This window comes from Loxodonta africana, chromosome 23 (genome assembly GCF_030014295.1).
Source record: "Loxodonta africana isolate mLoxAfr1 chromosome 23, mLoxAfr1.hap2, whole genome shotgun sequence".
In the NCBI taxonomy this organism is placed as follows: Eukaryota; Metazoa; Chordata; class Mammalia; order Proboscidea; family Elephantidae; genus Loxodonta; species Loxodonta africana.
Genome location: NC_087364.1, coordinates 30,756,292 through 30,900,470, shown reverse-complemented (window position 1 = coordinate 30,900,470; position 144,179 = coordinate 30,756,292). Strand labels below are relative to the sequence as shown.

The 144,179-nt window shown below is 38.9% G+C and overlaps 1 protein-coding gene and 1 pseudogene across 12 annotated transcripts; both read right to left on the bottom strand.

Moving 5' to 3' along the window:
* Positions 1-25,239: 25,239 nt before the first annotated feature.
* On the bottom strand, positions 25,240-83,343 carry ZMYM5 (zinc finger MYM-type containing 5). Of its 12 annotated transcripts, none has more exons than XM_064275395.1 (9): positions 83,237-83,339; positions 56,877-57,363; positions 56,544-56,637; positions 35,220-35,505; positions 34,498-34,660; positions 33,323-33,535; positions 32,228-32,701; positions 26,541-26,693; positions 26,249-26,455 (listed from the first exon to the last, which is right to left on the bottom strand). In XM_064275395.1, exons 1-9 carry the CDS (start codon positions 83,284-83,286, stop codon positions 26,357-26,359), a joined length of 2,019 nt encoding a protein of 672 aa, XP_064131465.1. In that variant the 5' UTR covers positions 83,287-83,339; the 3' UTR covers positions 26,249-26,356. The 12 variants fall into 12 exon arrangements, 10 of the variants coding, with proteins under 10 accessions (XP_023408868.1, XP_064131459.1, XP_064131464.1 ...); XR_010319118.1 differs by having other exon boundaries at positions 26,344-26,455; positions 32,221-32,701; XM_064275389.1 differs by having other exon boundaries at positions 25,242-26,693.
* A 15,374-nt stretch (positions 83,344-98,717) lies between these two features.
* LOC135228547 (uncharacterized) lies at positions 98,718-102,974 on the bottom strand (annotated as a pseudogene).
* Between the last annotated feature and the right edge of the window lie 41,205 nt (positions 102,975-144,179).

Genomic DNA, 144,179 nt, shown 5'->3' with positions numbered 1-144,179 from the left:
CAAGTCAGTCTGTCACATATAAGCTTATATACACCTTACTACATACTCCCATTTACTCTCCCCCTAATGAGTCAGCCCGCTCCCTTCTTCCAGTCTCTCCTTTTGTGACCGTTTTGCCAGTTTGGCCAATTTTTTTAGAAGTAGATCACCATGTCCTTCTTCCTAGTCTGTCTTAGTCTGGAAGTTCTGCTGAAACCTGTCCACCATGGGTGACCCTGCTGTTATTTGAAGTACCAGTTGTATAGCTTCCAGCATCACAGCAATATGCAGGTCACCACATCTGACAAACCAACAGATGAGTGGTGGATTGGAATGAAGAATGAACCTGAAGACAGGTGAAGTGTGTCAAACTTACTGTGTGATTTTTAGTAGATCAAGATTATGAAAATGCTTTAGCTCACAGTAGGTACATAATAAACGTTTGTTTTAAAAAAAGCATCCCATGTAATTTCAGTAAAAATATCTTTTAAATACCTTTACCTGATGTCTTCGAGAATCACATACAAGAAATTCATATTTCAAAGACAAAACAGCATCTTACATATTATTACTAATAACTTTTATTATAAAGGTCATGTCAAAAATAATTTATAGATCATTTGTAGCCTTGTAGATAATTCATAGCAATACATAAAATACCAATGAAAAATTATTATCACTTAATGTTCAACTAAAATAATTCAACATGAAGACATTAAAGATAATGCCTATTTCTTCAGAACTAATTAGACAGTCTTTTTGTTTGTTTGTTTGTATTTTTGGTGAAAGTATACACAGCAAAACAGGTTCCTATTCAACAATTTCTATACATAATGTTCAGTGGTATTGGTTACATTCTTCAGTTTGTGTGAACATTCTCATTATTCGTGTTTTAGTTGTTCCACTCACATTAATTTATTCTCACAGCCCTGAAATTTCTTATCTATACTTTAGAGTGACTGTTGTCCATTTGGTCTCGTATGTATAATTTTTAAAAGAGCACAGTTCCCAAGGATGAAATTCTTTATTTTTGAGCTATCCTGGTATTTAGCTAAAAGGTGACTTGAAGTAAAATTTTTTGTTCAAGGTTTAAAGAGTATCTCAGGGCAATAGTCTTGAGGATTCCTCCAGTCTCAATGGGTTAAGTAAGTCTGGATTCTTTGAGAATTTGAAGTTCTGTTGCACATTTTCCCCCTTTCTATCAGGATCTATCCATTGTGACCCTGATCAAAACTTTTGGTAGTGGCAGCCAGGGACCATCTAGTTCTTCTGGTCCATGGTTCATGGAGACAATGAGTCCTGTATTCTGGTTCCTTCTCTGATTCTTGGATTTTCTTCATTCTCTTTTGCTCCAGATGAGTAGAGACCGATAGTTGTATCTTAGATGGCTTTTCTCAAGCTTTTAAGACCCCAGTCATTACTCACCAAATTAGGATGTAGAACATAAACTTTATGAACTATGTTATGCCATTTGACTGAATTGACCACCAAGACTATGACCCTAATCCTTCAAACCAAGAAAACTAATTATGTGAGATAATTGGTTATATGTCTAAGAAACCTACTAATAGAGTCTTGATTAATTCTCAAATATTTCAAAAATGGTTATTCTATGACTTTGGCGGTTTGGACACATATTTGATTATCTTTAATTAAAAGCCCCTGTCTTAGTTATCTAGTGCTGCTATAACAGAAATACCACAAGTGGATGGCTTTAACAAATGGAAATTTATTTTATCACAGTTTAGGAGGCTAAAAGTCCAAATTCAGAGCACTGGCTGTAGAAGAAGGCTTTCTTTCTGTGTTGGCTCTGGAGGAAGGTCTTTGTCTCTTTGAGCTCCTGCTTCTGGGCAGTATTCATGTGGCTTGGCATCTCTCTTCCCCTGTCTCTGCTTCTCTCATTTTCTTGTTTAATCTCTTTTAAATCTCAAAAGAGATTGACTCAAGACACACCCTACACTAATCCTGCCTCATTAACATAGTAAAGACAGCCCATTCCCAAATGAGATTATAACCACACTCATAGATGCTAGGATTTACAACACATATTTTTGGGGGGCACAATTCAATCCATAACAGCACCCCCCCTTTTTTATGTAAACTAAATCTTTCCAGATGAGATTAAGCACAGGAAGAAATACAATTGGTTAGCAAATATGTGAGAATAACATGCCATTGATAATGGAACTAAAACAACAGTGAAATACATTTCTTTTTTTTTTTTAAATTGTAGTCTTTAATTCCATTTCCTTGATTGCTAATGCAGCTGAACAAATATTTATTGGAGATATGCCTTCCTTTTCTGCAAAATTCCTAATGATAACTTACTTTCACTTTTTTTCTGTTGTTTTTCCTTCTCAGAATGATTTGAGGCATTTTATAGATTCTTGATATAAACCCTTTGTTCATTACATCTGTTACAATAATTTTCCCTCAGTTTGTAACTCATGTCTTCTCTTTATTTAAAACATTTTTTATGAAGTAATTGTTTTAATATAGTACAATTTATTAATCTTTTCTTTTATGACTAGTTCTTTTTTGTAAATTGTTTAAGAAATCATTCTCCATGTCAAAAAGATGAAGATATTAACCTGTATTTTATACTAAATGTTTTAAAGTTTTATATTTTCCATTTTGATTCATAGTTCACCTGAAGTAGATTTTTTCTTTTGTGTATGGGATAAGATAGGGATCCAGTTTCATTTTTTCCATTTCTGTTAAAAATATAATTCTTTACATATGAAACTATCAAATATATATATATTTGAAATAAATGATGCTTCCTACTGTTTAAACATGCATATTACTGATGGGAGTGTAAATCAGTACATCCTTAAAATTGGTTTTATTGTATTTCTGATTGCTAATAATGCACATTCATTGGAAGAAATTGGGAAAACAAAGAAAAGATTTAAGATAAAACCAAAACCACCCCTAAGCTCACTACCAAGGGATAACCACTATTTGATAACTTTGATCGTTATGGACAAATTGCCTTCCTTAGAGGTTGTAGAATTTACTTCCCACATTTCAGTGTGTTAACAAATTTTTTGATCTTTGCTAGGTGAAAAATTTACCACTACTTTACAAATGAGGAAAATGAGGCCTATTGAGGCCACAGTCAAAATACAGAGAAATTACTCAACAACATAAAGACAAATAACCCAATTTAAAAATGAGCAAAAGATTTGAATAGACTTTTCACCAAAGAATGTATACAAATGGCCAATAAGCACATAAAAAGATATTCAACTTCATTACGCATTCCACCACTACTACCAGTTGCCATAGAGTTGATTCCAACTCATTGCAGCCCATGTGTGAGAATAGAACTGTATTCCATAGGGTCTTCAAGGTCTGATTTTTCAGAAGTAGATTACCGGGGCTTTCTTTTAACGTACCTCTGGGTGGACTCGAACCTCCAACTTCATTTACACCGCACATAGGCTCCCATCAGTCATTACAAAAAAAAAAAACCCTTGCCATCCAGTTGATTCAGACTCATAGCAACCCTATAGGATGGCAGTGGGTTTGGGTTTTGGGGTAATTTTTACAGAAGCAAAATGCCAGATCTTTCTCCTATGGATCGGCTGATGGGTTTGAATTGCTGACCGTTCGATTATCAGCCAAGCACTTAACTATTGTGCCACCAGGATTCCTTCCCATTAGTCATCCGGAGGATGAGAGTCAAAACCACAATTAGATGGCTTTTATTAGAAAAAGGGAAAATAATAGGTGTTGGTGAGGATGTGGGGAACCCTGTACATTGCTAGTGATAAAATGGTATAGATGCTCTGGAAAAGTTTGGTGTTTCCTCAAAAAAATTAAACACAGAATTACAATATGACCCAGTAATTCTGCTCCTAGATATGTACCCAAAAGAAAGCAGGAATGCAAGCAGATATTTATACACCAATTTTCATGGTAGCATTATTCACAATTGTCTTGGGAAACAACCTAAACATCCATCAATAGATGAGTGGATAAACAAAAATGTGGTATATGCATACAGTGGAATATTATTCAGCCAGAAAGAGAAATGAAGTTAAAAAAATTTTTTTTTATTGTATTTTACCTGAAGGTTTACAGAACAAATTAGCTTCTCATTAAACAGTACACTTATTGTTCTATGACATTGGTTAACAACCCCACGATATGTCAACACTCTCCCTTCTTGATCTTGGGTTCCCTGTTACCACTTTTCCAGCCCTCTACTGCCTTCTAGTCCTTGCCCCTGGGCTGGTGTGTCCGTTTAGTCTTGTTTTATTTTACGGGCCTAATCTTTGGATGAAGGGTGAGCCTCGGGAGTGACTTCATTACTGAGCTAAAAGGGTGTCCAAGAGCCGTACTCTCAGGGTTTCTCCAGTCTCTGTCATGTCAGTAAGTCTGGTCTTTTTTTGTGAGTTAGGATTTTGTTCTACATTTTTCTCCAGCTCTATCTGGGACCCTCTATTGTGATTTCTGTCAGAGTAGTCAGTGGTGGTAGCCAGGTATCATCTAGTTGGGCTGGACTCAGTCTGGTGGAGGCTGTGGTAGTTGTGGTCCATTAGTCCTTTGAATAATCTCTCCCTTGTGTCTTTAGTTTTCTTGATTCTCCCTTGCTCCTGAAGGAGTGAGACAAGGGGAGTATCTTAGATGGCTGCTCACAGGCTTTTAAGACCCCAGACGCTACTCACCAAAGTAGAACCTGGAACATTTTCTTTATAAACTGTGTTATGCCAATTGAGTAAGATGTTCCCTAAGACCATGGTCCCCACAGCCCTCGGCCCAGCAATTTGGTCCCTCAGGGAGTTTGGATGAGAAGTGAAGTTTTGAAACATGTTACAACATTGATGAACCTTGAGAACATTACATTACGTGAAATAGGTCAGACATAAAAGAACAAATATTGTTATGATCTCACTTCGATATCTAGAACAGACAAATGTATAGAGATTAAAGTTTATTAGTGATTACCAAGGGCTGGCAGGAGGGATAAACAGGGAATTATTACTTAAGGGGTACTAAGTTTTTGTGTAGGATGGCGAAAAATATGTGGAAATGGATAGTGGTATTTGTACACTGTGCAAGTAATTAATGTCACTGAATTGTACACTTAAAATGGTTAAAATGGCAACTGTTTTAGGTGTATTTTACCACAATAAAATTAATAATAACAATAATATAAACAGGTAATTGAAGAGCAAAGACTAGAATTCAGGTCTTTTGACTCCATGAACTATACTTTTACTATATTCCAGAGTGAAAATTAATCAGGGTTCATGTTAAAGGAGCTCTTTCTATATTGTAGAAACTTACACTTCTCTGGCCAGTATATCACAAATAATTTTTTTCTGAATTTGCCACCTGCTTTTAAATTATATGTGGTGTTTGTTGTTGTTAAAAGAAAAAAAAAGTTTTAAATTATCCTATAATCAAATCTATCAGTATTTTCCTTTATGACATGATGAGGAAATCATTGTCAATTCTCACCCCTGTATTATTGTTAAGGTTCCATTAGACTTAGGGGCACCTTTACAAATCTTCTTTTTTTTTTTTTTTTTTACAAATCTTCTTAGATGGTGTTATAGGCAACCAGTCATTCAGCATTGGAATGCAAGATTTATCATCCTAGTTTGGTTTTTTGTTCTTTTTAAAAAGCCTGGTATTATGTGATCATTCACCTTTGTTTTCTTATAGTTTTATTTCTCATACTCAACTTAAATGCAAACAGCAGATATTTACATATATTGAATAGATTATAAATGGGTATTACCTTGCATCTTTTTTTTTCTGTGAAAAATAACTACATTTTCCAAAACAAAAAAATTCAGTAAACAGACTGTCATTGTTTTATACTTTTCAATTCTTTATTTAAAAAAATGCCCAGCTTAATAGAAAATTGCTGCGTTCTCATATTTGCTTCTGCACTCAATCTGTAGCAAAATGTTGTGGTTAGATATATGAAGAAAAAAAAATATATATATATACACACACATATACACACCCAGCTGGAAAAAAGAGTAGTATTTTCTTTTTGTGGTAAAATGTGCACGATATAAAATTTGCCATTTTAATCATTTTCAAGTGTACAATCAAGTGGCATTAATCACACTCACAATGTTGTGCAAACATCACTACTATTTGTCTTCAAAATTTTTTCATCACCCAAAACAGAAAAAATACAAAACAGCATCATTGTGCATATACTTCTTTGATGCCACACCAAAAACGTGACAAGTAATAGTTTCTTAAACATTAGTTGCAGTGTGGAATATGAAACTGTATCAATGAACTTTTCATACTCTGTTAAGTTAAAATACATTGGTTTATCTTGCCCTTTGAATGGATCTTTTACCCTTGCATGGTTTTCTGACAGAATACGTTAGTCATTTGAAAGTGTCTGTTCACTGAGTCATGCAGATCTCCGAAATGTTGACCCATGTCATTATAAAATATATTTTAAAAATCACATTTGTTAATATTACCACTAATCTCATCAGAAAAATTATTGAAATATTGGTAAACTGCCAAGCTCAATGTAGCAGATACAAGTTTTCTAAAACTCTAGTTTTTGCTTGAAAACTCAGAATTTATCATTGACAAAAATACTGTCAGTAGTTTTCCTTGAAGTGACAGGCTCTCTTGTTCACTTTCAGGAAAAATTCTGCTGAATACCCAAGTCTATAAAACCACAGTTTTCTATCAGTCATCCTTTCAAGTAATAATGGTGGTCCATTAAAAAATGGCTAGCTTCGCTTGCAATTCAATTTCATGTTGAATACTTTCTAAGAGTCAAAACAAAGTTAATGCTAGAGATTTATTAGTTGATTATACAATTCATCAATTGGACAACACACAGCATGATACTGGGTGTTACACCTGAGATGAGGTAGTATGGGTATTTATAGTCCAAGGAACAAAGTCAGGGAAGTCCAAGGGTTTCAATGACTCTTTTGGAAATTCATCAAAATATCTCTTGAAATCCTTTCTGCCTCAAAATTGTGTTTGGCTAAGAAAACAAACTATGCAGATCTGAGGGGTCAATTCCTGCTGAGGCCAGTTTATCTGGAACGTAGAGCAATTCTAAGAGGGTTTGTTACATATAAAGAAGCAAGCTATTTATTATCTTGAAGGGTTAGGTTACTTATTACCTTAAATATTTGCCCTGTGAGGCCAGGTTTCACCATGTTCTCCAGACTTGGGAGAAATGTTGCCCTGTTTCCACATTTTGTTTTAGTCTTCACATAGATTTCTAGTCTCCACATTCATAAGTAATTTTCCTCAAGACAACCATCATAATTTGGAAGAAGTGCTTCATGTGTACTTCTCGTCTCACCATACAGAATATATACATACATAAAAAGTGCACTCAAGGGTCAAAATTTAATAAGATTAACAAGTTTTACTACTTCATCAAGGACAATTCTTAAAACCAAAAAGTGAACACATGCTGGTGAAGAATACAACGGCTGCTATTATTCTACTGCCTTGACTCATGCTATGGCTCCAATCATTTTACATTGCTTTTACACCATTAATGCTAATATCAACACAGTGAGAAAGACAAATAACATCTTGGTACTATTATGAAAATACTTTTGACTTTGCAGACCCCCTGAAAGCACCTATGGACTCCCAGGGGTCATGTGGGCCACACTTTGAGGACCATGTATTAGGGCTAATTTAGCCCTGCTCTTAGGGTATGAGGAAACCCTGGTGGTGTAGTGGTTAAGAGCTATGGCTGCTAACCAGAAGGTTGGCAGTTTGAATCCACCAGGTGCTCCTTGGAAACTCTATGGGGAGGCAGTTTTACTCTGTCCTATATGGTCGCTATGAGTCAGAATCGACTCAATGGCAGTAGGTTTTGGTTTATTAGGATACGATACTTCTGGGGCCTCTGCTGAGTGTCTCAGGTATTTTATGAGGTCCTCCCACTCTGGCTAATGTGAGCTCTGGGAATTTTTCAGCTTACAACTCAGATAGCTTTCAGTTGTTTTTCTGCCTGGTAAAAAAAAAAAAAGTGTTAAATCCACACGTAAGCAGCCAAAGACTCAAGGTTACTCTCTGATTTCTGCAGCTGCTTCATTTTGCAGCTTCCTCCTCTGGTGCTCTGCCCTATAAATTCTAGCATGCTGAGCTTCCATGAGTACTTTTTCTGTCTCCTCAACTCAGCAAGTTTGCTGTGTCTGTGCAGTCCGCCCTTCCTGCCTCCCTCACTCTGCCACAGCCTGGAGAAAGCCAGGTGTCAGGGGCCTCACCATGTTTGCTCTCCTTATTCCAGGGGTCACAGTCTTGTGCAGCTGGATATCCCATGTCTGAAAACAGTTGTTTCATACATTTGCCCAGATTTCTATTTGTTAATGGTTGAGAGGGTGTTAGGGATTTAATGTGTCCCCCCAAAATGTGTGTATACTTGGTTAGGCCATGATTTCTAGTATTGTGTGATTGTCCACCATTTTGTCATCTGATGTGGTTTTCCTATGTGTTGTAAATTCTACCTTTATGATGTTAATGAGGCAGGATTAGCGAGACTGTTATGTTAATGAGGCAGGAGTCAATCTATGAGATTAGACTGTGTCTTAAGGCAATAGTTTGAGATATAAAAGAGAGAAGCCAGCAGAGAGACATGGGGACTTCATACCACGAGGAGTGCAATGCTGGGAGCAGGGCGAGTACTTTGGACTTAAGGTTCTTGCACTGAGATGCTCCTAGACCAGGGGAAGATTGATGACAAGGACCTTCCTACAGAGAGAAAGCCTTCCCCTGGAGCTGACACCCTGAATTTGGACTTCTAGCTTACTAGACTGTGAGAGAATAAACTTTTGTTGAAGGCATCCACTTGTGGTATTTCTGTTATATAGGAGCACTAGATAATTAAGACAGAGGGCAAGCTCAATACTAGTTACTCTGATACAGCTGCAGCAGAAGTGTCCACCCCTGCTCCCCAATCTTATTATGAAAATTTCAAACATACAGAGAAATGGTAAGAATTTTACAGTGAATACCATAAACTTACCACCTAGATCTACCATTAACATATTTCTATAGTTGCATTATCACATGTATCTACTGTTTTGGCACATTTCAAAGCAAATTCATAAATAAATACACTTCCCCCTGAACATGTCACGGAACATATAATTAACTACTGTTCAGGTCAGTATTCATTTACCATATTTTTTCCTTTTGAGATAAAATTTATATGTAATGAGATGACATTTTAAATGTACAATTGATAACTTTTGACAAATGCATAAACCTGTTTAACCCAAACCCCTATCAAGATTTAGAGCATTACCATCATTCCAGGAATTTTCATCCCCATTAATTTTTTTGATTTAGCTTATTCAACTCTTTCTGCTATACTCAAAAACCAAAATAATGAAGATGTAATATGTAATATTGGAAATTAAGAAAAGGCAGAATTATTCTAGTTCTATTTCTATGCTTTTGGTCAAAAAATAAAAATAATAATTAATTAAAATTAAACCTCAGGCAAATTATACGACATCTAGTAAAATATCTTGTTTCTCTTGAGGTACCTGCATCTCTTCTTAAACAACTAAACTGGTTGGTTTGGTTACTACATAAATTAGGAAAAAATATATCCTACTTCATTTTCAGAAACTAAAATGAAATAGAGATTCTACTTGTTATGTTATATACATACACTTAAAAACTCATCTCCTAAATTAAATCTAAGGACTATGGTCAGTGGAAGATAATAAAACCCAGTAATGAAGTAGGTGTGTGCCTTATTTATCTAGTGCTGCTATAACAGAAATACCACAAGTGGATGGCTTTAACAAACAGAAGTTTATTTTCTCACAGTTTAGGAGGCTAGTTCGAATTCAGAGTGCAGTCTCTAGGGGAAGGCTTTTTCTGTGTTGGCCCTGGAGGAGGGCCCTTTTCTCTTCAGTTTCTGCATCCTGATTCCTGGCAGATCTCCATGTATCTTGGCATGTGTCTTCCCCCTTTCTTTAATATCTCAAAAGAGATAGATTTAAGACACACCCTACACTAACCCTGCCTCATTAGCACAACAAAGAGCCCATTGCCAAATGGAATTATAACCACAGGCATAGTGGTTAGGACTTACAACACATCTTTTTCGGGGACACAATTCAATCCATAACAGTGTGCATGCAAAATGGCTATAGTTTTATAGAACACAAACACTCAGCCTTGACAAGTAGTGTTTTGTTGTCCTGAGTGTCAGCTGAGCACAATGAAGGGTGCCCACAAGCACTCAGTGTTTAGTTGTAAGAAATCACTGTTCCTACAGCCCCCACCCCTCTGCAAAAAAACAAACAAACAAAAAAAACCCAAATCTGTTGCCATCAAGTTGATTCCAACTCATAGTGACCCTATAGGACAGAGTAGAACTGCCCTGTAGAGATTCCAAGGAGCATCTGGTGGATTCAAACTGCCGACCTTCTGGTTAGCAGCTATAGGTCTTAACCACTATGCCACCAGGGTTTCCTCCTCCAGCCTAGTGTTTCTCAAAGTGTGAACTGATGACTGACTGCATCAGAATCCCCTGCAGTAGTTGTTATAGGTGCAAATTCCTGGGCCCACACCTGAGAACTAGTAGAATCTTTGGGACTGAATCCTTTCAGAAATCTTCAGTTTTAATGAATTCCCAAGGTCTTTCTTAGGGTCTTTAAAGTTTAAGAACACTTCTCTAACCCTTCGAAAAGAGCATTCTTTTGGGTAAGCCAAAGGGAATATTTCTGCCTGTGACAGCTGCAAATTTAAGGATCAAAACCCACCAGAAATTTATATTTGAATGTTGTGAGATTATAGTCTAGGAGCCATTTACTTCTTCACACTATTTTTGGACTTTGGGGAAGAAATATCAAAGATTTAAATTCACTTCTTGTTTAGTAAACAAAAACAAAACAAAACAAAAACCTTTCCTGGAACAAAATATTTCTTCCCACTGACAATGGTGAATTTTACCTGAACTTTGTGGTCCTGGAGGAGTTCTTGGGTGGCAAAAAAGGTTAAGCGTTTATGTGTTAACTGAAAGGCAGTGGTTCAAACTGTGTGAGAATCCCAAAACCGAGGCACATGGCTTATATCAAGTTGACTGGCCTGAAGTCTAAACTCCAACTACATCTTAAAATAAACTTTAACTTCTAGTTGCTTTCCAGGAACCGTTAACCCTTGCTCAGACTTAATCATGTAATTAAGGAAATGTTTTTATCTGCAGTTAAGGAAAGGATGTGGAAGCAATGTCTCTAAAGGAGGGTCTTAACGAAAGCCCCTTATCAGAAACCTCCTTCGTAAGCAACTCTCTGGGAATGTTTGCTAAAGATGCTATCTTGGCAGAATGTTCTCAGAAAAAAAAAAATTTTTATAATCATCTTGTAACCATCCCACTAACCCTCCGAAAGTCACATATTTTTTCATTTATCCCACGTAACCAACCTAGACTAAGACAGACTAGGAAGAAGGACCTGGAGGTCTACTTCTGAAAAAATTGACCAGTGAAAAGCTTCTGAATAGCAGCAGAACATGGTCTGATATAGTGCCAGAAGATGAGCAACTCAGGTTGGAAGACACTCAAAATACAACTGGGGGAGAGCTGCTTCCTCAAAGTAGAATCCACCTTAATAATGAGGATGGAGCCAAGCTTTCAAAACCCTCATTGCTGATGTGATACAACTTAAAATGAGAAGAAACAGCTGCAAACATGCATTAATAATAGGAATGTAGAATGTATGAAGTATGAATCTAGGAAAACTGGAAGTCATCAAAAATGAAATGGAATGCATAAACATCGATATCCTAGGCATTAGTGAGCTGAAATGGACTGGTATTGGCCATTTTGAATCAGGCAATCACATGGTCTACTATTCCAGGAATGAGGAACTCAAGAGGAATGGTGTTACATTCATCATCAAAAAGAACATTTCAAGATCTATCTTGACGTATAATGATGTCAGTGATGGGTACTATCCATATGCCTACAAGGAAGACCAGCTAATACAACTGTTATTCAAATTTATGCACCAATCACTAAGGTCAAAGGTGAAAAAATTGAAGATTTTTGCCAGTTTCTGTAGTCCGAAATTGATTGAACGTGCAATCAGGATGCATTGATAATTACTGGAGACTAGAATTTGAAAGTTGGAAACAAAGATGGATTGGTAGTTGGAAAATATGGCTTTAGTGATAGAAATGATGCCAGAGATCGTATGACAGAATTTTGCAAGACCAATAACTTATTTATTGCAAATACCTTTTTTCAATAACATAAACAGCGACTATACATGTGTACCTCACCAGATGGAATACGCAGGAATTAAGTTGACTAAATCTGTGGAATTAAATGATGGAAAAGCTCAATAGCATCAGTCAGAGCAAGGCCAGGGGCCAACTGTGGAACAGACCATCAATTGCTCACATGCTAGTTGAAGTTGTAGAAAATTAGAACAAGTCCATGAAAGCCAAAGGACAACCTTGAGTATATGCCATCTGAATTTAGAGACCATCTCAAGAACAGATTTAATGCACTTAACACCAATGATGAAAGACAAGTTGTGGAATGGCATCAAGGACATACATGAAGAAAGCAAGGGGTTATTCAAAAGACAGGAAAGAAAGAAAAGACTAAAGTGGATGTCAGAAGAGGCTCTGAAACTTGTTCTTGAACACAGAGTAGCTAAAGTGAAAGGAAGAAATGATGAAGTAAAAGAGCTCAAGAGAAGATTTCCAAGGGCAGCTTATGAAGACAAAGCATAATAATGAAATGCGCAAAGAGCTGGAAATAGAAAACCAAAAGGGAAGAACACACTTGGCATTTCTCAAGCCGAAAGAACTAGGGAAAAAATTCAAGCTTCAATACACAATTTGAAGGATTCTGTGAGCAAAATACTGAATGACACAGGAAGCGGCAAAAGATGAGGGAAGGAATACACAGAGTCACCATACCAAAAATAATTGGTTGATGTTCAACCATTTCAGGAGGTAGCATATGATCAAGAACTGATGGTATTGAAGGAGAAATCCAAGCTGAACTGAAGGGATTGGTGATAAACAAGGCTCCAGGAATTGATGGAATACCAATTGAGATGTTTCAACAAATCCATGCAGCACTGGAAATGCTCACTCATCTACGTCAAGAAAATTGGAAGACAGTTACCTGGCCAACTGACTGGAAGAGATCCATTATTTGTGCCCATTCCAAAGAAAGGTAATCCAATAGAATGCAGAAATTATCGAACAATATCTGTAATAGTACACACAAGAAAAATTTTGCTGAAGGCCATTCAAAAGCAGTTGAAGCGGTACATCGACAGGGAACTACCAGACATTCAAGCTGGATTCAGAAGAGGCCGTGGAATGAGGGATATCACTGCTAATGTCATTTGGATCTTGGCCGAAAGTAGAGAATACCAGAAAGATGTTTACCTGTGTTTCATTGACTATGCAAAAGCATTTGATTATGTGGATCATAACAAATTACAGATAACATTGCAAAGAATGGGAATTACAGAACACTTAATTGTGCTCATGGGGAACCTGTGCATAGGCGAAGAGGCAGTCATTAGAACAGAACAAGGGGATACTGCATGGTGTAAAGTCAGGAACGGTATGCATAAGGGTTGTATCTTTTCACCATAGTTATTCAACCTGTATGCTGAGCACATAATCTGAGAAGTTGGACTATATGAAGAATGTGGCATCAGGATTGGAGGAGGCTAATTAATGACCTGTGATATGCAGATGACACAACCTTGCTTGCCAAAAGTGAAGAGAACCTGAAGCACTTACTGTTGAAGAATAGACTACAGAGTTCAGTATGGATTACACCTCAACATAAAGAAAACAAACATTCTCACAACTGGATCAATAAGTAACATCATGATAAATGGTGGAAATACTGAAGTTGTCACGGATTTCATTTTACTTGGATCCACAATCAATGCCCATGGAAGCAGCAGTCAAGAAATCAAATGAGGAGGAGGGGACAAGATGGCGGAGTAGTCAGACACTTCCAGTGATCCCTCTTACAACAAAGACCCAATAAAACAAGTGAAACGATTATATATATGACAAGCTAGGAGCTCTGAACATCAAAGGCAAAGTTAGAAAACGGACTGAACGGCCGGGGGTGGGGAGAGGGGGAAGATGGTTCAGAAGAGGCAAGGAGTTGCCAGACCTGACTCAGTGGGCACCCTCATGCACAATCCCCTGGAGCGACTGCAGTGGGGCTGGCAGTAGCATTCTGGACACGGTTTTCTCAAGGAGAGACAGTGAGCTGCACAGCCTACTCACACCTTTGCAACCAGAGAAGAATGGCAATATTGGCAAAAGCTAAGTACTTGCATTTATTTTACTGCGGCCCCACTCCCCAGCAGGATCTATCTCAGTCCCAGGAAAATCGATAGCCACTGAAGCCCCAAGCCCGCGTCAGTGGCTGTCAATTTTCCTGGGGCTGAGATAGGTTCTGCTGCGTGCCCTGAGCCATTCTCCCAGCCTTGGGGAAGGAATAAATTAACAATTGGGGGAAAAGATAATTTGCCAGCTCCACTAAACTGGGGATCTCGGGACAGAAGCAGCTCCTGTCCAGGTACAAATAGTCAGGGACTTTGAATACCTTTCACTCCTTCATGGACCTGTGTGGGCCCATTTCAGGAGAATAGGCCCTTGTTGGCAGACTGCAACTGTTTCAGCTGTGTGGTGGAGAGGTGGGTTTTTGATGTGTGACACTGCTTTGCCTATTAAATGGGGTCCTCACCTATCCACATCAGGGGACTAAGGACTGGTGGCTTCGCCCATGTCACCTAGCCACCTGCAATAGGGGACCAAGGATAAGTGGTACCTCCCATTCTTTAAAACCAAATGCTTTGGGTGCCTGTGGTCCAGCTGCAGAGCCAACCCACCTGTGCGCTCTAGGGAACAGGGATGTGCTTTCTTCGCAGATGCTCAGGGGACGGTTGTCAGCCCCTGCCTTGTTCAGAGCATGACCCCCTGCTGCAACCAGATAACTGTGCCTACACCAACCACCCCTGCCCCTCTAAGACTGTAGGACAGAGCCTGTACACACACTTGATGATCAACTACCTGGACACCTAAGCTGAATCCATACAAGAAAAGTGAATGGACTCTTAGGCTCATAGACCTGGTAACAGCTCTAGCCATCTGGTGACAGTACGTTAAGAGTTTCAAAGATGAAAATAATCAAGCTAGCTCACTCAAGCAGCCTATTTGGGCATGCCAAGACAAAACAAAGCAAGAAGCTAGGATACAGTAAGCAAACGTAAAATAAATTAATACAATAACTTATAGATGTATCGGAGACAACAGTCAATATTGAATCACATAAAGAATCAGACCATGATCGCTTCAACAAGCTCTCAAAACAAAGAATCAAGGAATCTTCCGGATGAAGCTGTATTCCTGGAATTCACAGATATAGAATACAAAAGATTAATATACAGAACTCTTCGAGACCTCAGGAATGAGGTCAGGCAAAAAGCAGAGCAAGCCAAGGAACACAGAGAGAGAAATCAGAAATTCAGAAGATTAACAATAAAATTACAGAATTAGAAAACTCAGTAGAAACTCAGAGGAGCGGAATTGAGGAACTGGAAGGCAGAATTAATGAAACTGAAGATAAAACACTTGGCACCAATATATTCAAAGAAAAATCAGATAAAAGAATTAAAAAAAAAATGAAGTAACCCTACGAATCATGTGGGACTCTATCAAGAGAAATAACCTACGAGTGATTGGAGTACCAGCACAGGCAGCGAGAACAGAAAATACAGAGAGAATTGCTGAAGATTTGTTGGCAAAAAACTTGCCTGATATCGTGAAAGATGAGACGATATCTACCCAAGATGTTCATCGAACTCCACATAAGGTAGATCTCAAAAGAAAGTCACCAAGACATATTATAATCAGACTTGTAAAACCAAAGATAAAGAAAGAATTTTAAGAGCATCTAGGGATAAACGAAAAGTCACCTACAAAGAAGAGTCAATAAGAATAAGCTTGGACTACTTGGCAGAAACCGCACATGCAAGAAGGCAATGCAATAACTTATACAAAGCATTGAAGGAAAACATTGCCAGCCATGAATCATATACCCAGCAAAGCTGTCTCTCAAATATGAAGGTGAAATTAGGACATTTCCAGATAAACTGAAACTTAGGGAATTTGTAAAAACCAAACCAAAACTACAAGAAATACTAAAGGGAGTTCTCTGGTTAGAAAATCAGTAGAAACAGATATCAACCCAAGACTAGAACACAGGAGAGAGCAATCAGATGTCAACCCAGACAGGGAAATCCCAAAAATAAATCAAGATATAAAAAAACTCAAAACAGGGAAACAGTGATGTCATTATGTAAAAGATGACAACACTAAAACAATAAAGAGGGACTTAGAAATGTAGTCATAGATCTTTCATATGGAGAGGGAGTCAAAGCAATATAAAATGTAGTCATAGATCTTTCATATGGAGAGGGAGTCAAGGCAATATAAAGAGATAAAATTAGGTTTAAACTTAGAAAAATAGGGGTAAATATTAAGGTAACCACAAAGGAGACTAACAATCCTACTCATCAAAATAAAATACAGGAAAAATACAGAGACTCAGCAAAACCAAAGTCAAAAACAACGAATAAAAGGCAATATATAAACTTTTTTTTTTTTTATATAAACTACTCAGCACAAAAAATTAAGTGGGAAAAGAAACTATCAACAACACAAAAAAAGACTTCAAAATGACAGCACTCATACATATGCATATTTATGCTGAAAGTAAATGGACTAAACGTACCAACAAAGAGACAGAGAGTGGCAGAATGGGTAAAAAAACACTATCCGTCTATATGCTGCCTACAAGAGACAAACCTTAGACTTAGAGACACAAACTAAAACTCAAAGGATGGAAAAAAATGTATCAAGCAAACAGTAATCAAAAAAAAAGCAGTAGTGGCAATATTAATTTCTGACATAATACACTTTAGAGTTAAATCGACCACAAAGGATAAGGAAGGACACTACAGAATGATTAAAGGGACAATATGCCAAGAGGATATAACCATATTAAATATTTATGCACCCAATGACAGGGCTGCAAGATACATAAAACAAAGTCTAACAGCATTGAAAAGAGAGATAGACAGCTCCACAATAACAGTAAGAGACTTTAACACACCACTTTTGGTGAAGGACAGAAATCCAGAAAGAAGCTCAATAGAGACATGGAAGATCTAAATGCTACAATCAACCAACTTGACCTCATAGACATAACAGAACACTCCACCCAACAGCAGCCAAGTATACTTTCTTTTCTAGCACACATGGAACATTCTCTAGAATAGACCACATATTAGGTCATAAAGCAAGCCTTAACAGAATCCAAAACATTGAAATATTACCAAGCATCTTCTCTGACCATAAGCCATAAAAGTGGAAATCAATAACAGGAAAAGCAGGGAAAAGAAATCAAACACTTGGAAACTGAACAATAGCCTGCTCAAAAATGACTGGGCTTATAGAAGAAATTAAGGATGGAATAAAGAAATTCATAGAATCCAATGAGTTAAAACACTTCCTATCCGAACCTTTGGGACACAGGGAAAGCAGTGCTCAGAGGTCAATTTATATCAATAAATGCACACATCCAAAAGAAGAAAGGGCCAAAATCAAAGATTTATCCCTACAACTTGAACAAAAAGAGAGCAAGAAAAGAATTTTTCAGGCACCAGAAGAAAGCAAATAATAAAAATTAGAGCAGAATTAAATGAAACAGTGAACAGAAAAACAATTGAAAGAGTTAACAAGACCAAAAGTTGGTTCTTTGAAAGAATTAACAAATTGATATACTATTGGCCAGACAGACAAAAGAAAACCAGAAGAGGAAGCAAATAACCTGAATAAGAAATGAGATGGGCAATATCACAATGTACCCAAATGAAATTAAAAGAATCATATCAGATTGCCATGAAAAAATACACTCTAACAAAATTTGAAAACCTAGAAGAAATGCACAAGTTTCTAGAAACACACTACCTGCCTAAACTAACACAAACAGAGGTAAACCAACTAAATAAACCCATAACAAAAGAAGAGATTGAAAAGGTAATTAAAAAACTCTAAACCAAAAAAAGCCCTGGCCTGGACGGCTTCACTGAAGAGAAGAGTTAACACCACTACTACTAAAGGTATTTCAGAGCATAGAAGAGGATGGAATACTCCAAGACTCATCCTATGAAGCCAGCATATCTCTGATATGAAAACCAGGTAAAGACACCACAAAAAAAGAAAATTACAGACCTATATCCTCATGAACTTAGATGCAAAAATCCTCAATAAAATTGTAGCCAATAGAACTCAACAACGTATCCAAAATATAATTCACCATGACCAAGTGGGATTCATACCAGGTATTTTTTTTTTTTTTTTTTTATGCAGGGATGGTTCAACATTAGAAAAACAACCAAGGTAATCCATCATATATATAATACAAAAGAAAAGAACCACATGATTTTATCAATTGATGCAGAAAAGGCATTCGACAAAGTCCAACACCCTTCATGATAAAAACTCTCAGCAAAATAGGAATAGAATGAATATTCCTTAACATAATAAAGGGCATTTATACAAAGCCAATGGCCAACATTATCCTAAATGGAGTCTGAAAGCATTCCCTTTGAGAATGGGAACCAGACAAGTATGCCCTTTATCACCACTCTTATTCAGCATCGTACAGAGGTCCTAGCCAGAGCAATTAGGCTAGAAAAAGACATAAAGGGCATGGGTATGGAAGAAGTAAAAGTATCTCTATTTGCAGATGACATGATCTTATACACAGAAAACCCTAAAGAATCCTCAAGAAAACTACTGAAACTAATAGCAAAGTATCAGGATACAAGATAAACCTAGAAAAATCAGTTGGATTCCTCCACGCCAACAAAGGGAGCATTGAAGAAGAAATTACCAAATCAATACTATTTACAGTAGATCCCAAGAAGATGAAATACATAGGAATAAATCTAACCAGAGATGTAAAAGACTTATAGAAAGAAACCAAAGAGACCTACATAAGTGCAAAAACGCACCTTGCTCATGGATAGGAAGACTCATCATTGTAAAAATGTCTATTCTACCAAAAGCGATCTATAGATTCAATGCAATTCTGATCCAAATTCAAATGACATTTTTCAATGAAACGGAGAAACAAATCACCAGCTTGATGTGGAAGGGAAAGAGGCCCCAGATAAGTAAAGCATTACTGAAAAAGAAGAACAAAGTGGGAGGCCTCACACTAACTGATTTTAGAAACTATTTTACCACCACAGTAGTCAAAACAGCCTGGGACTGGTACAATAGATACATACACCAATGGAACAGAATTGAGAATCCAGACATAAATCCACCCACACATGAGCAGTTGATACTTGACAAAGGTGCAAAGTCAGTTAAATGGGGAAAAGAGTCTGTTTAACAAATGGTGCTGGCATAACTGGATACCCACCTGCAAAAAAATGAAACAAGACCCATACCTCACACCATGCACAAAAACTAACTCAAAATGGATCAAAGACCTAAATAAAAAATCTAAAATCATAAAGATCATGGAGGAAAAAATAGGGACGCTAGGAGCCCTAATACATGCATAAATAGTACACAAAACATTACTAACAATGCACAAACACCAGAAGAGAAACTAGATAACTCAGAGCTCCTATGCTCATCCAAAGGCTCTACCAAAAGAGTAAAAAGATTATCTGCAGACTGGGAAAAAGCTTTTAGCTATGACATTTTGGGTTAGCATCTTATCTGTAAAATCTACTTGACACTGCAAAAACTCAACAAGAAAAAGACAAATAACCCAATTAAAAAATGGGCAAAGCATACGAACAGGCACTTTACTAAAGAAGACATTCAGGTAGCTAACAGATACATGAGGAAATGCTCATAATCATTAGTCTTTAGAGAAACGAAAATTAAAACTACAGTGAGATTCCATCTCATTCCAACAAGGATGGCATTAATCTAAAACACACAAAATAATAAATGTTGGAGAGGTTGTGGAGAGACTGGAACACTTACACGCTGCTGGTGAAAATATACCACCACTTTCAAAATCGATTTTGTGGTTCCTCAAAAGGTAGAAATAGAACCACCATATGATCCAGCAATCCTGCTCCTTGGAATATATCCTAGAGAAATAAGAGCCTTTACATGAAAAGATATATGCACACCCATGTTCACTGCGGAAACCCTGGTGGTGTAGTGGCTAAGCGCTACGGCTGCTAACCAAGAGGTCGGCAGTTCAAATCCGCCAGGTGCTCCTTGGAAACTGTATAGTGCAGTTCTACTCTGTCCTATAGGGTCGCTATGAGTCAGAATCGACTCGACGGCAGGGAGTTTTTAGTGGGTATGTTCACTGCAGCACTGTTTACAATAGCAAAAAGATGGAAGCAACCAAGGTGCCCATCAACAGATGAATGGATAAATACAAATCAAGTCAGTGTCTCATACAACTCTTAGTTGCTCTCCCCCAATGATACAGCACACTCCTTCTCTCCACCCTGTATTCCCCATGTCCTTTCAGCCAGGTTTTGTCCCCTTGTGCCTTCTCATCTGCCCTTGAGTAGAGCTGCTCACAGACTTGTATCTACTTGAGCCAAGAAACCCACTCCTCATCAGTATCATTTTCTATCTTAAAGTCCAGTCCAATCCCTGTCTGAAGAGTTGGCTATGGGAATGGTTCCAGTCTTAGGTAACAGAAGATCTGGGAACCATGGCCTCTGGCATCCTTTTAGTCTCAGTCAGACCATTAAGTCTGGTCTGTTTCTTAGAATTTGAGGTCCGCGTCCCACTGCTCACCTGCTGCATCAGGGATTCTCTGTTTCCTTCTCTGTCAGGGCATTCATAAGTTGTAGCCAGGCACCATCTAGTTCTTCTGGTCTCAGGCTGACGTAGTCTCTGGTTTATATGGCCCTTTCTGTCTCTTGGGCTCAGAATTACCTTGTGTCTTTGGTGGTCTTTATTCTCCTTTGCTCCAGGTGGGTAGAGACTAATTGATGCATCTTAGGCAACCACTTGCTGGTGTTTCAGACCCCAGACGCCACTTACCAAAGTGGGATGCAGAATGTTTTAATAGATTAAGCCAATTGACCTAGATGTCCCCTGAAACCGTGGTCCTCAGGCCCCCGCGCCTATTACTCTGGCCTTCGAAGCATTTGGGAAAAGTATTAAATATTTTACTATTTTGTCAGGTATAGGTTTTTTGTAGGTGTCTGTTTTCCTAACAGTTTTCCTCTATTCTTTTTTTATGGTTATTGAATTTTATCAAATGCTTTTTTTGTATCAAGATGATCATATTGTTTTCCTTCATTTTTTTAATGTCGTGATTGACACCAATTGATTTTCAAATATTAAACCTGCCTTTTGTTCCTGAAATAGGTCTACTTGGTTATGATATATGACTGGAATCAATTGTTGAAATTGTCACTAGGAGTTTTTAGTATGTTCATGAAAGTCTGGCCTGTAATTTTCCTTTCTTGTCAGGTTTTGTTGATCAGGATATTTCTAGTCTTATGAAACAACTTGGGAAGTGCTCCCATCTTCCTATTCCCTGGATGCATGAATTCATTTGGTATTATTTGTTCCTTAAATATTTGGAAGATTTCACTAGATAAGTGATCTGGGCTTGCAATTTTCTTTCCGGAAAGGTTTTTAATTTCAGTCAGTTTTTTCAGTAGAGCATCCTATTCAGATTTTCAATTTCTTCTTGGGTCAGATTAGATGTTGTGTTTTTCAAGAGATTTGTTCATTTTATCAAATGTGTCAAAATTTTTTCTTGCCTGTTATTCATAATATTGTTTTAATGTCCATAAGGTCTCTAGTGATGTCTTCTCTTAATTCTTGAATTAGAAATTTTTTTTCCCCACCCTTGATTGGTTTTGCTACTGATAACATTTGATTAACCTATAGGCACATAACATTGTGGAAGTTAATCTTTCTTAACACCCACACGAGTCAGGTGCTAGTACTAGTTCCCAGGTGTTAGGTTTCCTTTACTTTATGTAACTGTAAAGCAGACAGAATTAACTTTCTCTTCATTCCAAAAGTGACTTCCAGGATATTAGTTCATAATTATCTACTCTCCACATTTAAAATCACTGCTAAGTTAAAAAGTCACTGTTACAAGCTTTAAAAAATCTTTAGTCCTCAATATTATTACCACTATCTTCCAGAACTTCTCACTTTCTCAAAAACAAAGAATTGGGTAATCTGCTCAGATTTTTAACTTTAAATTCTCAAATCCTCAAATTTCAGCGTAACATGGTCACACCTTAAAATTCAACATTACAGAACTCTTTATTGCACTTGTAAATTTTATACTTCATGTTGTATGTCTTCCACCTCTTTCCCTATTACCTGCCATTGATTTCAGCTGCCTTCTTATGTTGTGCCAAGAGTTGGAAGTTTTAACCTAAAAGCAAAGGGAAACTTCAAGCTTTGAAAGTTTTGAAAAAGAAATGACATCTACAGAAAGGGTAATGAGCCCTCATGGTGCAGTGGTTAATCACTTGGCTGCTAACCAAAAGGTAAGCGGTTGGAACCAACCAGCCTAGTAAGCAGGAGAAATATGTGGCTGTCTGCTTCCATAAAGATTTACAGCCTTGGAAACCCTATGATGCAGTTCTACCCTGTCCTATAGGGTCGCTATGAGTCAGAATTGATCGCTATGAGTTGGAACCGACTTGGCAGTACAGGTATAGAAAGAACTTGGAGCTCTTCAATTGCATACTCACTTTTCCATTTTATGTAGCTATCTTGTACATATAAAGTGACTGTTAGTAACTCCTACTGGCTCACAGCACTGAGTAGGGAAGGGCCAGGGAATTACTGGAGGAAATGGGCCAATGTAAAAATTTTAGACAGCAATTTTGAAAATCAGGAAGTTCATGAAAAAAAAATTTACTTGTCTTTTGTAAGAAAGTTAATAATCAATATAAATCGATATTGCCATTTCTTGAAGACTGTTATTCTGAGATTGTCCTTAATTTGACAGTAAATCACTTTTTCTAATGCATTTTTCAGTGAAATTAAAAAGTTGGAAACAAACCCTTGTTTTAGATGAGATTACTGGTGAAAATCCTGTAGTTGGGGAGGCGGGAGATGGTAAAGAGGACTTTCACTTCTTATTGTTTTCTTCCCTCCTTTCTTATTTAGTAAGCACACATTAATATTACAATAAAATTTAAAAAAACTAGAAAAGGGAAAAAATCCCCTAAATTATTCCTTTTTCTTGAGGTATTTATATTACCTTCAGAATTTATTTTTGACCACCCCCCAACATTTTATTATGAAAAAATTCAAACATAACAAAGAATTAAAAGTAGTTTATAATGAAGACATGTAAACCCAGCATCTTCATTTTTGAATTTTTTACATTTAATTCATTCCTACATGTACTTTATGGTACTTTACAGGTATGTGAGCAGTCAGGTGTTCTCTCTAGCTAACCTTGCTCTCAGTGCCACCTGTGCTTAACAGTCCAGGGAAAACAAGACTGCCAACCTCTAATGCCAAATGGTCTGGTGGATAACAAATCCCACTGTATACGCCAGCTGTCTTGTTTGGAAATCTCAGCTTCCCTTCCCTGTCCAGTTCAGACCCCAGCTGCTCCATGCAGCTCTTCCCTCTCATCTCCCACCATCCAGGGTTAGGTCAGCCTGTACTGGTCGCAAACTTGCGAGTCCACAGGATTCCCTCCTTTCACATACTAGCAGGCATCCCCTGCTCCTTTGGATCCAGTAATTCAATGGAATGGCCTAGAAGTTAACAGCAGACACCGTACCCGTGATAACAACTTTAATATAACACAGAAGGATACAAATGAAGAGAACACACAGGGCACAGTCCGAGGGGTCCCAATGCAGAGATTCCAAGTCCCAAAGAGGACATGCTACCCTCCTGTGAGCAGATGTTCGTTTTCTTCAAACTCTATCTCTGGGCTCCCATCTTGAAAAGTCTTTATTGGCCTCACCACAGGACCATGATAAATTACATTATGCCTCCTGAGGAATTAATCCTTTGCTGTCAAGTTGATTCCTACTCACAGTGACCCTATAGGACAGAGCAAAATCACCCCATCAGATTTCAAAGGAGCGGCTGTTGGATTTGAACTGCTGGCCTTTTTGGTGAGCAGCTGTAGCTCTTAATCACTGTACCACCAGCCTTGCTGTTTAAGTTCTACTCTTTTCTATAGGGTCACTATGAGTCAGAATCAACTTGACAGCAGTGGGCTTGGTTTTTCTTTTTTGGTCCTGAGGCTTAGTATCCAGTTCCCAGGTGAATCTGTGTCCTCAGAGTTCTCAAGAACCCAGAACAAAAGACCAAATTGTTTCCTGTACCTCACAGTATGTAATATTATTGAATAAATGAATGGAGAATTTAACTTTGTTTCCTCAATGGTTGAATTTGATGTTTTTACTAAATTATCTTTAGCGGCCAGTGGTTGATTTCATTACTTTGCTCAGACAGCCAATAAGTCTAATAGAATTATACAACAAAGCTGTCATTCAATTGACTGGTAAGCTTAAATGAAATGAGTCCACTAACACATGCAAAGCAACTTCAGAACCTGCATTATATTATCTAGAGTATCCTCTGAGGCCTACGGGAGTAAACTGCATTTTTAGTAACATTCCAAAACCTCATTCATATCCAAGTTTGAAAGATTAAGCAATTTAGTTGTCAAATAAAACGGTAAAAAAAAAAAGAAAACAAAAAACCACAAAAGCCCAAAATGATTTTCTGGGTGCTCCAAAAAGTTTTATACAGTAGCAAAATAGCATCAGTGACAAAATTTCCAAGTATTCCTAGCGTCAGCCCCACCAAGAATAATGTATCTCGTTCTGCCCTTGTCACTGTTCATATGCTATTTTGTCTTATGGGGAAAGTCTTGAAAAAAGCCCTAGTATATTTAAGAATTTAATTTATGATAAAATTGGCATCCGAAATTAGAAAGGCAGAATTATTAAATGAGTAGTGATGTGGACACTACTGACCATCTAAAAAAATTTAGATCCTTAATTTTCATTAAAAAAATCCATTGCCGTTGAGTCGATTCCAACTCACAGCAGCCCTACAGGACAGAGTAGAACTGCCCCATATGGAAGGAAGAGCTAGTGGATTCAAACTGCTGACCTTTTGGTTAGCAGCTGAGCTCTTAACCACTCTGCAACCAGGGCTCCTAATTTTTTTTATCAGTGTTTCCCAAATTTCAAGCACGTAGTCTTCCTTCAAAGGAAAAAAAGCTCACAAGACATGAAGGTTAATATATTTTTATTTTAACATTTTTATATTTGTTAAAAATAAGTATATACTCTGTTTACAGTTCTCACACAACAAAAGCGAAAACATTTACAAATTAAATTAAAAACTTATAAAACCAATAAAATGCAAAGTAACCAACTTAAAGTAACAAATATTACATTTTTATGTTTTGCCCCAAAAAAAGAATGCTTTGCTAAAAAATAAAACAGAAATATTTGGTTTAAAAGCAAAAAGCTATACTTTTTAGATCCCATTATGTTCTTAAACTGTTTCTGAATTTTTAAAATTTTAATAACGAGAATGCTTCTTCATATCTTATGGTATTGGTAAATTTAAGCCTTTCCCCTTTCTGGAACAGAAAATTAACCAAACCTGCTAAATGTCAGTCCTCAAATGGTAATTTTAAAGAGATGTGAATTAGTAAAATAAAAAAAATTGACTTTACTGAAATCTGCATTAATGACTATTAAATCCAATTAATTTCAGAATTTGAAACATTCCTTACTATTTATTTGCTATCATACTTATTGCTAATGAACTGTGTAAGATATTCTGTATAAGAACTTCACTAATACATATGGTACTGACTGTTAAGATACAGGCATTTTTTGAGTAAATATACGACACTGTAATGTCAAAAACCAAATCAATTATGTGTACAACAGCAGCACATCACCATTTTTCTCATCTTTACACAATCTTTGTTGTACAGCTTCAACAGTTTTATTTTTCTTTAAATCAGATTTTAATTTTGAATACTTAACACTATTATTGATGTGCATTTCACTTTCTTCGTGTTTACTAAGAATATGTGATAAATGCTGCCAATCTTTGCACCCATTCTCATTTTTCAGTTGATTTTTTCCTTCCCCAAAGAGTCTGCAATATAGACAAAACACGGAATCTTTTGAGGTAGAATAAAGTAACCAGGATCTAGTGGTTTTTTCACCATTTGGAAGAATTCGTGTATAATATGTTTCTGAAAACTTCCTCCCTGTACTGTCTTTTGGAAAGTTAAAATTTCTTACTTGAGGTGGATCATTTTCAACAAGAGTATCCCATTGTTTAACATTCAAAATTCGAGGCCATGTACCTGGATCTGCAGAAAGTACAAGTGGTATAGCTGAGTCTTCTGATTTTTTCTCTTCCAGTTGCTCTTGAAATTCACCAGCTATGGTTGACATGGAAGAAGAAGGTAAATTTACATCCTTTTTGATCAGTGATGTACCTGTGCTACATTCTACTGAAACCTGTACCTCTGAAGTCTTTTTCTTTTTTTCTGGTATTTCATCTATTTTTTCTAAAAATGTATTTAATGATCCATATAATATTCTTTCATTTTCTTCTCTAACAGCATTTCTTTTCCTGTTTTCTGATGCTGGTAATTTTTTGGATTTTGTTTCCATCATCTGGGGGAAAAAACAGGATCAATTACTATTTTATTTTAGAATTGTTAACATTCAAATGCCTGATAACCAATGAAAAGATGTTCAACACTATCAGCCATCAAAGAAATGCAAATCAAAACCAAATGACACAGCACTTCACACTCACTAAGATGGTTATAACCCAAAAGATAAACAAGTGTTGGCAAAGATGTGGAGAAATTAGCAGGGCTTTGAACCATTTCAAACCGGTTCAGTCATGGCTGAGGAAGTGAAACTGGAATAGTTCCGAATTTTGAAAATTTTGGTGAGCTGGAACAGGAAAAATTACGGGTCCAAGCCCTGGAATGGGAGACTCAGAGGCGGCACAGTGAACCCCTTCAGGGGCCTGATGCGGAGACTGTATTATTGGCAGAGATGTGGACAGCAATACACATTGAAAACAGTGTGTTTGGTCGCCATCTTTGAGCAGGGCACTGCTGCTCAAAATCCATATGCTGCTCTTGTTTTCTAATATACTGTTTTCTAATAGGGAGATTAAATTTCTATGAGGACTTGGACCCATAATTTTTCCCATTCCAGTTATTGTTCCAGCTCACCAAAATTAAAAAAATTTGGGTCCGTTCCAGTTTCACTTCCTTGACCATGACTAAACCTGGAAGAATCTGTTTGAAGCCCTGAAAATTAGATCCTTCCTATAATGCTGGTGGTTTAAGTGTTCGGCTGCAAACCAAAAGGTCAGCAGTTCAAAGCCACCAGCCAGCCGCTCCTTGGAAACCCTATGGGGCAGTTCTACTCTGTTCTACAGGTTTGCTATGAGTTCGAATTGACTTGATGGCAATGGGTTTTCTTTTTTTTTTTCCATAACGCTGATGGGAATGTAAAATGGTGCAGGAACTGTGGACAACAGCTGTTCATCAAAAGTTAACCATATGACCCATAGTAATTCCACTCCCTAGGTGTATATATACTCATGAGAAACAAAAAATTTATATTTATACAAAAACATATCCAAGAATGTCTGGAGCTTGTTTTTAGACACGCTTTGAGGTATGTGTGGAACACTCAGATGGACATTATAGTTTTTGTCTGTAATCTCAGACATTGGTCTAAAACTGGAGAAATATGAGCTTCTCAGGAAAAATGGAAGCCTCAGTAAACAGTTTTAGAATAAACTCAATTCAGCATTTGACCATGTGTACTATTTTTTTTACTATTCTCTTATTTTCTCTTCACCTACAGAAAAGAGGCTAGCAGTAAGCTTTAACAGTTTTTCTACAAATACTAGTTGAATTAAATTACCACTAGCATTTATACTTAGAATCACAATGAGTAGATATTTTGTAGCTTTAAACCTTGGGGACCACTGCTTCCTCCTTTGAGATTTAGGTCTTGAAAGGTATCCACTCACAACAGAAAACAATTTCATGAAAATCAAAAATTTGATCTGGGCATAGTCTTCAATACAATATGCAGTTCTCCTGGATAGTTTAAGGCATGCTATTCATCACTCCAAAACATTAACATCCTCAATAACAAAAACACAATTCAATTAAAAAATGGGCAAATGATATGAATAGACACTTCACCAAAGAAGACGTTCAGGTGGCTGACAGACACATGAGGAAATGCTTGTTATCATTAGCCACTAGTGAAATGCAAATCAAAACTACACTGAGATATCATTTCATCCTGACATGACTGGCACTTACATATAAAAAAAAATGTTGGAAAGGTTGCTGGGAGACTGGAATTCTCATGCACTGCTGGTGGGAATGTAAAATAGTACAACCACTTTGGAAAATGATATGACACTCCCTTAAAAAACTAGAAGTAGAAATACCATACAATGCAGCAATGCCACTGGTAGGAATGTATCCTAGAGAAATCAGAGCCATCACACGAATAGACAAATGCACACCCATGTTCACTGCAGCATTGTTCACAACAGCAAAAAGTTGCAAACAGCCTAAGTGTCCACCAACAGATGAATGGATAAAACTATGAGATTATGCTGAGTGAAATAAGTCAGTCACAAAAGGACAAATATTGCATGAGACCACTATTATAAGAACTCAAGAAAAGGTTTACACACAAAAACTTTCTTTGATGGTTATGAGGGTGGGGAGGGAGAGGAAGTCACTACGTAGATCGGTAAGCATCAAGTTGGATGAAGGGAAATACAACACACAATATAGGGGAAGTCAGCACAAACTGACCAAAGCAAAAGACTAGAAGTTTCCTAGACACATCCAAACACCTTGAGGGATTGACTTGCTGGGTCTGAGGGCTGGGGATGATAGCCTCAGGGGGGATATCTAGGTCAATTGGCATAACACAGTTCATAAAGGAAATGTTCTACATTTCACTTTGCTGAGTAGCATCTGGGGTCTTAAAAGCTTGCGAACTGCCACCTAGGATACATCTACTGGTCCCATCCCATTAGGAGCAGAGGCACAAGGAAAATACTAGCCCAAGGGACTAAAGGACCACATGAACCAAAGCCTCCACCAGCCTCAGTCCAGAAGAACTAGACGGTGCCAGGCTACCACCACCGACCACTTTGACACAGATCACAAAAAGAGTCCTGGACAGGAGAAAAATGTAGAAGAGAATTCAAATTCACAAAAAAAGACCAGACTTATTGGTCTGACAGAGACTGGAGAAACCACTGAGACGATGGCCCCCTGACACTCTGCTAACTCAGAACTGAAGCCAATCCCGAAGCCCATTTTTCAGAAAAAGATTAGACAGTCCTATAAAACAAACAATAACACGTGAGGAACGTGCTTCTTAGTTCAACCAAATATACAAGATCAAATGGGCAACTCCTGTCCAAAAGGAAGATGAAAAGGCGGGAATGAACAGGAACTGGACAAATGAACACAGGAGAGCCAGGGTGGAAAGGGGGAGCATGTGGTGACAATGTGGGGATTGCAACCAATGTCACAAAACAATATGTATATAAGTTTTTGAGTGGGAAATTAACTTGAGCTATACACTTTCACTCACAGCACAATAAAATTAAAAAAAAAACAACAACAAAAAGATACTAACATGCTGGGAAAAAACCTTGCATATTTATAAAAATTATGTATTATATGGAAACATCGTTCCTGTATTTGCCAATTGTTTACGAGCTATTTCTGTATTACTGAAAAATAAAATAAATAAAAAATAGACTTTATTCCTGGAGATCACAGTGACAGGCAATACAGTTTTTCAAAAAATTCTGGGTATGTGGTTGCAGCCTATTCTGTGTACATGTCCCCATTTTTCCTTCCCATTCTTCTAGTAGTAACAACTTTTTATAATTTTTGTGCAGGCCTTATGCTTTTCAGAAAATAAGCATTGTATTTGTTGATGAGCTCATTGCCCTTAACTTAACAAAATTTCATAGTCTCAGGTGGTGCAGTGGTTAAGACCTTGGCTGCTAACGAAAAGGTTGGCAGTTCAAATCTACCAGCTACTCCTTGGAAACGTTATGGGGCGCTTCTACTCTGTCCTATAGGGTCGCTATGAGTCAGAATCGACTCAATGGCAATGGGCTTTTTACAGGAAGTAGACAAAGTTAAATCACTCCCCACAAAAAAGTTTTTGAAAAGATAACTTAAGCAAAACAATTAAATTCTTATCCAATGAAATAGGGGCTATGAATGTTCTTGCATTTATGTTTAGAATACATCTCGAATTAATTTTGTGTATGGAATGAATGCATCAAGACTCATTTATTTCTATACAAAAAAAAAAAAAAAATTGTTCCAGAACTATTTAGAAAGATCTTGCCTTCCCCACTGAATTACCCTGGATTACCCTGGTATCTTGTTCTAACATCAATTGATTGTATATGTTTGGTTTTATTTCTGGACTGACTATCCTATTCCACTGATCTATTTGTATATCCTTATATGCCATAACCATGACACTGTCTTGATTACTGTAGCTTTACATTAAATCTTGAAATTAAATAGCTAATAATCCTTTAACTCATACCTCATACCACACACAAAATTAATTCAAAATGGATCACATAAAAGCTAAAGCCAAAAAAGCCTCTAGAAGAAAATATAGACAAGTATCTGCATAACCTTGGTAGGCAAAGATCTTAGACAGGACACAAAAAGTTATTAATAAGAAAATAATAAATATGACTTTATAAAAATTAAAAATTTAGGTTTTTCAAATAACAACACTAAGAAGACAAATCACAGTTTGGGAGAAAAATCTTCCAAATACTTTTATTTTACAAAAGACATATACACAAAATATATAAAAAATTCCAACAACTAAAAAATAAAAAGACAACCCAATAAAAAAATGGGATGGAGACTTGACTAGATATGTCACAAAAGAAGATAAAGTGATGAGAAGGCACTAGTTATCGGGAAAATGCAAATTAAAACCACAATGAGATAATCATTTCGCATCTTTAGAATGGCCTAAATCACTAAGACTGACCCTACTAAATTTTGGTGAGTATGTGAGCAACTGAACTATCAAATATCAAAATATTGGTGGCAGTGCAAAATGGTACATTCTGGAGTTTGGCAGTTTCTTGTGAAGTTAAACATATATTTACCCTGTCACCCAGTAATTGCACTCCTAAGTGTTTACTGAAGAGAAATGAAAAAAAACCTTGGGTATAGTATAAGAATATTAACAGCAGCCTTATTCATATAGTAACAAACTGCAGCAGCCTAAATATCCATCTATAGATGGATAAGCAAACAGTGGTATATTCATACAATGGAATATCACTCCAATAAAAAGGAACAAACTATACAAAATGAATGAGTCTCAAAAACACATGTTAAGTAAGAGAAGCCAAATACGAGAGTATAAACTTCTTACAAATTAAAAAAAAAAACATGTAAGTTCCATTTGTAGGAAGTTCAGTAATATGCAAAACTAATCTATGGTGACAGAAATCAGAATGTGGTTTCCTGCAAAATTGTGGGGGAGGGTTGGGAACTGACAGGAAAGAACTTAATGGGGTACTGGAAATGTCCTACAACTTGTTATGGGTTATACACGGGTTTATGCAATTTTCATTAAGATTTGGGCATTTTATGTAAATTATACCTGAATAAATGCTGACATTAAAAAAATTCCTGCTTAAGAATCTTCTCCTACAACCCTGTCACTCTAACTACTTCTACCACAGCAAACACTAAGTCTAAACAAGATACTCAAACCCAAGATTCCTAAAAATCTGATTCCATCTGATTCTCAAAAGAATTCGAAAGAAAAATCACTCTAAGTTCTGTAAACAGTAAACGTTTTAAACAAGCTTAACTGCAACAATCAATATACAGTCATGCGTCGCTTAACGTCCATAATACATTCTGTGCAATAGGACGTTAAGTGATTCGGACGTTGTGCAAACACCATATGATATACTTAGCAAATTTATACTGTAGTGTACCTGTATTGGCTAGATAGCCAAGATACTGTACTATATTTCAGCAAATGTATCTGTATATATGAGTTAAGAAGGTTAATACTGTATACATAATACATTATAAATATACACTACTATATACAGACTCACCACTCACTTTCACATTATGCAGCGAAAAACGTTGTTTGAAGCGCATGAACCACCCAGAGCTAGCACTAAACTCGATATTGTAGTCTGGTCCTGCTTTTTCTTTAAGCATCTCGAACAAGCTTCGTGCCTTAGCAGTGATCGTCGATGTGCTCAGTGGGATTCGCTTTTGCGTTTGGTCCTCAATCCATGTCATTAACAATCTCTCCATATCTGATATAGGTCCCTCTCGCATTTTCGTTAGCCTGGTGGCTTTCAGTGGGGCAGATCCTTTAACAGCTTGGAGAATTTTTTCTTTGTTTTTGAGGATCGTCGTGATTGTCGAGTGCGACATGCCTAAATCGCGAGCAATAGCATTCACTGATTTTCCACCTTCGTGTTGTTTAATGACCTTTTGTTTCACTTCCAAATCGATACTTTTCCTTTGCCTCTTGCTGCTGCTATCACTAGCACTGGTTTTGCTGCGTTTGGGAGCCATGATGCACTTCACGGTAACATTTTCAAAAGAAAATTAAACAGAGAGATAACGCTACAACACTTAAGAGACGCGCGATACACAAGATTGGATGCTGCTGCCTACAAGTCAAAGCATATACTGTTATATGGTAAACTTTTTATTTGTAAATAGGGAAATTCACATTAAAATAATGATGGAAAGTATAGTACATACATAAGCCAGGAATACAGGCATTTATTATGACGATCCAGACACATATATATGACAGGTTATATATGTACTGTACCATCATATACCTGGCAGCGCAGTCACTTTGTACACAAGAGGCATGGGATGCACGTGTTGCGTGCAGGAAGCTGTTGCATTCCTACGTCCGGTTGCATCCGCTACGTCCCGTTCTCCAATCAGGATTTCTGAACTCTATTTTAACCTTATGGGACCACGGACATATACGCGGTTGGACGTTGCCCAAACTGACATTATACGGCGCATGACTGTATTTCAATGCTCACTTAAGATGGGACAGCTTAATGATACAGTAACAAAAACAAAACTAAATTAAGATTTTGAGATAAACCTGGTTACTGTAAGCCAACAAGATGAAGCTATTGTACATTTTATCATTTAAAGCTCATTATAAATAATTACCTGTTTATATTCACTAACACAACTTTGGCAGCAAAATCTTTTCTGCTGACCTTCAATCATCAGGACATTGTTTCCAACATTTTTACTGGCCATGTACTCGCCACACTGTTCACAACAATTCATTATTAGACCATTGGCCAATCTGTACTTATTAAAGCATTGGTTACTGCAGAGTTTATGAGTTACATTATTAATACCGACTTCATGGCGAATCTAAAAGAAAGAACAGAGAACTTGCTAAATAAAATACAGGAACCATACCAGTATGATAGGTAATTAAAACAAGTTTCTTCAAAATAAACAAAGAACCCCTAATAATTTCTTGGAAGAAGAAATATCCACGGGAAAAGAGATTTTAGAAAGCACATTTTGTTACTCTTTCAACAAAAGAGGAAATATAAGATTCATAGAAGCAGCAATAAAATCCACAAATAACTTCCCTAGAGACATATAAGAATGACAGAAAATGATCTGGTTTAGATGATTCTGTCATGGCCTACTTAAAAGAAAGGCTAGGAATTCTTAGCATTAAGAGTATTATAAATAAAATTTACTACCCTCAAAAGTTTGTCCCAGGCCCTAGAGGGGCTACGAGAATCTATACTACCCAATTCAGGATGTTGACTGTGTACACATGAGTAAGGTGGACCTTACGTTGCACAGTTCCATGGTACCTAGGATAAAACTGTGGCCTTGATCTGCATGGTTCTGTGGTAGCAAAGATCAAATTCAGTTATAAAGACTTGGTAAACAGAGTGTGCATGTTTCTTCTTTCAGCAACTGTGTATAGACTGCAATACCACCTAAGTATTGTGCAATTATCAACATATATTCCACTTCACTTGTTCCACATGTTCTCAAGCCAGGATTTGTTCCTTCCTTCGTGTAGTGAAAACTACATTTTTATTTAGTGCTATTAATAAGAATAAAATTCACCATAAAACTGCTGTCTTGTTATATGAGTACATCTGATACCACAGAAACAAATTATGCTTTCCATACCATGCAAATAAGATACTTGTTTAAGATAGTTTTAACATATCCTTCCCTTAAACATCACTGTAGAAACATCCTATTCTGAACACGTGCGTGTGGATCGCACTGCATATTATGGTATTTGAAGTTAAAATTATTCCTGTTAGCCTAAATAATAAATAAGGTATAAAAGTGCAGACCTCTGTTAGTTTATTACAGATTGTACATCTTGATTTATTCAGAACTCTTTTCCTAAGATTTTGTTTGTCTTCATAGGGAAAAAAAGATGTACTATAAAATTCTTGGGAGGATTTGTTCGAATCTACTTGAGCAATAACAGTAGCCGTCTCTGTAGGTGCATCTCTGAAATATAAGGGATATAAACATAATTTAAAAACATTCCATGTTAACAGAAGTCAAATAAATGAACAATAACTGGTATTTTTCATTTTATCATGATTTAATCCTAGAAATCAACTATATTTTTAGATCTTATGAAATTGACTTTTTGGCTTCACTGCCAAGAGCTCCTAAATAATATGGAAACAAAGGACTGAGAGGTAAAAAAATCATTTGTAGCACAAGAACCTTGTCACATCCCAAGTCTTAAATTTTTACAAACATGTAAAAATGTTGGTAGCAGCTTGGCAGAATTGAGGTAGAAACTGGAGCTAAGGTCAAAAGGCAAAAAGCAGTGCTAGTGAGAGGCTTAATTTACTTCCATTCTCACTCTATTTTCCCACCAAGAGAAAGAACAGCACCAATGAATCCACACCTCTGACATACTCTGTGATAACCCAAGCTCAATAAACTTGAAGGCAGCCCTGAAACAATTCTATCCAACTCTCCAAGTACATTCAGAACATTATTTTATGCCACGAATATTCAACTATATGGAGCCATGCTGAAAGATATATCTTACGTTTTACACATTGCACTGTGTTTCTTTGGAGCACGTTTATGAGAGAAGGAAGAAAGGCAGGTGGTAGAACAAAAGAGGTGAGCTGATCCTTTTCGTTGATAAGCTGTCTGTCCCTTCTGTAAAGGTTTTTTGCAGTTTGCACAAGTGATTTTAGCTGGTTTAGTAAGTTGCTGTTGGGGAGAAGGCTGGAAAATCTGCTTAGAAAGTAAGGCCACTGGTGATAAAGAATCCACCTCTGGTTGTTTCTGATTACGGGGAAATGATGCTGACTGGGAGATCCATGAATCTTAAAAGTAAAACACAAACAGTCATGGAACGAACGCAAATTCACATTAGAAAAATACTTTGAACTTCTGTTTTGCACGTTTGCACTTGTTTAAGAGATTAGTAAGGCAGCAGTATAAGAAAAGTGTTTAAGGATAGGCAGTCTTGTTGACAATCCCTGGTGAACTATCTTATTCGTTTTGAAGTCCAAGCAATTGGCACTCCTCTGTGCCAACAATGTAAATAGTGGTCCCTGAAGTTGTGCAACGCAGTAGCCACCAACACTTACGTCAGACCAGGTTCAAATTCTATCTTCTGAGTTTACTAGACTGTGCAAGTATATTAAACTCTGCGTCTTGGTTTTCTTAACTACAAATTGGGGAATGATATTTAACTCATCAGTGTTACGAGGAATGAATGAGATAATGCATTATGGCTGGTACATCAAAAAGTACTGGTCACTTGTTCCTTGCTAAGAGGAAAGTATTAATATATTTATAAAATAAAGCAAGGAATAGCCAAATACATAGATACCTATAGCAAAAGCTTGGCTATCCATAACCCCTGAAGAATGTGATATTCTGGTAGTTCATATATGATACCCATTTTCATATTAGCATTCCCCCCAGCATTTTATTATGAAAAATTTCAAGAGAAGCTGAATTTTTCAGTGACCACTCATATATACACCCAGTTGATTCAATAATATTTTACTACTTTTGCTTTACCACATACCTCTTAATCTTTTTGGGACATCCATTACATTTCCTTTTACCAAGTGTTGTAAGGTTCTTACATCTCTCTAAATAAACATCATCATTTTTTATGTATTTCAAGGTAAATTACAGACATTAGTACACTCTGCCCCCTAACACTTCATTATGCATACAATTTAAAGATAACATCATTTTTTTTGGTGTGGTACTTAAGTAACAAAAACTTGCCATTCCAATAATTACATGTACAGTTCAGTGACATTAAATATGATCTTATGGTTCAACCACACCATTAACCATTCAACATCATTTTAAGGCATATCTCTCTACAACTATCTCCCAACCTTCTAAAATATTATTTCACAGGCATTACTGCATATGGTGGGTTACTCAGGAAAAGTTTAACTTGCTAACTTTACATAGGAACTGCTCCATCACCTATTATTTTTAGTCTCAAAATGATACAGTATCAGGCTTTGATCAAACAGGCATGAGGATGCATTGATAATTACTGGTGATTGGAATGCAAAAGTTGGAAATAAAGGATTGGTAGTTGGAAAATATGGCCTTGGTGATACAAACAATGCTGGAGATCGCATGACTGAATTTTTTAAGAATGACCACTTCTTCATTGCAAATACCTTTTTCACCAATATAAATGATGACTATACACATGGACCTTGCCAGATGTAATACACAGGAATCAAAATGACTACATCTGTGGAAAGAGACAATGGAAAACCTATCATCAGTCAGAATGAGGTTAAGGGCCAACTGCAGAACAGACCATCAATGGCTCACATGCAAGTTCAAGGTGAAACTGAAGAAAATTAGAACAAGTCCACAAGAGCCAAAGTATGACCTTGGGTATATCACACTTGAATTCAGAGACCAACTCAAGAACTGATTTGACTCGCTGAACACTAATGACTGAAGACCAGATAAGTTGTGGAATAACATCAAGGACATCATACATGAAGAAAGCAAGAGATTGTTAAAAAAACAGGAATGAAAGAAAAGGCCAAAATGGACGTCAGAAGAGACTCTGAAACTTACTCTTGAACATCAAGCAGCTAAAGCAAAAGGAAGAAACGATAAAGTAAAAGAACCAAACAGAAGATTTCAAAGGGTGGTTTGAGAAGACAAAGTATTGTAACGACATGTGCAAAGAGCTGGAGATAGAAAACCAAAAGGAAAGAACATGGGCAGCATTTCTCAAGCTGAAAGAGCTGAAGAAAAAATTCAAACCTTGAGTTGCAATAGTGAAGGATTCTATGGGGAAAATATTAAACCACACAGGAAGCATCAAAAGGAGATGGAAGGAATACAGAGCCATTACACCAAAAAGTACTGGTTGACGTTCAACCATTTCAAGAGGTAGCATATGATTAGGAACCAATGGTACTGAAGGAAGAGGTCCAAGCTGCAATGATGGCACTGATGAAAAATAAGTCTCCAGGAATTGATGGAGTATCAATTGAGATATTTCAACAAATGGATGCAGCGCTGGAAGTGCTTACTTGTCTATGCCAAGAAATTTGGAAATCAGCTACCTGGCCAACTAACTGGAAGAGATCCATTATTTATGCCTATTCCCAAAAAAAGTGATCCAACAGAATGTGGAAATTATCGAAAAATGTCATTAATATCACATGCTAATAAAATTTTGCTGAAGATCATTCAAAAGCAGCTGCAGCAGTATATCGACAGGGAACTGCCAGAAATTCAGGCCGGGTTCATAAGGGGATATGGAACCAGAGATACCGTTGCTGATGTCAGGTGGGTCTTGGCTGAAGGCAGAGAATACCAGAAAGATGTTTACCTGTGTTTTATTGACTATGCAAAGGCATTCGACTATGTGGATCATAACAAATTATGGATAACACTGTGAAGAATGGGAATTCCAGACCATTTATTTGTGCTCATGAGGAACCTGTACATAGATCAAGAGTTACCTGTTGGGACAGAACAAGGGGATACTGCAAGGTTTAAAAGTCAGGAAAGGTGTGCGTCAGGGTTGTATCCTTTCACCATACCTATTCAAACTGTATGCTGAGCAAATAATCTGAGAAACTGGACTATATGAAGAACGGGGCATCAGAATTGGTGGAAGACTCATTAACAACCTTCGTTATGCAGATGACACAACCTTGCTTGGTGAAACTTAACGGGACTTGAAGCACTTACTGATGAAGATCCAAGACCATAGCTTTAGAAAACAGAAATTCTCACAGCTGGACCAATAAGCATCATGATAAATGGAGAAAAGATTGAAGTTGTCAAGGATTTCATTTTACTTGGATCCACAATCAACACCCGTGGATGCAGCAGTCAAGAGATCAAAAGATGCATTGCAGTGGGTAAATGTGCTGCAAAGGACCTCTGTGAAGTGTTGAAAAGCAAAGATGTCATCTTGAAGACTAAGGTGCGCCTGATCCAAGCCATGGTATCTTCAATCGCATCATACGCATGGGAAAGCTCAACAACAAATACAGAAAAAGAATTGATGCTTCTGAATTGTGATGTTGGCGAAGAATACTGAATATAACATGGACTGCCAAAAGAACGAACAAATTTGTCTTGGAAGAAGCAAAAATAGAATGTTCCTTAGAAGGATGGTGAGACTACATCTTACATACTGTGGGCACGTTGTCAGGAGAGATCAGTCCCTGGAGAAGGACATCACACTTGGTAAAGTACAGGGTCAGCGAAAGAGAGGAAGACCCTCAACGAGATGGATTGACATAGTGGCTGCAACAATGGGCTCAAGCATAACAATGGTTGTGGGCATGGCACAGGACATGGCACTATTTCCTTCTGTTGTACACAGGGTCTCTATGAGTCAGAACCAACTCAATGGCACCTAACAACAGCATAAGGCTTAGACAACATTGCCTCTCAAGCTTTATCATGCATATGAGAACATCTGGAAATCTTGTTCAAATGGAGATTCCAAATCGGCAGGTCTAGAGAGGCCTGAGATTGTGCTTGTCTAACTAGCTCTTGGGTGATGCTGAGGTTTCAGAAATAAGACCTTAGGATACAGAATTATTCTGGACCCATCTACTTTTCACTACTTCATAGCCTCTCACAATACTACTAACACTACAACCCTATTTTCATTTGTGTATCTCCAGTCACTGCTCCTAATTTTTGTCTATTGTCAGTTTTTTTTTTTTTTTTTTTAACCTTAGAGGAAAAATGAAACAGAACAAGCAACAAAAGGGATCCTTTCATTCCCCATAACATGTTGGTGAACCTGGAAAGGAAGTTTCTTTATTGTTAAATTTTCCTGGTTCTGAACCATTCCATTAGCTTAATGGTTTCTAAAGGCTAATTACTGAATAATTCAGGCTTTATATGTCCTCCCCCCAAAATCCCAAGGAAAACATTAATTACATATTCATCCATTCTGGGATCAGAATTTCTCTACATATCATCTGGATAACAAACAGATGTAAGAAATGGGGGAAATAAAAAATAGCAAACCATTACAAAATTATTACCATTAATATGGGAAAAAATCAAAACCTTATATAGAAATACACTGGGCTGTGTACTTACCCAAGGCATACCAATACATAAATGTGCAAAGTAAGATGTCAACTATACTGCTTAAGACAAATCTACTAATTTGATTCTGAATGTTCTTCAATTTAGCTGTGGTTCATACATAGATAAGGCTGTTTCCTTTGTCTATATTGCAACTATTAAATTACAAATTTTCTTATTTTACCAAATTTTAATATAATGTCTTCAGGTTAAACTTCAAGATGTCTTAACTGAATTCTTCCATGTCCCATCTCCAGAATAAATTTTAGGGCCAGAAGGGACAGATGATTTAGTCTACATCCATCAGGAAAATTAAGACCTAGAAGTTAGGTGATTTGCCCAGAAGTCCATTAAGTGTGACAGCCATTATTTAGCTTTCAGGTGTTCTTTATTTCTCCTATATCTACAACCTTCCATTTGAAATATTCTGCCTAACTAGTGTTAGTCTGCTGGAAAAGTTTTCCCAGTCTCAGTGTTTTGTTTTGAATTAAAGTTTATAAATCTTAAGTGCAGAACTCAATGAATTTAATCACATTGACAACCACCCAGTAAACATACAGAACATTTCTAATATCCTAAAAGCCTTCCTTATGTCTCTTCCGCGTCAATAACCCCTCTCCTATCCCCAAAACAATACCTTACTCTGATTTCAATCACCAAAGACTACTTTCATTTTGAACTTCACATACATGAAATCGATAGAATGTTCTTTTGTGTCTAGTTCCTTTAATGAAACATCTTGTCTGTGAGGTTCATCCCTGTTGGATGTAGCAGTTCATTCTTCCTCACTGTGTGGCTATTATTATTTACCCATTCTACTGCTGATTGGTATTTAGATTATTTGCAATTTTTGACTTACATGAATAAAGTTTAATGATTTTTGCATACATACTTTAATGGTTTCTTACGTATTTACCTGCTTGAGATTTGTACAAGTTCTTCAATTTGTAGGTTAAGGTTTTTCATTCATTTTAGAAAATTGTCAGTTGTACCTTTTTTGCCCCATATGATGTTCTGCTCTTTTTGAGATACAAAGTGCATGACCTTTTCCCCAAATCTCATAGGTCTCTTACATTCTTCTGTTTTCCCTATCATCTTGCTATGATTCAACCTTGATAAAATTTTCTGACATATATTATTAGTTCACACAAATCCTCTTTAGCCGTGCCCAATCTACAGTTAAATTGTAGTTTCTAAAAATCTGTGTCTGAAAAACCTATCATCTGGATCCTTTATTGGCTTATTTCTATTTTTTTCCTCTTGATTTTGTCACATGGCCTTGCCTCTTCATGTCCCTGGCCACTATTTTTTTAAAGTATTTTATTGTTTTAGGTAAGTTTATACAGCAAACTAGGTTCTCCCCTTAACAATTTTTATATAAATTGTTCCATGTCATTGGTTACCATTTTTGCAATGTGTCAGCACTCTCATTATTTCCATTGTTTGTTCTGTTTCCATTGATCAAGCTTCCGTTCCCCTCCTTGCCTTCTCTTTGCTTTTGGTTAAATGTTGACCCTTTGCTCTTATATAGGTAATTGTTTAAGGGAGCACATTACTCACGGGTTATATGTTTATTTTATAAGCCAGTCTATTATCTAGCTGAAAGGTGACTTGGTGGAATAGCTTCAATCCCAAGTTGAAAGGGTATCTTAAAGCAATAGTATCGGGGGTTCCTCTAGTCTCTATTCGTCCAGTAGGTTTGGCCTTTTTTAGAAATTTGAGTTTTGTTCTACATTTTTCTCTCATTTTATCCAAGGCCTTCTATTGTGTCCTTGGTCAGAATGGTCAGTAGTGGTAGCCAGTGCCATCTAGTTCTTCTGATTTCAGGTTAAAACAGGCTGTGGTTCATGTGGGCTATATTAGCTGCGTGGCCTAGTTTCTTCTTTTGAGCCTTTGATTTCTTTTTTTGCTCCATCCCTGGCTACTTTTTACTAAGTTATTTTATATGAAAAACTTCAAAGAAGTCTGAGGCTCTGAATGATGTTTCCAGCCCATTCCAAAGGTTGGAAGGTTTTTGTTTTATTTTTTCACAAAGTCCTTCTTTGTGGATCCCTGTCTGTTGAAAGTTCTGCTCAGTTTCTAAGCCTCTATGAGCAGCCTTTTCTGGAAGTGTAAGGATTATCAAAGGGGAAGAACAGCCACAAATACCAGGATTAATCTTTGGAGCGTCTTCTCTCAGATCTCAGAACTATAATTTTTTCAGTGTATTTGTATTTGACGCCTTTTGACATATGCATTTTTTTCTTCTAATTATTTAAAAAAAAAACCATCGAGTTCCCTTTCTCCACTAGGTAATGGGATTACCTTGTCTGCTCTCATCAGAAGCTGAACTCCCTAGAACTAGTATATGACCAGAAGTGTTTATAATGCAATATAAATACAACACAGATGGAAGAGCAATTTCTAAGTTTAGGTATTTTCACTGATGAGTTTTTTTTACTGTTTATGTAAGGATATGTGAAGAGTGAAGCATTTTCACTGAAAAATAGGTAGGTAACTGCCGTTGAGAAGACTCAAGACTCATGGCGACCTTATATATAACAGAATAAAAGGTTGCCCTGTCCTCTGTCATCCTCTCGATCCCCAGCATGTTCAAGTCAATCATTGTGGATATTGTGCTAATGCATCTCACTGAGGGTTTCTCACCCTTTCTGGCCCTGTACTTCACCAAACATGATGTCTTACTCCAGTGACTGATCCCTCCTGATGATGTGTCCAAGGCAAGCAAGTTGGACAATGTTCTGTTGTGATCCATAACCCATCCTCCTGTCCCAGCCAAGATTCTTTTCACTTTAACATTATTTTTTGCATTGTAGTAAAAGTATGTATCACATTTGCAATTTTAACATTTTTTACTTCTATCATTCAGTGACACTGGTTACATTTATCATCGTGTGCAACCATCACGTTTTCCCAATTATTCCACCACTATTAACAGAAATTCAGTACCCCCTAAGTAATAGCTTCCCCTTTCCCCCAACCTCCTACCCCTGATAAGCACTAGTAAGCTTTGATTCCTATATATCTGCTTATTTCATAAAAGTGAAATCATACAATATTTGTCCTTTTCAAGTTATTTCACTCAGCATTAAGTTTTCAAGAATTAGAACTTCATTTCTCTTTACATTGCAGAATATTCTGTTGTATCTATATACCACATTTTGTTTATCCATTCATCTGCTGATGGGCATTTAGGTTGTTTCCACCTTTTGGCTACTGTGAATAGTGCTGCAACGAACATTGGTGTTCAGATTTCTGTTTGCATTCCCATTGGAAACCAAAAAGGTTGGCAATTCGAATCCAACAGATGCTTCTTGGAAACCCTATGAGGCAGTTCTACTCTGTCCTATAGGGCCACTACAGGTTGGAATCGTGTTTTTGATTTCTTCTTTGGGTATACACCCAGGATTGGGATTGCTGTGTCATATGATAGTTCTATGTTGAACTTTTTGAGGAACCGCCAAGCTTTTCCACAGCAACCATTACATTTTGCATTTCCACTAGCAATGAGTAAGAGTTCCAATTTCTCCACACCTTCAACACTTGTTATTTTTCCTTTTTTTAAAAAAAATCTTAGCTTTTCTAGTGGGGTGAGATGGTATCACATTGAGGTTCTGATTGCATTTTCTGAATGACTAATGGTGGTGAACATCTTTTCACGTGCTTGTTGGTCATTCGCATATTCTGTTTGGTGAAATGTCTATTCAAGCTTTTTCACCATTTTTGGATTAGGCTACTTGCCTTTTTTTAAAAATAATTTTTGTTGTGCTTTAAGTGAAAGTTTACAAATCAAGTCGGTCTCTCACACAAAAACCCATATACATCTTGCTATACACTCCCAATTACTCTCTTCCTAATCAGACAGCCCGCTCTCGCTCCACTTTCTTTTTGTGTCCATTTCATCAGCTTCTAAACCCCTCCGCCCTCTCGTCGCCCCTCTAGGCAGGAGATGCCAACATACTCTCAAGTGTCTACCTGATCCAAGAAGCTCCCTCTTCACCAGCAGCCCTATCCAACCCACTGTCCAGTCCAATCTATGTCTGAAGAGATGGCTTCGGGAATGGTTCCTGTCCTGGGCCAACAGAAGGTCTGGGGGCCATGACCACTGGGGTCCATCTAGTCTCAGTCAGACCATTAAGTCTGGTCTTATGAGAATTTGGGGTCTGCATCCCACTGCTCTCCTGCTCCCTCAGGGGTTCTCTGTTGTGTTCCCTGTCAGGGCAGTCATCGGTTGTAGCTGTGCACCATCTAGTTCTTCTGATCTCAGGATGATGTTGTCGCTGGTTCATGTGGCCCTTTCTGTCTCTTTGGCTCGTAATCGCCTTGTGTCTTTGGTGTTCTTCATTCTCCTTTGTTCCAGGTGGGTTGAGACCAATTGATGCATCTCAAATGGCTGCTTGCTAGCGTTTGAGACCCCAGACACCACTCTTCAAAGTGGGATGCAGAATGTTTTCTTCATAGATTTTATTATGCCGATTGACTTAGATGTTCTCTGAAACCATGGTCTCCAGCCCCCAGCCCCTGCTACGCTGGCCTTTGAAGCATTCAGTTTATCCAGGAAACTTCTTTGCTTTTGGTTTAGTCCAATTGTGCTGACCTCCCCTGTACTGTGTGTTGTCTTTCCCTTCACCTAAAGTAGTTCTTATCTACTATCTAATTAGTGAATACGGCTCTCACACTCTCCCTCCCAACCCCCTCTCATAACCACAAAAGAATGTTTTCTTCTCAGTTGAAACTATTTCTCAAGTTCTTATAATAGTGGTCTTATACAATATTTGTCCTTTTGCAACTGACTAATTTCACTCAGAATAATGCCTTCCAGGTTCCTCCATGTTATGAAATGTTTCATAGGTTCCTCACTGTTCTTTATCAATGCGTAGTATTCCATTGTGTGAATATACCATAATTTATTTATCCATTCAACCACTGATGGGCACCTTGGTTGCTTCCATCTTTTTGGTATTGTAAACAGTGCTGCAATAAACATGGGCGTGCATATATCTCTTCGTGTAAAGGATCTTATTTCTCTAGGATATATTCCAAGGAGTGGGATTGCTGGATCGTATGGTAGTTCTATTTCTAGCTTTTTAAGGAACTGCCAAATAGATCCCACCAGCAGTGTATCAGTGTTCCAACCTCTCCACAGCCTCTCAAACATTTATTATTTTGTGACTTTTGGATTAATACCAGCCTTGTTGGAGTGAGATGAAATCTCATTGTAGTTTTGATCTGCATTTCTCTAATGGCTAATGATCGTGAACGTTTCCTCATATGTTAGCTACCTGAAAGTCTTCTTTAGTGAAGTGTCTACTCATATCTTTTGCCTATGTTTTAATTGCGTTATTTGTCTTTTTGCAGTATCATGTAGATTTTAGGGATCAGGTGCTGATCAGAAATGTCATAGCTGAAAACTTTTCCTAGTCTGTCCCCAAAACCCAGTGCCGTTGAGTCAATTCTGACTCATAGCGACAGTATAGGACAGAGTAGAACTGCCCCATAGAGTTTCCAAGGAGCGCCTGGCGGATTCGAACTGCCAACCCTTTGGGCTTAGTCTTTTTACTCTTTTGGTGAAGTCTTTGGATGAGCAGAGGTGTTTGATTTTTAGGAGCTCCCAGTTATCTAGTTTTTCTTCTACATTCTTTATAATGTTTTGTAAACTGTTTACGCCATGTATTAGGGCTCCTAACACTGTCCCTATTTTTTCTTCCATGATCTTTATCGTTTTAGATTTTATATTTAGGTCTTTGATCCATTTTGAGTTAGTTTTTGCACATGGAGTGAGGTATGGGCCTTGTTTCATTTTTTTTCAGATGGATATCCAGTAATGCCAGCACCATTTGTTAAAAAGACTGTCTTTTCCCAATTTAACTGTTTTGGGGCCTTTGTCAAACATCAACTGCTCATATGTGGATGGGTTTATGTCTAGATTCTCAATTCTGTTCCATCGGTCCATGGATCTGTTGTTGTACCAGTACCAGGCTGTTTTGACTACTGTGGCAGTATAACAGGTCCTAAAATCAGGTAAAGTAAGTCCTCCCACTTTGTTCTTCTTTTTTAGTAATGCCTTATTTATCTGGGGCCTCTTTCCCTTCCATATGAAATTGGTGATTTGCTTCTCCATCTCATTAAAGAATGTAGCTAGGATTTGGATTGGAATTGTCTTAAATGTATAGATCGCTTTCGGTAGAATAGACATTTTTATAAAGTTAAGTCTTCCTATCCACGAGCAAGGTATGTTCTTCCACTTATGTCTCTTTTGGTTTCTTACAGAAGTGTACTGTAGTTTTCGTTGTATAAGCCTTTTACATTTCTGGTAAGATTTCTTCCTAAGTATTCTATCTTCTTGGCAGCTACTGTAAATGGCATTGATTTGGCGATTCCCTCTTTGATGTTCTTTTTGTTAGTGTAGAGGAATCCAACTTATTTTTTACGTTTATCTTGTATCCCGATACCCTGCTGAACTCTTCTATTAGTTTCAGTAGTTTTCTGGAGGATTCCTTTGGGTTTTCTGTGTATAAGATCATGTCATCTGCAAATAGAGATACTTTTACTTGTTCCTTGCCAATCTGGATGCCCTTTATTTCTTTATCTAGCCTAATTGCTCTCGCTAGGACTTCCAGCACAATACTGAATAAGAGTGGTCATAAAGGGCATCCATGTCTGGTTCCCGATCTCAATGTTTTCAGGCTCTCTCCATTAAGGGTGATGTTGGCTGTTGGCCTTGTATAAATGCCCTGTATTATGTTGAGGAATTTCTTTCTATTCCTATTTTGCTGAGAGTTTTTATCATGAATGGGTGTTGGACTTTGTCAAATGCCGTTTCTGCATCAATTGATAAAATCATGTGATTCTTATCTTTTGTTTTATTTAAGTGATGGATGACATAATTGTTTTTCTAATGTTGAAACATCTCTGCATACCTGGTATGAATCCCACTTGGTCATGGTGAATTATTTTTTTGATGTATTGTTGAATTCTACTGGCTAGAATTTTGCATCTATATTCATGAGGGATATAGGTCTATAATTTTCTTTTCTTATGGTGTCTTTACCTGGTTTTGGTATCAGGGATATGGTGGCTTCATAGAATGACTTTGGTAGTATTCCACCCTTTTCGATGCTTTGAAATACCTTGAATAGTAGTGGTGTTAACTCTTCTCTGAACGTTTGGTAGAACTCTGCAGTGAAGCCATCCAGACCAGGGCTTTTTTTGGTTGGGAGATTGTTGATTACCTTTTCAATCTCTTCTTTTGTTATGGTCTATTTAGTTGTTCTACCTCTGTTTGTGTTAGTTTAGATAGGTAGTGTGTTTCTAGGAATTCATCCATTTCTTCTAGGTTTTCATATTTGTTTGAGTATAGTTTTTCATAGTAATCTGATATGATTCTTTTAATTTCACTTAGGTCTGCTGTAATATCGCCCATCTCATTTCTTATTCAGATTATTTGCTTCCTCTCCTGTTTTTCTTTTGTCAGCTTGGTCAGTGGTTTATCAATTTTGTTGAGTTTTTCAAAAAACCAGCTTTTGGTCTTGTTAATTCTTTCAATTGTTTTCTGTTTTCTATTTCATTTAGTTCAGCTCTAATTTTTATTATTTGTTTTCTTCTGGTGCCTATGTGTTTCTTTTGTTGCTCTCTTTCTATTTGTTCAAGTTGTAGGGATAATTCTTTGATTTTGGCCCTTTCTTCTTTTTGGATGTGTGCATTTATTGAAATAAATTGGCCTCTGAGCACTGCTTTTGCTGTGTTCCAAAGGTTCTGATAGGAAGTGTTTTCATTCTCATTGGATTCTATGAATTTCTTTACTCAATCCTTAAAGTGTTGTATAATCCAGGCTTTTTTTGAGCAGGGTATTGTTCAGTTTCCAAGTGTTTGATTTCTTTTCCCTGCTTTTTCTGTTACTGATTCCCACTTTCATGGCCTTATGGTCAGAGAAGATGCTTTGTAATATTTCAATGTTTTGGATCCTGCTAAGGCTTGCTTTATGACCTAATATGTGGTCTATTCTAGAGAATGTTCCATGTGCACTAGAAGAGAACGTATACTTGGTTGCAGTTGGGTGGAGTGTTCTGTATATGTCTATGAGGTCAAGTTGGTTGACTGTGGCATCTATATCTCCCGTGTCTTTACTGAGCTTCTTTCTGGATGTCCTGTCCTTCACCGAAAGTGGTGTGTTGAAGTCTCCTACTATTACTGTGGAGCCCTCTATCTCACTTTTCAATACTGATAGTTTGTTTTGTGTGTCTTCCAGCCCTGTCATTGGGTGCATAAATATTCGATATGGTTATATCTTCTTGGTGTATTGTCCGTTTAATCCTTATATAGTGTCCTTCCTTAAATTTTCTGATGGATTTAACTTTAATGTCTATTTTGTCAGAAATTAATATTGCCACTCCTGCTCTTTTTTGATTGTTGTTTGCTTGATATATTTTTTTCCATCCTTCGAGTTTTAGTTTGTGTCTCTAAGTCTAAGGTGTGTCTCTTGTAGACAGCATATAGATGGATCTCGTTTTTTAATCCATTCTGCCTCTCTGTCTCTTTATTGGTGCATTTAGTCCATTGACATTCAGTGTAATTATGGATAGTTATGAATTTAGTGCTATCATTTTGATGTCTTTGTGTGTTGACAGTTTCTTTTCCCACTTGATTTTATATGCTGAATAGATTTTCTTTGTATATTGTCCTTTTCTCATATTTGTTGTTGTTGATTTTGTTTCTGCTGAGTCTGTATTTTTCCCTTGTATTTTATCTTGATGAGTAGGATAGTTTGTCTCCTTTGTGGTTACCTTATTATTTACCCCTATTTTTCTAAATTTGAAACTTTTATTTCTTTGTATCGCCGTATCTTCCTCTCCATATGGAAGATGTATGATTACATTTCTTAGTCCCTCTGTATTATTTTAATGTTGTCTTCTTTTATATAGTGACGTCACCGTTACCCTGTATTAGGCTTTAAAAAAAAAAAAAAAAAAAACTTGCTTTGTTTTTTTTGGATTTCCCTGTCTGGGTTGACTTCTGGTTGCTCTGCCCAGTGTTCTGGTCTTGGGTTGATACCTGATGTTACCGATTTTCTAACGAAAGAACTCCCTTTAGTATTTCTTGTAGTTTTGGTTGGGTTTTTACAAATTCCCTCAACTTGTGTTTATGTGGAAATGTCTTAATTTCACCTTTATATTTAAGAGACTGTTTTGATGCATATATGATTCTTGGCAGGCAATTTTTTTCCTTCAATTTTTTAAATATGTTATCCCATTGCCTTCTTGGCTGCATGGTTTCTGCCAAGTAGTCCGAGCTTATTCTTATTGGCTCTCCTTTGTAGGTGACTTTTCATTTATTCCTCGCTGCTCTTATAATTCTCTCTGTATCTTTGGTTTTGGAAGCTTGATTATAATATGTCTTGGTGACTTTCTTTTAAGATCTACCTTACGTGTAGTTCGATGAGCATCTTGGATAAATATCTTCTCATTTTTCGCCATATCAGGGAAGTTTTCTGCCATCAAATCGTCAACAATTTTCTCTGTATTTTCTGTTATCCCTCCCTGTTCTGGTACTCCAATCACTTGTAGGTTATTTCTCTTAACAGATTCCTATGTGATTCTTAAGGTTTCTTCATTTTAAAAAATTTTTTATGTGATTTTTCTTGATATATAATAGTGCCAAGTGATTTATCTTTGAGTTCAGAAATTCTAGCTTCTACTTGCAGAATTTTGCTTCTTTTTCTATTGAATTATCTAATTCTGTAATTTTATTGTTAATCTTTGGAATTTTTGATTGCTGTCTGTCTACGGATTTTTCCAGTTTATTAACCTTTCCGTATGTTCCTGAATAATCTAATTTCTTTATCTTTTGCTTTATCTGTGTGTTCCTTGGCTTGTTCTGCGTATTGCCTCATTTCCTTCCTGATGTCTTGAAGGGTTTTGTATATTTCACTTTTGTATTCTGCATCAGGTAATTCCAGGAATGCAATTTCATCTAGAAGATCCCTGGACTCTTTGTTTTGAATGTGTGTTGAGGTGATCATGGTCTGTTTCTTTGTATCACTTGATATTGACCGTTGTCTCCGAGCCACATATAGGTTAGTGTATTTAGTTTATGGTTGCTTACTGTGTCGTGGCTGCTTGCTTTGTTTTGTTTTGGTATACCCCTATGGGTTGCTTGAATGAGGTAGCTTGATTATTTTTGCCTTTGGAGCTCTTGTGTCCTGTCCCCAGCTGGCTAGAGGTATTATCAGGTATATCAGTCTAGGAGTCCATTCAGTTTTCTTGTATGAATTCAGCTCAGGTATCCAGGTAGCTGGTCATGAAGTGTGTGGTACAGGCTCTGTCCTACAGTCTTAGGTGGCAGGGGTGACTGGGGTATATACCGGTATCTGATTCCAGCAGGGGGTCACGCTCTGAACAAGGCAGGGGGCTGAGAACCGACCCCCAAGTGTCTCTGAGGAAAACACGTCTCTGTTCCCTAGAGTGTGCTGGGCTCTACAGAGGGACCATGGGCACCCAAAGTTTTTGGCTGTCGGGACTGGGAAGTACCGACCCCTGTCACAGGTGGCTGGGTGACCTGAGTGGAGCTACCAGTCCTTAGGTCCCTGATGTGGGTAGGTGAGGACCTTTTTTAATAGGCAAAGGAATGTCAAACGTCAAATACCCACCTCTTCACTGCACAGCTGAAATGGCTCGAGTTTGCTAACAAGGGCCTATTCTTCCAAAATACGCCCACACAGGTCCATGCATAAGGGAAAGGTGCTCAAGGTCCATGGACAGTTTATGCCTGGGTAGGAGCCGCTTCTGTCCTGAACTCCTCCAGTTAATGGAGGTAGCAAAATATCTTTTTTTCCCCCAATTGCAAATTTTTTCCTTCCCCAAGGCCGTGAGGATGGCTCTAGGTGCTCACCAGGGTCTATCTCAGGCGCAGGGATTCAGCCGCTGAAGCCAGCTCGGGGGTGGGGTGGTGTGGTGTGGTAAAATATACTCAAGCACTTAGCTTTCGCCGAGAGCGCTGTTCTCCTCAGGTTCCGGAGGTATGAGTGGGCTTCCTCTCCCTGAGGAAACTGCGGTGGAACGCTAATACCAGCCCGCCACCACTGCTGCTGTCATGTGAGGGCTCCCCGCAATTCAGGTCTGGTAACTCCTCTCCACTTCTGAACGGCCACTTCTTCCCCCCCTCATTTCATTGGCTAAGCTTGCCTTTGATGCTCAGGGCTCCCAGCGTGTCACAAAGAGGTTATAAAGAGGACTCAACGGAAGCGTCTGTCTATTCCACCAACTTGGCTCCGCCTCCATTACTTGCCTTTTTATTGTTAAGTTGTAGGAGTTCTTTATACATTCTGGATATTAAACTCTTATCAGATACATAGTTCCCCAACATTTTCTCCCAATCTGAAGGTTGTTTCACTTTGTTGATAAAGTCTTTTGATGAACATGTTTTTAATTTTGATAGAGTCTCATTTATCTGTTTTGTCTTTTGCTTCTTGTGCTTTTCATATCACATCTAAGGATTCATTGTTAAAAACTAGGTCCCGTAGCAATAACCCTATGGTTTCTTCCAAGGGTTTCATGGTTTCAGTTCTCACATTTCGGTCCGTCATCCACGTGATCTATAAGGTTTGTGACAGCTAATTTTTGGAAGATCACCAGGCCTTCTTCCTTATCTGTCTGGAAGCTCTGCTGAAACTCATCCACCACAGATGACTGTTGGTATTTGAAATACTGGTGGCACAGCTTCCAGGATCATGGCAACATTCGCAAAGATGGCAGTATGACAAACGGGTGGTGATCTCTCAAAAATAGTGTACCCTAATCTTAAGCAAAAGGAATAATTACCTAAATGTCTATTCTAATGAACATAGTCCTATTTTCATAAGACGAATGCACAGTTTTATGTGTACTTTAGGCAGGGCCACAATTTATTAAATTTGAACTTAAAAGCACTAGATTTAAATATAACTCAAACACAGAGATCATTATCTTGCTTCTATTTTTTTTTTCTGTATGGGAAAACCTTCAATTTATAAATGTGGGGAACATACAGCAACTAAAGAAAGACACTCTGGGGAGCTTTGACTCCAAGATAGTAACAATTATAATATTACTGCTAATCCACTTTATTTTAAAAGTCTCCTGGTAAAAAGTGGTTAATTTTACGGAGGCAGACAGGAAGCAAAAGGAGTTAACAATAGAAATAGATTTTACTATGCTACACTCAAGCTAATAAAAGAATAAAAAATAGCAACAACAAAAAGCTGTCCATTTGACAAGTGGCTTAATCTTTTCAGAAAGCTTCAAACATAACTTCACCATCATCCGTCACCCAAGAATCTGGTGAACTAAATCTTTTAAGAAAGCTTCAAACATAACTTCATCATCATCTTTCACCCAACAATTTGGTGAACACTATCTTCAGAATTCTGGATTAAATCATATTTTTTAAAGGATGTAGGTTTGATAACTTTTGTCTCCAATAAACTTTGTACAGAACTCAAGAATGTTGTGTACCATCCATACTTCATAGAAATCAAAAATTGCTACATATCATAAACAAAGTAGCTTACATGTAGGTATGAAGAAATAGTATCAAATAAGTGTCAAATGGGTCTTTAATGCTTTTTGTCTGCTACTTTTTAAAATCACTGGTATTTTATGTGACAAGAAAATATCACAGAAATATAAAATACAGTCTTGAATCAATGAGATAAAGGAATGGTAAGAACAAAAATAAATCCAAGAGTAATCAAAATTGCTTTCAAACAACCTTGGCAACTATCAATCAGGCCTACAATACGAGTGGAATGATAACACAGTATCTAACTACACTTCATAGTAAAAGATAGTATAGAGATATATAAAGATCTAAAAAGACACTATAGTGTAAAGATATAAAAAAGTGCTTTTTTATAGTTAAGTTTCAATTTATCTTACGCTTTTAAATAGAAAACTATCCTACTTTATCCATAAAAAAAATACCCACTATTAAATACACTTCAATTTACTTCACAAGGCAAAAAAATGGTCTCTAAGATGGAAACATTAAAAAATATATATGGCACAGCTTCTGGTTTTAACTCCATTTAAGAGCTTATCTGCATGTAAAATAGAATTCATGCTTAAGTAAGTATATACCTAAAATTTAGGAAAAAATTACAAAGCAAACAATTAAGTAAAAGACTAAAAGAAATAATAACCAACAGACCTAAACAAATGACTTCAATGTACGTTATTTCTAAGACTTCAACATTTTCTTAAATTGTTTTTAAGTTTAACACATCCTTCAACATATTTTTTTTACATGATATTATTTCTCAGGCTTAACTCTTCATCCATAAACAAAAGATGTCCATAGTAATACATGGATGACAGACATGAAAGAGAAAACTCATGAAAAATTTGCAAATATATTATTAAAATTTCAACAATATGTAAACTAAATTAAGATGATACCATTTTTCAATAATCAGTTAAGCAAAGTTAATCAGTTAAGGAGAGTTTACAATATGGAAAAAGAATCTTTATGTTGTACAAATATGACACAACTTTTTAGCAGGGGCAGTTTTGCATTAACCATCAAAAGCACTAAAAATATGTTAACATTTTGACTTAGCATTTCTACCTCTAAAAATGTTTCTTAAGAAAATAAGACAAGTGTACCAAACTTACACAGGTATCTATGAGAACCCTTCTTTATGATTACAAAGACTAGAAAAAACCCAAAATAACCAACTATCAAATGGATTAGGAATATAAAAACGATTATTTCTCACATGAGCTAACAATATACTTAAGTATGAAATGCTGAATCCTTCCCCTGAGGCTGAGAACAAGATATGGCTTTATACTCTTACCACTTCTATTCAACATTGTATTGATAAAACAAAGAAAAGGGGATCTATAAAGCCAAAACTATTTTCATAATATTAAGATTTATTTGCCTTTTTCACCATGTTCACATTTCTATGAATGGTGCAAAAGTGATGATGGGTAAAACTGCTGGTATCCTAGCATAAATTAAGGCAATGAAACAAAACTGTACTAGTAAATACTTTCCTTCAACATTGTGTACTTGCAGAAGTGTCATCTTCATTTATAGATGTCCTTGATAAAACCGTAAAAATTATTATTCATTTTATTAAATTCCAGACTTCAACTACATGTATGAATATCCTGTGTGACAAAATGGGAAGTATACAGTACTTCTGCTTCATACCAATAGTTGACTATGGTTACTGGCAGAGATTTTCTTGAAAATAAATGAGTCAGTCATTTCAAGGGCCCTGGTGGTGCAGTGGTTAAGAGCTTGGGCTGCTAACTAAAAGGTTGGCAGTTCAAATCTACCAGCTGCTTCTTGAAAAAACTATGAGACATTTCTACTCTGTCTTACAGGTTACTATGAGTCGGAATCAACTCAACGGCAACGGGTAGTCATTTCAAGGAAAACTGACAGTATTTGTTGCCAATGAGAAAATTTGAGCTTTCAAGTGAAAATCAGAATTAGAATTTTGGAGAACTTGTCTCTGCTACTGTGAGCTTCTGAGCTTCCTGGTAACTCAGTGAACCAATATTTTCCAGATAACCAGTGCACAATGTCACCAAGTTGATTATCCATGGGTAAAAGAGTCATTCAAATGTCAATGGTTTTAATGTAAAAGAGTACAAAAAGTTCATTATATGGTTTCAGATTCCACACTGAGGAATCTCTCAGAAACTATCATTTACAGTTTTGTTGCCACGTCAAGAGTACTATCCATAATCATCTTTAAAAGCCTATTAAAATAGTCCTCCCTTCTCTAGCCACCTAACTGTGTGAGACCAGGTTTTCTTTATATACTTCAAACAAGACAGAGTATTTCAACAGATTCTATGTACATTTTGGATATATCTTGCTGACTTCTACTAAGCCAGACTTCAAAGAAATTTGCAAAAATAAAAAACAATGTCGCTCTTATTGATAAAATTTTTTGAAGTTATTTTTCACTAAAAAAATAAACTCCTGTTATGTTACAAGTTACTGTTAAATGAATAAATATTAAATATTTCTTAGTTTTAATTTCTAATATGGTAATTATCAAAAGAAACAAAAAAATATTTTGGGGTCCTTAATCATTTTAAGAGTGAATGTGAGGCCAAAAACCACTGCCCTATGGAAATAATAAGCAATGTAAACAAATACTTAGTGTAGAGTTACATTAGCAAAACAACAAAAAAAAGGAAACCATGTGTTATAGATTGAATTATGTACCCCCAAAATGTGTGTTGTAAATCCTAATCCCTAACTACAGAGTAGCTACGAGTCAGAATCGATTCAATGGCAATGAGTGAGTATCCCATTTGGGAATGGGCTGTCTTTGTTAATGAGACAGGATTAGTGTGAAGTGTGTCAAGACAAGGACCTTGTCCAGAGCCAACTGAGAGAAAGGCTTCCCCTTGAGCTGGCATCTGGAATTTGGACTTCTAGCTTCCTAACTGTGAGAAAATAAACTTGTTTGTTAAAGTCACTCACTTGTGGTATTTGTTATAGCAGCACTAGATAACTAAAATACCATGTAAATGCTCAAAAAAATAGATGAATGGGTTCCTCAGATGAAGGAGCATTTTATAGCCACTGAAACTTAAAATTTCGATTAAGTAAATCAACAGGACACAAAGCTATTTATATGGTCTCAATTATATTCAATCATATTTAAAAAAAAAAAGAGAGAGGCCAAAGAGTATAAGAATATGAACCAAACTTCTAACAGTGGTAACTTCTAGTTAGTGAGGTAAAGTAGACAGATTATTTTTTTATTTCTCAGTATTATTTCCCCCCAATATTCAGTAGTATTCTCATAAACAGAGGAAAAAAACAAAATCAAACCAGCTGTCAGAGTTGATTCCAGCTCACGGTGGCTCCAAGTATAACAGAGAAGAACTGTGCTCCTTAGGGTTGTCAATGGCTACGACCTTTTGGAAATAGACTGCCAGGCCTTTCTTTTAAGGTGCCTCTGGGTGGATTTGAACTGCCAACCTTTTGGTCAGTAGCCAAGCACTTAACTATCTGTGCCACCCAGGAACTTCATAAAAGAAAAGAAAAGAACAAAACAAAACACTAGCGTTTCATTAAAGCAATAACAGTGATTAGGTTCTTAGGTTCTGGTTACTTTTCAGTTCTCCAAAATTCTAAGTTGGTCAAATAGCTAAAAGCACTTAAATGATTTGAAAAAAAAAAAAAAGAAAAACCCCTGAAGTTATGAAAAATTCTCAAAAGAAATGCTAATTTGTTTTTAGTAACTTCATTATGTTTTAATTGTATGGCAACAAGAGTGGAGTGTCAATGTAGGTTTTTTAAATAGAGGTCAGTCTTTGATTTAAAGGCAAGAACGTTTTTTCACTTTCAAAATTGAGAGTTATTAGTAAAATGCTGATTTAAAATAAAAACTAAAATGAGACAAGCAGCCCAAAAGCAAAAACTGAAATCTAAAGTTATGTAATTAAATTAAATGCCATTCAATTATTACATAATATTACTTTGTTTTTTTAGTTCATTACCCATTTCTTTATTTTACAAATTTATATTAAAATAAAGAGATGCTAATAAACAAGGAGTCTGATGGTGTTAGTAGTACAGGTGTTTTCAATTAAAACACTAGCTGTTCAAGTACACTGAAATTTTATTTAGTGTATCTTAATATGAAATTTTATTTTGAAAGTCAGGAGAAATAAAATACTTAACAATAGAATGTAAATAAAATAGGTAAGATTCCTAAAAAGGAACATCTAATTTACTTACTTAGGGTAGAATTAAAATATTATTACCATAAGACACTTACCCGGACTATGATGAGTTGCGAATCCTCCATTCTGAAACATGTCTCCTGCCACATTCATTCTACCAGGATTAAAAGGTCCTACTCCAGTCTTGTTCTGTGAAGTTAAAGATGGGGTGTATGTTTGTATGTTAACAGCAAAATTACTTGACTGGACTCCTTTAGCGACATCTCTCAAGTTGATATTCTATAGTGATGTTATATGTGTAATCGTTAAGTTCGTATCTCTCCCAGTATTTACAAACCTTATACTTGTTTCTAAGGTTGTAACATTAGTAATATGAATTTCAGAGTCGATTCTGTAGTAATAACACCATTACCCATTCCTACATTTACCTTACTTCTTGAAAGACTGGAAGTGTAGAAATCCAAATCTTTGGTTCTGTTTTTAATTCCAGGAAGTCCCCATTCAATAAAACTGGAAGAATTTTTCTTTTGCTCATGATTTGTTTCTAAATCCTCTTCATCATCGATGACAATTGTCTCACTTAAATTTCTCTTCTGAGAAGTCAAATCTCTTGAAGAAGGAAGAATTACAAAATTGTTTCCTTGTTGCTTTTCCTTTCTTGATGATGTAAGTATGTTTTTTTGATTAGCTATTGCTGGTGCAGAAACTGAAGGAGGCTGTATAGATTCAATAAATACAACATCATCATCTTCTTCTGAAGAGTTTCGAGATCTATTACCTAACGGACTAGTTTGACCACCAAATGAATTTTGTACATCCATGAGACTAGCTGCCTTGGCTATACTCCCTAATAAGACAGGAGTCCACTCAGTCAATTTTATTCCTCCCACTGAACATTTATCCAGGCCAAATAACCTATAAGAGACAAAGGAAAAAAAAAAGTTCTAGTATGTTATGATTACTGTATTTTACTGCAATAAAAATAACAAAAATAAAATTTTTCCATTCTTTTATCTTTTAGGAAAAAAAACTAATGCTTTTTCTGATTTTCTCTCCCATTAACAACTTAATGATTCTTCATTTTGATGGAAATTAATTACCCAATTTTTGGTAATCCTTTTAAAAAATTTCAATTCATAGTACTAAATTTAATTTACTCAGCCTTCACAGTGAAAATATACCTGTCTTCTTTCAAATTAGAAAACAACAAAATAATCCTATCAAGTACCAGTACAGTAACCCAGGACTCAAACATAATAACTACATTTTTTTTAGTCTTTATGCCTTTTTTAGTCTTAATAATCTATTTTTTGTGTTCCTATTGTTGAAAGTATGCACAGCTGTATACCACCAAGTCAACAATTCCTATGCGTGCAATTCAGCGACATCGAATTCATTCTTCTAAGTTGTACAACAATTCTTACCCTCCTTTTCCAAATTATTCCTCCTCCATTAACATAAAATCACTGCCCCCAAGCTTCCTATATAACATTTCAAGTTGCTGTTGTCAATCTGATCTCACATAGTTATTTGAAAGAGCACAACACTCAGGGCAGACATTCTTTACTAATTGAACTAAATTACTGTTTGGCTAAACGAAGACTTCAGGGGATATTTTTTGGTTTAAGGTTCAAAGATAAATTCGTGGCAATAGTTTTGGGAATTCACGTAGTCTCCGTGGCTCTAGTAGAAATTCTGGATTCTGTAAGAATTTGAAATTCTCTTCCGCAATTCCCCACTTTGGATCAGGATTCTTCTGCAGAATCTTTGTTAAAATGTTCAGTAACTCCCCAAGCCCATTAAATGGGGAAAAGGCAGTCTCTTTAAAAAATGGTGCTGAAAAAAACAGGATATCCACCGAGAACGAAATGAAACAAGACCGATACCTCACACCATACACAAAAGCTAACTCAAAAAGGTCAAGCATCTAAATATAAAACCTGAAACTATAAATTAAAGATCATGGAAGAAAAAATACAGATAATGCTAGGAGCCCTAACATAAATAAATAAATAGGATACAAACCACAATTAATAATGCACAAACAGCATACAAACTAGATAACTGGGAGACCCTAAAAACCAAAGACTTACGCTCAGCAAAAGAGTTAACAAAAGGGTTAAGGAGAACCTACAGACTGTAAAAAACTTTTGGCTGTGACAGATCTGACAAGGCTCTAATCTATAAAATCTATAAGATACCGTAACACCTCAACAACAAAGACAAATAATCCAATTAAAAAAATGGGTAAATGATACTAACTGACACTTCACTGAAGAAGACATTCAGGCGGCTAACAGACACATGAGGAAATACTGGAAATCATTAGCCATAAACGGGAATCAAAATTACATTGAGATACCATCTTATCTCGACATGACTGGCATGACTCAAAAAAACAGAAAATAACAAATATTGGAGAGGTTGTGGGGAGACTGAAAATCTTATGCACTGCTGGTGGGAATGTAAAATGGTACGACCACCTTGGAAAAAGATATGACCCTCCCTTAAAAACCTAGAAGTAGAAATACCATATGATCTGCAATCCTGCTCCTAGGAATATATTCTGGAGAAATAAGGGCCGTAACAAGAAAAAGACATATGCACACCCATATTCACTGCAGCTCTAGTCACAAAAGCAAAAAGATGGAAACAACCTAAGTTCTCATCAACAGATTAACGGATAAACTATGGTACATACACACAATGGAATACTACACAGTGATAAAGAACAATGATGAATCCACGAAACATCTCACAACATGGATGAATCAGGGGTGCATTATGCTGAGTAAAATAAGTCAATCATGAAAGGATAAACACTGCACGAGACCACTATTAAAAAAAAAAAAACTCAAGAGAAGGTTTACGCAGAAAGAAACAATCTTTCATGGTTACTAGGGAGGGGAGTGGAACCTCTGGTGGCATAGGGGTTAAGAGCTACGTGTGCTAACCAGAAGGCTGGTAGTTCGGATGCACCAGGTGCTCCTTGGAAACTCTATCGGGCAGTTCCACTCTGTCCTACAGCGTTGCTACAGGGTCGCTGTAAGTCGAAAATGACTCAACAGTGACGTGCTTGTTTTTTTTTTTGTTTTGGAAGTGGTGGGCAGGAAAAACACTTAACTAGACAACAGATAAGTGATAACTTCATTGAACGGTAAAACAGTACACTATACTGGGGAAGTAAATACACCCTGACCAAGGCAAAGTCATAAAAGCTTCATAGACACATCCAAACACCCAGAAGGACTGTGTTACTGAGCGTGGGGACTGGGGACCACGGTCGCAGGGGTCATGTAGGTCACTGGCATTATTACATAGTTCACAAAGAAAATGTTCATATGTCCAACTTTGATGGGTGGTGTCTGGGGTCTTAAAAGCTTAGGAGCAGAGGGCGGAGCCAAGATGGCAGAATAGGCAGATGCTTCCACTGAGCCCTCTTTACAACAAAGACCAGAAAAAACAAGTAAAACAAGGATATTTGTGGCAAGCTGGGAGCCCTGAGCATCAAAGGCAAGCTTAGACAACGAACTGCAGGGCAGGGGGAGGAAGTGGCCATCCAGAAGTGGAGAGGAGTTACTGGACATGAATCACAGGGAGCCCTCAGGCACCATTCCCGGAGGGGCGGCGGGCTGGTACTAGCATTTGGCTGCAGTTTCCTCAGGGAGATGCAGCCAGCCACACAGTCCACTCACACCTCTGGAACCTGAGGAGAACGGAGCGCTCTCGGCAAAAGCTAAGTACTTATTTATGTTTTACCATGCCCCAAACCCCCAAGCCAGCTTCAGTGGCTGAATCCCTGGGCCTGAGACAGACCCTGGTGAGCACCTAGAGCTATCCTCACAGCCTTGGGGAAGGAAAAAATTTGCAACTGGGGGGAAAAGAAAATTTGCTAGCTATATTAAATGAAGGAGCTCAGGACAGAAGCGGCTCCTGTCCAAGCATCAACCATCCGTGGACCTTGAGCACCTTTCCCTTCTGCATGGACCTATTTCGGGAGAATAGGCCCTTGTTGGTAAACTCCAACAATTTCAGCTGTGCAGTGGATAGGTGGGTGTCTGACATCTGACATTGCTTTGCCTATTAAACAAGGTCCTCACCTACCCACAACAAGGATCTAAGGACTGGTAGCTCCACTCAGGTCACCCAGCTACCCGTGACAGGGGTCCAAAGATAACAGGTACCTCCCAGTCCTTACAACAACAACTTTGGGTGCCCATGGTCCCTCTGCAGAACCCACCCACCAACACGCTCTAGGGAACAGAGATGCGTTTTCCTCAGAAATACCTGGGGGGTCGGTTCTCAGCCCCCTGCCTTGCTCAGAGCGTGACCTGCTCCTGCAATCAGATACCGGTATATACACCAATCACCCCTGCCCCTCTAAGACTGTAGGACACAGCCTATACCACACACTTGATATCAACTAGCGGGAAACCTGAGCTGAATTCATACAAGAAAACTGAATGGATTCCTAGACTGATATACCTGATAACAGCTCTAGCCAGCTGGGGATAGGGCACTAGAGCTCCAAAGGTGAAAACAATTAAGCTAGCTCAATCGAGCAACCCACAGGGGTATACCAAAACAAAGGAAGCTGCTACGACACAGTAAGCAAGCATAAACTAATACAACAACTTACAGATGGCTCGGAGACAACAGTCAATATCAAGTCACATAAAGAAACAGGCCATGATTACCTCAACAGCACTCAAAACAAAGAATCCAGGGATCTTTTAGATGAAAGTGCATTCCTGGAATTACCTGATGCAGAATACAAAAGTTAAATATACAGAACCCTTCAAGACATCAGGAAGGAAATGAGGCAATACAGAGAACAAGCCAAGGAACACACAGATAAAGCAACTGAAGAAATTAGAAAGATTATTCAGGAGCATAATGAAAAGTTTAATAAGCTGGAAAAATCTATAGACAGACAGCAATCAGAAATTCAGAAGATTAACAATAAAATTACAGAATTAGATAACTCAATAAAAGTCAGAGGAGCAGAATTGAGCAAGTAGAAGCTAGAAGTTCTGGACTCGAAGATAAATCACTTGGCACTATTATATTTCAAGAAAAATCTGATAAAAGAATTTAAAAAAATGAAGAAACCTTAAGAATCATGTGGGAGTCTATCAAGAGAAATAACCTACGAGTGACTGGAGTACCAGAACACGGAGGGATAAAAGAAACTGCAGAAAAAATTGTTGAAGATTTGTTGGCAGAAAACTTCCCTGATATTGTGAAAGATGAGAAGATATTTATCCAAGATGCTCATCGAACTCCACATAAGGTAGATCTTAAGAGAAAGTCATCAAGACATTTTACAATCAAGCTTGCCAAAACCAAAGGTAAAGAGAGAATTATAAGAGTAGCAAGGGATAAACGAAGTCACCTACAAAGGAGAGCCAATATGAATAAGCTCGGTCTACTCGGCAGAAACCATGCAGGCAAGAAGGTGATGGGATGACGTATTTAAAAAACTGAAGGAAAAAAATTGGCTGCCAAGAATCATATATACAACAAAACTGCCTCTTAAAAATGAAGGTGAAATGAAGACATTTGCAGATAAACACAAGTTTAGGGAATTTGTAAAAACCAAACTAAAACTACAAGAAATACCAAAGAGAGTTCTTTGGTTAGAAAATCAATAATATCAGGTATCAACCCAAGACAAGAACACTGGGCAGGGGAACCAGAAGTCAACCCAGACAGGGAAATCCAAAAAAAAAAAAAGCAAGAGTATTTAAAAAAAAAAAAAAAAGCCCAACACAGGGTAATGGCAATGTTATTATATAAAAGAAGACAACATTAAAATAATAAAGAGGGACTGAGAAATATAATCATATACCTTCCTTATGGAGATGAAGATACAGCGACACAAAGAAAAGTTAGTTTTAAATTTAGAAAAATAGGGGTAAATAAATAAATAAATAAAAATAATAATAAGGTAACCACAAAAGAGACAAACTATCCTACTCATCAAAATAAAATACAAGGGAAAAATACAGACTCAGGGGAAACAAAATCAACAACAACAAATATGAGGAAAGGACATTAAAGAAAATCTACTCAGCACATAAAATCAAGTGGGAAAAAGAAACTGTCAACACACAAAAAAAGACATCAAAATGATAGCACTAAATTCATACCTATCCATAATTACCTTGAATGTAAATGGACTAAATGCACCAACAAAGAGACAGAGATTGACAGAATGGATTAAAAAACAAGATCCATCTATATCCTGTCTATAAGAGACACACCTTAGGCTTAAAAAAAAAAAAAAAGACACAAACAAACTAAAACCCAAAGGATGGAAAAAAATATATCAAAAAACAGCAGGAGTGGCAATATTAATTTCTGACAAAATAGACTTTAAAGTTAAATCCATCAGAAAAGATAAAGAAGGACACTACATAATGATTAAAGGGACAATACACCAAGAAGATATAACCATATTAAATATTCATGCACCCAATGACAGGGCTGCAAGATACATAAAACAAACTTTATCAGCATTGAAGAGTGAGATAGAGGGCTCCACAGTAATAGTAGGAGACTTCAACACACCACTTTCAGTGAAGGACAGGACATCTGGAAAGAACCTCAGTAAAGACACGGAAGATCTAAATGCAACAATCAATCAACTTGACCTCGTAGACATATACAGAACACTCCACCCAACGGCAACCAAGTAAAATCTAAAACAATAAATTTCATGGAAGAAAAAATAGGGACAAATTAGGAGCCCTAATACATGGCATAAACAGTATACAAAACATTACAAAAAATGTAGAAGAAAAACTAAATAACTGGGAGCTCCTAAAAATCAAACACTTATGCTCATCCAAAGACTTCACCAAAAGAGTAAAAAGACTACCTATAGACTGGGAAAAACTTTTTAGCTATGACATTTCTGATCAGAGCCTGATCTCTAAAATCTACATGATACTGCAAAAACTTAACCGCAAAAAAGACAAATAACCCAATTAAAAATGGGCAAAAGATATGAATAGACACTTCACTAAAGACATTCAGGTAGCTAACAGATATATGAGGAAATGTTCATGATCATTAGCCATTAGAGAAATGCTGATCAAAAGTACAATGTGATTTCATCTCACACCAACAAGGCTGGCATTAATCCGAAAAACACAGAATAATAAATGTTGGAGAGGCTGTGGAGAGACTGGAATACTTCCATACTGCTGGTGGGAATGTCAAATGGTATAACCACTTTGAAAATCGATTTGGCGCTTCCTTAAAAAGCTTGAAATAGAACTACCATATGATCCAGCAATCCCACTCCTTGGAATATATCCTAAATAAGAGCCTTTACACAAACAGATATATGCACACCCATGTTTACTGTAGCACTGTTTAAAAACAAAAAATTTTTTTTAAACAGTAGCAAAAATATGGAAGCAACCAAGGTGCCCATCAACGGATGAATGCATAAATAAATTATGGTATATTCACACAATGGAATACTATGCATCGATAAAGAACAGTGAGGAATCTGTGAAACATTTCATAACATGGAGGAACCTGGAAGGCATTAAGCTGAGTGAAATTAGTCAGGTGCAAAAGGACAAATATTGTGTAAGACCACTATTACAAGAACTTAAGAAATAGTAAACTGAGAAGAAAACATTCTTTTGTGGTTATGATGGGGGGAGGGAGGGAGGGTGGGAGAGGAGTATTCACTAATTAGATAGTAGATAAGAATTACTTTAGGTGAAGGGAAAGACAGCACACAACACAGGAGAGGTCAGCACAATTGGACTAAACCAAAAGCAGTTTCCTGAATAAACTGAATGCTTCGAAGGCCAGTGTAGCAGGGGCAGGGGTCTGGAGACCATGGTTTCAGGGGACATGTAAGTCAATTGGCATAATAAAATCTATTAACATTCTGCATCCCACTTTGAAGACTGGCATCTGGGGTCTTAAATGCTCGCAAGCAGCCATCTAAGATGCATCCATTGGTCTCAACCCACCTGGATCAAAAGGGAATGATGAACACCAAGGACACAAGGCGATTACGAGCCAAAGAGACAGAAAGGGCCACATGAACCAGCGACTAAATCATCCTGAGACCAGAAGAACTAGATGGTGCTCGGCTACAACCAATGACAGCCCTGACAGGGAACAAAACAGAGAACCCCTGAGGGAGCAGGACAGCAGTGGGATGCAGACCCCAAATTCTCAAAAGACCAGACTTAATGGTCTGACTGAGACTAGAAGGATCCCGGTGGTCATGGCCCCCAGGCCTTCTCTTGGCCCAGGACAGAAACCATTCCGGAAGCCAACTCTTCAGACATGGATTGGACTGGACAATGGGTGGGAAAGGGATGTTGGTGAGGGAGCTTCTTGCATCAGGTGACACTTGAGACTATGTTGGCATCTCCTGCCTTGAGGGCAGATGAGAGGGTGGAGGCGGTTAGAAGCTGACGAAACGGACACAAAAAAGAGAGAGTGGAGGGAGTGAGCGGGCTGTGTCATTAGGGAGAGAGTAATTGGGAGTGTGTATGAAGGTGTATATGGGTTTTTGTGTGAGAGACAGACTTGATTAACTTTCACTTAAGGCCCAAAATTAAAAAAAAAAGCAGCTTAGGAGCAGCTATCTAAGATCAGTCTACTAGTCCCCTCCTGTCTAGAGCAAAGGAGAATGAAGAAAACTAAAGACAAGGGAAAAGCTAGTCCAAAGGGCTAATGGATCACAAGTACCACAGCGTCCACCAACTTGAGCCCAGACAGGGCCTGGGTTTTATAACCGGCCAATCTGACAGGGATCACAATAGAGTGGCCCAGACAAAGTGGGAGGAAAATGTAGAAATTCAAATTCTTACATATGCACACATATACACAAAAGACCCGATTTACTAGACTGTCAGACACTGGAAGAACCCCCAAGACTATGACCCCTGGACACCCTTTTAAACAGGTAAAGCCACCCCAAAAATTCACCCTTCAGTCGAAGACTTCTTGTTAGGTGCCATCGAGTCAATTGTGACTCATACCGACACAGAACAAAACACTGTGCGGTTGGGCACCATTCTCACAATGTTTTAGCCCACTGTGCCAATCCATCTTGCTGAGGGTCTTTCTCTTTTCACTGACTCTCCACCTTACCAAGCCTAATGTCCTTCTCCAGGGACTGGACCCTCCTCATAACACATCCAAAGTATGTGAGATGAATCCTCTCACAATTATTGCCTCCAAGGAACACTGTAGCTGTACTTCCAAGACAGAATTGTTTGTTCTTCTGGTAAGCCATGGTATATTCAATATTCCTTGCCAACACCATAATTCAAAGGTGTCAATTCTGCTTTGGTCTTATTTACTGTCCAGCTTTCGCATGCATATGAGGTGACTGAAAATACCACAGCTTGACTCAGGCGCACCAGGCGCACCTAAATCCTTAAAGTGACATCCTTGCTTTTCAACACTTTAGAGGTCTTCTGTAGCAGATTTGCCCAATGCAGTATGTCATTTGACTTGACTGCTGTTTCCATGGGGACTGATTGCTGTCTAAGTAAAATGAAATCCTTCACATCAATATTTCTGTTTATCAGATGTTGCTTATTGGTCCACTTGTGAGGATTCTTGTTTTATGTTGAGGTTTAACCCATACTGAATGCTACAATCTTTAGTAAGTACTTCAAGTCCTCTCAGCTGTCAGCAAGCAGGGTCCTGCTATCTGCATATCACAGGTTGTTAACGAGTCTTCCTCCAGCCCTGACGCTGCATTCTTTTTCATATAGTCCAGCTTCTTGGATTATTTGCTGAGCAGACTGAGTGAGTATGGTGAAAGGATACACGCCCTAATGCACACTTTTTCTGATTTTAAACCACGTAAAATGCCCAATTTCTATTCAAATGACCGCCTTTTGGTCTATGAACAGGTTCCTTGTAAGCAAAATTAAGCGTTTTGGAATTCCTATTCCTCGCAATGTTATTCATAATTTGTTACGATCCACACTATCAAATTCCTTTGCATAGTTAATAACACACAGGTAAACATTTTTCCGGTATTCTCTGCTTTGAGCCAAGATCCATCTGACATCAACAACGTCCTGTTCTCAACTCAGCTTGAATATATGGCAGATCTCTATCAATGCACTGCTACAATCACTTTTGAGTGATTATCAGCAAAATTCCACTTGTGTGTGTTATTAATGGTATTGCTCAGTAATTTCTGCATCACCTTTGGTTTGGACACAAACATGGATGTCTTCCAGTTGGGTGGCCAGTTAACTATTTTTCAAATTTCCTGACACAGGTAAGTGAGCACCTCCAGTGCTGCATCTGTTTGTTTAAACATCTCAACTGGTATTCTGCAAATTCCTGAAGCCTTGTTTTTCCCCAATTCCTTCAATACAGCCTGGACTTCTTCCTTCAATACCACTGATTCTTGATCATATGCTACTTCATGAAATGGCTGAACATCAACCAATTCTTTTTGGTACAGTGACTGTATATTCCTTCCATCTCCTTTTGATACTTCCTGCGTTGTTCAATATTTTGCCCATGCAATCCTTCAAAATTGCAATTCAAGGCTTGAACTTTTTCTTCAGTTCTTTCAGCTAGAGAAAAGCTGAGCATGTTAGTCCCTTTTGGTTTTCTAGCTCCAGGTCTTTGCATATTTCATTATAATATTTTACTTTGTCTTCTCAAGCTGCCCTATGAAATCTTCTGTTCAGCTCTTTTATTTCTTCTATTCACTTAACTACTCAACACTCAAGGGTAAGTTTCTGAGTCTCTTCTGACATCCATTTTGGTCTTCTTTCTTGCCTTTTTAATGACCTTTTGTTTTCTTCATGTACAATGTCTTTTATGTCCTTCCACAACTCATCTGGTCAATCAGCGTTCAATGAGTCATATCCATTCTTGAGATGGTCTCGAAATTCAGGTGGGATATACTCAAGATTGTATTTTGGCTATTGTGGAATTGTTTTAATTTTCTTCTTGCTATGAGTAATTGTCTGTTGTGCACTTGGCCTGAGCCTTGTTCTGACTGATGATATTGAGCTTTTCCATCATCTCTTTCCACCCGAGGTAGTCAATTTGATTCCTGTGTTTTCCATCTGGTGCGATTCACATGTATAGTCACCGTTTATGTTGTTGAAAAAAGGAATCTGCAATGAACATCTCACTGGTCTTGCAAAATTCTATTATGCAATCTCTGGTGTCATTTTTATCGCCAAGGCCATATTTTCCAACTACCAATCCTTCTTTGTTTCCAGCTTTTGCGTTCCAATCACCAGTAACTGCAAGGCCTCTTGACTGTATGTTGATCAATTTCAGTTGGTAAAAATCTTGAATTTCTTCATCTTTGGCATGCGTAAATTTGAGTAATAGTCCATATCAACTGGTTTTCCTTGTAGGTGTATGGATTATTCTTTCACTGATATCGTTGTACTTCAGGATAGATTTTGAAATGTTTTTGATGGTGAATACGATACCATTCCTCTTTGTCATTCTCCTCATAGTAGACCATAGGATTGTCTGATTCAAAATGGCCAATACCAGTCCATTTCAGCTCAGTAATGTCTAGGATATTGATCTTTATGCATTTCATTTCACTTTGGATGACTTTTAATTTTCCTAGATTCATACTTCATACATTCTGCCTTCTGATTATTAATGGATGTTTGTAGCTCTTTCTTCTTAAGTCATGCCATATCAGCAAATGAGGATCCTGGAAGCTTTACTCCCATCTATGCTAAGGTCAGCTCTACTTTAAGCAGACAGCTCTTCCCCAGTCATAATTTGAATGCCTTAATATCTGAGGGGCTCATCTTCTAACAGTATATTAGACAATGTTCTGCTGCTATTCATAAGGTTTTCACTAGCCAATTTTTTCACAAGTAGACTGCTAGGTTCTTCTTCCTAGTCTGTTTTTGTCTGGAAGCTCTGTTGAAACATGTCCACCATGAGTGACCCTGCTGGTATTTGCAATACCAGTAGCATAGCTTCCAGCATCACAGCAACATGCAAGTCATATAGAACAAAATGACAGATGTGGTGGAGCCCAAGATTTGACAGGTCTATAAAACAAAAAATTAATACATGTGAGGAATGTGCTTCTTAGTTCAATTTTATATGAGTCCAGATGGGCAACACCTGCCTAAAAGCAGTGTTGAGAAAGCACGAAGGGACAGGAAAAATGGACAGATGGAAATGGGGAAACTGGGATGGGGAAGGGGAGAGTGTTAACACATCACAGGGATTGCAACCAATGTCACAAAACGATTTGTGTATTAGTTGCTGAGTGAGAAACTAATTTACCCTGTAAACTTTCACCCAAAGCATACACACAGACACAAAGTTCAGTAATGGTATCTGGGCATCATTTGGTTCCTCTGGTCCCATGGCAAAGGAGGCAGTTATTCATTGAGGCAATTAGCCATACATTCCATTTCTTCCTCTGATTCCCGACCCTCTTTCTCTGCTGCTCCAGGCTAATAGAGACAAATTTTCTTGTCTTGGATGGCCACTTATAAACTTTTAAGACCCCAGGCACTTCTCAACAAATCAGGAAGTAGCACAGAAAACACTAACATGGTACTAGGCCAATTAACTGCAAAGTCCATGAAACCATGATCATAAACCTCCAAATCAAGAAATCAAATCCCATGGGGAGTTTTGTTGTACATAAGCAGCCTCATCAGCTGTTTTTTGTTGTTGCTATTGTAAAATGTATGTATCACACATTTGCCAATTCAATTTTTTACAGGTGTACAATTCACTGACATCAATTACATTAATAAGCCATGCAACTATTACCCTCATTCAATTCAAATTTTCCATCTCTGTACACGGAAGCTCAGTGTTGCATGAGCAATAACTCTTCTTCCCCCATCTCACTTGTTTCTGGTAACCATTAATAAACCTTGCTCTCTATACGTTTGCCTGTTCTTTTTATATAAGTGACGTCATACAATTTGTTCTATTGTGATTGACTTATTTCACTCAGCATGTCTTCAAGCTCCATCCGTGTTGTAGCATGTATCAGGACTTCACTTCTCCTACTGGCTGAGTAGTATTCCATTGCATGTACATATCAATTTTGTTTTATCCGTTCATCCATCGGCAGGCATTTAGGTTGTTTCCTTCTTTTGGCTACTGTCAATACTGCTGCAATGCATACTCTCTGCTTTTGGGTATATCTAGCAGTGCAATTGCTGTGTGATATGGTAGTTCTATTTTCAGTTTTTTGAGGAACCACCACACTGTTTTCCACAATTTTGTATTCCCGCCAGCAGTGGATGAGGGTTCCAGTTTCCCCACATCCTTACCAATATTTGTCACTTTCCTTTTTTAAAGTATCTTAGCCATCCTACTTAGTGGGAGTGAAATGGTGGTAGCTCACTGTGGTTTTGATTTGCATCTCTCTGATGGCTCATGATATTGAGTATCTTTTGTTTGGTGCATTTGTATATCCTCTTTGGTGAAATGTGTATTCAAGTCCTTATACTCCATATACTTTTATCTGTTAAAGTGAATATGATATGGTCAAGTCCTTATTTCCTTAGTGTCCCTTGTCACTGTTTTGCAAATTCTCTGCTTCCAACATAACTATATTATTAAATCTTCCTGAACTTTCTTGTCCTTGTCCAGGAAGCTTAAGTTCTTTTGTACCAGAGATTTTGCTATGGGCTTTTAGTGTAAAATACTTAAAGCCACGTGTCTAAGTAATAGTGAAGTTGATAATGTTTAAGGATCATCTCCATCTCAAAGTTAAGAGGGGAAAAGATGATTATAATGTAGATATGTAGAAATGATGGTGAGTTGAGTTAGTTATATATGCTGGCCTCAATTTTTTCAGTAGAGTAAAAACTAAAGAACTTGAAGGTGGAATAGGTAGGTGTTGAAAGATTAAGAAAACTCACTTAAGCAGTCATTATACCATTTTAAACTTCTCATGCTGAAATATACTAAGTAACATTTTTACTCTAAAGAACTTTTCAGACTGATTTTAATAGACAATAGGCAATAATAGGTATTTTAACTATGCCGTTAAATACATTAACCTATTAATTTTACTTAAGTGAAATAGGAGATGTTGTTATTCTAGCTTTATCCATTAGGAAACTAGATTCAAAAAAGTAACCTGCCCACGTCTCCAATGCAGGAATGAGTAGAGTCTGACTATAGAATCCATTTCAAAGCTACTACATTCTATGCAATTAACGTGTAAAACAACAAAGAGAAAACTACTCATCTTTTATTAACCAAAAAAACAAAACACCAAACCCACTGCCGTTGAGTCGATTCCAATTCACAGGGACTCAATTCATTAAAATAACACAACCGATATGCAAATAAGGGTGTTTTAAAAATAAAGAAATAACAAACCAAAGGGACCTATTTAAAAGGTTTATAAAAGAAACACAAAAATAATGACGATGGTTAACACTCATTCATCAAGCAAAATACTGTCATTTATGAGGCAGATTTTCAACAGAAAGAGGCAATAATCCAGCCTAAATATACTGAAGCGTTATCAAAGATAAGGGCTGTTGTTAACACATGAGTTCTCTTAGTCCTTTCTATGTTCAAAGAAACCTAAAAAAGAAAAGAATAATTTTAAGAAGAGCTATAACTGATTCCACAGTAACCTCTGGTGGCTGGCCACTAGGTCCTATTTTTTTATCTTCTCAAAGAAAAAAGTACAGAAGAGAAAGGACATTCTTCACCCTCCGCTAACTACAGTCATCTTGCCCAGAATAAAGTATTCACCTATCTTCAAATTCCAGAAAAAAATAAGTTGGGGATGACTGCAACAAGCCACTGTGTATACACTTTAGCCAAATACTTTAATTCCACAAACACAAGACCATGTAAAAGTTTTGCCCCTCTCTACAATATTGTCCAAAAACAGAGGGAAAAAGTTACTGATTAGCCAATTATTTGCGTACCACTGAACAAAATGCTTCACCTCATTGAGCTTTAATTTTCTAAACTGTACACTGTAACTGGGAATAACATGATTTCAAGATTTCTACTGATAACTGGACATGCACATTACCTGGACCATATAATAAAAAACCAAAAAACCCCCAGTCCCATCGAGTCAATTCCAACTCATAGTGACCCATAGGACAGAGCAGAACTGCCCCACAGTTTCCAAGGAGCACCTGGTGGATTCGAACTGCTGACCCTTTGGTTAGCAGCCATAGCACTTAACCACTACGCCACCAGAGTTTCCGAACATATAATAGAGTGTAAAAAAAAAAAACAAAAGCCAAATCCTTTTCCCTATGAGCAGGTATTCTGGCAAATACTTTGCCTATATCCTAGCATTTCAACAGGTGTCTAATTTAAAGCATACATGTAATTTTGTGGTATCTTAATCATCCACAAGTTATAACTATTTTTGATGTTTAATTGATTTTCATTTTAATACCAAGAAATTACTACCAAAAACACACATCAGGAAGAGGGGGTTATTGCTTAATACATACTGATTTTGTATTTGGGGTGATAAAGTTTTGGAAATACATAGCAGTGATGGCTGCACATGGTGAAATGTAATTAATGTCACTGCACTGTGCACTTAAAAACGGCTAAAGCGTAAAATGTTCACTCTGATGAATAGCGTCTGCGTTCTTAAAAGCTTGTGAGTGCCCGTCTAAGATACTGGTCTCACCCTGTCTGGAGCAAGAGAGAATAAGGAAAACCAAAGACACAAGGGAAAGGTTAGTCAAAGGACTAATGGCCCACAAGTTCTACAGCCTCTGCCAGACTGAGTCCAGTACAACTAGATGGTGCCCAGCTACCACCACCAAATGGCTCTGACAGGCAGGATGACAGAAGTTCCCAGACAGAGCCGGAGAAAAACGCAGAACAAAACTCTAACTCACTGAAAAAAAAGAGAGCAGACTTGCTGGTCTGATAGAGACTGGAGACACCCTGAGAGTATGGCCCCCAGACATCCTTTTAACTCAGTGCTGAAGTCGCTTCTGAGGTTCACCTTTCAGCCAAAGATCAGACAGGCCCATAAAACAAAACAAGACTAAATGGGCACACCATACCAGAGGCAACGACAAGAAGGCAGGAGGGGACAGGAAAGCCAGTAACGGAAACCCAAGGTGGAGAAGGGGAGTGTTGACATGTCATGGGGGTGGCAACCAATGTCACAGAACAATATGTGTATTAACTGTTTCCTAAAAAACTAATTTGGTCTGTAAACCTTCATCTAAAATACAATTAAAAAAAAAAGGAAAAAATGGCAAATTTTAAATTATATACGTTGTGCTGTATTTTAGTACAATTAAAAAACAAAACCAACATCCCACAAAACCCAAATGCATTGCCGTTAAGCCAAATCTCGACTCAGCGACCCCATAGGACAGAGTGGAACTGACCCCTACGGTTTCCAAGATTGTAATCTTTACAGGAGCAGATTGCCACATCTTTCTCCCACAGGGCGGCTGGTGGGTTCAAACCGCTGATCTTTCAGTTAGCAGCCAAGTGCTTAACCACTGTGGCTTTAGGGCTCCTTAAAACCAACATACACCAATGCAAAATCTAAGGAAAATTTATACACCTCTATACAAAAAGTTAGGAGTCCATAGGTGCCGCAAATGGTTAAGTGCTGGACTACTAACTGAAAGGTTGGTAGTTCGAACTCATGCAGAGGTGCCGTGGAAGACAGGCTTGGTGATCTTCCGCAAAGTCACAAGCCTTGAAAACTCTAGAGCAGTTCTATTCTGCACACATGGAGTCACCATTACTCAGACTCGATTGGACAGTAGCTGACAACATACAAAAAGTTAGACTGAAACCCAAGCCAAGGCTCTACCTGCAAACTATATAGAATTCTCTAGAGAATGGGTAACAACCTAGCAGAATCTTTAATTAGGGATAAGGGAAAATAGTTAACATTAAAACAAAGATATCAAGAAGGGTACTTTAAACCTACTGCTGTCAAGTCAGTTCTTACTCATGGCAACCTCAGACGTGACAGGGTAGAACTTTGCTCCACAGGGTTACTATGGTTGATTTTTGGGAAGTGGATTGACAGGCCTCTCTTCTGAGGTGCTTCGAAAAATGCCCATCTTTGGGTTAGGAGCTAGTGCGTTAAGCTTTTGCAAATATCCTATTGTATTTTAGCTCTCTTCTGTTAGATTTAGTAATGTCTTAGTCATCTAGTGATGCTATAACAGAAATACCCCAAGTGGATGGCATTAATGAAGAGAAGTTTATTCTCTGACAGTCCAGTAGTCTAGAAGTCCGAATTCTGCCACCAGTGGAAGGCTTTCTCTCTTTGTTGTCTCTGGAGGATGGTCCTTGTGATGCATCAGTCTTCCCTTGGTCTGAGAGCATCTCAGTGCAGGAACCTCAGGTCCCAAGGATGCACTCTGCCCCCAGCACTGCTTTCTGTTTCTTGGTGGTATGAGGTCCCCAATTCTCTGCTGACTTCCCTTTCCTTTGATCTCTTGAGAGACTAAAAGTGGTGCAGGCCACACCCCAGGAAAACTCCCTTTACATTGGATCAGGCATGTGACCTTGTAAGGGTGTTACAATTCCACCCTAATCCTCTTTAACATAAAATTACAGTCACAAAATGGAAGACAACACAGAATACTGGGAATCATGGCCTAACCAAGTAACATCTCATAGTTTTTGAAATATACTTTTCAAAAGCTGCAAATAATTTTACTGAATTCCTTGAAGTTATAACTATCATTAAGTTTCCGGAGATGATCTCCAAAAAAATTAATAATAATTGAGCTGTCAAATCTGTTCCAAATCATAGCTACCCTATATACAAGAACAAAACACTATCTAGTTCTGCGCCATCCACATGATTATGTTTGAGCCCACTATTGCATCCACTGTGTCAGTCCATCTTGTTGAAGGTCTTCCTCTTTTTTGCTCACCCTTTTTTTTTTTTTTTACCTTGCCAAGCATGATGTCCTTCTCCAGGGGCATCATGTTCAAAGTATGTGAGACAAAGTCTCCCCACCCTTGCTTCTAAGGAGCATTCTGGCTGTACTTCTTCTAGGACAGATTTGTTCGTTCTTCTGGCAATCCACGGATATTCAATATTCTTTGCTGACACCATAATCCACAGGTGTCAATTCTTCGGACGTCTTTACTCATTGCCCAGCTTTTGCATGCATATGAGGCGATTGAAAATACCATTGCTTGGGTCAGGCACACCTTAGCCTTTGAAGTGACATCCTTGTTTTTCAACACTTTAAAAGAGGTCTTTTGCAGCAGATCTGCCCAATGCAATACATCATTTGATTTCTTGACTGCCGCTTCCACGGGCACTGATGTAAAATGAAATCCTTGACAACTTCAATCTTTTCTCTATTTATCACGATGTTGCTTATTGGTCTAGCTGTGAGGATTTTTATCTTATGTTGAGGTGTAAACCACACTGAAGGCTGTGGTCTTTGATTTTCATCAGTAAGTGCTTCAAATCCTTTTTACTTTCAGTAAGCAAGGTTGTGTCATCTCCGTATCAAAAAGTATCTTCCTCCAATCCTGATACTACATTCTTCTTTATACAGGCCAGCTTCCCAGATCTGCTCAGCATACAGATTAAGTATGGTAAAAGGTACAACCTGACACACATCTTTCCCAATATTAAAATATGCAGTATACCCTTATTTTGTTCAAACAACTGCCTCCTGGTCTACGTACAGGTTCCTCATGAGCTCAGTTAAGTATTCTGGAATGCCTACTCTTTGCAATGTTGTAATTTGTTATGATCCTGTCAAATGCCTTTGCATAGTCAATAAAACACAGGTAAACATCCTTCTGGTATTCTCTGCTTTCAGCCAAGATCATCGGACAACAGCAATATCCCTTGTTCCATGTGCTTTTCTGAATTCAACTTGAACTTCTGGCAGCTCCCCATCAATGTACTGCTACAGCTGCTTTTGAATGATCTTTGGCAAAATTTTACTTGTGTGTGATATTAATGATGTTGTTCAATAATTTCCACATTCTGTTGAACCACCTTTCTTTGGAATGGGCACAAATACGGATCTCTTCCAGTCAACGGGGCAGGAAGCTGTCCTCCCAATTTCTTGGCATAGACGGGTAAGCACTTCCACTGCTGCATCCATTTATGGAAACATCAAAATTGGTATTCCATAAATTCCTGGAGCCTTGTTTTTCGCCAATGCTTTCAGTGCAGCTTGGACTTCTTCCTTCAGTACCACTGGTTCCTGATCATATGCTAGCTCCTGAAATGGCTGACTGTGGATCAATTCTTTTTTGTACAGTGACTCTGTGTATTCCTTCCATCTCTATTTGATGCTTCCTGTGACATTCAATATTTTGCCCAGAAAATCCTTCAATATTACAACTCTAAGCTTGCATTTTTTACTTCAGTTCTTTCACCTTGAGCAATGCTGAAACCTGTCCGCCATGAGTGATGCTTCAGGTATTCGAAATACTGGTGGCATAGCTTCCAGCATCACAGGAACATGCAAGCCACCACAGTATGACAAACTGACAGGGGCGTGGTGGAATAATTTAATATTTGTTCAATATTCAATCATATTTCTACACAATTAAGTAGAACACACATATTTCACTGTAATCAGTTAAAAAGCAGTTTTGTTAAAATAGAAATGTTGAGATACAAGATTAGGAGGTGATGAAAAAGGCTGAGGAATCTTCCAAAAATTACAACCACCAAAAGTGCTTTTAAATACTTTGTATTTAGGAAAAAAACATTTAAAAATATTGTTTCGAAGGTTCACTTTTTTGTCATCTATATGTGTGCCTACGACATCTTTTAGGCTGTATAAAGACAATTAGGATGTATGCTATAAAGACAGTTGTTAATCACTAAGTAGTTCCAGAACGTGTTTTTGGCACCTCTATGACCACCACACACACACACACGCACACACTCATACATATATACAGAGAGAGAATATTTTTTAAATTGTGGTGAAAATATACAGAAAATATTTATCAATTTAACAATTTCTACATGTATAATTCAGTGACACTGACTACATTCTTCATGTTGTGCAACCATTATTGCTACCCTTTTTGAAATTTTTCTAACATCATTATCACAAAACTAAAATGTCCCCTTGGCAAAACCTCCCTTTCCCACCACTAGTAACTACACATCATCTTTGTTTTCTATATATATGTGTATACAAGTGAGATCACACAGTATTTGTCCTTTTGCAATTGACTTATTTCGTTCCACATGATGTTTTCAAGGTTCCTCCATGTTGTGGCATGTATCGAGACTGCATTTCTCTGTTGGAGCGACTGTGGAGAGATTGGAACACTTATACACTGCTCGTTGGAATGTAAAATGGTACAACCACTTTGGAAATTGATTTGGCGCTTCCTTAAAAAGCTAGAAATAGAACTATCATATGATCCAGAAATTCCACTCCTTGGAATATATCCTAAAGAAATAAGAGCCTTTACACGAACAGATACATGCACACCTACGTTTGTTGCAGCACTGTTTATAAGAGCAAAAAGACGGAAGCAACCAAGGTGCCCATCAACGGATGAATGGATAAATAAATTATGGTATATTTACATAATGGAATACTACGCCATCAATAAAGAACAATGATGAATCTGTGAAACATTTCATAACATGGAGGAATCTGGAAGGCATTATGCTAAGTGAAATTAGTTGCAAAAGGATGAATATTATATAAAACCACTATTACAATAACTGGAAAAATAATTTAAACAGAGAAGAAAATATTCTTTGATGGTTATGGGGGGGGGAGTAAGGGCGGGAGAGGGGTTTTCAGTAATTAGATAGTAGGTAAGAACTATTTTAGGCGAAGGGAAAGGCAACACATGATACAGGCGAGGTCAGCACAACTGGACTAAACTAAAAGCAAAGAAGTTTCCTGAATAAACTGAAAGCTTTGAAGGCCAGCGTAGCAGGGGCAGGCGTTTGGGAACCATGGTTTCAGGGGACATCTAGGGCAACTGGCATAATAAAATCTATTAAGAAAACATTCTACATCCCACTTTGGATAGTGGCTTCTAGGGACTCAAACACTAGCAAGCGGCCATCTAAGATGTATGAATGGGTCTCAACCCACCTGGAACAAAGGAGAATTAAGAATACCAAAGATACAAGGTAATTATGAGCCCAAGAGACAGAAAGCACCGCATAAACCAAAGACTGGATTAGCCTGAGATCAGAAGAGCTAGATGGTGCCTGGCTACAACCGATGACTGCCCTGACAGGGGGTGCAATGGAGAGCCCTAAGGGAGCAGGAGACCACTGGGATGCAAACCCAATTCTTGTAAAGAGACCAGACTTAATGGTCTGACTGAGACTAGAAGGATCCCAGAGGTCATGGTACCCAGACCTCTGTTAGCCCAAGACAGGAGCCACTCCCAAAGACAACTCTTCAGACAGTGACTGGACTGGACTATGGGATAGAAAATGATACTGGTAAAGAACGAGTTTCTTGGATCAAGTAGACACATGAGACTATGTTGTCATCTCCTGTCTGGAGGGGAGATGAGAGAGCAGAGGGGGTCAGAAGCTGGCCGAATGGACACGAAAATAGAGAGTGGAGGGAAGGAGTGTGCTGTCTCATTAGGGGCAGAGCAGTTAGAAGTATATAGCAAGGTGTATACAAATTTTTGTATGAAAGGCTGTCTTGATTTGTAAACTTTCACTTAAAGGACAATAAAAAATTTTTAAAAATCCACAAATTTGACAAATACTTTATCTACAGATCCAAGTAGCTGAGAAGACCCCAAGTAGGATAAAAAAAAAGATTAACAGGCTCACCAAATTAGTGACAAAAAGATAGGTTATTCAGTAAATGAGGCTGGGACAAATTGCTTTACATTAAAAATAATTGATATCGCTACTTGATATCATGGACTTCAGGTGTGTTGAAGTGCTAAGCATAAAGGGCAAAACTATTTAACAATTAGAAGGAAAAAACATACTTTTATATTATTGAATGAGAATGCAGTCCCCAAGTCGTAAATTCAAATGTTCTAAAGGAAAAATGAAATACTTTATCTTTTTGAAGGAAAATATCATAAACATATCTAAATGTTAGCCACTCACTTGGAGAAAGTATCTTACCTTATATAACACTCAAAAGAATAATTCCTAGATTTTACAAACTCTTAAAAAAGCAACAAAAAAAAAACAGAAAAATACACAAAGGATATTTCATTCAAAAAAAAATAAACACAAATGGACAATAAACATTAAAATATGCTCGAACTTAATAGTAATTATGAACATGCAAATGAAAAATGAAGATTTGTTTGGCCCATAATTCCAGAAACATCTGAAAGATTTGATAACCAAATAATATTTAAGCTTTGTCTTGAAGCATGATGAACTTTGCTTGATGACAAAGGAATTAATTAATCCCAATGAAAAAAACTGAAATAGAAAGTGGATCAAATAGGAGAAAGCAGACAGACGATCAAAGATGCCTGTAGAGGCATGGTGACAGTCAAGGTGGAAGAGATTTTGAATGACAGGTTAAAGAAATTAGAATTTATCTTTTAAACTGCATCAAATGAGGTACGTTTCACGGTATACTTATATCATGAAATCAAAATAGAGCTCCATCTATTTGGAAAATTCACTGTCTCCCTTTAAATATTCTTATTATGCTTGAAAAGAATAGATAAAAAAGGAATTGGAAAAAAAATACAAATACGTAACTACTCTAAGGAGCCCTGGTGGCTCAATGGTTAAGCGCTCAGCTACTCACCTGAAAGGTCAGCGGTTTATACTGATCAGCTGCTCTGTGGGAGAAAAGACCTGGCTATCTGCTCCTGTAAAGATAACAGCCTAGGAAATCCTATGAGGCAGTTCTACTCTGTCATATAAGTCGCTATGAGTTGGAATTGACTCACCAGCACACAACAACGTAACTGTTCTAATCCCAACTTTCCACTAAACAGTGTGTGACCCCGAATGATTCTGCTACTCTCTCTACATTAAAATTTTTTCATTTGTAAAACAAGAATTTCTTTAATGTGAGTTGGACCAGATTTCATTACTAGGTATACAACAGAAATAGGTGTATAAGTGTACAAGTTCATAGCAGCATTATTTCCAAACTGGAAACAACCAAAATGCTCCTCTGCATCAGAAAAAACAGACTGTGGCATATTCATACTCTAGAATACAAAAAAGCAATGAACGTAGCTACATGCAACAACATGGATCAGTCTCACAGGCTGAATGAAAGAAGTCAAACACAAAAACACACATAACCATTTAAAACTTTTTATAAAAAGTTCAAAAACAGGCAAAACAAAAACACAGGTTTAGGGATTCATACAAAAAGTTAATTATCAAAAAGGTTAGTGGCACGTGGGGGGCTTCCAGCATATACATAACATTTTACTTTATAAACTTGGAAGAAGTTATCCAAGTATTAGGGAGCATGCTTTACGGTAATATAATAAGCTAGCCATTTTATAAACTTTGCTGACTGCATATTTCACCATAAGGCTTAAAAAGGCAACACACTCAGATGTTTTAACTAAAAATTAGAGTTAATAAAATTTTGCTGCTACATTAACTGTTTTGTGCTATCCTCCAGAAAGTTTTTCCTGATACCTGCTACTGGAAGAGGATGGGTATGTTCACTCTAAATAACAAAACATATCACGATTCCTAATTACACCTTACCTTTCAGTTATAATCTTCAAAAGTATAGGTTTAGGATTCTATACCTTTTCTTTGATCTCATTCCTTTTCATCACAATTGAACATTCTTAATTCAATGAACACCTGATTAAAGCTCAAGTTTCACCAATTAAAACATGCATAACAATATCCAGTTTTGTCTTAATACTACAAATGCATGCACTTTTGTATTTCCAATTTTATGAAACTTTATAGTACCTACCTCACTGAGTTGCTATGAAGACTAAATGATTTAATACATGTTAAAATGCTAAGAACTGTGTTGGCATATAAGCAGTGCTAGAAAAAACCATGCAGAACTGTTGTGAGGATTAAACAAAATACAAATACAAGACAACGTCCTGCACTTTTTAAAAAATTTACTTTGTTGTTGTTGACAATTCAAAACAGACAATTCAACAGTTTCTACATGTACCATTTAGTGACACTGATTAAATTCTTTGAGTTGTATAACCATTCTCATCCTCTTTTTTTGTTGTTGCTCCTCTACTGACATAAATTCATTGCCCCCTAAGGTTCCAACTGATCTTTCAAGTTGTCACTTTGACCCCATACAGATAGTTCTTTTAAAAGAGCATAATGCTCAAGGCAGACATATTGTTTTTACTAGTTAAGCTAAACTACTACTTCGTTTTAAGAAAATGTCAGGGATATTTCTGGTTTAAGATTTAAAGATTATCTCAGGGCAATAGTTTGAGGGAGTCAGTCAAACTTCCTGGCTCCAAGTCTGGAGACAATAAGAATTTCAAATGCTGTTCTACATTTTCCTCCCTAGGTTTCCTCTATAAAATCTTTGACCAAAATGTTCCGTAATGGTACCTGAACACCATCTAGTTCTTCTGGTCTCATGGCAAAGGAGGCAGTTGTTCATGGAGGCAATTAGCCACACATTCCATACCCTCCTCCTATTCCTGACTCTCCTTCCTCTGCAGCTCCTTCCAGGCGGAGATCAATTCTCACGCCTTGGGTGGCCACTTGCAAGATATTAGGACCCTGGCACTACTCAACGAATTAGAAGGTAGAACAGAAGCACTAAACATGTTATCAGAACCATTAAGGGGTATGTCCAATGAAACCATGACCCTAAACCTGCAAACTAAGAAACCAAATTCCACGAGGTTTTTGGCTGTACATAAGCAGCTTCAGCAGCTACTCTTTTTTTTTTTTTTACAGATGTACAATTTATTTGCAGCGATTACAATAATCAATGCCCGACACTTTGTACAGCGTAGAAAAAAATCCAGTGTCATGGAATTGATTACACTCATGTCGCCCCCATATATGTCAGAGTAGAACTGTGCTCTGTGGGGCTTTCAATGGCTGGTTTTTCATAAATAGATCAGGAGGTCTTTCTTCCCAAGTGCCTCTGGGTGGACTCAAACATCCAGCCTTTTGGTTAGCAGCCAAGCATGTTAACGGCGTGCAGTACCCAGGGACTCTTTTTTAGTAAGTACTTAATACGATTTCCTGTCCCAGAAATATCCTCCAGTGGTCATCTTGTCATAGCCAAAACAGCAAATATCTAATAGCTTGCAATAAAAAAAAATTTTTTTGACCATTTGACACTACTTTGGCAAGAGCTGCTATCCACCCCAAATTGCTGCATCCTCTTTCACAGTACAGAATTGTGTCCAGGAATGACTGCACTGCCAGAGAATATATTTACCAACCTCCCTGCATTTTTTTTTTTTCTGCATTTTGGAAAGCCTCTGACTGATTAGATCTGACCAACATACTAGAAAAAAAAAAAAATACTAGCTGGAGGAATATCAGGGTACATAAGAGCCTTCCTCAAATATAAGGCAAACACATGAAAAAGATTCTCTTTTCCTCAACCTTAAGACAACAGAAAACTCAGGAGTTTTAAAAACCCAACAGCTAAGAAAAAAAAAATTAATTCTATCGACTGAAAAGAAAAAAATGTTAAAGGCAAAACATTTAAAAAGGAATTAACTTCAAGTCTTACTTGAGAATTCCAGCGAGTATCAGTGGTGTAAATACCAGCGTCTGCTCTCACTTTCTTCCCAGGAATTACCCTGCCTTGACTCTGGGGACAGCTGCCACCCAAGCAGTTAGCTCTTCACAGAAAGGCAAACCCCACAGGAAGAACATCCAACTATTGCACTAAGCCTACTAGAAAAGCGGGGTAAAGTGACTCACAATGAGAATGTTTTCCTTCTTAATTTCTGTAAATGCTTCACCGGATAGGGCTGAGGGTGGTTCCTGGTCTTAAAACGAGACGAGCAATAAAAATGATTTACTTACTCCCAACCTGTACGCAGCATCAACTCTTAACCACCAGAGGGAGGAGGCAAAGTTTAAGAGGTCAAGGAGCTTGGGCGCTTTTCTACCTTCCCCCAGCTCAATTTAGTAGAGAAGCTATGTTTAAAAAAAAAGATTAAGAACCACAACTACCTGACAATGCGAAATACTTAATGGGAGGTTGGAGGAGGGGGAAGGGCAAACCCAGGAAAGGATTGTATTCCCTCCTAAATTTACCCACCCAGCAACATCCCGTCACTCCAGGATCAATTCCGAGGTAAGGAGCTGTTCCCATCTCCGCTGTACCAACACGCCCTACATGTGCCCCCCAGCAGTTGTCCTGGGCCTGAGCAGTTCGCGCCCCTACCCCGCAGTCAGCAACGGATTCACGTTCGCCATTAGAAACTCGGCCAAGTAAGACGTTAGGAGCAGCAGCCGCGCAGCTCCACGAAGGAGCAGAGAGAAGGAGGGACCCGGCAGGGAGGAGGCGGCAGCCTTCGCCCCGAAAAACTTGGAGGCAGCGGGCTACGGAAAAGGCTGTGAGTGCAGCCCAGAGAGCAAAAGCGCGAACGGAGGCGCCCCTCCCCTGGCTCCCCCAGCAGGAAAGAAAGGAAAAATACCTCAGCGACTTCCCGACGGCCGCAGCCCCGGGCCAACCCCGCCCCGAGCGACCACCGCCTCACCCAGCCCTCCGGGCTCGGCCTTGCTGTCCTTCGGACCTCCCGGAGAGGCACTGGTGACATCAGTGGCTCCCGGAGGAGCCCCCGAGGCCCCAGCGCGGCAGCGCCGACGGCGGCCATACCACGGGAAATTAATCCTGGGTGGGAGGGAGGCTCCGGAGACTTCCCTCACCCATATCCGCCTTTTCCTCCGGATGCTGCGCTGTTCCCAGCCACCCTCATTATCACCGGACCTGGACTGGAAGACAGTGGGGCAAGCCTCACCCGGTTGTGGCTGCGGCTCCGCGGAACGAACTTCCCCTCCCCCGACCCACCCCCCCCTTCGGTAACAAGCACAACTCCGCTGGGTCCAGTCCCGGGTTTAGCGCTGATGAGAAGCAGAACAAGAAAGAGGAGGAGAAGGAGGTGGAGGAGGAGGCGGCGGCAGCGACTGCGCAGCGCAGACCGAGGAGGCCCCGCCCCTTCCTCTCCCCCGCCCCCTCACTGGCTGGGGAGAAGACGGGCCGCGGCGCTCCCGGCACGTCAATTGGCTCGATCTGCCTTCCTTCAGGACCCCCTCGATGAGGTTGTCCGAAGGGCTGTTCATCAGACACAGGCCACACCCTCTGGCGTTTCCATTCCCCTCCCTACCTGCCGCCTCTTTGCTTCCCCGCCAGTACCCTCCCCGCGGTGCCCCACCCCCGCTAGCCATCTGGATCAGGCGGACGCTATGCCTGTGGCTCCCTGCACTGGTCGCCTGCTGGCTCTCCGGGTGTACTAGCGGGCTCCCCAAGGCAAGGACAGCCCGAGAGACGGAGGCTGGGCCCCTCCTCCCTCGCCCGGGCCTGGGCACGCAGGCCGCTGTAGCGACCCCGAACGACTCTTCCCGAGGAGAGACCCAGCCTCGGTGCCCCGAACACCCTCCCGGTCCATTCCTTGGAGGCCCAGCGGGCGAGGGGCACGGTAGAGAAGGGCTGGGGCCAGGCCGAGTGGGGAGCAGAGGCCGAGGGCGCGGTGGAATCCAGGGTACTGAGTGGAAGCCCTTCCACCCTCGCCTCGCCCCGTAGGACAGAGTCCCCCCCCACCGTGGGTGCAGCAGGAGACGACGTCCTCCATTTTGTCGGGACGCTGTGCTATTTTGGGACGAGTTCAATGCCAAGCCCCCTGGCCCCGAGAAGCCCGCCTGGGCTCCGCCATTAGGCCGGGGGAGCCGCCCCTGCCTTGAGGGTCGGCCCCTGAGGGACCGAGGAGGGCAGGCGCGACCGTGGAGGGACCCAGACGCCCCTTCCGCTTCCAGCAACTAAGATGGAGGAAGCTGCGGGCTTCCCTGGAGCTGGGCTCCCTTGTTGGGGCGGCGGGGGGCGGGAGGGGGGGGGGAGGCTCCAGTTCCCGTGCATGTACTTCTGCACTGCCGTATTCCTCCGCCGCAGCCTCCATCCATTTTCCCTACGGCTTTCCACCGTTTCATGATCCTAACGGTTGGTGGAAGCCCCGTCGCTTCGTCACACCTGGGCCATCAGCCCTGCGGAAGGTGCCCTGCGCCCCGCAGCCGGAGGCAAGATGCAGACCCCCGTTCACTCCACGCAGGTTGCTTGTAGAGCCCGTCGAAGATGGACTCTTCTTGATCACCTGCATCTTGGGCGGACATAATGGTGCTGTATTATGGGCAAGATTCCACGTAGAGATTAAAGACTTACCCCTCTCACCTCACCTTAGCGGTTGTTAGTGGAGTTGCAACTAATGGTGTTGGGGAAATAAATGGATGGGTTGTAAGACTTTTCAGTTGTAGGAATATCTGACACCGTTGCCTATTAATAAATGGAGATGTGATGTTACAGTTTAAAGCTCATTGGCGATAACATGGAGTTTTTAATGAAGTAACCACGAAGGACTGCAAAAACTGATAAGTAAACTCTGATAGTAGATTACTCATAATTATTTCGTTATGAATAAAAATTAATGTGAGGTTATAGAATAAACTATCAAGTAGTCTTTACACCTGGGACAAAATACAGTAAGTGTACTGCTCTTTTTCTTCAGTTGATAAAAATTTCACAACTTGTATTTGAGCACAGCTTTTATAAAATAGTATCACTTTAAAAATTTTTTTTCTGCAGATAAACTTCTTGACAATTGTAAAATGTTTCATTTTTCAATAAAATAAAATATTTTCAGTCATTTTACACAGTGCTGTTTTACCTTGATAATGCTTGACGTCACCATCATCACAACAGAAGAGTCCTCTCACTAAATAAATGAATTTTAGGCAATATTGTCATACCTTACTGAAAACTTACATCATCCCTTTTCTGTTGCCATGTACTATTGAATAACTTCAGCTCACTGAGTTTACAGTGAGAAGGGTTGAGTAGAGATATGTTATGGATTGAATTGTGCCCTCCAAAAAATATGTGTTGTAAATCCTCACCTTTATGCTTGCGGTTATAATCTGGATTGGGAATGGGTTGTCTTTGTTAATGAGACAGAATTGTGTAGGGTGTGTCTTGAGTCAATCTCTTTTGAGATGTAAAAAAGATTAAACAAGGAATTGAAAAAAGCAGAGATGGGGGAAGAGAGATGCGGAGCCACCTTGATCACCCAGGAGTAGATGCAAGCCACCTTGACCATCCAGGAACAAAGATGAAAAGAGACAAGGACCTTCCTCCAGAGCTGACAGAGAAAAAGCCTTCCCTGAGAGCCAGCTCTCTGAGTTCAGACTTCTAGCCTCCTAAACTGTGGTAAAATAAATTTCTGTTTATTAAAGCCACCCACTTGTCGTGTTTCTGTTATGGTAGCACTAGGTTTCATCAGAGTTTCCAGATTAAGACAGACTAGGAAGTAGGACCTGGTGGTCTACTTCTGAAAAAAATTACCCAGTGAAAACCTTATGAATAGTAGCAGAACATTGTCTGATGTGGTGCTGGAAGATGAGCCCTTCAGGTTGGAAGACACTCAAAAGATGACTGGGGAAGAACTGCCTCCTCAAAGTAGAGTAGACCTTAATGACATGGATGGAGTCAAGCTTTCAGGACCTTCATTTGCTGATGCGGCACGGCTCAAAATGAGAAGAAACACATGCAAACATCCTTGAGCAATTCGAATGTGGGATGTATGAAATATGAATCTAGGAAAATTGGGACTCATCAAAAATGAAATGGACTGCGTAAACATCAATATCCTAGGCATTAGTGAGCTGAAATGAACTGGTATTGGCCATTTTGAACCAGATGATCATATGGTTTGCTACGCCAGGAATGACAAATTGAAGAGGAATGGTGTTGCATTCATCATCAAAAAGAACATTTCAAGATCTATCCTGAAGTACAGTGCTGTCAGTGATAGGATAATATCCTATCTGGAAGACCAGTTAATATATGACTATTATTCAAATTTATGCACCAACCACTAAGGTCAAAGATGAAGAAATTGAAGGGTTTTACCAACTTCTGCAGTCTGAAAGGAAACCCTGGTGGCATAGTGGTTAAGTGCTATGGCTGCTAATTAAAAGGTTGGCAGTTCAAATCCACCAGACGCTCTTTGGAAACTCTATGGGGCAGTTCTACTCTGTTCTATAGGGTCGCTATGAATCGGAATGGACTCGACAGCAATGGGTTTGGTTTTTTGGGTTGCAGTCTGAAATCGATCCAACATGCAATCAGGATGCATTGATAATTACCGGTGATTGGAATGCAAAAGTTAGAAACGAAGAAGGATCCGTAGTTGGAAAATATGGCCTTGGAGATAGAAATGATGACGGAGATTGCATGAAAGAATTTTGCAAGACCAATGACTTCCTCATTGGAAATACCTTTTTTCAACAACATTTTTTTATAAACGTGGGCCTCACCGGATGGAATGCATAGGAATCAAATCAACTACATCTGTGGAAAGAGATGATGGAAAAGCTCAATATCATCTGTCAGAACAAGGCCAGGGATGAACTGTGGAACTGACCATGAATTGCTCATATGCAAGTTCAAGCTGAAGCTGAAGAAAATTAGAATAGGTCAGCGAGAACCAAAATATGACCTTGAGTATATCCCACCTGAATTTAGAGACCATCTCAAGAATAGATTTGACTCATTGAACTCCAATGACCGAAGACCAGACGAGTTGTGGAATGACATCAAGGACATCATACATGAAGAAAGCAAGAGGCAAAGGGAAAAAGAAAAAGAAAAAAAAAAATTTTTTTTTTAAGGAAAAAAAAAAAACCAAATCAATTGCTGTTGAATCGATTCTGACTCATAGTGACCCTGTAGGACAGAGAAGAACCTCCCCATAGTGTTTCCAAAGAGTGCCTGGTGGATTTGAACTGCCAACCTCTTGAGTAGCAGCTGTAGTACTTAACCACTATGCCACCAGGGTTTTGGAGTGACCAGATGAGTTTTGGAATGACATCAAGTACATCAAACATGAAGAAAGCAAGAGGCAAAGAAAGACAGGAATAAAAGAAAAGATCAAGATGGATGTCAAAAGAGAGTCTGAAACTTGCTCTCGAATGTCAAATTGAAAAAATGATCAAGTAAAGGAGTTGAACAGCAGATTTCAAAAAGCAGCTTGATAACACAAAGTATTATAATGACATGAGCAAAGACCTGGAGTTAGAAAACCAAAACACACTTGGCATTTCTCAAGCTGAAAGAACTGAAGAAAAAATTCAAGCCTTGAGGTGCAAATAATGAAGTATTCTGTAGGCACAATACTGAATGACACAGGAAGAATCAAAAGAAGATGGAATGAATACATAAAGTCACTGCACCGAAAAGAATTGGTTGACGTTCAATCATTTTGGGAGGTAGCATATGATCCAGAACCAATGTTACTGAAGAAAGAAATCCAAGCTGCACTTAAGGCATTAGCAAAAAACAAGACTCCAGGAATTGACAGAATACCAACTGAGGTGTTTCAAGAAATGGATGCAGTGGTGAAAGTGCTCACTGTCTATGCCAAGAAATTCGAAAAGACAGTTACCTGGCCAACTGAACGGAGGAGATCCATATTTATACCTATTCCAAAGAAAGGTGATTCAACCGATTGTGGAAATTACTGAACAATACCACTAATATCACACACAAGTAAAATTTTGCTGAAGATCATTCAAAAGTGATTGCAGCAGTACACTGACAGGGAACTGCCAGAAATTCAAGCCGGATTCCGAAGAGGACGTGGGCAGAGTGCTGATGTCAGATGGATCCTGGCTTTAGAGAATACCAGAAAGATGTTTACCTGTGTTTTACTGACTATGCAAAGGCATTCGACCATGTGGGTCATAACAAATTATAGATAACATTGCAAAGAATGGGAATTCCAGAACACTTTATTGTGCTCATGAGGAACCTGTACATATACCAAGAGGCAGTTATTCAAACAGAGCAAGTGGGTACTGCATGCTTTAAAATCAGCAAAAGGTGTGTGTCAGGTTGTATCCTTTCGCCATACTTAATCTGTTAAAACAAAACAAAACAAAACAAAAAAAACTATCACTGTCGAGTAGATTCTGACTAGTAGTGACCTTATTAAAAAAAATAATAAAAAAGATCAGAGTAAATCTGCCCTATAGGGTTTCCAAGGATCAGCTGGTAGATTCGAACTGCCAACCTTTTGGTTAGCAGCCAAATGCCTTATCACAGCACCACCAGGGCTCCATTCAATCTGTATGCTGAGGAAATAATCTGAGAAGTTGGACTATATTAAGAAGTATGTGGCGTTATGATTGGCGGAAGACTCATTAACAGCCTGCATTATGCAGATGATACAACCATGCTTGCTGAAAGTGAAGAGGCCCTGAAGCACTTACTGATGAAGATCCAAGACCATAATCTTCAGCATTACATCTCAACATAAAGAAAACAGAAATCTTTACAATTGGACCAATAAGCAACACCATGATAAATGGAGAAAAGATTGAAGTCGTCAAGAATTTCATTTTACTTGGATCCACCATCAACACTCATGAAAGTAGCAGTCAAGATATCAAATGACACATTGCGTTGGGCACATCTGCTGCAAAAGACCTCTTTAAAGTGTTAAAAAGCAAAGATGTCACTTTGAGGACTAAGGTGCCCCTGACCCAACCCATGGTATTTTCAGTCACCTCATATGCATGTGAAAGCTGGACAATGAATAAGGAATACTGAAGAATTGATGCCTTTGAGCTGTGGTGCTGGCGAAGAATATAGGATATATCATGGCCTGCCAAAAGAATGAAGAAACTTATCTTGGAAGAAGTACAGCCAGAATGCTCCTTAGAAGTGAGGATGATGAAACTTAATCTCACATACTTTGGACATGCTATCAGGAGGAAGGCATCAAACTTGTTAAGGTGGAGGGTCAGTGAAAAAGAGGAAGACCTTCAATGAGAAGTATTGTCACAGTGGCTGCAACAATGGGCTCAAGCATAACAACGATCATGAGGATGGCACAGGACTGGGCAGTGTTTTTTCTGTTTTACATAGGATCTCAATGAGTTGGAAATGACATGACGGCACCTAACAACAACAATAACAGCACTAAATAGCTAAGAGAAGATCCTATAAAATAAACTCTGTCGTAGACTTAAATGATAGATTGGGTGGCCACATGCTGTTCAATTTGAGGAAACTTTATACTGCTGGTGAAAACGGTTAATTCTCCCAAGATGTCTGGCTCCCTGTTGTTTTTGGTTGCCGGAGTTGATTCCCACTCATGACAACGCCAGGTGTGAGGAGCAGAACTGCTCTGTAGTGTTTTCAAGGCTGTGACCTTTTGGGAATGGATTGTTAGGCCTTCTTCTGAGGTGACTCTGGGCAGATTGGAACTGCCAACCTTTCAGCTATTAGTTGAGTGCTTAACCATTTGCACCACCTAGGGACTTCTCCCAAAAATCAGGCATAAAAAGCCATATGGAACACAATTCTATTCTGACACACATGGGGTCACCATGAGTCAGAATAGACTCATCAGTAGCTGGTTGATTGGTTAGTTATACTGCTACCAATTCCCAGGCATTTTGCTGTTTTTGTAATTAATTAGCAACAACAACAATTACAATAGTTATTATTATATATATATTTTTTTCCTTACTCAGGTCCGTATGTCTGTGAAAACTTTTATAGATTTGCTGTAATGATACTTGGGCAAATTTTTAGTTAAGAGTTTAGAACTGGAAAAAAGAAGTTTTTATGTCATGATTTGTTGCCACCACTGGTACAGTAAACTCACTGCATGGTCATAATTTAAATAAAAATGTTACTTAATTTCACATAAAATGCCTTTAAGATATTAGAATGTTCCTAGCAGCGTTATTCATAATTGCAAAAAGGTGAAAACAACCCAAATGTCCATAAACTGATAAATGGATAAACAAATTATAGCATAGCTATATGTTATTTACCCATAAAAAGAAATGAAGTTCTGATACATGCTAAGACATGGGTGAACTTTTGAAACCATTATACTAAGTAAAATAAGCTAGTCATAAAAGACCATGTATTATATGATACCGCTTATATGAAATGTCCTGAATAGGCAAGTCTATAGAGACAGAAAATAGATTTGTGGTTGCCTAGGACTTAAGGAATGGGAATTGGGGAGTGATAGCTAAAGGATAAGTGGTTCCTTTTTGGAGTGATGAAAATGTTTTAAAATTGGTTGTTGTGTTGATTGCATAACACTGTGAATATACAAAAAAACATGAATTATACACACACACATACACACGTATGTATAAGTGTACTATGTTTTTTGGTATATTCATAGTTTTATATATATATATGCATCTCCCTTAGGATCCCAACAATTCCAGCAAACCATTTCTCACTTTTGTATCTTATTATGGACTTTCCCTTCCTCCAAATTCCTGTTCTTTATTATTGTATAATAATAAAATGCTTGCTGCTGTATTCTTATCAAGATTGATTTTCACTCTTCCTTGCCTGGTTCATGCTGGAGTATGGGGTCCATCATGTCTCTCATTTTATCTGTGGCGTAGCCTACTCAAGTGCTATCTGGAGAACAGAAGCAAACTTTAGAAGAGAAAATTGCATGACATGATTTCTGAGCTCATTCCCAGCAATAAAATTGTATGATTTTATAAAATCATAAACTGAAAATAATGTTTTTGAAGGCTTAATATTGGCCCAATTAAGGGCTTCTTATTGAGTTTCTGTACTAGGTACTTATCCTCAAAGAGATTACAACCTAAAATAAAGCAAGCCTAACAATTTTGAATTATAGCATACATATGTTTTTTTCTATTTCGGAAATAAATATACTTTATTTCAGTAAAAAAACAACTTGGAGACCCTGAAAAGTGCAAAGGGAAAAATATTACTGATAATGCTACCACCCAAGCACAATCATTAACATTTTGATGTATAAACCCGTTAAAAAACAAACCCGTTGCCATCGAGTCAATTCCAACTCATAGCGACCCCATAGGACAGGGTAGAACTGCTCCACGGGGCTTCCAAAGAATGGCTGGTGGATTCGATCTACCAACCTTTTGGTTAGCAGCCAAATGCTTAACCACTGTACCACCAGGGCCCTGTTTTGATGTATAGCCGTTTAATATTTTCCCACTTACAGGTTTTTTTTGTGTGTGTATACTTTAAGTGAAAGTTTACAAATCAAGTCAGTTTCTCATACAAAACTTAATATACACCTTGCTATGTACTCCTAGTTGCTCTCCCCCCTAATGAGACAGCACACTCCTCCTCTCTACCCTGTATTCCCCACCATCCATTCAACCAGCTCCTATCCCCCTCTGCCTTCTCATCTCACCTCCAAATAGGAGCTGCCCACGTACTCTCATGTGTCTACTTGAGCCAAGAAGCTTACTCCTCACCAGTATCATTTTCTGTTTTATAGTCCAGTCTAATCCCTGTCTGAAGAGTTGGTTTTGGGAATGGTGCTAGTCTTGGGCTAACAGAAGGTCCGGGGACCAGGACCTCTGGGGTCCTTCCAGTCTCAGTCAGACCATTAAGTCTGGTCTTTTTATGAAAATTTGAGGTCTGCTTCCCACCGTACAGGGTATTTTCTAAAACATATTACCCCACAAAAACTTTTTTGTCTTGCTCCTTTTTTCATTATGTGACATAAAAGTGAAGAAGAGAATTCGTAAAGAACTGATGCTATCTAGAAGAATAATTCTGAAAACGGAGCCATCATCATTTTCATTTTGCTTTTATCAAGTGTCCTATTGCCATCTAGTCAATTTCGACTCTTAACAACCCTACAGGACAGAGTAGAACCGCCCTATAGGGTTTCCAAGGGTATAATCTGTATGGAAGCTGACTGCCAAGCAGACTGCCACATCTTCCTCCTGCGGAATAACTGGTGAATTTTAACTTCCGACCTTTTGGTTAGCCATCAAGTGCATAACCACCGCACCGCCAGGGCTCAGATAGGTAAAAGGATTGTAAGGAGAGATGTTTTTAGAGAGTAAAAAAAAAAAAAGGAAAACCCACTGCTGTTGAGCCGATTTCAATCCACAGCGACCCCATGCTACTCGGAGAGTAGTATGTAGTTATACGAATGATTACATTTTTGACTTCCTTCTGTTACTAAAACATGAGTAAGAAACCAAATCCAAGGATCCACCCTTGGTATAGTTGGATTCTTTTAACGGCTAGGGAGATAAAAACACTAGACATACTTATTCATCATGTGAAATGGGAGAAAATAGTTTTTTGTGAAAAATGCTTTTGAAATGCAACCTGTATAGTAGAAAGGAAATAATTTTAGATCAAATTATCATTCTTAAATGTAATAAAGAAAACAGAATTTGTAATCAAACTTAATGAGAGAAAATTTCACCAACTGATATTTTGCTGTGGTAACAAAAATTAGTCATTGTTATTAACATAGTGTGGAACTTTTGTTAAGATAGTTGCTGTTAATTAATTACACAAATATTAATTTAGCATCTAAGTTATGCCAGGCATTATGATAAATGCTGGGGATATATCTGTGAATAAGACAGATTTAGTCATTGCCCTCATGAAATGTATAGTCTTTACTAGACTAGAAAGAGCCAATCAACATGGAATCAAAAAAATGAATAAAATAATTACGCTTGAGTCCTAGACAGGACCAAAACGGAGTGCCATTATAGAGAATGACAATGGAGACCTACATTAAGGATCTGGAAGATCTTTTTGAGGAAGTGGCACTTAAATTGAGATCTGCTAAAGAACCATCATTAGAAAACCTAGGTGAATGATGTTCTGGGCAGCAGGGAAAGCAAGAACTAAACTTTTCCTGGGGGTAGGAAGAAGGCAGATAGGAGTGGAGGGTACTGGATCAAAGGAAAGGGTGACGCCAGGTGAAGGTAAAGAACTAGGTGGGAGTAGGTTCATGTTGGGGTTGTAAACTATGCTAAAGAGTATGGATTTTATTCTAATGTGTTCAGAAGCCATAAATAGGGTTTTAAATGAAAGTCTGATATGATCTGATGTAAATTTTAAGCAGATCTCTCAAACCACTTTGTGGAAAATGACTAGTGGGCAGCAAGAGTAGAATGTATTTGGGAAGTTGTTGCAGTAGTCTGGGCAAGAGTTGTTGATGTAGCCTCATATAGGGTGGTAGCAATGGAGGTAGCAGAAATCAGTAGATTGGATTTAAAGATGGAAGGATGTGGAGTTGCAGAGTGGCACAGAAAAAAATTATCTAATATTTGGAAGCTAATTTAAAATTTAGACACAAAAACTTTCTGATATTAAACTATTAACAAATTTGATAACTTTTGTTCAAGAAAAGGGATGAGAAGTTTCACAAAAAAATAAAAGCTAATCTTTAAGAAGGGCAGTGATAGACTCCATCCTACATAATCAAATCAAAAAAACCCATTGCCGTCAAGTCAATTCCGACTCATAGTGACCTTATAGTATAGAGTAGAGCTGCCCAATAGGGTTTCCAAGGAGCAGCTGGTGGATTCAAACTGCTGACCTTTTTGGTTAGCAGCCAAGCTCTTAACCACTGCTAACCAGGGCTCCATCAATCAATTAATACTTGGAAAACAGTTTTTAGGAATACCTTAATACTTCTGAATACAAGTAAGTAACTGTTGAATATTTGTGACTAATTTCAAAACTGCATGTGGTGATTAATGTTATTTGCCAACCTGGCTAGGCCATGACTCTCAGTGGTTTGGCAGACATTATGTAATCATCCCCCATTTTATGATCTGATGTGGGCAGCCAATCAGTTGGAAGGGGAATTTCGTTGGAAGTGTGGCCATTAGTAAGTGCTTCAAGTCTTCTTTGCTTTCAGCAAACAAGGTTGTGTCATCCACATATTACCTACAGGTTGTTAATGAGTCTTCCTCCAATCCTGATGCCACGTTCTTCTTCATATAGTCCAGCTTCTTGGTTTATTTGCTTAACATACAGATTAAATGAGTATGGTGAAACGATACAACCCTCACACACACCTTTCCTGATTTTAAACCATGCAGTATCCTCTGGTTCTGTTCAAATGACAGCACTTTTTTCTATGTACAGGTTCTGCATGAGCACAATTTAGTGTTCTGGGATTCCCATTCTTCACAATGTTATCCAGAATTTGTTTTGATCCACACAGTCTATTGTTTTTGCATAGTCAACAAAACACAGGTAAACATTGTTCTTATATATTCTACTTTCAGCCAAGATTCATCTGATATCATCAGTGATATCACACGTTCTGTACCCTCTTCTGAATCAACTTCCACACTTCTAAGAATATTCTGTTGCTGGCACCACAAGTCTCTAAGACAATAGAGACTTGCTCTACAGATTTCCTCTTTCTTCTGAGCCTTCAGAAGAAAATGCCCTTTGATGTCCATAATTCTACCAACAGTATCTTCAAGGTAATCTAGTTTTACTGTTAAGCACCTAAAATATCTTCCAGCTTCTACCCACTACCCAATTCCAAAACCACTTCCACATTTTAGGTATCTGTTACAGCAGTACTAAAAAAAAAAAAAAAAAGTTACAGCAGTACGCCCACTTCTTGATACCAAATTCTTAGTTATCTAGTGCTTCTGTAACAAAAATATCACAAGTGGATGGCTTTAACAAACAGATATTTATTTTCGCACACTTTGGGAGGCTGAAAGTCTGAATTCAGAGTGCTGGCTTTAGGTGAAGTCTTTCTCTCTGTCCACTCTGGGGGAAGGTCCTTGTCTCTTCCGCTTCTGTTTCCTGTTTCCTTGGTTCCAAGCTACATGGCTTGGCATCTATCTTCCCCCATCTCTGCTTGCTTAATCTTCTCCTTTTATATCTTGTAACAGATTGGCTCAAGACACACTCTACAGTAATCCTGCCTCATTAACATAACAAAGACAATCCATTTCCAAATGAGATTATAACCACAGGCATAGAGGTTTGCATTTACAACACAAATTTTGAGGAGATGTAATTCTTTCTGTAAGATGGTGGATATACTACATTGTACGTTTGTCAAAACCCACAGAACTGTATAACACAAAAAAGGAACCTTAATGTAAAACAAAGCCCTTGTGGTACAGTGGTTAAAAGCTTTGATGCTAACCAGACTGTTGGCAGTTAGAATCCATCAGCCACACCTTGGAAACCCTATGAGGCAGTTCTACTCTGTCCTATAGGGTCACTATGAGTCAGAATCGACTCAACGGCATGTAACAACAATGTAAAGTATGGATTATGGTTAGTAGTAACGTATTAATATTCGTTCATTGATTGTAGCAAATGTACCACACTAATGCAAGATATTAACAATAGGGGGTATAGGAGGTGGGGTAATGGGAGGTGGGTATTAGAGTGTAGTACTGTATGCACTATCTGCTCAATTATTCTGTAAATCTACATTATAGAAAAGAATAAAGTCTACTAATTATTTTTAAAAGTTCTAGAGGAGACAATTTCAAAAACACTTTTTTTTTTTTTCTGGCTAGAGATTCCCCCATTCCAGCTAACAGGTACAAATCACGCTTAGAATTTTAAAAACTCTCTTCATAATGTTTTTTGAATATTAGCATAAAATGTGAATAAAGTTAGAGTTAAAACTCTTACAATTCACACAGTTAATTCATGTTTCCTTATCTAATAGATTCATTTTTATGTCCATAAAGAGACACTTTAATATCAGGTAATCGAAACTTGTAGATTATTTGATAACCTCACCCAGCGAACTCCAACTTAACAATGGCTAACAACAATAGCTTGTTGTTTCTGTTCATTTTTTTTTTTTATTCAGTATGAGGAGATCCATAGAGAAAGTCTATCGTCTTAGAGAATACATATGGCCCCAGCAACAGAATGTTACTAGAAATGTGGATGTTAAGTGTGCTTCTGGTGAGACTTTAAAAGGAAATGATTGGACAACGGAGGACAGGCGATGCTGTTTATGCAGTGGCAAAGAACTTGTTGGAATTATGTTCAAATCCCTGGTGGTAAGTTGTTTCCATTACCCTGTCATGGGAAGTTGTTGCGGAGTCTTGAGCAGCTACCAGGACCCAGAGGGAAGGTAAGGAAAATCTCTATCTGGTGACTATTTTTAAAGTAGCTGAGCTGAAGATAGTTAGGAGTCAGAGGGTAAAGAAACTTGATGTAGAAGTGACTTTATTTCATGGCAGAGATACCTTTCACTTGTCTAAGATCCTACTTAAACTATTGCAGGGAGGTATCACATGCCTGAGAAAAATAAGTAAACTAGCATCTTGTTAACCAAAAGTTGTCTCAAAGTGAATAAAAATAATTTGTATTGCAGATGACCAGCATGTGGAGGATGAAAAATTGTCTGAACTTGAATTTACTACCTGGTAAACTAGAACAGTATGCTGGCTTCCTCACCAAAAAAATTAGTTTTGGACATGCTTTAGAATCACATGCACACACACACACACACAGATTACTGGGAAATCTTGTGTATGGTGTACATTTGCATCTCTTGTAACTTGTTCTTGGACTTTCATTGTTGCATCAGCAATCAGTAGCATATATCCTGATCTGAATGGTGCTTACGCGTGTATACATAATAGCTGCATTCTTAAATGTAGTGTACTTTATGAACTTTACTCTAAGTATGTTATACTTCAAAGAAATGAAGAAACTTTGTGGCATGGATTGAATTGTGTCCCCCAAAAATATGTGTATCAGTTTGACTAGGCCATGACTGCAGTATTGTGTGATTGTCCACCGTTCTGTCATCTGATGTAATTTTCCTATGTGTTGTAAATCCTGTCTCTAGGATGTCAGTAAGATGGGACTAGTGGCTGTTATGTTGATGAGGCACGACTTAATTCACAAGATTAGATGGTGTCTGAAGCCAATCTTTTCTGAGATATAGAAGACAGAATTGAGCAGAGAGACATGGGAACCTCATACAACCGAGAAAGCACCTCTGGGAGCAGAATGCATCCTTTGGAGCTGGGGTTTCCGTACTGAGAAGCTCCTAGACCAGGGGAAGACTGATGATAAGGACCTTCCTCCAGAGCTGACAGAGAGAAAGCCTTCCCCTGGAGCTGGTGCCCTGAATTTGGACTTCTAGCCTACTAGACTTTAAGCAAATAAACTTCTGTTTGTTAAATCCATCCATTTGTGGTATTTCTGTTATAGCACCACTAGATAACTAAGACACATTATTTTTTAAAAAGGAAGAAACAAATGTTTGTTTCCTAGTGGAGAAAAATGCTAGGACATAACAAAAACATCACTCATAAGAACCACGTGGTCTTATCAATTGATGCAGAAAAGGCATTTGACAAAGTCCAGCACCCATGCATGATAAAAACTCTCAGCAAAATAGGAATAGAAGGGAAATTCCCCAACATAATAAAGGACATTTATACAAAGCCAACAGCCAACATCACCTAAATGGAGAACGTCTGAAAGCATTCCCCTTGAGAACGAGAACCAGACAAGAATGCCCTTAATCACCACTTTTATTTGGCATTGTGCTAGAGGTCCTAGCCAGAGCAATAAGGCAAGAAAAAGAAATAAATGGCATCCAAATTGGTAAGTGGTTTAAGCTGGGTTCTTTAGAGAAGCAAAATGAGCGAAATATATATAGAGAGATTTATAGCAAAAAAAAAAAAAAAAAACAGCTCATGTGATTGTAGAGAATGGATGGTCCCTATTCCGTGGATCAGGACAGATGCTTCTCCTGATTCACGTAGCCACCGGGGCTGGCAAACCCAAGATTGGCAAGTGGGAGAGCAGGGGTCTTGCTCACAGGCTGTGAAGAAAAACAAGTAAGATTGACAAATCCCAAGACTGGCAGATAAGCTGCCAGCTCAAGTCCCAAGAACCAGAGGTCAGACAAACAGGAGGCAGCTGCATGATGAAGAATAAGCAAAAGCCAGGACATGCACTTATGTTCAGACGCAGGCCACAAGCCCAAGAAAATTCCCTTTCAACTAATTGGTACTCAAAGCAGATGCCATCATGGGAGTGATCACATATAAACACTGAGAATCATAGCCCAGCCAAGTTGACACACAATCTTAACCACCACAGTCCACCCCTTGTCAACTTGGCACCTGTACACATCTCCCCAAACCATACATAATCTCCGAATAAAGACAATTACAAAGTCCTACTTGCACCTAACATGATACAACTAACAGGCGTATAACCAAAAATGCACTAGCCCCTTTTACATCTTATATTTTATAAGTGAAGAAAACAAGAAATATTTGATGCACACATGTAAAGCAGAAATACTCATAATAATTACAGTCCTCATTTCTGCAACTAGTCACGTGGCTATAACTGGTATTTAGAAGTACCTTCTTCCACCACCCATTCTGTATTCCGTTTGCCCTCAGCAAGCACCTCAGCTGCTGTGGTTTTTTACCTGGTGGGGTGACCCAAACCTTCATTCCTGAAGGTTCTGGGCCATTAGTGATCATGTCAGAATTGGGTTGCTGTAGTTTTCCATTGACCTTAATCACAGGGCATGGTAGTACTAAGAGATGTCCTAAGGGATCTTCTGCGTTCCAAACATACTGTTCTTTACGTCCATTATGTAACATCAATCCGTAGTCTTGGTAATCAGAATCAATCACACCAGCCAGTATGGTAACTCACTTCTTTGCCTGTTGATCCAGAGGCATAAGGAGCCCAAAGTGGCCAGGTGGCATTCTTAGCTTCCAGTTCAATGTAAAGGGTGATGTGTCTCCAGGTGGGAGCATTCCTCCCTTTGAAACTAAGACCGCCAGATCTACAAAGCATAAGGTCACAGGGACAAGAAGCAAAAATCTGGCGGGTGGGCCAGTGGGTCAGTAGGGGTAGTAGTTAGTGGTGCCACTCCCATTGCCACCCCTTGATTCCTGGACCCATGAATCCTGGCTATAGGAGAAATAGCACCATATATTGGACACTGGTTTAGAGCATATACAGCCTCCTGGAGAACATTGCCCTAACCCTGCAGGATATTGCCACCTAACTGGCACTATAATTGTATCTTTAGGAGGCCATTCCAATGTTCTCTCAAGCCAGATGCTTCAGAAAGATGAGGAACATGGTAAGACCAGTGAATTCCATGAACAGGGACCCACTGACACACTTCATTTGCTGTGAAGTGAGTCCCTTGATGAGAGGCAATGCTGTGTGGGATACCATGACAGTGGATAAGGCATTCTGTAAGTCCACAGATTGTAGTTTTGGCAGAAGCATTGCATGCAGTGATGAAAAATCCATATCCAGAGTAACTGTCTATTCCAGTAAGGACAAAACATTGTCCTTCCCATGATGAAAGTGGCCCAATGTAATCGACTTGCCACCAGGCTGCTGGCTGATTACCTCAAGGGTTGGTGCCATATCGGGGACTCAGTGTTGGTCTCTGCTGCTGGCAGATTGGGCACTCAGCAGTGGCTGTAGCCAAGTCAGCCTTGGTGGGTAGTCCATGTTGCTGGCCCATGCATAACCTCTATCACTACCACCGTGGCCACTCTGTTCATGAGCCCATTGAGCGATGACAGGAGTAGCTGGGGAAAGAGGATGACTGGTTTCCACAGAACGTGTCACCCTATCCACTTGATTGTTAAAGTCATCCTCCGCTGAGGTCACCCTTTGGTGAGAATTCAAATGATATACAACTATCTTTACTTCTTTGGCCCATTCGGAGAGGTCGATCCACATACCTTTTCCCCATAAATCCTTGTCTCTGATTTTCCAATCATGTTCCTTCCAAATCCCTGACCATCCAGCCAAACCATTTGTCACAGCCCATGAATCAGTATACGATCGCAAATCTGGCCGTTTCTCCTTCCAAGCAGTGAACAACCAGGTGCAATGCTCCACATTCTGCTCATTGGGTGGATTTTCATTCACCACTGTCCTTCAAGAAAGTCCCAGGAAGGGGCTGTAGTGCTGCCACTGTCCACTTTCAAGTGGTGCCTGCATATCGCGCAGAACCATTTGTAAACTGGGCATGAGCTTTCTCTTCCTCAGTCAACTGATCACAAGGAACTCCCTGTGAGGCCATAGGTGCAGACTGGGAGACAGAAGGTAATGTGACAGGACTGGAGACTATGGGCATTTGGGCTACTTTCTCATGCAACTTACTTGTGCCTTCTGGTCCTGGTCAGGCCCGATCTTCTATTTAATGATGGAATGCTACTGTACACATGCAACTTTATAACTCTGTGGATCAGACAACACCCAGTTCATGATGGGCAGCTCAGGCTGCATGTTGATTTGGTGTCCTATGGTTAAGTGTTCAGTCTCTGCTAATGCCAAGTAACAAGCCAAAAGCTTTTTCTCAAAAGAAGAACAGTTATCTGCAGAGGATGGCAGCGCTTTGTTCCAATATCCTAAGGATCTGTGCTGTGATTCACTAATAGGGGCTTGCTGAAGGTTCCAAGCAGCATGTCTATCTGTCACTGACTCTTCAAGCACCGTTGGATCAGCTGGATCATATGGCCCAAGTGGCAGAGTGGCTTGCGCAGCAGCTTGAACCTGTTACAGAGCCTTCTCTTGTTCTTGGTCCCACTCAAAACCAGTAGCTTTTTGAGTCACTTGATAAATAGGCTGGAGTAACACACCCAAATGAGGAATATGTTGCCTCCAAAATCCAAAGAGGCCTACCAAATGTTATGCCTCCTTTTAGTTGTGGGAACAGCCAGATATAAGATCTCAAGCTTCACTTTAGAAGGAATATCTCAACATGCCCCACACTACTGGACCTCTAGAAATTTCACTGAGGTGGAAGGTGCCTGAATTTTTGTGGGATTAACTTCGCACCCTCTAACACACCGATGTTTTACCAATAAGTCCAGAGTCATTGACACTTCTTCCTTACTAGGTCCAATCAGCATAATGTCATCAGTGTAGTGGACCAGTGTGAAGTCTTGCAGAAGAGAAAGGTGATCAAGTTCCCTGTGGACTAAATTATGACATAGGGCTGGACAGTTGATGTAGCCCTCAGGTAGGCAACTGAAGGTGTATTTCTGGCCTTGCCAGCTGAAGGCAAACTGCTTCTGCTGGTCCTGCAAAACAGGTATAGAGAAAAAGGCACTAGATGGATCAATAGTGCATACCTGGTATCAGGATATGTATTAATTTGCTCAAGCAATGAAGCTACATCTGGAACAGCAGGTGCAATTGGAGTCACCATCTGGTTAAGTTTTCAATAATCTACTGTCATCTCCAAGTTCCATGTGTTTTTTTGCACAGGCCAAATAGGTGAGATGAATGGCAATGTGGTGGGAATCACCATCCCTGCATCCTTCAAGTTCTATATGGTGACAGTAATCTCTGCAAACCCTCGGGGAATGCAGCATTGCTTTTGGTTTACTGTTTTCCTAGGTAGTGGCAGTTCTAATGGCTTCGACTTGGCTTTTCCCACAATAATAGCCCTTACTCCATTTATCAGGGATCCAATGTGTAGGTTCTGCCAGTTGCTGAGTATATCTATTCCAATTATACATTCTGGACCTGGGGAAATCACTAGAGGATGGGTTTGGGGACCCACTCGTCCTACTGTGAAACAGACAAGAGCCAAGACTGCATTAATAGCCTGACCTTCATATGCCCCCACTCTGACTGGTAGGCCACAGTGATGTTTTGGGTCTCCTGGAATTAGTGTCAGTTCAGAGCCAGAATCCTGTAATCCTTGAAAATTCTGATTATTTCTTTTTCCCCAGTGAACAGTCACTCTTGTAAAAGGCCTTAGATCCCTTTGGGAAAGGCTGAAAGAACATTTAACTGTGTAAGTTTTTCACAGTGTACTGGAGTCCTTCCTCAAAGGGACCTGGCCTCCCCTTCATTCAAGGGGTTGTGGGTATTTTAACTCGCTCAAGTCTGGGAATTGATTGAGGTATTGTGACTCTCTTTTCTGGAGATTCAAGTTAGACTGCTGTTCACCTGACCTAGAATTCATCTGTTTGTACAGATCAAGTAAATATTGAGTAGATTTCCTATCTATTTCACTCCTAGGGACACCATGATTAGCCAGTACCGTAAGTCCACAGGAGTCAGACTATTCTGATTACTGCTTTGATTCAGCTGTGCAATACTGTTAACCATGCCCACCTTGTCTTTGTGGATTGAATGCTGCCACTTGGCCCCTAATACCATGGGGTCCAATCAGCTCCATTGTTGTTAAGTGTCTTAATTCACTTAGGGCAGTTCTCACTTTCAAATCTGATTTACATAACATAGCAATCACAGCAGTCTTCAAGTATGCTGAAGCTCCATTCACAAATTTGTTCCTCAGAGTCATGGTAGAATGTGTGCCCTCTGGGCATTCCACATGCGGTCTGTGGGTCTAACCTGATAAATCCACTCTTACATGCCAATTTTCCTAAGCCTTTGGATACCTTCTTCTACAGTGTACCAAGGCAGATCTGGTACTTCAACTTGATTTAGTGTAGGCCACTGCATAATCCGTGCTTCAACAGATCCTTTCCTAGCTTTTTGAGCTGAAACATTGAATGAAGAACCTGTGTTTGGTGGACCTATATCCATGAACTCAGATAGATCCATCTTTATGTTCCTTGCACTGTTATCCCACAGTCTTAATAGCCATTCCCACACATATTTCCCAGTTATCTGTTTGTACATATTAGAAAAGTGGGTCACTTTTTGAACTTCACCTTTTGGGGCTCACTAGGACTTAAGTCTAGTTATATGTCAAGAACCCAGAATTGGTATTGTGGGATTGTTTTGAGAACATTCAGCATTGTCCTGTAAAGCATCTGCCTCATGGATTAGCAATTACCTCTTACTGCTGGAAGCAGAGTCATCAACACCTTTAAGACTAACCAGACTTGAAAACCAATTTAGAAAACTCATCCTTACAATTTTGTTTCCCTAGAATCACTCTCAATACCAAACGTCTTAGGCTGGGTTCTCTAATAAAAATATAAAATATATATATATGTATATTTTTTTTTTATTAGAGAAGCAAAACCAGTGACATGTATAAATGTATATACAGAGAGAGATTTACATCAAGAAAACGGCTCACATGATTGTAGAAGTTGGAACGTCCCAAGTCCGAGGGTCAAGATAGAGGCTTCTCCTGATTCACGTAGCCACAGGGGTTGGTGAGCCAAAGATTGGCAGGTCAGAGAGCAGGGCTCTTGCTCACATGCTGTGAAGACGGACAAATCCCAAGATGGGCAGATAAGCTGCCAGCTCAAGTCCCAAGAACTGGAGGTCAGACAAACAGGATCCAGAGCAGGCAAAATCAGAAGATCGCATTTATATTCAGCTGCAGGCCACACACCCAAGGCAACTCCCTTTCAACTGATTGACTACTCACAGCAGATGACATCATGGGGGTGATGACATATAAACACTGAAAGTAATGTCCCAACCAAGTTGACACGCAATCTTAACCATCACAGTAAGGAAGAAGTAAAAGTATCCCTATTTGCAGATGATATAATCTTACACACAGAAACGCCCCCAAAACCCACAAGAAAACTACTATAACTATAGACGATTTCAGCAGTGTCACGATACATGATGAACATACGAAAGTCAGATGGATTCCTCTACACCAACAAAGAGAACTTCAAAAGGCAAATCACGGAATCAATACCATTTGCAATAGCCACCAAGACGATAAAATACACATTTACAACAACAACAACAAAAAGAGAAGCAGCTGAGACTGCTTATGTACAATCAAACACACTACGGGATCTGGCTTATTGGTTTTGAGGTTTAGGGTCATAGTTCCATGGGACGACCCAGTTAAATGACCTAATATTGTTTAGTGCTTCTGTTCTACCATCTAGTTTGATGCATAGTGCCTGGAGTCTTAAACGCTTGTGAAGTACCATCTGAGGTACAACAATTGGTCTTTATTCACCTGGAGCCACAGAGGAAAGAGAGTCAGACTCTATGATTAATTGTCTCCATCATCGACTGCCCTTTTTGCCATGAAGTCAGAACTGGATGGTGCCTGGTTACCATTACTGAACATTTTGATCAAAGATTTTATAGAAAAATTCTGATCAAATGGGAGGAAGTGCAGAACAGAATTTCAAATTCTCATGCAATTCAGACTTTCTGTAGCCATTGGGGCTGGATGAACCCCCCAAACTTAAGGTTTAACGATTAAACCTTAAACCACAAATATTCCTGAAGCCTTCTTAAAAACAAACAGCAGTTTAGCTTAACTAGTAAAGAAACGTCTGCCTTGAGCATTGTGCTCTTTTTAAAACTATCTATATGGTATAAAATTGACAACATTAACTCAAAAGTTTAGATAGGAAACTTAAGGAACAGTGAGTTTATGTTAATGGGAAGGGACAATTCGGAAAAGGAGGGTGAGAAGGACTACACAACTTGAAGAATATAATTAATGTCACTGGATTGTACATTTAGAAATTGTTGACTTGGTATATATTCCTTCATGTATATTCTCAACGACAACAAACAAAAAATACTCTAACAGTACTGCAAGTAGAAATAACTCAAAAATCATATTTGAACATTTTAGGACTTTCTTCCCAAAAGCTGACAGATCCAGAAAAGAAAAGAAGCTGAGATATCAGATATATGAATGATACAAATAATAACCTTGAGTTATTGGATATTCAGGCTTGTTTCACTACAGGAGCAAAACAAATGAACCTTATATATAAATATACGTAGAGAGAGATTTACCTGAAGGAAATGGCTCACACAATTATGGGGATGGTAAGTCCCAAATCCACGGGTCAGGTGGCGGCTGAATGCTTCTTCTGATTCACATAGTTCATCTCTAATTCATGCGGTTGCATGAGCTGATGAATCCAAAACTTGCAGGTCAGGCATCAGGCTGCTCACGGGGTTGCAGGAGTCAGTAAATTCAAAATCTGCAGGTCAGGGGCTGGCTCAAGGCTTCTCCAAGAACTGGAGGTCAGGCCATGAGATAAGTGCAGAATTGAGAGACAGCGAGCTTTGTCAGAACATCCATATATATTAAATGCATGCCACACCCCCAAGGAAAATCCCCTTCCAACTGATTGGTTGCTCAATCAGATCACAAAATGGAGGATGATTACATAATGTCTGCCAACTCACTTGGCTAGAATCACGGCCTAGCCAAGTTGACAGGTAGCATTAACCATCAGAGTCCACCCCTTGTCAAGTTTGCACCTGTATGCATCTCCTTAAACTATATATAATCTCTAAATAAAGACAATTATAAAGTCATACTTGCACCTAACATGGTACAACTGACATTCGTGCAATCGAAAATGCACTAGCCCTGGTTACATCTTACATTTTATAATAAGTAATGGGAAAAGGGATAGGAGAAAACAAAGATATTTGTATATATACATATATATATAAGCACACACATATACATATAACAAAACAAGGAAGAAATAATCTTAACAATTACACTTGTCGTTTCTGCAACTGGTCATGTGGTCATAGCTAGTATACAGAAACACCTTCTTCTATCACCCATTCTGTATGGCTTTTGCCCTCAGCAAGCACCTCAGCTGGTCGTGGTTCTTTCCTGGTGGGGTGACCCAAATCTTCATTCCTGAAGGGTCTGGGCCAGCAACAGTCATGCTGGAATTGGGTTGCTGTAGTTTTCCATTGACTTTAATCACAGGGCATGATAGTACTAAGCGACATCCTAAGTGATCCAGACATACTCTTCTCTACCTCCATTATGTAATATCAGTTCAATTTCCCCTTGGTAATCAGGATTAATCACAACAGCCAACATAGTAACTCCCTTCTTTGCCTATTGATCCAGAGGCATAAGAGTCCAATGGTCAGCTGGCATTCTTCATTTCCCATTCAATGGCATCAGTGTTGTATCCCTTGACGGAAGCATTCTTCCCTTTGGAACTAAGGCCTCTAGACCAGCAGAGCACAGGGTAGTGGGAGCAGGAGGCAAAAATTTTGTGAGTAGGCGACTAGGGGTAATAGTGTATGGTGCTACTCCCATTACCACCCCTTGATTTCTGGACCCATGAATTCTGGCTATGGGAGAAACAGCACCATATACTGGATGCTGGCTTAGAGCAGATACAGCCCCTCTGAGAACACTGCCCCAACCTTGCAAGGTATTGTCACCTAGCTGGTTTTGTAGTAGTGTCTTTAGAAAGCCATTCCATTGTTCTATCAACTCAGTTGTTACGATGATGGGGAACATGGTAAGACCAGTGAATTCCACGAGCATGGGGACATTACTGCACTTCATTTGCTGTGAAGTAAGTCCCTCGATCTGAGGCAATGCTCTGTGGAATACCATGACGATGGATAAGGCATTCTGTGAGTCCACAGATGGTAGTTTTGGCAGAAGCATTGGGTGCAAGGAAGTGTCTGTTCTATCAAGAACAAAATGCTGCCCTTTCCATTGGGAAGTTGTCCAGTGTAATCAACCTGCCAGCAGGTTGCTGATTGATCACCCCTGGAAATGGTGCCATATAGGCGACTTGGTGTTGGTCTCTGCTGCTGGCAGATTGGGCTCTCAGCAGTGGCTGTATCCAAGTCAGTGTTGGTGAATGGAAGGCCATGTTGCTGAGCCCATGCATGACCTCCATCCCTGCACCATGACCACTTTGTTCATGAGCGCATTGGGCAATGACAAGAGTGGATGAGGAAAGAGGATGATTGCTATCTACAGAACGTGACATCCTATCCATTTGATTGTTGAAATCCTCCTCTGCTGTGGCCACCCTTTGGTGAGCATTCACAGGAGACTATAATATCTTCACTTCTCTGGCCCATTCAGAGAGGTCTACCCACATGCCTTTTTCCCATACCTTCTTGTCACCAATTTTCCAATCATGTTCTTTCCAAGTCCCTGACCATCCAGCCAAATCATTGGCCACAGCCTATGAATCAGTATACAGTCACACATCTGGCCATTTCTCCTTCCAAGCAAAATGAACAACCAGATGCAGTGCTTGAAATTCTGCCCACTGAGAGAATTTCCCTTCACTGCTGTCCTTCAGGCAGGTCCCAGAAAGGCACGGCAGTGTTGCTGCTGTCCGCATTCGAGTGGTGACTGCATTTTGTGCACAACCATGTGTAAATCAGGCACAAGTTTTCTCTTCCTCAGTCAACTGATCATAAGGAACATCCCATGAGGCCATAGGTGCACACTGGGAGAGGGAAGGCAATGTGACAGGAGTGGAGACAATTGGCACTTGGGCCACCTTTCAGGGATCCTATGTGGGGGCTCTGCCAGTTGCTGATTATGCCTGTTCCAATTGTGCATTCTGGAACTGGGGACATCACTACAGGATGGGTTCAGGGCCCCACTGTGAGATAGACCTGAGCTAAGACTCCATTAATAGCCTGACTTACACACATTCCTACTCTGACTGGTGGGCCACAGTGATGTTTTGAGTCTCCTGGAATTAATGTCAGCTCAGAGTCAGTATCCAGTAATCTCTGAAAAGTCTGATTATTTTCTTTTCCTCAACAAACAGTCACTCTCGTATAAGGCCATGGATCCCTTTGGGGAGTGCTGGGAGAAAGTTTAACAGTATAAAATTTTGGCAGTATAGCCGGGTTCTTCCTCAAACGAATCCTGCTTCCCATTCATTCAAGAGATTGTGGGTCTCTGAACTGGATGAATTCTGGGAATTGACTGAAAGGCTATGTCTGTCTATTCTGGTGATTCAAGTTAGACTGCCATTCTTTTGATCTCAAATTCTGCTTGTACAGGAAAAGTAAATATTTAGTAATTTTCCCATCTATTTCACTCTAGGGACACAATGACTAAGTAACCTATACCATAAGTCCATACAAGTCAGACTATTTTGATTACTGCTTTGACTCTGCTGTCCATTATGGTAACCACACCCACCCAGTCTTTGGTGATCAAGTGCCACCATTTGGCCCCTGCCACCCTGGGGTTCTATTAGCCCCATTGTATTTAGTTGTCTTAATTCTCTTAGGGCATTTCCCATTGTCTAATCTGACTTGCATAAAATAGCAATCACAGAAGTTTTCACGGATCCTGGGGCTCCCTTCTCAAACTTGTTCCTCACAGTTGAGGTGAAAGGTATGTCCTCTGGGCTCTCCTTGGGTGGATCTGTGCGCTCAACCTGATAAATCCATTCTAACATGCCAATTTCCCTGAGCCTTTGGGCACCTTCTTCTACAGTGTACTAAGGCAGTTCTGGCATTTCAATTTGAATTTCTGTAGGCCACCTCTCTTCCGTGCTTCAGTGAAACAACCGTGTAAACCATTAGACCCTTGTCTAACCTATCGAGCTGAAACATTGAATGAGGAATCTGTGATTAGTGAACCCATATCGATAAACTCAGACTAATGCAACTTTATGTTCCTTGCACCATTATATCCCACCCTTAATATCCATTCCCAAACATATTACCCAGGTTTCTGTTTGTATATATTAGAAAAATCAAGCAGTTCTTTTGGAGTTTAACATACTTTGTCATGGGTAACAGTTTGTACTTTGCTTCTCAGGGCTTGCTGGGACTTAAGTCTAGTTATAGGGCTAGAAGCAAAAATGGGTGGTGGAGGTGAGCCCTGGGAACATTCAGCAATGTCTTGCAAGGCATTTTGCCTCTGGTGACACCTCAGGTGCTGCCTCAGGAAATGCCTCAGACAAGGACTCCTCAGAGCACCTAAGTTAACATGATCAGATAGGGGTGGAAAGGTTGATGTTACTGGCAAGGGTGATTTAGCAAACAAATCCAGTGTAATCTCTTCAGATGGGTGCAGAAGGGCTGGTTCAACTGCCAAGGGCAATTCAACAGAATTTAAGAGGCTCAGTGTTTTCCGCTTCATCCATATCTGCTCATATGTCTCTATTCCAAGTTTTAGGGTCACATTTCTTCCCAGTAAATCCCCTTACTTTAACTTCAGACATCATTTGGGGTTGAGAATTCAATTGGTGTTGTAGTGGAGCCCAGTCTTAGGTTAAGACTCTGGATTTGGTTTTTGGTGCTATCAGCCCTGTTGCTACGAGAAGTAAGGCTTTTTTTTCAGGGGACCAGTGGCAACTTTCAGGTCTTTTATGTGGTGTTTGAGCTGTGACACTGAAGCTGTGAGCTCATCCCTTTCACCACTTCATCTTGTGAAATAGGACCGACCATCCGGCTTCCTTATACTTCTTATTCTGGCAAAATTGTTGAAAAGTATTAAATATACAATCACCCAGAGCCTTGTCTCTCACAAATATTTGGTCCAATGGTGGTGATATTTTGCATATTTCTATTGCCACCTCACACCATGTATTAGCAATACCCTCTTTACTATTGCAGACAGAGTCATCAGTGCCTTAAAGACTAGCCAGATTGAGAACCAAGTTAGAAAACTCATCCTTAAGATTTTGTTCCTCTAGAACCATTCTCAGTACCAACTGTTTTAGGCTGGGTTTTCTAGAGTAGCAAAATCAGCATATATATAACATGTATAGAGAGATTTACCTCAAAGACATGGTTCACATAATTGTGGGAACTGGCAAGTCCTATATCCATGGCAAGGTGGAGAATGAATGATTCTCCTGATTCACTTGGTTGCAGTAGCCTATAAACCCCAAATCTGCAGGTCAGGTGGCAGATGGAGAATGATTACATAGTGTCTGCCAAACAACTGAGAATCATTCCCTAGCCAAGTTGACACATAACAGTAAAATTGCAGATATGGATATTGCAATAATTTTTTTTCTAGTGCACATGTGGCACTTCCAAAAAATAGACTGTGTATTAGACCATTAAGGAATCCTCAATAAATTCTAAAAAAAATCAATATTTTATCACCCCCAATATCTGAATATAACATAGTAAAAATAAAAATAGCAAGAGAATAACTTTCGAAGTGTCATCTGTTTGGAAATTAAAATTACTAAATAACTCTTGATAGGAAGAGTCAACACTGTGAAAATCTTAATACTACTCAAAGCAATCTACAGATATAATGCAATTACAATACAAATTCCAACAGCATTCTTTAATGAGATGGAAAAAGCTTATGTGGAAAGGAAAGAAGCCCCAGATAAGTAAAGCATTATTGAAGAAGAGGAAGAAGAAAGTAGGATGCCTTACACTACCTGATCTCAGCCACAGTAGTCAAAACAGCCTGGTCCTGGTATAATGACAGACACATCCTAATGAAACAGAATTGACAACCCAGACTTAAATCCATCCACATATGGACAGCTGATCTTTGACAGAGGGCCGAAGTCCATTAAATGGGGAAGAGAGAGGTTCTTCAACAAATGGTACTGTGAAAACAAGATATCTATCTGTAGAAAAATGAAACAGGACCCATACCTCACACCATACGCAAAAACTAACTAAAGATGGATCAAAGACCTAAACATAAGACCTAAAACTACGAGGATCATGGAGAAAAAATTGGGAAAACACTAGGAGCCCTAATATATGGCATAAATACAATACCAAACATAGCTAGAAATGAATACTCAGCAGAAGATGTACTACATAAACGTAGGCTCCTAGAAATTAAAAACTTATGCTTAACAAAAGACTTCTCTAATGGAGTGAAAAAAAAAATCTACAGATTGGGAAGAAAAATTTTTGCTATGACATATCCAACAAGGCTCTAGTCTCTAAAATTTATAGAAGACACCTACTCCTCAATATTAAAAGGCAAACAATCCAATTAAAAACTGGACAAAGGGGCAGGGCCAAAATGGTGGAGTAGCCAGATGCTTCTGGTGGTCCCTCTTACCAAAAAGACCTGAAAAAACAAATGAATTGATTATACAGGATAATCTAGGAGCTCTGAACATCAAAGGCAAAGTTGAGGAATCAGACTGAGTGGTAGGGGTAAGGAGAGATGGTTCAGAAGTAGCAATGATTTGCCAGACCAGACCCGGCAGAAACCGGTACCCTGCAGTCCAGATTGGCTAGCATGTGCCGTGAGGCAAGCAGTGGTGTTTGGGACATGTCATAAGAAAATGACCATCAGAGAGCCTACTCAAGCCCCCAGAACTGGTGAAAAGTGGCACTCAATTGGCAAAGACTAGTACATGCATCTAACATACCAGGTGGGTCGAAACACATGGCATATGGAAAGAACCTCTCTCCCATTTACCTGCTCCCTCCCCGCCCTGCACTGGGTCCTGGGCTGCCTTCAACAATTGTTGCTTCCCTTGGGCAGGAATTAGGGCCCATCACAAGCCCTGACCATTCTCCCAGCCTTAGAGCAGGAACAAATTAACAAACAGGACAAATAATCTGCCAGCTCCCCTAAGCCAGGAACTCAGGGCAGGCAAAGACCCTTTGCTTAAGCAGAGGCATAAGGGGTCCACGGACTTTGAATGCCTTTCACCTCTGCATAGACCTGTGTAGGCCCATTTCAGCAGTATAGGCCCTCATTAGCAGAGTACAACAGGGTATATACCTGAAGCCTAATTTCACTGTATCAGCTATATGGTGGAGTGGCAGATTCATGACATTTGACTCCAGTCTGCCCTTTAAGCAGGATCCTTACCTACCTACACCAGGGGCCTGAGTACTGGTGGCTCCACCAACAGCACCTAGCCACCTGGAAAGGGGTCTAAGAATAAGTGATGCCTCCCAGTCCTTACAGCCAACAGCATAGGGTGTCCAAAGTCCGGCAGCAACTCACCTACCTGTGCAGTCTAGGGAACAGGGACATGCTTTCTTCCAAAACACTCAGGGGCAGCTGTTAGCCCCCTACCTTGCTCAACATATGATCCCCTACTGCAGCCAGATACCTGTGCCTACTCCAATCACTCCTACCCATCTAGGACTATAGGTGAGAGCCTGTACCACATACTCAGTGACCGATGAGCTGGACACCTGAGCTGAATCCATACAAGAAAAGTAAACAGACTCGTGAGCTCACATACCTAGTAACAGCTCTAACCACTTGGCAACAAGATGTTAGGTGAGAATAACCAAACTAGCTCACACAAGCAGCCTATTTGGGCATAAGAAAACAAAACAAGAAGTTAGGACACAAAAAGCAAAGGTAAAATAAATTAGTATAATAATTTATTCACGGCTTGGAGACAACTGTCAATATCCAATCATATAAAAAGGCAGACCATGATGGCTTCAGAAAGTAGCCAAAACACAGACTCAAGAAATCTTCCGGAAGAAGAGAACTTCTTAGAATTACCAGAGGTAGAATACAAAAGATTCATATACAGAACTCTTAAAGAGATCAGGAAGGGTATCTGGCAAAACGCAGAATAAGCCAAGTAACACACAGAAAAAGCAACAGAGAAACTTAGGAAGACTACAGAAGAGCACAATGACAAATTTAAAATGCTGCAAGAATCCATACAGAGACAGCAATCCGAAATTCAGAAGATTAACAATAAAATGTCAGAATTAAACAACTCAGTAGAAAGTCATAGGAGCAAAACTGAGGCAATGGAAGTCAGAATTAGTGAGATTGATGATAAAGCACTTGACACTAACATATTTGAGAAAAAATCAGATAAAAGAATTTTAAACAATGAAGAAACTCTAAGAAATATGTGGGACTCTATCGCAAGGAATAACCTAGGAGTGATTGGAGTACCAGAACAAAGGGGGATAACAGAAAATACAGAGAGAAGTCTTGAAGATTTGTTAGCAGAAAACTTCCCTGATATGGTGAAAGATGAGGAGATAACTATCCAAGATGCTCATCAAACTCCCCATAAGGTAGATCTTAAAAGAAAATCACCAAGACATATTATAATCAAACTTGCCAAAACCAAAAATAAAGAGAGAATTTTAAGAGCACCTAGGTATAAATGAAAAGTCACCTACAAAGAAGAGTCAATTAGAATAAGATCATAACGCTCAGCAGAAACCATGCAGGCAAGAAGGCAATAGGATGACTTATATAAAAAATTGAAGGGAAAAAATTCCCAGCCAAGGATCATATATCCAGCAAAAATATCTCCCAAATATGAAGGCAAATTAGGGTATTTCCAGATAAACAGAAGTTTAGGGAATTCGTAAATACAACAACAAAACTACAAGAAATACTAAAGGGAGTTGTCTGGTTAGAAAATCAATAACATCAGATATCAACCCAAGACTAGAACACTAGACAGAGCAACCAGACGTCAACCCAGACGGGGAAATCACAAAAATAAATAAGGGTAAAAAAACACTCAAAACAGGGAAACAGCAATGTTATTATGAAAAAGAAGACAAGATTAAAACAATAAACGGGGACTAAGAAATGCAATCATAGATCTTCCATATGGAGAGGAAGATAAGGTGATACGTATCTGTCAGTTTGTCGTACTGTGGGGGCTTGTGTGTTGCTGTGAAGCTGGAAGCTATGCCACCGGTATTCAGATACCAGCAGGGTCACCCAAGGAGGACAAGTTTCAGCTGAGCTTCCAGACTAAGACAGACTAGGAAGAAGGACCCGGCAGTCTACTTCTGAAAAGCATTAGCCAGTGAAAACCTTATGAATAGCAGCGGAACATTGTCTGATATAGTGCTGGAAGATGAGCCCCCCAGGTTTGAAGGTACTCAAAAGATGACTGGGGAAGAGCTGCCTCCTCAAAGAAGAGTCGACCTTAATGACGTGGACGGAATAAAGCTTTCAGGATCTTCATTTGCTGATGCGGCACAACTAAAAATGAGAAGAAACAGCTGTAGACATCCATTAATAATCGGAACCTGGAAGGTACAAAGTATGAAACTAGGAAAATTGGAAATTGTGAAAAATGAAATGGAACGCGTAAGCATTGATAGCCAAGGCATTAGTGAGCTGAAATGGACTGGTACTGGCCATTTTGAACAGGAAATCATATAGTCTACTATGCTGGGAATCACAACTCAGAGAGGAATGGTGTTGCATTCATCGTCAAAAAGAACATTTCAAGATCTATCCTGAAGTACAACCCTGTCAGTGGTAGGATAATATCCATACACCTACAAGGAAGACCAGTTAATACAACTATTATTCAAATTTACGCACCAACCACTAGGGCCAAAAATGAAGAAATAGAAGATTTTTATCAGCTGCTGCAGTCTAAAATTGATCGAACATCCAATCAAGATACATTGATAATTACTGGTGATTGGAATGTGAAAGTTGGAAACAAAGACAAAGGATCAGGAGTTGGAAAATATGGCCTTGGTGACAGAAACAATGCCGGAGATCGAATGACAGAATTTTACAAGACCAGTGACTTCTTCATTGCAAATACCTTCTTTCACAAGTGTAAACAGCGACTATACACATGTTCCACAATTATAGTAGGAGACTTCAACACACCACTTTTGGTGAAGAACAGTACATCCAGAAAGAAGTTCAATAAAGATGTGAACAATCTAAATGCCACAATCAACCAACTAAACCTCGTGGACATATACAGAACACTGCACCCAAGAGTAGCCAAGTATACTTTCTTTTCTAGGGCACATGGAACATTCCCTACCATAGACCACATATTAGGCCATAAAGCAAGCCTTAGCAGAATCCAAAACATTGAAATATTATAAAGCATCTTCTCTGACCATAAGTCCGTAAAAGTAGAAATCAGTAACAGAAAAAGCAGGGAAAAGAAATCAAACACTTGGAAACTGAACGACACCCTGCTCAAAAACTGGGTTATAGACGACATTAAGGATGGAATAAAGAAATTCATAGGATCCAATGAGAATGAAAACACTTACTATCAGAACCTTTGGGACATAGCAAAAGCAGTGGTCAGAGGTCAATTTATATCAATAAACACACACATCCAAAAAGAAGAAAGGGCCAAAATCAAAGAATTATCCCTACAACTCGAAATAGAAAGAAAGAAGCAAAAGAAACATTCAGGCACCAGAAGAAAGCACATAATAAAAATTAAAGCAGAATTAAATGAAATAAAAAAAAAATTTTTTTTTAACACAAAAACAACTGAAAGAGTTAACAAAACCAAAAGATGGTTTTTTGAAAAAATTAACAAAATTGGTAAACCACTGGCCAAACTGACAAAAGAAAAAGAGGAGAGGAAGCAAATAACTTGAATAAGAAATGCAATGGGCCAGGCCCAACTGAAATTAAAAGAATCATATCAGATTACTACAAAAGATTGTACTCTAACAAATTTGAAAACCTAGAAGAAATGGACTAATTCCTAGAACACATTACTTAGCTAAACTAGCACAAACAGAGGTAGCACATCTAAATAAACCCATAAGAAAAGAAGAGATTGAAAAGATGATAAACACTTCCCAACAAAAAAAAGTCCTGGCCCGGACAGCTTCACTGCAGAGTTCTACCAAACTTTCAGAGAAGAGTTAACAGCACTGCTACTAAAGGTATTTCAGAGCATAGAAAAGTAAAGAATACTCACAAACTCATTCTATGAAGCCGGCATATCCCTGATATCAAACCCAGGTAAAGACACCACAAAAAAAGAAAATTACAGACCTATAACTCTCATGAACTTAGATGCCAAAATCCTCAACAAAATTGTAGCCAACAGATATCAAAAAAATAATTCACCATGACCAAGTGGAATTCATACCAGGTATGCATGGATGTTTCAACATTAGAAAAAGAATTAATGTAATCCATCATATAAATAAAAGACAAGAACCACATGATCTTATCAATCAAAGAAGAAAAGGCATTTGACAAATTTCAACACCCATTCATGATGAAAACTCTCAGCAAAATAGGAAAAGAAGGAAAATTCCTCAACATAATAAAGGGCGTTTATACAAAGCCAATAGCCAACATCATCCTAAATGGAGAGAGCCCGAAAGCATTCCCCTTGAGAACAGGAACCAGACAAGAACGCCCTTTGTCACCACTCTTATTCAACATTGTGCTGGAGGTCCTAGCCACAGCAATTAGGCTAGATAAAGAAATAAAGGGCATCCAGATTGGTAAGGAAGAAGTAAAAGTATCTCTATTTGCAGATGACATGATCGTACACAGAGAAAACCCTAAACAATCCTTAAGAAAACTACTGAAACTAATAGCAAAGTATCGGGATACAAGATAAACACACAAAAATCAGTTGGATTCCTCTACACCAACAAAAAGAACATCAAAGAGAAAATCACCAAATCAATACCATTTACAATAGCCCTGAGAAGATAAAATTCCTAGGAATAAATCCTACCAGAAATGTAAAAGACCTATACGAAGAAAACTAGAAGACGCTACTGCAAGAAACCAAAAGAGACCTACGTAAGTGGAAAAACATACCTTGCTCATGGATAGGAAGACTTAACATTGTAAAAATGTCTATTCTACCAAAGGCATCCTATAGATACAATGCAATTCCGATCCAAATTTGAATGACATTTTTCAATGAAATGGAGAAACAAATCACCAACTACATAAGGAAGGGAAAGAGGCCCCAGATAAGTAAAGCATTACTGAAAAAAAAGAACAAAATGTGAGGCCCAACTCTACCTGATTCTAGAACCTATTATATTGCCGCAGTAGTCAAAACAGCCTCGTACTGGTAAAACGAGAGATACATAGACCAATGGAACAGAATTGAGAATCCAGACATAAATCCATCCACATATGAGCATCTGATATTTGACAAAGGCCCAAAGTCAGTTAAATGGGGGAAAAGACCCACCCAAAAAAACCAACACACAGTCTTTAAGAAATGGTGCTGGTATAACTGGATATCCATCTGCAAAAAATGAAACGACCTGTACCTCACACCATGCACAAAAAAAGAACTTAAAATGGATCAGAGACTTAAATATAAAATCTAAAACGTCAAAAATCATGGAAGAAAAAATAGGGACAACACTAAGAGCCCTAACACATAGAATAAACAGTATACAAATCATTACTAACAATGCAGAAGAGAAGCTAGATAACTGGGAGCTCCTAAAAATCAAACACCTATGCTCATCCAAAGACTTCACCAAAAGAGTAAAAAGATTACCTACAGACTGGGAAAATGTTTTTAGCTATGACTTTTCCTATCAGCATCTGATCTCTAAAATCTGCATGATACTGCAAAAGCTCAACTACAAAAAGACAAACAACCCAATTAAAAAATGGGCAAAAGATATGAATAAAGACTTCATTAAAGAGGACATTCAGGTAGCTAACAGACACGTGAGGAAATGCTCACGATCATTAGCCATTAGAGAAATGCAAATCAAAACTATTATGAGATACCATCTCACTCCAACAAGGCTGGCATTAATCCAAAAAACACAAAAAAATAAATTTTGGAGAGGTTGTGGTGAGACTGGAACACTTATACACTGCTGGTGGGAATGTGAAAGGGTAAAACCACTTTGGAAATTGATTTGGCGATTCCTTAAAAAGCTAGAAATAGAACTACCATATGATCTAGCAATCCCACTTCTTGGAATATATCCTAGAGAAATAAGAGCCTTTACACGAACAGGTATGTTGTTGTTGCTAGGTACCATCAAGTTGGTTCCGACTCATAGCGACCCTATGCAAAACAGAATGAAACAGTGCCCGGTCCTGAGCCATCCTCACAATTGTTGCTATGCTTGAGCTCATTGTTGCAGCCACTGTGTCAATCGACCTCATTGAGGGTCTTCCTCGTTTCTGCTGACCCGGTACTCTGCCTAGCATGATGTGCTTTTCCAGGGACTGATCCCTCCTGACAACATATCCAAAGTATGTAAGACGCAGTCTCACCATCCTTGTTTCTAAGAAGTATTCTTATTGTACTTTTTCCAAGACTGATTTGTTCATTCTTTTGGCAGTCCATGGTATATTCAATATACTTCGCCAACACCAGAATTCAAAGGTGTCAATTCTTCTTCGGTCTTCCTTATTCATTGTCCAGCTTTCACATGCATATGATGTGATTGAAAATACCATGGCTTGGGTCAGGCACACTTTTGTCTTCAAGGTGACATCTTTGCTCTTCAACACTTTAAAGAGGTCCTTTGCAGCAGATTTGCCCAATGCAATGTGTCTTTTGATTTCTTGACTGCTGCTTCCACGGCTGTTGATTGTGGATCCAAGTAAAATGAAATCCTTGTCAACTTCAATCTTTTCTCTGTTTATCATGATGTTGCTCATTGGTCCAGTTGTGAGGATTTTTGTTTTCTTTATGTTGAGGTGCATCCACACTGAAGGCTGTGGTCTTTGATCTTCATTAGTAGGTGCTTCAAGTCCTCTTCACTTTCAGCAAGTGAAGCTGTGTCATCTGCATAACACAGGCTGTTAATGAGTCTTCCTCCAATCCTGATGCCCTGTTCTTATTCAAATAGTCCAGCTTCTCAGATTATTTGCTCAGCATACAGATTAAATAGGTATGGTGAAAGAATACAACCCTGACGCACACCTTTCCTGACTTTAAACCAATCAGTATCCCCTTGTTCTGTCCGAACAACTGCCTCTTGATCTATGTAAAGGTTCCTCATGAGCACAATTAAGCGTTCTGGAATTCCCATTCTTCGCAATGTTATCCATAATTTGTTATGATCCACACAGCCGAATGCCTTTGCATAGTTAATAAAACACAGGTAAACATCCTTCTGGTATTCTCTGCTTTCAGCCAGGATCCATCTGACATCAGCAATGATATCCCTGCTTCCACATCCTCTTCTGAAACCAGCCTGAATTTCTGGCAGTTCCATGTCGATAGTGTGCTGCAGCCATTTTTGAATGATCTTCAGCAGAATTTTGCTTGCTTGTAGTATTAATGATATCGTTCTATCATTTCCACATTCGGTTGGATCACCTTTCTTGGGAATAGGCATTAATATGGATCTCTTCCAGTCAGTTGGCCAGGAAGCTGTCTTCCATATTTCTTGGCATAGATGAATGAGCGCCTCCAGTGCTGCATCTGTTTGTTGAAACATTTCAACTGATATTGCATCAATTCCTGGAGCCTTGTTTTTCGTCAATGCCTTCAAAGTGGCTTGGACTTCTTCCTTCAGTACCATCGGTTCCTGATTTTATGCCACCTCTTGAAATGGTTGAATATCAAGTAATTCTTTTTGGTATAATGACTCTGTGTATTCCTTCCATCTTCTTTTGATGCTTCCTGCATCGTTTAATATTTTCCCCATGGAATCCTTCACTATTGCAACTCGAGACTTGACTTTTTTCTTCACTTCTTTCAGCTTGAGAAATGTCACATGCGTCTGTCAGTCTGTCATACTGTGGTGGCTTGTGTGTTGCTGTGAAGCTGGAAGCTATGCCACCGGTATTCAGATACCAGCAGGGTCACCCATGGAGGACAGGTTTCAGCTGAGCTTCCAGACTAAGACAGGCTAGGAAGAAGGACCCAGCAGTCTGCTTCTGAAAAGCATTAGCCAGTGAAAACCTTATGAATAGCAGCGGAACATTGTCTGATATAGTGCTGGAAGATGAGCCCCCCAGGATTGAAGGCACTCAAAAGATGACTGGGGAAGAGCTGCCTCCTCAAAGTGAGTTGACCTTAATGATGTGGATGTAGTAAAGCTTTCAGTATCTTCATTTGCTAATGTGGCATGACTCAAAATATGAAAGAGCTGCAAACATTCATTAATAATTGGAACCTGGAATGTATGGAGTATGAAACTAGGAAAATTGGAAACCATCAGAAATGAAATGGAACTCATAAACATCGATATCCTAGGCAATTAGTGAGCTGCAATGGACTGGTATAGGCCATATTGAATCTTACAATCATATAGTCTACTATGCCGGGAATGACAACTTGAAGAGAAGTGGTGTTCCATTCATCGTCAAAAAGAACGTTTCAAGATCTATCCTGAAGTATGACACTGTCGAAACATCAGTGATAGGATAATATCCATACGCCTATGGGGAAGACCAGTTAATACAACTATTATTCAAATTTATGCACCAACCACTAGGGCCAAAGATGAAGAAATAGAAGATTTTTATCAGCTGCTGCAGTCTGAAATTGATCGAACATCCAATCGAGATGCATTGGTAATTACTGGTGATTGGAATATGAAAATTGGAAACGAAGAAGGATCAGTACTTGGAAAATGTGGCCTTGGTGATAGAAAAATATCGGAGATCGAATGATAGAATTTTGCAAGACCAATGACTTCTTCATTGCAAATACCTTCCTTCACCAGCGTAAACGGCGACTACACACATAGACCTCGTCAGATGGAACACACAGAAATCAAATTGACTACATCTGTGGAAAGAGGCGATGGAAAAGCTCAATACCATCAGTCAGAACAAGGCCAGGGGCCGACTGTGATAGACCATCAATTGCTCATATGCGAGTTGAAGCTGAAACTGAAGAAAATCAGAGCAAGTCCAGGAAAGCCAATATATGGCCTTGAGTACATCCCACCTGAATTATGAGACCGTCTGAAACATCGATTTGACACATTAAACATTAGTGACCAAAGACCAGACGAGTTGTGGAATGACATCAAGGACATCATACATGAAGAAAGGAAGAGGCCATTGAAAAGAAAGGAAAGACAAAACCAAGATGGATGTCAGAGGAGATTCTGAAACTTGCTCTTGAAGGTCCAGCAGCTAAAGCAAAAGGAAGAATTGATGCAGTAAAAAACTGAACAGAAGATTTCGAAGTGCGGCTCGAGAAGGCAAAGTATTATAATAACATGTGCAAAGAGCTGGAGATTGAAAACGAACAGATATCTGGACACCCACGTTCATTGCAGCATTGTTTACAATAACAAAAAGATGGAAGCAATCAAATTGCCCATCAATGGATGAATGGATAAATAAATTATGGTGTATTCACACAGTGGAATACTACACATTGATAAAGAACAATGATGAATCCGTGAAACATTTCATAACATAGAGGAATCTGGAAGGCATTATACTGAGTGAAATTAGTTGCAAAAGGACAAATATTGTATGAGTCCCCTATTATAAGAACTCGAGACATAGTTTAAGCACAGAAGAAAGTATCATTGATGGTTATAAGAGTGGGGAGGGAGGAAGGGAGAGAGGGGGTGTTCACTTACTAGATAGTAGTTGAGAACTATTTTAGGTGAAGGGAAAGAGAACACACAATACAGGCGAGGTCAGCAAAACTGGACTAAACTAAGAGCAAAGAAGTTTCCTGAATAAACCAAACACTTTGAAGGCCAGTGTAGCAGGTGCAGGTTTTGGGGACCATGGTTTCAGGGGACATCTAAGTCAATTGGCATAATAAAATCTATTAAAACATTCTGCATCTCACTTTGGAGAGTGGTGTCTAGGTTGTTAAATGCTAGCATGTGCCCATCCAAGATGCATCAATTGGTCTCAACCCACTTGAAGCAAAGGAGAGTGAAGAATATCAAAGACGAAAGGTAATTGGGAGCCCAAAAGACAGAAAGGGCCACATAAACCCGAGACTACATTAGCCTGAGATCAGAAGAACTAGATGGTGTCTGGCTACAACCAATGACTGTCCTGACAGGGAAAAAAACCAGAGAACTCCTGGCAGAGCAGGAGAGCAGTGGGATGCAGACCTCAAATTCTCTTAAAGAGACCGGACTGAACGGTCTGACTGAGACTAGAAGGACCCTGGAGGTCATGGTCCCCAGACCTTCTGTTAGCCCAAGACAGGAGCCATTCCCAAAGCCAACTCTTCAGACAGGGTTTGGACTGGACTATGTGACAGAAAATCATACTGGTGAAGAGTGATTTTCTTGGATCAAGTAGACACATGAGACTATGTGGGCATCTCTTGTCTGGAGGTGAAATGAGAGAGCAGAGTGGGTCATAAGCTGGCCAGATGGGTAAGAAAGAGTGGAGGGAAGGAGTGTGCTGTCTCATTAGGGGGAGAGCAACTAGGCATATATAGCAAGGCGTATATAAATTTTTGTATGAGAGACTGACTTGATTTGTAAAGTTCCACTTAATGCACAATAAAAAATAAAAAAGTTAGACATTACAGGAAAAAAAAAAAAAAACACGGATGATCTAAATGCCATGATCAACTAACTTGATCACATGGACATATACCAAAACACTGTACCCAACAGCAGCCAAGTATACTTTCTTTTCCGATGTACATGGAACATTCTCCAGAATAGACCACATAGTAGGCAATACAAAAAGCCTGAACAGAATCCAAAGCATCGAAATATTACAAAGCATGTTTTCTGACCATAAAGCCATAAAACTAGGAATCAATAACACAAGAAGCAAGGAAAAAAAAAAAAATCAAACCCATGGAAACTAAACAACATCTTGCTCAAAAACTACTGGGTTAGAGAAGTAATTACCAAAACCGAGTCAAGAGACACATCTAAAACATAAGATTACCAAAAAAAAAAAAATTAAAAGTATGGAAAAAGATATCACTGATCTAAAGAAAACTAATATCAGACAAAATAAGTTTAAGGATAGGGTTGTCAGAAAAAAATCAGGACATGTGACTGTATGCACATATATTTATATATATAATAAGGCACCAAACACCTCACAGGATTGGATTTCTGGGTTTGAAGGAATAGGATCATGGTTCTGTGGGACATCTTGGTCATTTGGCATAATATAGTTCGTAAACTTATATTCTACATTCTAGTTGGGAGAGTAGCGTCTGGGTTATTTAAAGCTTGTAAGCAGGCATCTAGTATACATCTGTTGGTTTCTATTCCCCTGGTGCAAAAGAAAAAGGAAGAAACCAAAGACTAAAAAAGAAACTAGTCTACAGAACAAATGGTCTACTTGAACCATGACCTCATACATACCAAGATCTGAAGAACTGGATGGTATGCAGTTACCCCTACCGACCATTCTGATCACGGCTACAATCGAATGGGAGAAAATTGTGGAACAGAATCTCAAATTCTTTTGGGGGAAGAGAAACAGGCCTACTGGACTGGTTGAGGCTGGATGCCCCAAAACAATTGCCCTAAGATACTCAAACCGTGAACTGAAACTAACCCGTGAGGTCACTTTGGAGCTAAATAAATTGGCTCAAAAAAATAATGAATATCACCTGTAAGTGTTGTGTTCATTTAAAATATCACCTATAAGAGTCAATATTTACTTTAAAACAAGGATGAGATTGCAAGGGTTAGAAGGGAAACTAGATTAAAGCCAAAGGAAAAACCAGAACAGAAATAATGAGAGCGTTCACACATTGTGAAGAATGTAACCTGCTGCCAGACCTTCTCTAGGCCTCTGCTCTGCTCAGAAAAGTGTTACAGCTCTTTAGCTCCTCTGACAAGTGCCCAGAGGCACTCCACACAGCCAGGAAGCCTCTTGTCTGAAGGTGCTCAACCGTCTCACACTCTGTAGGCCAGCAAGCCAACTGTTGCCACCCTGCCCAGGTCTCCTGTTTTCTGCCACTCATACTGCTGTCACCATTTGTCCGCCACTTGTGCTGCTGCTGCTCTTGCTGCTGCTGCTCATACTTCTGCGCCATCTTGCACCAGCTTTCCCTGTCTTTAGTAGTATAGCTCTCCGTTTCCTGTGTCTAGGAGATTCTCTGTGCAGGGACCCCAGGTATAAAGGATGAATTCCACTCCAGGCTCTTCTCTATGGTCGTGAGGTTCCCCCTAAACTGTGCAATTGCTTTCTTATCAATTTCAAGTCATGGCCCTCCCACCAGGACCACGAACTGACCAATTCTTTCAGTATACCATAATCACATAATGTGCTCAGTAATTGACCAATTCCCACAGGTCACTTAATCTTACTGAGTGGCTGTATGTACTCTATTATCATAGTAGACTAACCAATCCATTTACAAGGTTGTGGCCTAGCAAATCATCTTGGCAGAACTACAAAACAAAGGCCAGAAAGGCCAAAAGTAAGAGAAACCCACTGCACCGCACAAGGTTTAGAAAAGATGGGGGAAGATAGTGGGTGCAACTATAAAGGAACAGCATGAAGGGGATCTTTGTGGTGATGGAAAGGTTCTGTATCTTGATTGCAGTGGTGGTTACAAGAATCTACACAAGTTATAAAATGACATAGAACTATACACACACATCTTGTACCTATGTGGATTTTCTGGTTTTGAATATTGTAATATAATTATGTAAGATGTAACCACTGGGAGAAACTAAATGAAGGGTATAAGGGGCTTCAGTGTACTGTCTTAAAACTTTTGTGAGTGTAATGGTTAATTTTGTGTGTCAAGTTGGCTGGGCCATGATTCTCAGTGATTTAATAGTAGTATTTTTATAATGGTGTGATCACTTCCATGATGAGATTTGATATTACGTGATCACCTCCATGATGGGGTCTGTGGTGAGTAGCCAACCAGTTGAAAGGGAGTTTCCTTGGGCATGTGGCCTGCATTGAATATAAGTGGATATTCTGGCCAGGCTTGTGGGCTTTTGCTTGTTCTGTATCTTGCAGCTGGCTCCTGTTTATCTGATTTCTAGTCCTTGGGACTTGAACTAGCAGCTTACCTATGGTCTTGCCTGCTGATGTGTGGGATTTGTCGATCTTCACAGCCTATGAACAAGAGCCCTGCTTTCCAATCTTGGGTTGGCCAGCCCCTGTGGCTACATGCATCAGGAGAATCCCCTGTCCTGACTCATGGACTTGGGATGTTCCAGCCTCTACAACTGAGTGAGCCATTTCCTTGATATAGATCTCTCTATACTTATAAGCTTTACTGGTTTTGCTTCTCCAGAGAAAAAAGCCTAAGATATTTAGTACTGAGAGTAGTTTTAGGGAAACAAAATCATGAGGGTGAGTTTTCTAAATTGGTTCTCAAGTCTAGTTAGTCTTAAAGGTGTTGATGACTCTGCTTCCAGTAGTAAAGAGGGTACTGCTAATCCATGGCGTGTGGTGGCAATCCAAATATGCAAGATATCACTGTCAATAGATCAGGTAATGGTGAAAGGCGAGGCTCTGGGTGACTGCATGTGTGATGCCTTTCAACAGTTTTGTCAGAATGAAAAGTATAAGGAAGCTGGTTGGCTGGTCCTACTTTTACTAGACAAACTGGTGAAAGTAAGACACGTGCTTAGGGCTTCAGAGTCAAAGCTCAAGTGCCGCATAAATGACCTCAAATTCTCCACTTGTGCTTTGAAAGGCCTCATTTCTTGTAGTAACACAGCTGATATTGCCGAAAACCAAACCCAGGGCCTTATCATAAGAGTGGCTGAATTACAACACCAAGTCAACTGCCAACATCAAGAGGTGTCCGAAGTTAAAGTGAGGGCATTGATTGGGAAGAAAGGGGATTCTGAGACTTGGGAACCAGCCCTGTCACTTCCATCTGAAGAGATTACTCCAGGTTGTCTGCTAAACCACCCTACCCAATAAATCATTAGCCCCTCGATTGCAATCTAATGAGATTAGTCCAGCTACTTCTAAAGAGCCCTTGCCTGAGTCATTGCCTGGGGCATCACCTGAGCCAGATGTTTTACAAGACAAAGCTGAATGTTCTCAAAACTCTTCCCCACTACCAATTTTGGTTTCTAGACCTATAACTAGACATAAGTCCCAGTGAGCCCCAAAAGATGAATTACAAAGTGTGACCCAGGAGGAGGTACGTTAAACTCCAAAAGAACTGCTTGACTTTTCTAATATGCACAAACAGAAACCTGGGGAATATTATGGGAATGGCTATTAAGGGTGTGGGATAATGGTGCAAGGAACATAAACATGGATCAGTCTGAGTTTATTGATATGGGCCTTCTAAGCACAGATTCTTCATTCAGTGTTTCAGCTCGAGAGGTTAGGAAAGACTCTAATAGTTTATTTTATTGGTTGCTGAAGCATGAATTACATGGTGGCCTACACTAAATCAGGAAACCCTGGTGGTGGTGTGGTTAAGAGCTACGGCTGTTAACAAAAAGGTCATCAGTTTGAATCCACCAGGTGCTCCTTGGAAACCCTGCAGGGTAGTTCTACTCTGTCCTATAGGGTCACTATGTGTTGGAATCAACTCGATGGCAATGGGTTTGGTTTTTTTTTCTTTGGTTTTACACTAAATTAAGTTGAAGTACCAGATCTGCCTTGGTATACTGTATAAGAAGGTATTCAAAGGCTTAGTGAAATTGGAATGCTAGAGTGGATTTATCAGGTTAGACCCACAGACCCACACACGGAGCGCCCAGAGGACATGACTTTTACCACAAGGGTGAGGAACAAATTTGTGAAGGAAGCCCCAGCATCTTTGAAGACTGCTGTTATTGCTATTTTACGTAAATCATATTTGACAATGGGAACTGCCCTAACTGAATTAAGGCACCTAACTAAAATGGGGCTGATTGATTCCTGTGATAGGAGAGGCCAAGTGGCTGCACTCAATCGACAAAGACAAGGTGGACATGATATCAATAATGGACAACGGAGCCAGAGCAGTAATCAGAATAGCCTGACTTGCATGGAGTTATGGTACTGGCTACTTAGTCATGGTGTCCCTAGGAGTGAAATCAGAAATCTACTAAATATTTATTTGATGTGTACAAATGGATGAATTCTATGTCAGGTGAATAGTAGTTTAGCTCGAATCACCAGAATAGAGAGTTACAGTTCCTCAATCAATTCCCAGACTTGAGCGAGTTTAAAGACCCACATCCCTTGAATGAAGGGGAGGCTGGGTCCACTTGAGGTAGTAAATTCCAATTTACTACCAAAAGCTTATACTGTTAACCATCCTTCCATCCTTCCCCAAAGGGATCTAAGGTCCTTCACAAGAGTGACTGTTCACTGGGGGAAAGGAAATAATCAAACTTTTGGGGGGTTATTGGATACTGGCTCTGAATTGACACTAATTCAGGAGACCCAAAACATTGCTGTGGCCCACCAGGCAGAGTGGCAGCAAGTGGAGGTCAGGTTATTGATGGAGTCTTAGCTCATGTCCATCTCACAGTAGGTCCAATGGGTTCCCGAACCCATCCTGTAATGACTTCCCCAGTTCCAGAATGCGTAATTGCAATAGATACACTCAGCAATTGGTAGAACCCCCCCATTGGATCTCTGACAAATGGAGTAAGGGCTATAATGGTAGAAAAAGCCAAGTGGAAGCCACTGGAACTGCCCCTGCCTTGTCTTGGAAGAAGTACAACCAGAATGCTCCTTGGGAGCAAGGATGGCGAGGCTGCGTCTCACATACTTTGGACATGTTGTCAGGTGGGATCAGTCCCTGGAAGGACATCATGCTTGGCAAAGTAGAGGGTCAGCAAAAAAAAGGAAGACCCTCAATGAGATGGACTGACACAGTGGCTGCAACAATGGGCTCAAGCATAGCAACAATTGCGACAATGGTGTGGGACACAACAGTGTTTTGATCTCTTGTACAAAAGGTTGCTATGAGTTGGAACTGACTTGACAGCACCTAGTAAACCAAAAGTAATACTGCATTCCTAGAGGGATTGCAGAAATTACTGCCACCATCATGGACTTGAAGGATGTAGGGATGGTGATTCCTACCAATCCCAATTCAACTTGCCTGTTTAGCCTATACAAAAAACAGATGGATCTTGGAGAATGACAGTAGACTATGGAAAACTTAACCAGGTGGTGACTCCAATTGCAGCTGCTGTTTCAGAAGTCGTTTTATGGCTTGAGGAAATTAATACATCTCCTGGTACCTGGTATGCTGCTATTGATCTGGCTAATGCCTTTTCCTCTGTACCTGTTTCGAAGGACCATCAGAAGCAGTTTGTCTTCAGTTGGCAGGGCCAAAAATACACCTTCAGTTGCTTGGTAGGTGCTACATCAACTTTCCAGCCCTATGTCATAATTTAGTCCACAAGGACCTTGATTGCCTTTCCATTCCCCAAGACTTCACACTGGTCCATTACATTGATGACATTATGCTGATTGGACCTAATACGGAATAAGTGTCAACGACTCTGGACTTATTTGTAAAACATTTGTGTGCTAGAGGGTGCAAAATTAATCCTACAAAAATTCAGGCACCTTCCATGTCGGTGAAATTTCTGGGGGTCCAGTGGTATGGGGCATGTTGAGAATTCCTTCTAAGGGTGAAGGATAAGTTATTGCATCTGGCTGTCCCCACAACTAAAAAGGAAGCACAACCCCTAGTGGGCCTCTTTGGATTTTGGAGGCAACATATTCCTCATTTGGTTTTTATATTCCTCATTTGGGTGTGCTACTCCAGCCTATTTATTAAGTGACTTGAAAAGCTGCTAGTTTTGGGTGGGGCCTGGAACAAGAGAAGGCTCTGCAACAGGTTCAGGCTGCTGTGCAAGCTGTTCTGCCACTTGGGCCATATGATCCAGTTGATCCAATGGTGCTTGAAATGTCCGTGGCAGATAGAGATGCTGTTTGGAGTCTTTGGCAAGCACCTACTGGTGAATCACAGTGCAGACCCTTAGGATTTTGGAGCAAAGCCCTGCCATCCTCTGCAGATACCTACTCTCCTTGTGAGAAACAGCTTTTGGATTGTTACTGGGCCTTAGCAGAGACTGAACGCTTAGCCGTGGGATACCAAGTCACCATGCAGCCCGAGCTGCCTATCATGAGCTGCACTTTGTCTGACCCACAGAGTCATAAATTGGACATGCACAGCAGCACTCCGTCATTAAATGGAAGTGGTATATATGAGATCTGGCCCAAGCAGGACTAAAAGGCCCAAATAAGTTTCATGAGGAAGTGGCCCAAGTGTCTATGGTCTCCAGTCCTGTCACATTACTTTCTGTCTCCCAGTCTGAGCCTATGGTCTCATGGGGAGTTCCTTATGATCAGTTGACTGAGGAAGAGAAAACTCTTGCCTGGTTTACAGATGGTTCTGCGCGATATGCAGGTACCACTTGAAAGTGGACAGTGGCAGCAATACAGCCCCTTTATGGGACCTCCCTGAAGTACAGTGGTGAAGGCAAATCCTCCCAATGGGCAGAACTTGGAGCATTGCAGAGAAATTTCCAGATGTGCAATAGAGCCAGTGTCCTGAATTTGGACTTCTCCAACAGCATCGCTACAGGGGCCCGGTGGTGTGGACTGCACTGGGTGACACTGTCAGAGGGAGTGACACCAAAATGATTGTCTATAAAATTTTGTGGAGTATTTCAGCAGAAATTTATTATTTTTTTTAAATAAAAGTATCCCTGTATTTAGTTATAACAACAAAAACATTTTCATAAGCTTAGCTTACATGTATCAATATACCTACAAGACTAAAACTCTATGATGATTTACTGTTTGAACCTTCTAATGCACTCCGGTCAAAGCTGTCATTATTACCTAATTAAATGATGCTTCAAATCACGTGGTTTAATCTGCATGTGCTACAAGCAAGCCCTGTTGTTTTTGCTGCTGCCGATGTTTTCATAATCACTGATTTTGTCAAAATTTTTTTCTTGTGTTTTAGCTACAATATTATGGTAATTAGTATTCGTGAACCTATACCAATAGCTTTTTTTAAAAATACTTTTTATTGTGCTTTAAGTGAAAGTTTACAAATCAAGTCAGTCTGTCACATATAAACTTATATACACCTTACTCCATACTCCCATTTACTCTCCCGCTAATGATCAGCCCGCTCCCTCCTTCCAGTCTCTCCTTTCGTGACCGTTTTGCCAGTTTCTAACCCTCTCTGCCCTCCCATCTCCCCTCCAGACAGCAGATGCCAACACAGTCTCAAGTGTCACTCTTCATCAGCATTTCTCTCTCCAACACATTGTCCAGTCCCTTCCATGTCTGATGAGTTGTCTTCGGGAATGGTTCCTGTCCTGGGCCAACAGAAGGTTTGGGGACCATGACTGCCGGGATTCTTCTAGTCTCAGTCAGACCATTACGTCTGGTCTTTTTATGAGAATTTGGGGTCTGCAACCCACTGATCTCCTGCTCCCTCGGGGGTTCTCTGTTGTGCTCCCTGTCAGGGCAGTCATCGGTTGTGGCCAGGCACCATCTAGTTCTTCTGGTCTCAGGATGATGTAAGTCTCTAGTTCCTGTGGTCTTTTCTGTCTCTTGGGCTCATAGTTATCATGTGACCTTGGTGTTCTTCATTCTCCTTTGCTCCAGGTGGGTTGAGACCAATTGATGCACCTTAGATGGCCGCTTGTTAGCATTTAAGACCCCAGACGCCACATTTCAAAGTGGGATGCAGAATGTTTTCATAATAGAATTTATTTTGCCAATTGACGTAGAAGTCCCCTTAAGCCTTAGTCCCCAAACCCGTGCCCTTGCTCTGCTGACCTTTGAAGCATTCAGTTTATCCCGGAAACTTCTTTGCTTTTGGTCCATCCAGTTGAGGTGACCTTCCCTGTATTGAGTATTGTCCTTCCCTTCACCTAAAGTAGTTCTTATCTACTATCTAATAGGTAAATAAACCTCTCCCACTCTCCCTCCCTCCCCCCGCTTCTAACCACAAAAGAATGTGTTCTTCTCAGTTTATGCTATTTCTCAAGATCTTATAATAGTGGTCTTATACAATATTTGTCCTTTTGCCTCTGACTAATTTCACTCAGCATAATGCCTTCCAGGTTCCTCCATGTTATGAAATGTTTCACAGATTTCGTCAATGTTCTTTATCGATGCATAGTACTCCATTGTGTGAATATACCATAAGTTATTTAAACATTCATCCGTTGATGGGCACCTTGATTGCTTCCAGCTTTTTGCTGTTGTAAACAGTGCTGCAATAAACATGTGTTTGCATATATCTGTTGGTGTAAAGGCTCTTATTTCTCTAGGGTATATTCCGAGGACTGGGATTTCTGGGTTGTGTGGTAGTTCTATTTATAACTTTTTAAGAAAATGCCAGATGGATTTCCAAAGTGGTTGTACCATTTTACATTCCTACCAGCAGAGTATAGAGTTCCAATCTCTCCGCAGCCTCTCCAACATTTATTATTTTGTGTTTTTTGGATTAATGCCAGCCTTGTTGGAGTGAGATGGAATCTCATCGTAGTTTTAATTTGCATTTCTCTAATGACTAATGATCAAGAGCATCTTCTCATGTATCTGTTAGCTGCCTGAATATCTTCTTCAGTGAAGTGTGTGTTCATATCCTTTGCCCAAATTTTGATTGGGTTGTTTGTCTTTCTGTGGTCGAGTTTTAACAGAATCATATAGATTTTAGAGATCAGGCGCTGGTCGGAGATGTCATAGCTGAAAATTTTTTCCCTATTTTTTTTTTTTTATATTGTAGGTGGTGTTTTTACTCTTTTGGCGAAGTCTTTAGATGAGCATAGGTGTTTGATTTTTAGGAGCTCCCAGTTATCTGGTTTCTCTTCGTCATTTTTAGTAATGTTTTGTATTCTGTTTATGCCTTGTATTACGGCTCCTAAGGTTGTCCCTATTTTTTCTTCCATGATCTTTATCGTTTTAGTCTTTATGTTTATGTCTCTGATCCACTTGGAGTTAGTTTTTTTGCATGGTTTGAGGTATGGCTGCTGTTTCATTTTTTTGGAAATGGATATCCAGTTATGCCAGCACCATTTGTTAAAAAGACTGTCTTTTCCCCAATTAACTGACCCTGGGCTTTTGTCAAATATCAGCTGCTCATATATATATTTTTTTTTTCATATGTGGGTGGATTTATATCTGGGTTCTCAATTCTGTTCCATTGGTCTATGTGCCTGTTATTGTACCAGTACCAGGCTGTTTTGACTACTGTGGCTGTATAATATATTCTAAAATCAGGCAGAGTGAGGCCTCCCACTTTGTTCTGCTTTTTCAGTAATGCTTTACTTATCTGGGGCTTCTTTCCCTTCCATATGAAGTTGGTGATTTGTTTCTCCATCACATTAAAAAATGTCATTGGAATTTGCATCGGAAGTGCATTGTATGTATAGATGGCTTTTGGTAGAATAGACATTTTTACAGTGTTGAGTCTTCCTATCCATGAGCAAGGTATGTTTTTCCACTTATGTAGGTCCCTTTTAGTTTCTCGCACTAGTACTTTGTAGTTTTGTTTGTATAGGTCTTTTACATCTTTGGTAAGATTTATTCCTAAGTATTTTATCTTCTTGGGGGCTACTGTGAATGGTATTGATTTGGTTATTTCCTCTTCGATGTTCTTTTTGTTGATGTAGAGGAATCCAAGTGATTTTGTATGTTTATCTTGTAACCTGAGACTCTGCCAAACTCTTCTATTAGTTTCAGTAGTTTTCTGGAGGATTCCTTAGGGTTTTCTGTGTATAAGATCATGTCATCTGCAAACAGAGATAATTTTACTTCTTCCTTGCCAATCCGGATGCTCTTTATTCCTTTCTCTAGCCTAATTGCTCTGGCTAGGACCTCTAGCACAATGTTGAATACAAGCGGTGATAAAGGGCATCTCATCCTTGTCTGGTTCCGTTCTCAAGGGAAATGCTTTCAGGCTCTCTCCATTTAGAATGATGTTGCCTGTTGGCTTTGTATAAAAAAAACAAAACTTTTTTTTTTTAATACAGATGTTGGGTGTTGGCTTTGTATAGATGCCCTTTATTATGTGTAGGAATTTTCCTTCAATTCGTATTTTGGTGAGAGTTTTTATCATGAATGGGTGTTGGACTTTGTCAAATGCCTTTTCTGCATCAATTGATAAGATCATGTGGTTTTTGTCTTTTGTTTTATTTATATGGTGGATTACATTAATGGTTTTTCTAACATTAAACCAGCCTTGCATACCTGGTATAAATCCCACTTGGTGGTGATAGATTATTTTTTGATATGTTGTTGAATTCTACTGGCTAGAATTTTGTTGAGGGTTTTTGCATCTATGTTCATGAGGGATATAGGTCTGTAATCTTCTTTTTTTGTGATGTCTTTACCTGGTTTTGCCATCAGGGATATGGTGGCTTCATAGAATGAGTTAGGTAGTATTCCATCATTTTCTATGCTTTGAAATACCTTTAGTAGTAGTGGTGTTAACTCTTCTCTGAAAGTTTTGCAGAACTCTGCAGTGAAGCCGTCCCGGCCAGGGCTTTTTTTTGTTGGGAGCTTTTTGATTACCTCTTCAATCTCTTTTTTTGTTATGGGTCTATTTAGTTGTTCTACTTCTGATTGTGTTAGTTTAGGTAGGTAGTGTTTTTCTAGGAATTCATCCATTTCTTCTAGGTTTGCAAATTTGTTAGAGTACAATTTTTCATAATAATCTGATATGATTCTTTTAATTTCAGTTGGGTCTGTTGTGATATGGCCCATCTCATTTCTTATGTGGGTTGTTTCCTTTCCTGTATTTCTTTGGTCAGTATGGCCAATGGTTTATCAATTTTGTTAATTTTTTCAAAGAACCAGCTTTTGGCTTTGTTAATTCTTTCAATTGTTCTTCTGTTCTCTAATTCATTTAGTTCAGCTCTAATTTTTATTATTTGTTTTCGTCTGGTGCGTGTTGGATTCTTTTGTTGCTCACTTTCTATTTGTTCGACTTGTAGCGACAGTTCTCTGATTTTGGCTCTTTCTTCTTTTTGTATGTGTGCATTTATCGATATAAATTGACCTCTGAGCACTGCTTTTGCTGTGTCTCAGAGGTTTTGATAGGAAGTGCTTTCAGTCTCATTGCATTCTATGAATTTCTTTATTCCCTCCTTAATGTCTTCTATAACCCAGTCTTTTTTGAAAAGGATATTGTTCAGTTTCCAAGTATTTGATTTCTTTTCCCTGATTTTTCTGTTATTGATTTCCAGTTTTATGGCCTTGTGGTCTGAGAAGATGCTTTGTAATATTTTGAAATTTTGGATTCTGCAAAGGTTTGTTTTATGACCTAATATGTGATCTATTCTAGAGAATGTTCCATGTGCACCAGAAGAAAAAGTATACTTTGCAGCTGTTGGGTGGAGTGTTCTGTACAAGTTTATGAGGTCAAGTTGGTTGATTGTAGCAATTAGGTCTTCTGTGTCTCTATTGAGCTTCTTACTGGAAGTCCTATCCTTTTCCGAAAGTGGTGTGTTGAAGTCTCCTACTATAATTGTGGAGGTGTCTATCTCACTTTTCAGTTCTGTTAAAGTTTGTTTTATGTATCTTACAGCTCTGTCACTGGGTGCAGAAATATTTAATATGGTTATTTCTTCCTGGTCAATTGTCCCTTTTATCATTATATAGTGTCCTTCTTTATCCTTTGTGGTGGATTTAACTTTAAAGTCTATTGTGTCAGAAATTAATATTGCTACTCCTGCTCTTTTTTGATTGTTGTTTGCTTGATATATTTTTTTCCATCCTTTGAGTTTTAGTTTGTTTGTGTCTCTAAGTCTAAGGTGTGTCTCTTGTAGGCAGCATATAGATGGATCGTGTTTCTTTATCCAGTATGAGACTCTCTGTCTCTTTATTCGTGCATTTAGTCCATTTACATTCAGCTTAATTATAGATAAGTATGTATTTAGTGTTGTTATTTTGATGACTTTTTATGTGTGTTGTGGACAATTTCATTTTTCCACTTACTTTTTTTGTGCTGAGATATTTTTCTTTGTAAATTTTGTGTTCCTCATTTTCATAGTAGTTGAATTTATGTTTGCTGAGTTGTCATGTTTTTCTTGATTTTTATTTTGAGTTATGGAATTGTTAAATCTCTTTGTGGTTACCTTAATATTTACCCCTATTTTTCTAAGTAAAAACCTAACTTGTATCATCCTATATCGCCTTGTTTTCCTCTCCATATGGCAGTTTTATGCCTCCTGTATTTAGTCCTTCTTTTTCATTATTGTGATCTTTTACGTAATGACTTCAATGATTCCCTGTTTTGAGCATTTTTTTCTTTTTAAAATTAATCCTAACTTTTTTTTGTGATTTCCCTATTTGAGTTGATATCAAGATGTTCTGTTCTGTTACCTTGTGTTGTGCTGGTATCTGATATTATTGATTTTCTGACCAAACAATTTCCTTTAGTATTTCTTGTAGCTTTGGTTTGGTTTTTGCAAATTCTCTAAGCTTGTGTTTATCTGTAAGTGTCTTAATTTTGCCTTAATATTTGAGAGAGAGTTTTGCTGGATATATGATCCTTGGCTGGCAGTTTTTCTCCTTCAGTGCTCTATATATGTCATCGCATTGCCTTCTTGACTGCATGGTTTCTGCTGAGTAGTCTGAACTTATTCTTATTGATTCTCTTTTGTAGGAGACCTTTCTTTTATTCCTGGCTGCTTTTAAAATTTTCTGTTTATCTTTGGTTTTGGCAAGTTTGATGATAATATGTCTTGGTGATTTTCTTTTTGGATCAATCTTATATGGTGTTTGATGAGCATCTTGGATATATATCCTTTCGTCTTTCATGATGTCAGGGAAGTTTTCTGCCAACAGATCTTCAACTATTCTCTCTGTATTTTCTGTTTTCCCTCCCTGTTCTGGAACTCCAATCACACGCAAGTTATTTTTCTTGATAGAGTCCCACATGATACTTAGGGTTTGTTCATTTTTTTAAATTCTTTTATCTGATTTTTCTTCAACTATATTGGTGTCAATTGCCTTATTCTCCACCTCCCCCACTCTGCATTCCAATTGCTCGAGTCTGCTCCTCTGCCTTCCTATTGAGTTGTCTAATTCTGTAATTTTACTGTTAATCTTTTGGATTTCTGAATGCTGTCTCTCTATGGATTCTTGCAAGTTATTAATTTTCCACTATGTTCTTGAATAATCTTTTTGAGTTCTTCAACTGCTTTATCAGTGTGTTCTTTGGCTTTTTCTGTAGATTGCCTTATTTCATTTCTGAGGTCATCCCTGATGTCTTGAAGCATTCTGTAATTTAGTTTTTTATATTCTGCATCTGGCAATTCCAGGATTGTATCTTCATTTGGGAAAGATTTTGATTCTTTAGTTTGGGGAGTTGTAGAAGCAATCATGGTCTGCTTCTTTATGTAGTTTGATATCTACTGCTGTCTCTGAGCCATCTATAAGATATTGTAATGATTTATTTTATATTCACTCACTGAGTCTTATCTCGTTTTGTTTTCTTTCAATATACGTAGATAGGCTACTAGATTGCACTGTCTTGATTGTTGTAGCCTTTGAATCACTTAAGTCCTATTACCACCTGGCTTGGGCTGTTACCAGTTATATAAGCCTACGAGTCCACTTACTCTTCTTGAGTAGAATCTGATATTGGGTCACCAAGTGTGTGGTATAGACTGTCACCTATTAACTTAGGGGAGTAGTGGTGATAGTTGTGTGCACCAGATTCTAGTAGCAGCAGGATGCTGACAGGCTTCCCTCAAGTGCCAGTGAGGTAAGTGTGTCTCTATTCCCAAAGCAGTTTGGTGGGTGGGCTCTGCAGCTGTACCTTAGGCACCCAGTGCATGTACCTCTACAGACTGGTAGGTGTCAGCATCCTCAGACCCCTTTGGCAGGAGGCTAGGTGGTTTGGGTGGAGTTTCAGCCCTCAGTTCCCTGTTGCGGGTCAGTGAGGGCTGTTTAATAGGTAGAGATATCAGACCTGAAAAACTTGTCTTTCCAGTAATCCATTAAAACAATTACAGTCAGATGACTATCAGAATTGCCTTTGCATTATAATAGCTACCTTGTTCCCTGTAGGGATGAAAGCCCAAGACTGTGGATTTCATATGCTTGGCTGGAGTTGGTTCTGTATTTTTATTCCAATTTCGGGAAGTCGTGGAAGGATTTTTGGTCCCTGGGTTTTTTGTAGCTGTTTCTCTCAGGCCAGGAGAATGGGTTAGGAAAAGACAAAAAAAAAACAAAAACAAAACCGCAGAACACTTCACTCCCTGGCCCAGGAAATTCCAATGTTAATGAAACCGCCTGGGAGGGGGAGGGGAGGGATCAGATAGATAGGAGAGAGTAGCACCCAGGAATATAGACAAAGTTACCTATCTTGCTTGGTGATAACTGTTTTATCTGAGATTCCTGAGGGGCGTGTAGCCTGAGTGCACTGGCTGGGTCGAGATTTCCCCCAAGGGTCAGGCCCGCATCCTGTGCTTATGCTGTCTCAAAAGCCATGGTCAGTTCCTCTGCTCCCAGTCCAAAGCCCAGCGCCAAAACCAGTCGCTGCCTCCCGGTGACTTCTCCTACTGTCAGTCGTGTCACTGTGCTGCCTCTATGCACTGGCTGGGCTTCCCCTGAGGTCACTTTAGGGAGCTAGGGCTGCGTCCCGTGTTTGTACCGTCTCAGGATGCCGTGCTCAGGTCCCCTGCGCTCAGTCCAAAGCCCGGCGACAAGGTTTTCTGACTGGGACGCTGGCTCCAGGCTCCGAAAACAGTCACTGCTTCCCCGTGGTTGCTCCTTCTCTCGTTAGCCGCGTCAGTGTACAGCCTGCTTGCGCTGGGTGAGTCTCTACGGAAGTTACCCTGGGGGCTAAGGGTTAGGGCTGTGTCCCGTGCCAGCCCCGCCTCAGCAAGCTGCAATCATCCCCACTGCTGGGCACCAGGGAACCACGAGGGCTCAAGGCTGTGGCGCCAGATGCTGCCTCCAGAGGCAGTTGCTGCTTCAGGACACAGCTTTTTGCTCACCTGTCACTCAGGTCAACTCTTTAAATCTGTGTTTGTTGGTCAGTGTTCGTAGATTGTCATGTATGTGATCGATTCACTTGTTTTTTCAAGTCTTTGTTGCAAGAGAGATCCGAGGTAGCTTCTACCTAGTCAGCCATCTTGGCCCCGCCTCACCAATAGCTTTTTGAAGAATGAAGTAGTAATTAATGGAAAAAAAGGAGAAAAATAAAGGCTTCCACTCAGTTACTAATAATTTGTAATTAATAGTGTTGTAATTCAGTGTGGAAAGATTTTATAACGTGATTTTGTTGTTAGTATTCATATAATCTAAGACTATATTACATCTAAACATTTTGCAGCTATATTTCTCACACGTTATTCTATGATTAAAGTTGATAATAAACATTACTAAAGATTCTGTATGACCTACTATGGGAGGAAGTGAGGGAAGAGCAAAGAGCCCAAACAGGAAATACTGATGTAATCCAAAGATTGCTAACACCAGGAAGCCACTTACCTCTTTAGAATGAATGGACAAAGAGAGGTGGCAGTGTTACCAGGCCCTAAGGGCTTGGATCTCCCTGTGGAATATGGAATTAACTAAGAAACACATCCCCTGTGAAACGGAACCAGACAAGGATGTCCTTTATCACCACTCTTATTCAACGTTGTGCTAGAGGTCCTAGCCAGAGCAATAAGGGAAGAAAAAGAAATAACGGGCACCCAAATTGGTGAGAAAGAAGTAAAATTATCCCTATTCGAAGATGATACAATCTTATACACCAAAAACCCCAAAGAATCCACAAGACAACTACTGAAACTAATAGATGATTTCAGCAAAGCATCAGGATACAAGATAAACCTACAAAAATTATTTGGATTCCTCTACACCAACAAAGAGAACTTCAAAAAGGAAATCACCAAATTAGTACCATTTACCATACCCCGAAGAAGATGAAGTAGTTAGGAATAAACCTAACTGAGATGTAAAAGACCTATGCAAAGAAAACTACAAGGCAGTACTGCAAGAAACCAAAGGATACCTACATAAGTGGATAAACATACCTTGTTCATGGATAGGAAAACTCAACATTGTGAAAATGTCAGTTCTACCCAAAGTGATCTACAGATACAAAGAAATCCTGATCCAATTCCAACAGCATGTTAAAAAAATTATTGTGTTTTAGATGAGATCTTACAGAACAAACCAGCTTCTCACAAAGCAATTAGTACACATATTACTTTGTGACATTGGATATCGACACTATGACCTGTCAACAGTCTCCCCTTCTTGATCTTGGGTTCTCTATTACCAGCTTTCATGTCCCATCCTGACCTCCTGTCCTTGCCCCTGGGCTAGTGTGCCTCTTTCACCTTGCTTTGTTTTACGGGCCCATCTAACCTTTGGCTGAAGGGTTAGCCTCAGGAGTGACTTCATTCCTGAGCTATAAGGGTGTCCGGGGTCCATGCTCTCAGGGTTTCTCTAGTCTCTGTCAGACCAGTAAGTCTGGTCTTTTTTTTGTGAGTTAGAATTTCATTCTACATTTTTCCCCAGCTCTGTCCAGGATCCTCTATTGTGATTCGTGTCAGAGCAGTTAGTGGTGGTACCTGGGCACCATCTATTTGTGCTGGACTTAGTCTGGTGGAGGCTGTGGTAGTTGTAGTCCATTAGCCTTTTGTGTCTTTAGTTTTTCCCTTGTGTCTTTAGCTTTCTCCATTCTCCCTTACTTCCAATGGGGTGAGACCAGTGGAGTATCTTAGATGGCTGCTCACAAGCTTTTAAGACCCCAGATGCTACTCACCAAAGTAGAATGTAGAACATTTTCTTTATAAACTGTGTTATACTAGTTGAGCTAGACGTTCCCTGAGACCATGGTCCCCACAGCCTTAGCCCAGTGATTCGGGCCCTCAGGGAGTTTGGATGTGTCTATGAAGCTTCCATGACCTTGCCTTGGACAAGTTGTGCTGGCTTCCCCAGTATGGTGTACTGTCTTACCCTTCACCACATTTACCACTCATGTATTGTCTATTTAGGGTTTTATCCCACTCCACCACTCCCCTCACTGGTAACCGTCAAAGATTGTTTTTTTTGTGTGTGTGTAAACCTTTCCAAGAGTTTTTATATTAGTGGTCTCATACAATATTTGTCCTTTTGTGATGGACTTATTTCACTCAGCATGATGCCCTCCAGATTCATCCATGTTGTGAGATGCTTCCCAAATTCATTATTGTTCTTTATTGTTGCATGGTATTCCATTGTGTTTATGTACTATAGTTTGTGCATCCATTCATCTGTTGATGGATATCCAGGTTGTTTCCATCTTTTTGCTATTTTGAACAATGGTGCAATGAACACGGGTGTCCATAAATCTATTTGTGTGATGGCTCTTATTTCTCTAGGATATATTCCTAGGCGTGGGATTGCTGGATCATACGCTATTTCTGTTTCTAACTTTCTAAGGAAGTGGCATGTACTTTTCCAATATGGTTGTACCATTTTGCATTCCTACCAGCAGTGCACAAGAGTTTCAGCCTCCTGGTAGCCTCTCCAAAGTTTGTTATTTTCTGTTATTTTTTTATCCGTGCCAGTCATGGCAAGGTGAGATGATATCTCATTGTGGTTTTGGTTTGCACTTCTCTAATGGCCAGTGATCTCAAGCATTTTCTCTTGTATCTGTTAGCTTTTTGAATGTCTGCTTTGGTGAAGTGTCTGTTCATTTCCTTTGCCTAATTTCTTTGTGTTGTAGAGGTATCGGATTTTCCTGTAGATTTTAGAGATTAGATCTTTGTTATGTTTGCCATATCCCCAAAATTTTTTTCTCCAGTCTATAGGTTCTTTTTTTAATCTTTTGGTGAAGTCTTTTGATGAACTTAAGTGTGTAATTTTTAGAAGATCCTAGTTATCCAGCTTATCTTCTGGAGTTTGTGTGCTGTTAGTTATGGTTTTTATCTTCTTAATTCTGTGTATTAGAGCCTCTAGCCTTCATCCTATTTTTTTTGTATGATCTTTATAGTTTTTGGTTTTATATGTAGGTCTTTGATCCATTTCGATTTACTTTTTCTATATGGTGTGAGGTATGGCACCTGTTTCATTTTTTTGCAGATGGACATCCAGTTTTGCCAGTACCATTTGTTAAAAACACTGTCTTTTCCACGTTTGATGGACTTTGGGCCTTGTCGAAGATCAGGTGACCATAGGTAGATAGATTTACATACATCTGGGCTCTCAATTCTGTTCAGTTGGTCAATCTATCTGTCCTTCTACCAGTACCAGGATGTTTTGACTAGTGTAGCTGTATAGTAGTTTCTGAGATCAGGTAGTGCAAGTCCTCCTTCTTTATTCTTCTTTCTGAAAAGTGCTTTACTTATCTGGGGCCCCTCCCCATTCCATATAAAGTTAACTATTAGCTTTTCCATCTCTTTAAAGAATGCTGTTGGTATTTGAATTGGGATTGCCCTATAACTATAAAATGCTTTGGGTAGAATGGATATTTTCATAATGTTGTTTTTACCTATTCATGAACATGGTATATTTTTCCATTTATGTGGATCTCTTTTGGTTTCTTGCAGTAGTGTTTTGTAGTTTTCTTTATATAGGTCTTTTACATCCCTGGTTAGATTTATTTCTAAGTATTTTATTTTTTTAGGGGCTTTTATAAATGGTATTGTTTTCCTAATTTTGTTTTTGTCATTCTCTTTGTTAGTGTGTAGGATTTTCATAAGTTTATTTTGTATCCTGCTACTATGCTGAATCTTTCTTTTAGTTTCAGTAGTTTTCTCATGGAGTCTTTTGGGTTTTCTATGTATAGTATTGTATCATCTGCAAATAGGGACAGTTTTATTTCTTCCTTAACAATTTAAATGCTCTTTATTGTTTTTTCTTGCCTTATTGCTCTAGCTAGGACTTCCAGAACAATGTTAAATAGGAGTGGTGACAAACGGTGTCCTTGCCTTGATCCTGTTCTTAGGGGAAGTGTTTTCAGCTTTTTCCCTCGAGAATGATGTTGGCTATTTTGTATAGATGCACTTCATTATGTTGAAGAATTTCCTTTCTATATATATTTTATCTTTTTTTTTTTTTAAATCAGGAATGGGTGTTCTGCCTTGTTGAATGCCTTTTCTGGGTCAATTGAGATGATCATGTGATTCTTTTATTTGTGTGGTGATTACGTTGCTTGATTTTCTAATATTGAACCACCCTTGATTACCTGGTATGAATCCCACTTGGTTGCCTTGCATTATTTTTTGATATGATGCTGAATTCTATTGGCTAGAATTTTGTTGAGAATTTTTGCATCTATATTTATGAGAGATATTGGTCTGTATTTGTGTGTGTGTGTATTTGTGTTGTCTTCTTCTTGTTTTGGTATCGGGGTTATGACGGCTTCATAGAATGAATTCAGAGGTATCCCTTCCTTTTCTATGTTCTGAAATAGTTTGAGTAGTACTGGTGTTAGTTCTTTTCTGATGTTTAGTAGAACTCTATAGTGAAGCCATCTGGGCCAGGGTTTGTTTTCGTCGGGAGTTTTTTTTATATTACCTTCTCAATTTCTTCTCTTGTTATGGGTCTGTTCAGGTTTTGAACGTCAGTGTGTGTTAGTTTGGGTAGGTAGTGTGTTTCTAGAAACTTGTCCATTTCCTCTAGGTTTTCAAATTTGTATTTGATATGATCCTTTTTATTTCATTTGGGTCTGTCGTAATGTCCCCCAATTTATTTCTCATTTGGGTTACTTGAGTCCTTTCCTGTTTTTCTTTTGTCAGTTCATCCAGTGGTTTTTTGATTTTGTTGATCCTTATAAAGAACCTACTTTTGGTTTTGTCGATTCGTGTCTGTTTTTCTATTCTCTATTTCATTTATTTCTGCTCTGATCTTTATTATTTCCTTTCTTCTGGTGATTGTGGGCTTCTTTTGCTGTTCTGTTTTTATTTGTTCAAGTTTTGTAGCTAATGTTTTGATTTTGTCCCTTTTTTCTTTTTTGATGTGTGCATCTATTGCTATAAATTGACCTCTGAGTACTGCCTTTGCTGTGTCCCAAAGTTTTTGGTATGATATGTTTTCATTCTCATTTGATTCTACAAATTTTTTAATTTCTTCTATTACCTGGTGGTTTTTATGCAAGGTGTTATTCAGTTTCCATGTAATTGATTTTTTTCCCTTGCTCTTCCTGTTATTAATTACAACTTTTATGGTGCTGTGATCAGAGAACATGCTTTGTATTATCTTGATGTTTTGGATTTTGTTGAGGGTTGCTTTGTGGCCTAAGATGTGGTCTATTCTGGAGAACATTCCACGTGCATTGAAAAGGAATGTGTACTTTGCTGCTGTTAGTTGGAGTGTTCTATGTACATCTATGTGGTCAAGTTGGTTGATTGTGGCATTTAGATCTTCTGTATCTTTGTTGAGATTCTTACTAGATGTTCTGTCCTTTCTGAGAGTGGTGTGTTCAAGTCTCCTACTATTATTTTGGAACTGTCATTTTCTCTTTTCAGTGCTGTTAGTGTTTGTTTTATGTATTTAGGAGCCCTGTCGTTGGGTGCATTGATATTTATTATGATTATGTCCTCATGGCACATTATCCCTTTAATCATGTTTAGTGTCATTCTTCATCTTTGATGGTGGATTTTGTTTTAAAGTCTATTTTGTCTGAGATTAATGTTGTTACTCTTGCTCTTTTTTGGTTGCTGTTTGCATGATTTATTTTTTTCCATCCTTTGATTTTTAATACATTTATGTCTTTGCTTCTAAGGTGTATCTTTTCTAGACATCATATTGATGCGACTTGTTTTTTTTATGCATTCTACCACTCTGTGTCTGTAGGAGTACATTTAAGCCATTTACATTCAGTGTTAATATTGATAGGCATGAGTTTATTGCTGCTATTTTGTAGTACTTTCTTTGCTCCTCTTAGTGCTAAATTCCTTTTGTTTGTGGATTTTTTCATTCTTTTATTTTTGTAGATTTTGTGTTTATGTTTGTTAACTTTCGTTGTGGTTACCTTGAAATTTACTCCTGTCTTCCTAAGTTTAAACCAGTCTTATTACGTGATATCACCTTGCCTTCCTCTCCATTTGAAAGTTTTATACCTACACCATTTATTCCCACCTTCATTGTTCTTTTTTTTTTCATTGTTTTGACTCTTTTGTCATTTACAGATTAGCCTCTCTGGTTCCCTGTTGTAAATCTTTTAGTTTTTTTTTTTTTATCCTTGAGAGTTCATTACCTAGGTTGGTAACTAACTGATGCTGTCTTGTGTCCTTTGTGTCCTAGATTCAGTTTGTTGTCTGATGTTTTCACTTCTCTAACCAAAGGATTCCTTTTAATAGTTCTTGTAAGTTTTGTTTGGTTTTTACATATTCCCTTAATTCCTGTGTATCTCGAAATGTTCTGATTTCACCATTTTATTTGAGTAAGAGTTTTGCAGGATATATTATTCTTGGTTGGCAATTTTTTTTCAAGGTTTTATGTATGTCATACCATTGACTTCTTGCCTGCATGGTTTCTGCTGAGTAATCAGAGCTTAGTCTTATTGTTTCCTCTGTGTATATGACTTTTTGTTTTTCTTGAGCTGTTCTCAGATTTCTTTGTCTTTTGTTTTAGTGAGTATG

Bases quoted from the DNA above. Each gene is read 5' to 3' on its own strand.
- ZMYM5 (XM_064275389.1), bottom strand. From the start codon at position 83,286: ATGAGGGTGGCTGGGAACAGCGCAGCATCCGGAGGAAAAGGCGGATAT. The intron at 33,536-34,497 runs GTCTGCACTTTT...TCTTTCTTTTAG, and splicing joins TCTGTAATAAACTAACAGAG to ATTCGCCATGAAGTCGGTAT. The intron at 26,694-32,227 runs GTGAGTGGTGAG...TTTTTCCCCCAG, and splicing joins TTTCGCTGCATAATGTGAAA to ATGATGGAAACAAAATCCAA.